The sequence below is a fragment of the Zalophus californianus genome, chromosome 4, assembly GCF_009762305.2.
Source record: "Zalophus californianus isolate mZalCal1 chromosome 4, mZalCal1.pri.v2, whole genome shotgun sequence".
Classification (NCBI taxonomy): domain Eukaryota; kingdom Metazoa; phylum Chordata; class Mammalia; order Carnivora; family Otariidae; genus Zalophus; species Zalophus californianus.
Window position 1 is genome coordinate 138,038,824 of NC_045598.1, and position 132,858 is coordinate 138,171,681.

At 38.0% G+C, this 132,858-nt stretch overlaps 1 protein-coding gene and 1 long non-coding RNA gene across 4 annotated transcripts; one reads left to right on the forward strand and one right to left on the reverse strand.

The window, feature by feature from the left end:
• Window positions 1–11,396: 11,396 nt before the first annotated feature.
• Window positions 11,397–82,918, reverse strand: LOC113930290. 2 transcript variants are annotated; one of them, XR_003522508.2, is made up of 5 exons: window positions 82,782–82,918; window positions 81,117–81,226; window positions 70,870–71,136; window positions 38,476–38,711; window positions 11,397–11,698 (listed from the first exon to the last, which is right to left on the reverse strand). It is a non-coding gene; the product is annotated as an uncharacterized LOC113930290 (long non-coding RNA). The 2 variants fall into 2 exon arrangements; XR_003522507.2 differs by lacking the exon at window positions 11,397–11,698 and adding an exon at window positions 20,423–21,354.
• A 193-nt stretch (window positions 82,919–83,111) lies between these two features.
• Window positions 83,112–115,796, forward strand: ZBTB10 (zinc finger and BTB domain containing 10). Of its 2 annotated transcripts, none has more exons than XM_027607479.2 (6): window positions 83,112–83,210; window positions 95,268–96,153; window positions 109,393–109,491; window positions 113,578–113,754; window positions 113,962–114,134; window positions 114,391–115,796. In XM_027607479.2, the coding sequence occupies exons 1-6, from the start codon at window positions 83,112–83,114 to the stop codon at window positions 114,694–114,696; spliced, it is 1,740 nt and encodes a 579-aa protein (XP_027463280.1). In that variant the 3' UTR covers window positions 114,697–115,796. The 2 variants fall into 2 exon arrangements, with proteins under 2 accessions (XP_027463280.1, XP_027463275.1); XM_027607474.2 differs by lacking the exon at window positions 83,112–83,210 and adding an exon at window positions 84,049–85,119.
• The last annotated feature ends 17,062 nt before the right edge of the window (window positions 115,797–132,858 follow it).

The following is a 132,858-nucleotide window of genomic DNA, read 5'->3' on the forward strand; positions in this document are numbered from 1 at the left end:
CCCAGAGATCATGACCTGAGCCGAAGGCAGATGCTTAACTGACTGAGCCACCCAGGAGCCCCTCCACAAAATATTAAAACCAACTATTTGAAGACACTGGAGAGCAATAAAACCGGGCAGACCCTGAAAGGGATTAAACCATTGAGAAATGGGACCTCGTGTGTGAGACCCAAATCTATACAGCATTTCTGTTAGGATATTTTCCAAGTCTACTTGACTTGAGATGTCAGCTGACAGAATTCAAAGGTGCTAGAGTATTTGGAAATTGTAGAGGTTATCTCAGAGATGAGGGAGCTACAGAGGAAAGAAGCCCCCTTATCCATGCATAAATACCACTCAAATTCAGACTTCAAGAAATGCCAAAGGAAGTTCTTCAAGCTTGAATAAAATGTTATCAGAAGAAAATTTGGATCTCAGAAAAAAACTGAGAGAACTAAAAATGTTAATTATGTGGGCAAATGAAAATATCATATATTTTTTTCTTCTCTTAATTTCCTTAAAAGACATGATTGTTTAAAGCAGAAACTGTAATGCCATTCTGTGGGCTTTATAATGTATATAGATTCAAACTAGTGCAAAGTATAGTGAAAGGTCCTATACTGTTTCAAGGAGCTTATATTTTACATGAAGTGGTATTATATTAATTCAAAGTAGATTCTAATAAGGTAAGGAAGCACCTTGTAATCCAACAACTAAAAAAAAAAAAAATGCAGAGATAGCTAAGCCAACAGAGGAAAGAAAATGAAATATCAAAAATGATCTGATGAACACAAAAGAAGACAGGAAAGGAGGAATAGGGAAATGAAAAACAGATGGGACATATAGAAGACAAAGTAGCAAAACTGAAGACCTAAATTCAACCTTATCAATAATTACATTTGTAAGTGGACTAAACACTCCAATTAACAGGAAGATATATATAGACTGGGTTAAAAAGCAAGACTCAACCATCTATTATTTGTGGAAAATGTACTTTAAGCCTAAAAACACAGGTTGAAAATAAAAGCTAGAAAAAAATACTTCATCAACCTGTGAGCATAAGAATTGGTATGGTTAGGGGCACATGGGTGGCTCAGTCGTTAAGTGTCTACCCTCGGCTTGGGTCGTGATCCCAGGGTCCTGGGATAGAGCCCCACATTGGGCTCCCTGCTCAGCGGGAAGACTGCTTCTCCCTCTCCCACTCCCCCTGCTTGTGTTCCCTCTCTCGCTGTGTCTCTCTCTGTCAAGTAAATAAATAAAATCTTAAAAAAAAAATTGGTATGGTTATATTAATACCAGACAGAGTAGACTATAAGACAAGGTACTCCTTGAGGAGTACCAATCCCTTCCTCACCAGAAATGAGGAAGGACATTTCAAAATGATAAAAGGATCAATTTATTAAGACATAAAAATCCTAAGTATGGATTACCTAATGATAAACCTTCAGTATATATAAATTAAAAGAAGAAAGAGACAAAGAGTGACAGTTGGAGATTTACCACCACCCTCTTAGTAATTGATAGAACAATAAACAAAAATATTAGTAAGGATATAGAAAATCTTAACAACACTATCAACCACCTTAACCCGATTGACATTTGTAGACCACCACCTCCAACAACTACAGAACACATGTTCTGTATGGAGAATACACATACATGGAGCATGCACCAAAACAGTCCATATGCTAGGCTATAAAACAAGTCTCAGTTAATTTCAAAAGACTGAAATCTTACATAGTATTTTCTGACAGACCCCAGAAAAACTAATTAGACATCAGTAATGATAAGAAATCCAAGAGAATCCCAAATATGTGGAAATTAAACAGCACACTTCTAAATAACACCTGGGTCAGAAAAGGAATCACAAAGAATGTTAAAAACTATTCTGAATGGTGAAAACACAAACTAACAAAACATATTACGTAGTTAAAACAGTGTTTAGAACAAAATTTGTCGCTTGAAATGCTTGTATTAGAAGATATTAAAGTTTTAAATCAGTGATCTAAGTTTCTACATTAAGAAACAAGGAAAACCAAAGGAAATTCAATTTAAGATAGAAAAAAAGGAACTAATCATTAAAGCAGAAATTTTAAAAATGGTAACCACAAATAAAGAATACTACCAAAGCCAAAGTTGATTCTTTGAAAAAATTAATAAAATTTATAAATACCTAGAAAGTTTGATCAAGAAAAAAAGAAAAAACATACAAATTGCTAATATCAGATGTAAAAGAGGGAATATCACTGTAGTTCCAATAAATTAACAATTTACATGAAAGGGACAAATTTATTAAAAAACACAATTTATAAAAACATACAAGGAGGAATTTTAAAAAGCAGTATAATTCTATATCAAAGATATTTAATATATTATTAAAAACCTCACCACACAAATTTCAATAAAATTTTCATAAAGAATCCCCCCTCCAAAAAAAACAAAACAAAATAAAACAAAACAACACTCCAGGTCTCCAGGTCCCAGTGATTTCTGGTTAATTTTATCAAACATTTGGGAAAAAAAACCAATCCCAAACCACACAAACTCAGAACATAGAGAATGAGGGAACATTTCCCAGCTCCGTTTCTGAGGCCAATATTAACCTATAAAGCCAAAGAATTTACAAGAAAAGAAAATAAAAGGAAATATTCCCCATGAATCCAGATGCAACAATTCTTAAGAAAAAATATGCAAATCACATCTAGAAATATATTGAAAAGATAAGGCATCATGACCAAGAATAAAAGAGAAAAACTATATGCATATCTCAGTAGATGCAGAAAAAGTGTTTTACAAAATCTAACATCGATTCATGATAAAAATTCTTAGCAAACTAATAGAAAGGAATTTCCTGAATCTGATCAAGGGTATCTTTAGTTACTATTATAATTACTGAAACACTGAATTATTTCCCCTTAACACACAGAACAAAGCAAAGAAGGATGTTCCGTCTTACCACTTTCATTCAACATTACATGAGACATCCTAGTCAGTAAAATAATACAAGAAAAAGAAATAAAAGACATATAGATAGAAATGAAAGAAAAAACTGTCTTTATTCATATATAACATAATCATGCACATAGAAAACCCTAATGAGTTTACCAAAAGCTACTAGAACTAATAAATAAATTAAGTTTGTAGGATACATGGTCAATATACAAAAATCAATTGTGTGTTTCTATGCACTATGTGCATAATTAGAAAGTATTTAAAACTGGGCGCCTGGGTGGCTCAGTTGGTTAAGCGACTGCCTTCGGCTCAGGTCATGATCCCGGAGTCCCGGGATGGAGTCCCACATCGGGCTCCCTGCTCAGCAGGGGGGTCTGCTTCTCCCTCTGACCCTCTTCCCTCTCGTGCTCTCTCTCTCTCTCTCTCTCAAATAAATAAATAAAATCTTTAAAAAAAAAGTATTTAAAATTTTATTTATAGTAGCATTAACTTATATAATAGCATCAAAGTATATTAAATACTTAAGGATAAATTTAACAAACTATGAATAAGACTCGTACAATGACAACTCTAAAACATTGCTGAGAAAAGTTAAAGAACTAAATACATAGAAAGATAAATTTTATTATTGAATTAAATGACTCAATATGGTTAAAAAATGTCAATTCTCCCCAAACTGATCTATAGAATCTATGCATTCCCAGTCACAATTCCAAAAGGCTTTACTGTAAAATTGACAGGTTTGTTCTACAGTTTAAATGGATATGCAAAAGATCTAAAATAGCCAAAATAATCTTGAAAGTAAAGAACAATGTTGGAGGACTCACACAACTGTATTTCAAGACTTAATATAAGGAGACAATATACAGCGGTAATCAAGGGAGTGTGGTATTGGCATAGACAGATCAGTGAAACAGAATAGACTCCAGAAATCGACCCAAACTTAACATGGTCTAAAGATTTTTATATGTACTTTTTTAATGGGAAAATAATATCTTCTCAACAAATGATGCTGGAGATAACCGAATAAATATGTTTAAAAAAATTGGGCTGTGGTCCCTATGTCACACTATATATTGAAATTCAAGATGAATCTTCAACCTAAATGTAAAAGCTGAAACCACAGAGTTTCCAGAAGAAAATATAGGAGAATATTTTTACAAACTTTAGTAGGCAGATTTTTTAAGAAAAAGTACCAAGAAAGCACTAAACATAAAAGTAAATGGATTAACTTTATAAAAAATTTAAATTTTGAAATTTTGCTCATCATAAAATGCCATTAGTAAATGAAAAGGCAACCAACTAAAGACTAACAAAAGTCTTGTATCCAGAACATATAAAGAATTACAAATCAATAAGACAACCATATAAACACTCAAGACTTGAACAGGCATTTCACAGGAGAAGATTACAAACCATTAAGCAAATGAAGATGTTCAACATTATTAGTCATCAGAGAAAGGCAAAATAAAACCACAAACAGATCCCATTGTATCCTGTAGGGTAACTGAAATTTTAAAAACTGATACCACCAAGTACAGGTGAGGATGTAGAATAACTGGAAATCTCACACGTTATGGATGGGCATTAAAATGGGACAAACATTTTGAAAAACTATTTGGTAATTCCTTATAAAAGAAACCCAGAAATTCTACTCCTAGGTGTTTGTTTATCCAAGGGAAGTAAAAACAAATGTCCGCTAAAAGACTTGCATAAGAATGCTCCTAGTAGCTGTATCCACAAAGCCAAAACATGGAAACAACTCCAATGCCCATCTAAAGAACAAAGGAAAAATAAATTGTGATACATTTATACAACACGATATTTACTTCTCAGCAACTTAAAAAAATGAAACTATTGATACACGGAAGAAAATGGAAGTCAGGTACAAGTGACAGGAAGTGTAAGGAGAGGCAAAACTAATCCATGGAGATGGAAATCAGAAAATGTGGAGTGGGCATCAACCAGAAGGCGACACAAGGGAAACTTGTGCGGTGATGGAATATTCTACATTTTGACAGGGAGGTTGGTTACACACGTATATACATTTTTCAGAACTCTTTGTACACTTAAGTTTTGTGCATTTCATTATGCATAAGTATTGGCTCAATTAGATAAGTGCAAATAAATAAGAATAGCAAAGATGAGACTGGAAAGATACACATAAAGGGCCTTAGCCCTGTGCTAAGGAGGTCAGATTTAGCTCTGAAAAGCAACAGGGGGCTATAGACAGGCAACTACTGACAGGCAACAAGTAGGAGAGTGCCTTAAAGACTGCATTCAAGGAAGGTTACTAAGGTGCTTCATATGCAGAAAGAAGGTATCTATCCTAATAGCCATTTTTTATATCAATATCATCAATGGAAATGTTTGAGGCCCTTTGTTGTTAAGCTTAGGATAACACACGCATGAGGACTTTGCTTACCCTCCCTCCACCACTCTATCTCCAAGAGATCCCTTCTATAACTTATTTTGTTCTATAGAAAATTAAAAAGTACAATTCCTGTATCAGAATTATTTTCATAAGTATATTCTATAGGCTGATATGGAAATCTGGAAGAGACCCAGAATTTCATTTTTTTACAAAATGGAGTAGACTCTAGACTCCAGAAAGCAAATGGTTTGGCTTTAGAAATGTAGTTTTAGGGTGCCTGGGTGGCTGAGTCATTCTAAGCGTCTGCCTTCAGCTCAGGTCATGGTTCCAGGGTCCTGGGATCTATCGGGTTGGGTTCCCTGCTCTGTGGGAAGCCTGCTTCTCCCTCTCCCACTCCCCCTGCTTGTGTTCCCTCTCTCGCTGTGTCTCTGTCAAATAAATTAATAAAATCGTTAAAAAAAAAAAAAGAAATATAGTTTTAGTTGCAGTCCAGGAGCCTTAAGGGGGAGAAAAAAAAGAGTCAACAAAAAAACCATGAAGATTTTACATAAAAATGCAGATCTGTGGTAAGTTACTGCCTGTACTCTCCCTTCTGTAGCAGCTCCCTCTCTTCTGCTCCATGATGTCCTTGTCCCGCACAGAGGCTGTGGCTTTTAATGGAGATGGTGTGGCCTGGAGCAGTCTTCACAATGTCTCTGAGGAGTTACTTTATTTTCGTTAGTGTCGTCTCTTTCATTTATGGTTGTAGAGAATGTAAATTAGGATTAAAGACAAGAGGGAGGAGGCCTTGGACCCATATGGCTCACAGAACATGGTCTGGTTAGGTCTGCTTTGTTTTATAAATATGTAATCAAACTGGATTTCTGGTTACTGGTGTGCTTCCTCCAGAATTTTCTGAAACCACACATTACCTTTCCATCTTCTCCTCTGATAATTTTTCAGAAGCCAAGCCCAGGAGGCCCACCAGTTCTCAATGAAGGAGCTATTTCTATGAGGCTAAGCAAAAATTCTGGTTAAAATGAAACTTACGTCTGCTCACTCAGCTGTATCACTTCAAAGAGAAAAACAAATAAAACCCCAGCTTCCTGTCATCTCCCAGCATTAAAGGAAGACAAACTACAATTGCTTTCCATTTTGACTAGAAGCAAAACTACAGATGAATAACATGATAGATCAAAAAGCCAAACAAACTTAAGTAACCTCTTCATCAGCAAAAGTCAACTAGTTAAAGAGTGAAAACCTCCCACGCCGATACCTTCTCTACCTCCCAAAGAAGAAAAAAAAGGAAGAGAAACTCTTCTCTAAACATAACCTAAATAAAACCTTGTAAATTATAACCCAATACTATACCTAAACTACTGAAATCTGCAAGTACTTTTCAACTATTTACAAGGAATAAAAAAAAAACGACTAATAGAATTGTACTCACCATGGAAGCTTCTCCTTTTCTAGAGATGAAATCTCCTCCTGCCACCTGACAGAAGTTTTGACTATTAGTGACCAAAATGGGGACTTTTCAGGTACTTTGAGATAGTCATCACTCTACCCGAACTTTTTCCATCATGTTTTGGGGCAGGATTCATTGGCTCACTCATTCATTTATTCACCATGTATTCATTCATTCATGCAGTGTCTACCCTCTGTCCACAAATATTGTTAAAGGGCCGCCTGGGTGGCTCAGTCATTGAGTGTCTGCCTTCAGCTCAGGTCATGGTCCCGGGGTCCTGGGATCAAGCCCTGCATCGGGCTCCCTGCTCAGTGGGAGGCCTGCTTCTCCTTCACCCACTCCCTCTGCTTGTGTTCCCTCTCTTGCTGTCTCTGTCAAATAAATAAAATCTTTAAAAAAAAAATATTGTTAAAGGGCCACATGGAAACATTATACATTATACTTTTATGGTTGTTACTTTTTTTAAAAGAAAGATTTTATGTATTTATTTGAGAGAGAGAGCAGCAGACTCCCGGCAGAGCAGAGCAGGGAGCCCGATGCAGGGCTTGATCCCAGGACTCCGGGATCATGACCTAAGCTGAAGGCAGATGCTTAACCAACTGAGCTACCTAGGCGCCCCATATGGTTGTTGCTTCTTGATGATGCCAACATTTGATCACTTTGTAGAGCAATAGCTTTCTTTCAAAAATTTCCAAACCCATCCTCACCCCTCAAGGTAAGAATAGAAGCTTTTCATAAGAAGGCAACCATGTTCCAATTCCTGTTCTTTTAGAATATAAGTAGAAGGATGTCAAGAAGAGCTGTGGAAATACTTTGATGACAATTACATTAATCAGATCACCAAAGATCATGGGCAAGCCATACATTCTACCCTCAGCATCCTTATCTATAGAAGAGTTTAGAGTATGGACACCTGGGTGGCTCAGTTGGTTAAGCACCTGCCTTTGGCTCAGGTCATGATCCTGGGGTCCTGGGATCGAGCCACGTCAGGCTCCCTGCTCAGTGGGGAGTCTGCTTCTCCCTCTCCCTCTGCTGCTCCCCCCCTTCTCCTGCTCATGTGTTCTCTCTCTTTCTCTCAAATAAATAAATAATTCTTAAATAGAGTTTAGAGGGCGCCTGGGTGGCTCAGTCATTAAGCGTCTGCCTTCAGCTCAGGTAATGATCCCAGCGTCCTGGGATCAAGCCCCACATCAGTCTCCCTGCTCAGCAGGAGGCCTGCTTCTCCCTCTCCCACTCCTCCTGCTTGTGTTCCCTCTCTCACTGTCTCTCTCTTTGTCAAATAAATAAATAAATAATCTTTTTTTTTAGAAAAGAGTTTAGAGTAATTAAGCGTTTTTTAAATGTGTGGTCTATGGGCTCAAAACTACTTGGGGTGCTTTTTTTTAAAAAAAGTACATTCCTGGGCTCTATCCCTAGAGCTGCTAAATAAGAATTTCTGGGACTGGAGTCCCCAAATCTGCTCTTAAAACAGGCACCCCAAAGAGATTCTCATATGCTGCAAAGTTGACAACCATTGAACTAATGATCTCTAAGGTCACTTCTAGTTCTAAAGGTCATGACCAAGGTCTGCCATGTAGCAGAAACACTGCCTCTGAGAGGTGAGACTTTTTATTGAGGTGGGGGGATGTTGGGGTAGGGAGATAATTTTGGAAAATAGAACTTTACAAATTATACAGTTGAGTATACATAGAAAAATTATATAAAAACAAGTGTGACATTTACCCCCCAGAAAAGTAAAAACAATATTATTTTGAAAGGAATACTTCTAGTATGTTTTGTAATGGCGAAAGCTACTAAGAATAACCATTTTAAAAATGTGTGGTTGATAATTAAGCTATAATTAGAAAGAGAATAAGAAAATAAATTCCACATGCCTCTATTTCATGAAGCAGCACAATGACACTTAAGCAAGCGCTGTTCAACTTAAGTTGGAGATGACAAGGGTTTGCCACAGAATGGAGTAAATATTTCTGGTAGAATGTCTTTAATCATCATTCTGGTGGTGGATTATACTTCATTGCTGATAGAAGGAAAACAAACTGAAGGATCTTAGCATAACTGAGGAAACATAACATTTGGATTTACAGTTTAATGGTGATTGTTTGGAAACTGTCATTTATTCAGCTGTTTTTGAGAGCTGCTGAAATAAAAAGCATATTTCTGGGTCAGGAAAATCACAAAAAGGAAAACATTTTAAAATCCAATAAATCCTGTCACTAAGTAAACCAACCTCTCTAGGCTGGAAGTAGCTGTACACATTCACCGGAATTTTCAGTCTCTCCCAGGAATATAATTAATTATTGAAGAAGCCGGGTTGGATGGGTTGGATGATGTTCTCAAAACAGGCACAGGGAATTCCGGCCATAGCAACACTTTAGGCCACGCCCATTATCTCTTGCTCTGACCTAAAAATTAATTTTGAAAATATATGTGTCCTTCTAATTTTCTGTGTGATGGTCCTCTGGAGGGGTCTAACCTTATTACATCTGCAAACCTGTAGGTCTGTTAGAGCTCCCAGGGCCTCCTGACAAATGCAGAGTTTATATAAGTGTTGTCTACCTACACCTCAGTGAGCACTGCATCCTGTCTGGTGACACCATAGCTATGAACCTGTGGGATGCGCTGCCCAGTACTTTCGTAAATAACGCTATGCATCCCAATCCGTGGCGTTGTCTGGAAAAACCACGTGCAGCCCAGATTTCAACCACTTTGTCCCACTGTCTGCTTAAGAACATTGTTTGCTTGTAGCACCATTAAAAATAACAGGAAGAATACAGGTCTCATTCAATTACTTAAAACTGATCTGTAGGCAACTTCCTCTCCATACCCCCTTTGCGTTAAGTCATTGTGCATTTCTGGTGCTCTTCTCAATCCATGCCCTCTTTGGGTCAGATCAGCAACTTTTTATTTGTTACCACTTGAGTAATCGTCTGTCTTCCCCAATAAATTATAAACTTGATGGAGTCCAGGACTGGATCTCTCTTCTTTCCTGTTGTATCCAAGGCACTGGAAGGGTACCCAGTATTCCACAGGAACTCAACAAATGCTTCTTAAATAAATAAATGGATTATACTACATATCGCATTGCTATAATAATTTGTCTAATAGGCCTTTCTTGGAGAGGACTGTTCTATTCATAGTTGCATGACTAGCACTTAGTACAATGCCCATACCTAGTAGGCAGTTAATAAATATAAGTTGAATGAATGAGCTGCAATCAGCAAATCAGAACAGCTGTATCTTTTTACTGAGCTCATGTGGGCATCTTTGACTCATTCACATTACAGTCCTCAGTTCATCTGCCTAGGACTGTAGACCCACAGGTAATATAGATATGTTATTGTCAATAGAAATATGTTTCTCCCACTGGAAATATAAGCAAGAACATAAATTGGTCCAAGTTTGGTTTCCTCTCTCTTATTCTTCAAACATTATGAGAGTGATATTAAATTATACGTTAGTCTCTGTCCAAAAAGGAGTGGGCAGAGAATATGCTATAAAGAGAGTATTAAAAGAGAAGGAAGGAACAGGGAACTAAGATCTTTTATATACACACATTGAGCCTAACTGTACTACAATAGCTCTGTGAGGCAGTATAATCATGCTTATTTTTGCAGAAAAGAAAAATAATGCTCGGTTGGGAAATTTGATGAAGACTGGTTGGCCACTAAATCCCATATTTTTCCAATTATAACATACTATGTAGGCGCAAAAGAGGCCTTATTACTTCAATATTCTCTTTTGTGTTGTACTTCTTCCACTTATAATTATTTTCTAAACAAATTAGTTAACAATCAGAGCCTACTATGAGCCAGGTACTAAAGCTTTAGATAAACTTCTCTTTGAAAAACTGTATGAGCTTAGTATTGTCCCCATATTACAGATGTCAAAACCGAGTCTCAGAGTTACTTTGAATATAGTTCATAAGCAGTAAGCTACAGAACAGGAATTCAAACCCTGAATTGTATGACTAGAAAACCCCTGGTCTTTCCATTTTACTATGGTGAGCATTATATTTTTGTTTAACTAAAGAAGGATGAAACTTCACGTAATCACTGAAAAATGTCTCTGGATCTTGCCCTTGCCTTGGTTCTGGTAGGGGAAAAACATTCCAGCCCATCATCTGGCACCTTCGACCCCTTCAGTGTATAAAACATGTCATTGTAGTAAGCCCTCAGCCTTTGAGGCAGAAAAAGGATGAGTGGAATGGAGAAATTTTGTGCAAGTCAGTTTATATAGAATAAGTAGGAAAAGCTAAGCTATTCAGGCTGCTTTCCCATAATTTTAAGAATGGAATTTACTTTTCTTGAGATAATTTTTAAAAATTTATGTAATATTTTTAAAAACAAGTTCTTTGATCCTAGAAAATATTGAATGTACCTAAAAATAAGAGTGGACTTTTAAAAACATATTTTCCAAACCTGAATGCACAGTCTGATTAAGAAAAAAAAAAAGAGTGTAATTAAAGGATAACAAGATGGAAATCTTTGCAATTGGGACTGTTCTGAAAAATCTTGGACACAGAGTGACCATGACAATCATGTAGCATTTTTCACCTTTCATTATCCTTTAAACAAGTAGTCTGCAGTTCCTAAATGTTGGCAATGCAGTGTTATGAATTTAAACTGATCACACTTAATCATCAGAATCTGTTATTTATGTCTGGAAAAGAATTAAGTCATGCAGAAAATGCCTTATGGTGTCTTTTGAGTGCTCATGCATCAGTACATTCTATTGCCCTGAAAAACTTCTTAGAGGAGAGGCAGTGACAGATTCATATTTGCTTCTTAGGAGAGTCATAAATGTGCATCCTCTACTTTCAAGTTTATTTCCATTTGCTCAATCAATGATTCTGCTTCATTCATAAGAATCTGAGAGTAAGGAAATCAGAAGAGATGGATCTAGAAGCTGTTTGCTGCCACTTACTGGATAGCCACTCTTCTTGCCTAAACAAATGGAGAAGAACTTTTAACTCTTTCTTGACAGTCATATATATATGAACCTTCAAATTTCTACAAGTGTCAGAAAAATGTTAGGAACAAAATTGATTAAGAAAATTGCTCGTCAAAGGTTACATGTCTTCTTAATAAAATACACACTCCTTCCTGCTATCTGCTTTATTTTTTTATTTTTTGCCCAGAAGAAGAAAAGTATAGTTTATATCTAAAGTAGAATATCCAGGAAAAAAAGAGAAGATGGGCAGAATACCAAATAGAGTGAGTAAAGAACTAAGAAGAACATTAGTAGTTAATTATAACTCATAGAGTGTTCCAACAGCACAAAGCTACAAAATGGGAAGTTTTTCTCAGAATGAGTATCATCTGTTGCCTTCACAAATGTTTGTACAGTTTATTTGCTTTGGTGCAAAATATTTCAATGGGGAGTCATGTCATCTAATGCAGGTCATTTCCCCCATTACTGTAGTACCACGGATCTATTAGAAGCCTTTGAACACTGTCATGGTCAAACAGGTGTCTCATCTTTCTACTACTACATTTTTCACTCTTGATTGTGTCTCAGCTTGTTACTGAAGTTTGCATACTTAAAGCTAGAAACATCAGCTCACTCAAATATCCTACTTGGAGGGTGATTTTGGCTTGTAAAATAATTATAGCCTTTTGTGGACATCTGTGTAAATTTAGTCAGAATGTCTATAGTTCTAATCCCAAATAAAGTTTTATCAAAAAGTATTATCAGAAAAAAATAACTGAGTTGAATTAGCCCTCTATGACATAATGTTATGTATTTGAGCTGGAATCACCTTTAAAGGCAATTAATAATTCTTAGTGGAGTAGGCTAGTAGTTTCTTTCTCTCATATAAATAAAGTATAGGAAGATATTTTTGAAGTAAAGGGTAATGGTCATATTGATGATAATTAACATTACGGAGCACTTTGCATGTGCTAAGCATCTTGCAGACTGTTGCATTTATTCCGCACAACACCATGATGAGTAGGTAGAAGAATAGCATTTGAACAATAAAGAAACTGATGCCCCAAAAGGTAGAGCAACTTTCATAGGGTACATGGCTAAGTAGGGCAGACCTGAGACTCTTACTGACTTTGACAACAGAGCACACCTTTTAATCACTATGCTTTCTTACATCCCCAATTAACTTAGATAAGTATTAATATTCTTGGCATAATACTCTTTCAGCTACCATTTATTGATATTACAATTAATAAAAATATTAGTTTATATATTTTAAAAGATATGTATAGAATAAGCATCTATATCTCTAAGCCAGATATGTTGCGGGGGGGATTTTGACTCTCAGTGGGCTACCTCCTCCACTCTCACCTCTCTCCTCACTCTCAGTATATCCCAAGAAGACCCTGTACTGACCCCTAAGAGTGCTCCTCATTCTGTGTCCCCATGGCAGCAAAGGCAACATCATCCATCTACTCAGTTGCCCAAACCAGAAACCTGGGTATCATCTGGATTTCTCCTTCTCCCTTTCTCTCTACATAAAATCACTAAGACTGCAATATGCTATTTATCTCTTAAACCCATCTACCTCTCCGATAGTACCCTGACGGGGCTCCCCTCGCTTGCTACCCTCCAAACTTCTTCACTCTTCAAACTGTTCTGCCCCAGATCTACTGCAAGTATAATTTCATTCTTCATTCTCTCCCTTGTTTAAAAATTTTCACTGGTTCTGCATTTCTCTTGGGATCAAGTCTCTTCTCAATATGACCTTCAGCAATATGAGTCCTGCTTACCTCTCTAGTAGGAGAGACAGATAAAAAAAAACCAACAAACCAATAACAGGCTTTTAAAAGTTTCTCTAAATGGTGTGAAGGAGGGGCGCCTGGGCGTTTCAGTCTGTTGAGTGTCAGACTCTTGATTTCGGCTCAGGTCGTGATCTCAAGGTCGTGGGATTGAGCCCCATGTCAGCCTCCACGCTCAGTGGGGGAGTCTGCTGGAGATTTTCTCTCTCCCTCTGCCCCTCCCCCTGCTCACACACACTCTCTAAAATAAATAAATAAATCTTTAAAGAAAATAAATGGTGTGAAGGAAATAAACAGTTAACTGCAAAAGACACAGTGGCTGGAGGCTGTGGCCACTGGGGCTCCTTTGAGAATAGGGAAACTGATTGAAAATTTAAAGGCCGTAGGTAGGAGAGAGTAAAGCACTATCAAGGACTTGAAAAAAGTCTGCACAGCTGGGGCAAGATGATCAGAGGAAGCGTGGCATGAGCTGAGGTTCACAGCCTTGGACCCTGGGATGGAGTCTGGATTCTATCCAAAGAGAAATGACAATTTGCCAATTAAGCAGATATCCCTGTCTGCTTTGTGGAGGATGGGGCGTTGAGCATACAATAACAGAAGCCAGTAAGGAAGAGATTGCAGAGGTCTAACAAAAAGAAATGGAACCAGACTAGAGTGGTGGCAGAGGAAGGGAAGACTGCTGAGTAGATCTGCTACATGTTACAGCAGGGACTGGCAGGACCTGCCAATGATTTGAATGTGGATGTTCTGGAAAGGAAGGAATATAGGATGTCTCTAGGTTCTTGACCAAAAGTCCTAAGTGGGCCACTTTATGAAAAGGGAAGCTTGGGTGAAGAGCAGGCCTAGAATCAAAAGACTTTTTTGAACATGTTAAGTTTGAGATGCTCATGAAACAATGAAGTGGAAGAGTCAAGAAGGCAACATGGAATCAAGATAGGTCTGGATCAGAAATTTAGAGTGGGAATATGTACCCATATAGATAGCACATGTAAACAGCTCCAGCAAACTTCTCCTGACTTGCAGGCTGGGTTGGGAACCCCTTGTGTCTAGCATCGCACCCTGAACTTCTCTACTGTAAGGATGATTTCATCCTTTGCTGTACTAAGACATCTCACAATTAGCATGTGTTCTCCATCCAACAGTGAGCTAGTTTCATGAGGCCACTGACTGGTCTTTATTCACTACTGTGTTCCCAATCTGGTCCTGTGAATGCTCTTCACCCAAAAAGAAAGTGGATATCCAATATTAGCCCACACTCAATGTAAGAATAAGCTCCACCTCTTGAAGGGAGGAATTTCAAAGAATCTGTAGACATATCTTTTGTTTCTTTTTTTTAAGATTTTATTTATTTACTTCAGAGAGAGAGAGAGAGAAAGAGAGAGAGATTATGAGCAGGGGGAAGAGCAGAGGGAGAGGGAGAGAGAGAATCCCAGGCAGACTCTGCGCTAAGTATGGAACCCGACCTGGGGCTCAATCCCAGGACCCTACGATCATGACATGAGCCAAAGGCAGATGCTTAACTGACTGACCCACCCAGGCACCCCTCCGCAAAATATTCTTAAGCTTTTGTTTGATTTGAGTTTATACAAGCAATCTCTGAGTGTGTTGAACTATGAAATTTCATCCTTAGAAAATTTTTGAGACGGCTAGTTACAAACCAAATTCTCACTCTTCTCATATTTGACTGCAAGGTTATCCTTGCTTTGAGCCCAAACTTGGAATTATGAAAAACTTTATAACTAACAGAATTGTTCTTACTTCTAAATGAACATACATCAAAGAATACTCAAGAGTGATTAATTTCATTATTAGCTTACACTGATAGTTAAAATAATACTACCTGTCTGCCACCAGACTTCTAGAATAATGAAAAAAGAACCCCACCACTGAAAAAAGAATGCTTGCCAACCTTGCCATGAATAATTCTGAGTTTTAATTGTTAATTTATTTGGTTAATTTACAATGGGCAGTAAAATGGTTAAGTGCTCTTCTTATCAATATCTATTCTTTCAAGAAAGTTTGCTGAGAAGTGGAAATATTACCCCTAGTCATGAGGTTTTTGTTTGTTCTGGGATTAGTAAGGCAAAGAGAGCCAAAGGCCACCCGTAGAATGTACGTGATATTGTACGTTATCCTAATATATCATTAAATGAAGGCTCTGCTAAATCTTTTTTTTTTTTTTAAGATTTTATTTATTTATTTGACAGAGAGAGACCCAGAGAGAGAGGGAACACAAGCAGGGGGAGTGGGAGAGGTAAAAGCAGGCTTCCTGCTGAGCAGGGAGCCCGATGTGGGGCTCGATCCCAGGACCCTGGGATCATGACCTGAGCCGAAGGCAGACGCTTAATGACTGAGCCACCCAGGCATCCCATCTGCTAAATCTTTTTAAAAGAAGCTGGGAGAAGTCCCTTATTTAAATTTGCTTTCAAGAAACTATTTTACAATGTCATACATTTATTATATTTTTATCAAAGCAACAATGGAGATACAAGATCTTCATTTCGATGCTATAACTTGGGTGTTAACTTCCTGTCCTCTTCTGAAAAGAAATTATTCTTTGCTCTCCATTTTCTCTGCCATCACTGAATTTTCCTATACTCAACTATTACTAGTATTTCCTGCTGTTGAAGAGCTGACCTGAGCTTTTCTCTTCACTGGATAAAGTGCCAGATCACAGAATATTGTCAGGTAGACATATTTTCACTGTTTAAAAAAATGATGCTCTGTGAAGCCCGCAGAGAAGAGCAAATCTAGACCCTCAACTGCTTTTGTATTGAGGGCCCAGGGGCCTCTTCCCATTAGATGGTCGTTTGCTTCCTGCTGGAGTCCCTGAAGAGGTGGGTACTCAGTGCCTCAGAAGGCAGCCATTCCATTTTTAGACATCCATAATTATTTTATATAGAAAATTTCTCTTTAAATAGAACAATTCACCTCCCTGTTCTTTTACCTCACTGCTTCTATTCTGTCTCCCGGGGCTGTGCTGCATGATCACACTCCTCTTCTCTGACTCAAGTGCTTCAGCTATTTCTCTTTTTCTTGTTGAACAGTGTTTGTTCTTCCAGCCGTTTCTCATGTGTTAAGATTTCCTAGATCCTCCCAACCCAGCTCCCTGTATCATACCTTCGGGCCTGCTGTTTTTCAGACACAATTTAAGCATTCAGGGTGGTATGGCTGAAGACTGGCCTGCTGTTTTTCAGTAGTGAGCTTTCAGGAATCTGTTCCCAGCTAAGAGTTTGGTCAGACCTGGACCTGCCCCGAGCCCGATCACATACAGGTCCAACTCTGTGGAGGGAGGATGTCCTTACCGACACACACTGGGTGGGACGGAGGCAGCAACAGGACATGACCCAAGGCTTGTTGTGTGGAGTCAGAGGATCACGTGAAGCATTTAGCTCATAATCTGATAGACAGTAAGCATTTAGTAAATGTTAGCCATGTTTGTAATTTAAACATAGAATCCCCCTTTTCTCAACATACTGTGGGAAAGAACTGTCAATTCCTGAATCCTGAATACCAGAACACTCTGAATGCAGCTCAAATCCATATTAACTTTCAGCACTCTCACTGTACATGGCTGACTCATACTGAGATAATCAAAACTCCTCAGTCTTTTTTACATATGATTCTAGTTGACCACATCTTTCTCATCTGTCCTTGAACAGTTTTTTGGTTTTGCTGTTGTTACTCGTAGTATGTTTTAAAAATGACTTAATCATTGCTAATATGTTAAGTGTAACTGATCATCCCAACCTATAGAAATCATTTTGGATTCTGTGTATTCACTGTACTTCCCAGCTGAACGGAACTACTGGAGAGTCCAGTTGCTGTTGGCATCTCTGCCACTGAGACTTTCCAAGATACTGTGTATTCTTTGCCAAAAAGAACAGCTTTATTCCTAACAGCTCTTTGCCCGGCTGGCCTTGGAGCAGCTCCAAGTTCCCAGTTAGCTTCAGGCTTTCTGCAGGGTTCTAGGCTTCCGTGAATCCTCTGGTGGTTCTTCTTCCTGATGAATGCCAAACAGTGGCCCATGTGTGTTCCGGCCACTTTTCACATATTGTTTGCCCAGTAAAACTGTAGGTCATGTCAATGCCAATGAACTCTCATGCTACCATGTCCCGCGCACTAAGCTCACAGGAGGTAATGGAATTGCTAGAGAAGATATGTATGAGGTTTACGCAAACCCCCACCTGCTGCCCCTTCCATTAAACTTAAGACTTTCAAAACACATACTCACATCCTCCTTTTTGAGAGGACAAAATACTTACAAGTCTGTTTCTATCTAATTGGGTTATCTTGGACAAATTAGTTAACTTTTCTGGCCACAACAAAATGAGGGGGTTGAATTGAGATTAACCCAGTTGCCCAAGGAGCAGAATTCTATAGTTCATTTTAATGCTGTTTCCATTGAAAAATTAGTCTTGTATTAGGGCCTCCCTAGATCTTATAGGATTATAGTATCAGCATTTTCCAGCTTTATTGTTCATCCATAGCATTGAACTAAGGATGCAAAGTGATCCAGGGTGATCATAATTTCCAACACAAGCCTACAGCAAAAGTATCTTGGGTGTCTCAACAATTTCAATTTTCTGATGCTCCATGTCACTGAGGGCTACTGAAACACATTACCCTACATCGGTCAAAACTACCTCCTCTTCCTCTCTCCCCTTTGTTATGTCGCTCTCTGTAATAGCCTCCTGGCTCACAGTTTTCCTGTCTGTCCTCCACAGTGCTGCCAATGCAGTCAATCAAAAATACAAATCTGATCATGAGGTTCCCTAGACCTTTCAAAGCTCCTTTAGCATTTGACACACAAAGCTCACGTAATCCAGAGCCTCCAGCCTCCTGTCCTGATGTCCTGCCACCTAGAAAGTACAGGTGGAACTGCTGGAAGAGAGGCTGGGACAGTGCGCAGAGGCTGACTACCTGACATAAGAACTTAGAAGATGTTCAAAATCATTAACCATTAGGGAAATGTAAATTAAAACCACAAGGAGGGGGCCCCTAGGTGGCTCAGTCATTAAGCGTCTGCCTTCGGCTCAGGTCATGATCCCAGGGTCCTGGGATCGAGCCTCGCATCGGGCTCCCTGCTCAGCGGGAAGCCTGCTTCTCCCTCTCTCACTTCCCCTTCTTGTGTTCCCTCTCTCGCTGTGTATCTCTCTGTCAAATAAACAAAAATCTTTAAAAATGAAAAAATAAAAAAATAAAACCACAAGGAGGTGTTAGTGTTACTACGCACCTGTTATTACACAATGGCTAAAATACTAGTTACAACACTAAATGCTGATGAGGATGTGGAGAAACTGGATCACTCATACACTGTTGAAGGGTATGTACAATGGTATAACCACTCTGGAAAACAGTTTGGCAGCTTCTTAAAAAACGCTACCTGCAACCATATGATAGCAATTTTATTCTCGGGCATTTATTCCAAAGAAATGAAAACTTATGCTCACATAAAACCTATGCACGAATGTTCATAGCAGCTTCATCTGTAATAGCCCCAAACTGGAAACAGCTCAGATGTCCTTCAATGGATGACTGGTTAAACAAACTGAGGTACATCCAACATACCATGGAATACTACTCAACAGTGAAAAAGAATAAATTACTGACACACACAAAAACTTGGATGAATATCCAAAGAATTATGTTGAGTAAAAAAAGCCAAAAGGGTGGGCACCTGGGTGGCTCAGTCATTAAGCATCTGCCTTCGGCTCAGGTCATGATCCCAGGGTCCTGGGATCGAGTCCCACATCGGGCTGCCCACTCCGCGGGAAGCCTGCTTCTCCCTCTCCCACTCCCCCTGCTTGTGTTCCTGCTCTCACTATGTCTCTCTCTGTCAAAAAAAAAAAAAAAAAAAAGCCAAAAGGTTACATGTTATATGATTCTCTTTATGTAATATTCTTGAAATGAAAAACTTTTAGGAATAAAGAGCAGATTAGTGGTTGCCTAGAGTTAGGGAAGGAGGATGGAGGGAAGGAGGGAGGTGAGTGTGGTTAATAAAAGGGCAACAAGAGGGATCCTTGTGATGGAACTCTTCTTGATCTTGACTGTGATGGTGGACACATATAAGATGAAATTATATAGAACTACACACACACAAAGTGAATATGAGTAAAACTGGGGAAATCTGAGTAAGTCTGGAGGATTATATTAATGTCAATATCCTGGTTGTAATACTATACTATAACTTTGCAAGATATTACCATTTGGTGAAACTGGGCAAAAGGTATATAGGATCTCTTTGTATTATTTCTTCCAACTGCATGTGAATCTACAATTATCTCAATGAATATTTCAATTAAAAAACAGATCTCTGAAGAGAATGGACTGGAATTGAGGGCAGGAGCTGTTAGAGTGGATGCAGGGAGACCGATTATGAGGTGATTACCATGAAGATAATGATGACTTGGGCCATGTGGGTTGCTGGGGAGAGTGGCAATGGAGAGGACGATAACTGGGTTTGAGGTGGACCTAGAGTCTACACCTTTGACTTTTGAGAGGAATTTTCCCAGAGAGCTTCCCAAATCCCCAAATTTGTTTTTGTTGTTGTTTTTAAGATTTTATTTATTTATTTGACAGAGAGAGAGAGACAGTGAGAGCAGGAACACAAGCAGGGGGAATGGGAGAGGGAGAAGCAGGCTTCCCACGGAGCAGGGAGCCTGATCCCAGGACCCTGGGATCATGACCTGAGCCAAAGGCAGACACTTAACGACTGAGCCACCCAGGTGCCCCAAATCCCCAAATTTGTAAAAACCATGATAATATATAACAATGATGTTAATTTCAATAATGTATACTTAAAAATTCATTAACATTCTTTATTTCTCTTGGCCTCAATGATACAAAAACAAGAACAAAGCCAAATTATGAGTGGAGACTGGGCACCTCATCCCTCTCCCCATCTCCTTGTGAGTGGAATCTGGTGCCAAGCCTTCCTGCTGTCCCTACCCTCACCAACCCAAACATCTACAAACCTAGCACTGTCCTCATTACCTCACCCCTCTCCATCTTTACTTTGAATGACAAAGTGATAAGGAAGATGGCAGGGTCAAGTTTGCTTCCTATTTCCCCAGGCATCCCAGAAACGTACCATCTCACACAGGCCACACCTTCTTCTCATTACATGTGTCTTCTTCCCACCCTGTGCCTGAGATTAAGCTCCATTCCTTCAATATAATATGCTTTCTGCACAGACCTCTGAGGTACTTTTACAAGAAATGTTAAATTTCTGAGTACCAAAGGTCTACTCTGCTATTGTTTCCATGTGGAGGGGACAGTGTTTTTCTCTGGTGAGATAAAATGACTTTTATCCAGAAATGTCTTCAGAGCCATGAATAATAATTTAAGATCTAAACAAGATCCTGGCCCCAAAAGATAGGAAATAATTCAAAGAAAGAGAAGTACAATTCTAAAGCAAATGTTAAAAAAAAAAAAAGATAAAATGATAAATCCAACACTTACCTACATTTATTATATTCACCACACTAAAAATGAGGAGTACCAAGCTATATAGCTGGGAACTATTATAGATTATGACTGTTTTCACATCACTGGTTCACAGTGACTTGATTTTTAGAAAAGCACTGGACATCTGGCCCTTAGTAACTCGACTGTGGCTTTCAAATATCAGGCCAGAATGGAAGGAAGTGATGAAGTCCAGAATGTTCCTGGTGAAACTAAAAAGGACAGTTCAACTACCGGAGGGTGCAAGAGGCCTCTAGTCCACCGGATTCCCAAGTGATCAGACACAGAAGACATCAGCTATAGAACAGCTAAGTCCTTAGGAAGTCACTGGGAAAGTTGCAAGGGTGCTGAATGATCCATTTCCACAGGCTGACAGCTGAGTTACAGCTTTAGGAGATTTGAAACTGAAAAGAAAGTTTAGAAATGAGTCAAATGCCTGGATTCTTCAGAGTGGCATCGACTATCACCTCTGAAATGGAGTGGGAGGTGACAAAGCTACTGGGAATGAGAATCCTGTGGAGAACTATTAGAGCTAAAAATAATAATAATAATAATAAAACACAAAATCATACTAGGGACCTGAGAACACAAGATAAAGCTCCAAAAAACTACATCTCTTTGTTTCATGACAATTCACTATCTTATCTACTTCTTTACCTCTTGAAAAATGTACTTTTAAATTTTATTTTATTTTAGGGAGAGATCACACACATGCCGGTGGTGCAGGGCAGGCTGGGGGATGCAGAGGGAAAGGGAGAGAGAATCCCAAGCACAGAGCCCAAAGCAGGCAGCTCCGTCTCACTACCCTGAGATCATGACCTGAGCTGAAACCAAAAGTCTGACGTCCAACCAATGAGCCACACAGGCCTCGGGAAAAATGTACTTTTAAAAAGATTTACTTTGTAGCATAATGTAGGTGAAGATACATACATAACATTTTCACTCTTGAGGCATTTTCCTTAAAACTGCTGTTTCTTTCCCATCCCACCCCCTCCTTTTCTCTCTGTATTTTTGTCCATATACAAAAAGTCATATATTTTATTTTTATTTACGTATTTATGTATGTATGTATGTATGTATTTTAAACTTATCTTTTTTTTTAAGATTTTATTTATTTATTTGACAGAGAGAGACACAGCGAGAGAGGGAACACAAGCAGGGGAAGTGGGAGAGGGAGAAGCAGGCTTCCCGCCGAGCAGGGAGCCCAATGCGGGGCTCATCCCAGGACTCTGGGATCATGACCTGAGCCGAAGGCAGACGCTTAACTGAGCCACCTAGGGGCCCCCAAAAAGTTATTTAAATATCACTTAAATTTCTAAACACTTGATAAAATTTGAAGTAACCTTATCCTTTAACTTCAAGCTCATACTCCCTTTCTTTCTGAAGCCTTCCTAAGAGACAGTGTCTTCCCCTCTGTGTCCCACTCCTTCATCTCTTAGATAGTAAATATCTGCTTCCTCACCTGACCCCCTCGTTTGTTCATAGTGGAAACTGTGAGGGCCTTTTTTTCACCTTTATATTTTTCAGATTACTACAGGACCTATAACATAGTCGGGCTCAATAAAAATCTACTGAATAAAAGAGAAACCAAACAAAAATGGACCTGGTAGGATTGATATTAAACCATTAAAATCATCAGCTCCTCTGATCACATGATTTGCAAGGCCTGTACAAAATTCCAGAGCAAGGAATCATCACTGGTGTCCCTTGTCATATCATTTGCATGCCTGCTTCTAGAAAATACTGTAGAATGGCCTTTAACTAGGGTGGCAGTGCTGAGCCTCTGTCCCATCAAGCTTCTTGAGCAGTTTACGCATTGTCACTAAAAAGAAAAACAAGGTCTTCTCATTGTAGCATGGCAAAAGTCACCACCTATCCCAAAGTCACTGCTTACAGCTGATAGGTCTCACTAAAATCTGCTTTGGGGGAACTTGGCTGGACATGGATATTCAAAACACAAAACACACAAAGGCAATGAAATACATAAATAAATACACATATAAACAATCTCAAACTCAGAGAAAATATACACGTATAATATAAACAACTGTTTTTCCTTACCCATCTGAGAGTAAATGGCTGACATTATGCTCCATTACTCTCCAACACTTTTGTATTTCCTATAAATGAAAACATTCTCCTATATAACCGCTAAAATCAGGAAATTAATATTGATAGTTTAGGGCGCCTGGGTGGCTCAGTTGTTAAGCGTCTGCCTTCGGCTCAGGTCATGATCTCAGGGTCCTGGGATCGAGCCGCGCATCGGGCTCCCCACTCGGTGGGAAGCCTGCTTCTCCCTCTCCCACTCCCCCTGCTTGTGTTCACTCCCTCGCTGTCTCTCTCTCTCTGTCAAATAAATAAATAAAATCTTTAAAAAAAATTGATACTTTACTATAATTCTCAGGTTCTATTCAAGTTCCTCCAATTATCCCCAAGCATGCACTTTGTAAGAAAAAGAGGCAGTCCTAAATCCAGATCTTGCAAAACAGACAACACCTTTAGTTATCATGTCTCCTTAGTTTCATTCTATCAGAACAGTCCTTGGTCTTTCCTTGACTATCATAAGCACGATACTTTCAATGTTTATAGGCCATTTATTTTGCATAACGTTCTTTAGTTTGGGTTTGTCTGATGCCTCTTCATGATTAGGTACCTGTTAATACATCTTAGGCAGGAATACCACAGAAGTGATGATGCGTTTTCATTTTATCCTATTCAAGTGACACGTGATTTGTATTTGTACCATTACTGGTGACATCAGCTTCAATCACTTGTTTACGTTCCTGTCTGCTTGGCTTCTGCACTATGAAATTACTTTTAATAAATATTTTGTGAGGAGGCTTTGAGATTATATACCACTCCTCATCAAACTATTAATTTATTCACTACTTTTTTTATACCTGTTTGAACTCATGGTTTCCTACTTTATTGAATACATTATAGTCTATGCTTCATTTTCTTGCTCAAATTGCCCCACCTTTTTCCAGTAGGAGCCCCAACAAGGTGGTGTTTGTGTTCCCACCATTCTTTGAGCACTTCTTTATTTCAGGCTCGACAAGAGGTTCTGGGCTCATCTTGTATTTTCCCTACCTCAGTACTAAAGTCAACCAATTCTCCAAGGACCTCTGAAGAAGAGTACTTAGAAACTAAGATCTGAATGCTAGATGTACTCAATGCTTTTGGGATGCCACTGCTCCCAGACTCTCTCAGTGGACAGAACTAGGAATATATGTATTTGAATATCTCTCCCCTCTCTTTCTTTCTCTCTCATCTGTTCATTGAAAACCATGAATTCATACCCCAATCCTCAATTCCAGCCCAACACCATTATCCTTAGTATTTTCTTACTTGATCAATCAATGTAATGATTCCTCCATGGCTGACACAACTACCTCCATCCATGTGGATGCCCCATGCCAGATAGCTCCTTCATACGTACACACTCCTCACCTTGCTGAGGCTCTGACACCCCACCCAGGCCACCGCGAATCTATTCATGCACTGGCACCATGCACAACCTTGCTCAATCCCACCTAATAGCTTTTAGACCAAACTGAACAGGGCTCAATTCCTTGTCTCTGGGCTGTGTCCATGACCTCCTGCTCTCTAGGTATACATCTTAATATAAACTGGGGCTCCAGGCTACAGATTTTGTTAGCCTCTTCTCAAGAACAATGAGGCCTACTACAGCCTAGGGCTTTAGAAGCCGTGAATCTAACACTCTCTCACTACCTCAGATGGGGCATCCTTACTCTCTGTTACCATATAAGAACCACAGGCCTGGTCGGCTTCCTAGCAGGCCTAGAGTGTGTCAGGCCACACCTTCATCATGCCCACTGCTGTAAGTTTTCTTCTCTTTCTGGCCCATAGACCTTTAAATCTTGTTTTGAGGACTGCCATATCTTCACAGATTTCTCTTTTTGTACTTTATGTAACATTGTTATCTATTTGGAATACAGAAAACGAGACAGAATCTGGGAAGAGTTAAGAAATGGGAGAGGGTTTCCGTATCTTTGAACAGGATGATAATATAGGTAGAAAGGGTCATAAAAAGTTAAAGTGCCAAAATCTTGTTAAGAAGCAGTATGGAATTAGACTTCTTTATGGTAATTTTTATTATAATGATTATAAGGTCTGTGGAAGAGAGTGAGAAGGCTGCTGCTTGAGGGGCTCCACGCGTCTGGCCCTCAGCTTTGCAGGATGGTACACCCAGAGCTGATGGGCTCTCAGAATGTGCACTGATCCAACTTCATTGGCTTCACTGTGATGCTGACAAAGGTAAAGCTTCAGGCCCATCTGCCTGTGCTCGTCTGCCATGGAAGCAACTTCATATTTTCCATTTTGTATTCTTTTTCTCAAAGAGAGCCCCCCTAATTCTAAAAAAACTGTTTACAATTCTGGATCTGTCCCTGCAAGGAACTTTTGGTTAAATCACAATGCAAATTTCCAATGAAGGAAGATAATTTTCTAGAGAGCATTCCAGTTATCAGTGGATAGAAGTGTTAGGAGGCTGAATAAATCTTCAGAAGGTTGTTTAGGTTGCTTAGGGAGCCAAGAGAGATGGGTGGTCTTGGGGGTTAGTTTATGTAGACCATGTAAATTTCAAAGCCATTCTCACCCACCTACAGAGTGTGTCTAAAATTCCTGTGTGGTCGGGGCGCCTAGGTGGCTCAGTCGGTTAAGCATCAGACTCTTGATTTCGGCTCAGGTTATGAGCTGAGGGTGGTGAGATACAGCCTGCTTGAGATTCTCTCCCTCCCTCTCCCTCTCTGCCCTGCTCTCTTCTCTCATGCACATGTGCTCTTTCTCTCAAATGAATAATAAAAATAAAATGAAAAAATAAAGATTCATGTGTGGTCAGTTCAGTATATCTCGACTATCTCTTTCCAAAAGAATATTTGATTTATTCTGTCCAAAATCTTACTTAATGGCTTTTTCTTTCTTTAGGATTTTATATATACCACCTCCTGCCAGTTCTTAATGAACATATTCTTTCTTTGTTAGGGTGTAATATAATTGATTAGGTAACAGCTTTCAAGATTCCTCTACCCTGCTTGCCCCTTGATAAAAATCTGACTATTCCTAATCCTTTCTACTTTATATAATATCATCTCCCAGGGTTGGTTAATTCTATCATCCACTCTACAGATTTGCTGCTTCCAGTTTAGTTCTCTGAAGGCCATCTTGTTTCCCAGGTTATAGGGTCATCTATTTTCCCCATGCATTAAGTCTTGAAACTCTAAGCACAATTTGATATTAAAAATCGTTAAATAATTTAAAAATTGGGGAAAATTCTTACAGAAAGTAGACATGTAAAAAGTCTCTCCCTTTATTATCTTTATTGGGGAAAGATTCTAGAAGGCCGCAAATCTAGAAAAGGCACCTAAATTATATTATCCAGACAGCAAAAGCAGAATACCCACAAATAAGCAGAAGATACATTTTACACTTTCTTTAGGTGTAATTTCAAGTGTTGCGGATTAATTCCATTGCAGACAACCACTGCTTTAGATCTATAGCACACAGAGCAGTGTACATAAAGCAGTAACAGTAGAAGATATCCTTTCAAAGAGCGCAAATCTAACTCAAGAGCAAAACATACAAATGATTCTGAAGTTATTTTCAAATTATCAGTAATGATAAACAATGACTGAAGATAAGCCAAAGAGGTGAAGCCTGAAAGACATTAATAATAAAAACAACAATGATGATGATGGCTATCATTTATTGAAGTCCTACTATGAGACGCCACCTACGGTGATACTCTTAATATCTACATTTTACAGATGAAGAAACTGAGGTTCAGAGAGGTCTGTCCAAGATCACTTGGCTAATCAAAAGGAAAATTATGGCTCAAATCATTCCTCCACATGGGCTGGGCAAAGGTTGGGGGAGGGGAGGAATCCAGAGGAAATGAAGTGAACAAAGGCACTCAAGGACTACCAGGCTGATTTAGTGAGCAGGCAGCAGAAGGGAGAGGGAAGGAGTCAGCTGGCAGCTGAGAGGAAGACAGGGCTGAGAGGTTCTCGTAAATTTAGCCCTTCGGAGCTGATTTGAGAAGCACACAAGGATCAACCAGGGAGAGTGGTTCTCTTCTCATACAGCATTTTGCAGACCTGGAATCTAAAGACCTGGTGGGAAATGAAACAGTCTTTGCAACCAGTAGTGTCATTAAAGAACAGTTGACATTGAAGATTTACCCATCATCTAGGAGGTGCCTAGATAAACAATAAACAAAGATATGAGCAAGACAGTAACAGTTTGGTGTAAATGCTATGAATGCAACAAACAGGGTGACAACAGAGTAACTGGGGCAGGGGAACCAATTTTAGATAGGGAGATGTTGACCAATGTACCTTTCAGCTGGCCCTCTTCACACATATAGCAAATATTAATGAATCTCAGTAATTTTTTTCTGAAATATTTAAGAGTGAAATACATATATATGAAATGTACTTCATATATATATATATATATATATATATATATATATATACACACAAATATTTTTTAATAACATGAAACTATGGGGCGCCTGTGTGGCTCGGTTGGGTGACTGCCTTTGGCTCGGGTCATGATCCTGAAGTCCCAGGATCAAGTCCCGCATTGGGCTCCCTGCTCGGCAGGGAGTCTGCTTCTCCCTCTGAACCTCCCCTCTCTAATGCTCTCTCTCTCTCTCATTCTCTCTCTCAAATAAATAAATAAATAAAAATCTTAAAAAAAAATAACATGAAACTATAAAGGTGTCTCATATTTTTACAAGAAGTATTCCCTCTTGTAAAATTAGCTGTAAGAAATGTGCCCTTGAAAAGCATCAAAAAGAATATAAACTGAATTCAAAGTCATGATTTCATAGGGAAGTTTCTAATTAGAAGGAAATATTTGAAACACATTTTGAAAGACTTAGAGAATGGTGGTGTTAAAAGACAATGTTTTCATTTCAAAATACAAACAGAGTCTGAAAACTGGTTTCATTAGAACATTTGTTAGTGAAGGTTGTGCTGTTAAAGAATGATTCCAGCGTATCTGAAATTCCTACAAACTCCAGGAAACCCAGTGCCCTTGTAGCATGTAACTTAAAGGAAGTTGGTTTCCTAAAAGTGGAACACCCTCAGATGGATGCCAGGTGCCCCATGCTCAGAGAGGACAACATGAAACGTCACAGATGTGAAAATTACAGTGAATCAGTAAGATTCACTCAGTATTGATAGCAGACCCCCAGGACTTCAAGATAGCATCATCCATACCAGTGAAGGAGAAGCAGCTCGTGGTGGTCAAACTAGGAGAGCTGCCAAGCTGTATACTGATGTGGGATTTCATCCTAAAGGCACTGCTGGAGCATTTCAAAGAGGTTACTGCTGGTATTACATCAAGTATGTTAATGTGAAGAAAGCGGGTATCCTTGGGACTTCTATGGTGCTGGCAGCTAATGTGCTTTTCTTTTCTTTTTTTTTTTTTTAAAGATTTTATTTATTTGACAGAGAGATAGAGAGAGCACAATTAGGCAGAGTGGCAGGCAGAGGGAGAAGCAGACTCCCTGCTGAGTGGGGAGCCTGATGCGGGACTTGATCCCAGGACCTGGGATCATGACCTGAGCCAAAGGCAGACGCTTAATGAATAAGCCACCCAGGCGCCCGCTTATGTGCTTTTCAACTACTGTCATCGCTACAAGGAACACAAACATGAGTGGCTAGGCAAGCACCACTGAAGAAGGCCCAGTGTGGAGGCACATTCTGCATTCCCAACCATGACCTTTGCCTAGCACCCTTGAGTTCTTTCATATTCTATTTTAGAATTAACACTCAATAAAAGATGACTTGTACATGGGGGAAAAAAAGATTCACTCAATCTTTCTTTCATTAAAATAATAATGCTAACCCAACAACAACAGAAAAAAATTATGGAGCAGAAGAGGCTATACTATGGGGTTAAAGCAGTTTAAGCTTTGGGATCTACCGCCCCACCTCCAACCCCCACATTTGCATGGCCCCCTTCCAAGATCCTGTAAGGGGCCCTAGCAATGTATTTCTCCAGATCATATGTTTTTGAAAATTTAGAGAAAATTTTCAACTCTATTTCTTCAAGAGGGGCTCCTATATTGTATAAACTTCAGGCTCCAAACCCTGGATCCTCCTGATTGAATGCCTGCCTGGTACTACACACTATACTCAATGCTGGAGATACAAAGATGAACAAGGCATGCTCCCTCCTGGGGAGAAGCTTGGTGTAAAACAGAAACAAGAAAAATAATTGCAATGGGATACCTGCTTGGTTACGGATTGTGCAATGGGAACAGAAGCCCAAGGGATGCTCTTTTGTTGTTATTAATCTATTCATTAACAATTTAAACTTACTGAATTTCTTCTTTTTTTTTTTTTAATGACGAATGTCCATTAAGTAAGTCCAACAATACAGAAATGTAGAAAGAAACAGTTAATAATCTCTGTAGAAATCCTTATTACCCTCGAGGCCCAATGAAATGCCACTTGGGTCTTGAAGCTGTTCACTCCAGGCTCTTTTAGGTGCTTACATCTTGTAGCATGCATATGACACTTAGAGTAACACAGGAACTTGGGACAGTCAGGAGAACTGAAAGCACCAAAAGTATTCAGGTAATCCATAAGGTTTGCATGTAAGAACATACATAAGGAGATAAGCATGGAAAAAAAGGGGCCGGAGAGTGGGGCTTGGAGTTCTGGGTAAAGTCCTCTAGACTCTATTCCAGATGGGTTTTCAGCAGAATATTACTATAAATAAGCACATTTATTTATTTATTTATTTATTTAAGAACTTATTTATTTATTTGACAGAGAGAGATACACGTTGAAGAGGGAACACAAGCAGGGGGAGTGGGAGAGGGAGAAGCAGGCTTCCCACGGAGCAGAGAGTCCGATGCGGGGCTTGATCCCAGGACCCTGGGACCATGACCTGAGCCGAAGGCAGACACTTAACAACTGAGCCACCCAGGCGCCCCTAAGCACTGGTTTTTAGAATGGCAGTTGTGAATGGAGTGGGGTAGGCTGAGTGGAGATGGGAAGAGCTAGCTGAGCAGTTAGGAATGAGAGGTCCTAGAGTCTGGTCCAGTAGTAGCGGCAGAATGAAAAGTAAGGAATGGGCTTAATAGACATGGGGGAAGAATCAGAACTTCAAAACTGTTTTGTATGTGGTAGTGGGAGGCATAAGAAGGAGCCTTGCATTACTCTGAGGTTTGGTGGAGAATTAGTTACGGTAAAAATTAGTAAGAACGCAAGAGGAAGGGCGCCTGGGTGGCTTGGTTGGTTGAGCGACTGCCTTCAGCTCAGGTCATGATCCTGGAGTCCTGGGATCGAGTCCCGCATCGGGCTCCCTGCTCAGCAGGGAGTCTGCTTCTCCCTCTGACCCTCTTCCCTCTCGTGCTCTCTCTCATTCTCTCTCTCTCAAATAAATAAATAAATAAAATCTTTAAAAAAAAAAAAGAACTCAAGAGGAAGACTGTCTGGTTTTGGGAGGAAGATGGTAAGTCTGAGATTGGTCTCATTACTTCTGAGATACCAGTAGGTCAAAAAGGTAGAAATGTCTCATTCTTTGCTACTCAGAGTAAAGTGGTCCATTGAGCAACAGCATCAGGACCCCCTATGGATTTATTAAACATGCAACGCTCCAGGTCACAGACCTGCTGAATCTAATCTGCACTGTAAATCTGCACCTGCAAAGTCCTGGGATCTGACTTGGCTCCAAACTGCTGAGGAAATCACCAAACTTCCTCTTCTCTGGAGGTTAAAACTTCTAAACTTTAGGGCCTGTTCTGTAGATGTGGTTGGTACAAAGGAACTGCAGAAAAAATAGATTCGCAAAGTGGTGTGGGACTCTTTAAAAACTTCTGCCCATAAAGTATACCAAAGCCAAACAAACACCTGTGGGCCATGTGTACAGCAGGCACGGACAGCTGACTCATCTGCCCATCCGCCTGTTGCATCACACAGTTTCCTCTGTATTTAAGAGCAGTTATAGTAACATCAAAGAGAAACTAACATACAGGGGTTTTAGTGAACTTGTCAAATTGTAAGAATTTGGGTAGACACAATAAATGAGAATTGGAGTATAGTGCCATAATTATAAAATCGGTATCTCACTCCTCAAAACTCTTTATAAATGCTGATGTTTCCTTGTTAATCACATAAGTCAATGCCTCAAGTTCACCACAAGACAGACAACTGTGTGTAAGAAATCACCTCCCAATCTCACCAGAAAAATAAACACAACTATGACATTTTCTAATATCCAGTTTATACAAATGCATAAAAAGTCCTTTCCTTTTCTTTTCAGCTTCTCTAACTAGAAGAGTATTTATGTAATAATGCAATACTGCCTTTTAAACTTGGAATATGATTTGACATGTCAGTTGAATGTGTTAGGAAGTTGACTCTAAGTAAAATAATGGATGTAACAGCATTGTGTAATCAGTAAAGACCATATCACAGTATGCTACTATATTACCATTAGATATACTCAGACTAGTGACCTAATAACTCAATAATTCTGAGCACCTATCATATGCCAGGAACTTGGGTAGACACTTTACATGTATAAACCCTTTAGAAACACCTTAAAATCTCAATTGCACAGATTTCTTGGACATTCATATTTGCTTGAAATCCTCAACAGAAGGGGAAAAATTAAAAGTGACCCTCATTTGTCAAATGTGCAGAGACAGTATGTTTACCAACAGTGTGAATTTTACAAGAGGCTGTAAATGAAATGTCAGTGTTCCATGGGCATGGACTGCTTCAATCAGTATCAGAACTACTAAGACAAACCATATGACATTGCTGTCCGATATCAAATTGGCATTTAGCAAGCAATAACTGGCCAAATACTGGACTTTCATATGGTTCAGCTTATACTATAATTAGGTAACTTCTTTTGGGCCAACCTATGCTGTAAGTAGACAACAAAGTAGAAAGTGAAGCACAGGGTATACATCTAAGATTGTTTTCTTTCATGTGGTTGATTTTCAAAGTACAGACATCTCTCTAATGCTATTGCGACAAGGACTCTTACTGACAACTCTGAAACTTGACTGCCAAGAAAGAACTGAAATTTCATCATGAGCCACTGGTCAGAGTGTCCTTGTCTGATAATTGCTCCATCATCAGAGAAAAACTGACAGTGTGACAGGATAGAAATCATCTCCACTGAAAAAAACATTTTTTGTTTGTTTCTTTAGCTGACTGAAAATGTACATGTGATTTTTCAGCTTACTGATTACACCTTCTTTGAATTGAAACTCTAAAAACCTAAAATGCAAAGACCTAAGGGTAAATGGTTATCTCATTGTTTAAAATCTGTTGCCAAAAAAGCTGACCTGACACAAATAAGAAGCTAACTTACGTTTATTTTCGAGATGTCTTATTTCATGTAATCAAATACTGAATGCATGGCCAATTCATGCCTCTGGCCTTAGGGCTAATTTTGTATCATGGCAGGATAATGGGATGAACACGTTCTCCAACAGTTACAGGGAAAAAATACATTGTTATCTGGGAGGTTTTTTTTCTTTTGAAGATACTATATACACCACATTTTAAATGATTTTATAAAACCTTAAATGGTTAGACAAGGGCGAGCAGAGTAAGGTAAAATTTATTTAACTCACCAATTGCAAAATCCTCCAAGTAGACTATTTCCAAGTTAAAAGAAAGAAAGAAAGAAAGAAAGAAAGAAAGAAAGAAAGAAAGAAAGAAAGAAAGAAAGAAAGAAAGAAAGAAAAAGAAAGAAAGAAAGAAAGAAAGAAAGAAAGAAAGAAAGAAAGAAAGAAAGAAAGAAAGAAAGAAAGAAAGAAAGAAAGAAAAAGAAAGAAAGAAAGAAAAACAGGAAATAAAAAATGGGTTATGTGTGTGTGGGGGGCAATGGGCAAAATTGCCCAAAAGTGAGAGATACAGGCTTCCAGTTATGGAATGAATAAGTCAAGGGAATAAAAGGCACAGCATTAGGAATATAGTCAATGGTATGGTAATAGTAGTGTATGGTGACAGATGGGAGCTACACTTGTGGTGAGCATAGCATAATGCACCTGAAACTAATGTAACACTGTGTGTCCACTATACTCAAATAAAAAAAAAGTGACATAGGTTAGTGGTTATATTAGTACAAGACATGAAAAATAGCATAGTACTAGATATAAAGTTAAACATTCAAAAATTTTAACAACTATTACATTTACTACTAATATCACCATTACTATTACTATAACTATCATTATATGTGCAGAACTGTCTTTGAAATAATAGTTCATTTTATTTTATTTATATATATAAGATCTTAATTTGGTTTCAGATTTCTTTAGTCAGGTCCAGAGAGTAAATAAGGATGCTTTTTTTCTAAAAGCAAGAAATTATAAAATTAATTATGTATGCAACACATTACCTTACATGTTGTGATAGTCAATTTTCATAGCAGAATTTGTACAAAATTGGAATCTGAAAACCTGCATTTGAGTGTGGGCTCTGTCACTAGTGCTAACCAAGGAAAAGTTGCTTAAAGACCATGAGCCTTAGTTTCCTTATCCACAAAACAGGGCCAACCTGTAGCAACAATAACAGCTAACTTTCAGAGTACAGTGTTTCTTCCTTGCCAGGGACTTCTCCAAGCATTTTACATACATTAACTCAGCTACTAATCCTTCGTCTAATGTCTAGCATTAACTCAGTGAAAAGGGAGATTGTGTTGGTCAGTCTCCATTTGGCCTCCACCACTTGCCCTGCCCTGCCAGGAAGCTGACCCTGTAGATCAGTCACTAGGGCTCCACTGACACCAGATTTTTCAGTTCAGACAGGGGGAGGCATCAGGAAGTGATCAGAGGCTGGGAGGAGAGAAAGGCTGGGGTATTTCTTCTCTTCTCCTTGATTAAGCAACCCTGTTCTAATTTGTGTAGTTGTGGTGTAGGGGGGTGGGGTGGGGATGGGGCATTCCCCAAGACTAAATCTCCTATCTTTTCCATGACTCTTCTCACTGGGTTCAGTAAAGGTCATGTTCTTCCTCAGCCTCTTAGACCCCTTGGTAATGACTTTCTGCTGTTGCCTGTCTTCCCCAACATCACTCTTTTGTTTCCTTAAATCCCTTCCCACATCACCGCAAGGAATTCCTTCATTAAAGTGTCTTGATTTGAACCCTATGAGTGGAATGTTCTTTCTTGCTGGGACCCAGACTCTTAGAGGGATTTACTATTTTAGCGTTTCAGTCAACTACTTGTTACTTAGTACAGGGGTATCTTAAACAGCGTTTTGTTTTGTTTCATTTCACTTTTAATGAATTGGTATGTTAAAAAATATGATCTTGGATTTCAATTGTTTTAAAAAACTAAAAGGTTTGTTTCTAATTTGAACTAGTTCATTTTTTTAAAAAACAAATCTCTTTCATTTGGCTCACACTTGAGGGAAAGGGTATAAGAGTGTCTGGGATTTAATTATTTATTTTTGAAGATTTTATTATTTATTTGTCAGAGAGAGAGCACAAGCAGGGGGAGCAGCACGCAGAGGGAGAAGCAGGCTCCCTGCAGAGCAAGGAGCCCCATGCCGCACTCGATTGCAGAACCTGGGATCATAACCTGAGCTGAAGGCAGACACTTAACCGACTGAGCCACCCAGGCGTCCCTGGGATTTAATTTAGTGCTGGAGTTCAACAAATTAGTCTGGTATAACCAGTTGATGGTTCATGGTTTGGTCTGGTTCAGATTCAAGCATAAAACCCTAAAATACTGGAAAAGGTGAGTTGAATTAATTGGTTTCTCTGAGTGGGGTTAATGCATACTCTAATTATGGGGAAGCATTCCTACAATGGTAGAAACTCAAGGTCATCCTAGTAATAAAACAAATTTAGTGATTCTCACTTAAATGAATGGCTCATCAGCCACTGGATTTCCCAGTATCTATAGTCTAGCTTCCTAAATAAAACTGTGACAAACTGTATACTCATGTTTTCTTTCTTCTTTTTAAGATTTTATTTATTTATTTGACAGAGAGAGAGACAACAAGAGAGGGAACACAAGCAGGGGGAGTGGGAGAGGGAGAAGCAGGTTCCCCGCTGAGCAGGGAGCCCAATGAGGGACTCAATCCCAGGACCCTGGGATCATGACCTGAGCCAAAGGCAGACACTTAACCGACTGAGCCACCCAGGCACCCCTATACTCATGTTTTCTAAGTACTATTATGCCTCTCTTCTTTTTTTCCTAAAGAATTCACTTTTCAATTAGATCAGTATTTCTCGAAGTATAGGCCCTAGACCATCACCTGGAATTTGCTAGATGTGCAAATATTTGATCCCCATCCCAGATCTACTACATTAGAAAATGTGGGGGTGGGCCCAGCAATCTGTGTCTTAACCAGCCCTCCAGGTGATTCTAATACCCAATAAAGTTTGAGCACCACTGAATTAGATCATATATTTCTTTAAGTCAAATTCTATCTAGTATTTCTATGTTGGAATTGGGCTCTGCCCAAAGATCATGTTGATATTATGAGTTTCATGTGTGTGACAGAATAACAGGGGCAACTGATGAAGTGCCCAGAAGCATAAGCGACAGAGTCAGTGTTTGATCTGGGGCAATCTAACTCCAGAGCTTAGCTTACCAACCACGACACTAGAATGCCCCCCTAATGGTCACACAGAGCCAAGATATGAAGCAATATGACACTCTGAGCAATATCTGAGAAATAATATTATTCCTGTAAACTTTTTAACCCTCCAACATCCTCAATATGAGAATGCAATACATAATAGAATAATATATATTTGGGGCGCTTGGGTGGCTCAGTCGTTAAGCATCTTTGGCTCAGGTCATGGTCCCAGGGTCCTGGGATCGAGACCCACATCAGGCTCCCTGCTCCGCAGGAAGCCTGCATTTCCCTCTCCCACTGCCCCTACTTGTGTTCCCTCTCTCGCTGTCTCTCTCTCTCTCTCTGTCTAAATAAATAAATAAATAAATAAATAAATAAATAATCTAAAAAAAAAAGAATAATATATATTTGCTTCATTATTTTCATCCAGTAGAAAAAAATCAAGATGGAATTTTGTTAATATACATCTAAATTTTTAAGCACAGTCTCTGGTTATCCTGTAACTTGATAAGTTTTTACATTTTTGCTATTGAAAGCCAGTTTCTTTGCTTAATGGAAACCAGGCAGAGCTATATACACCAAGCACAGCTACAGTCTGTGATAAAGCCATGGACACTTAGTTCTAAGCATTCCAAATGTGTTTAATTGTATCTTATGGCTTTCATATTTTTCTTTCTCTAGGACGATTGGTCTGTTTTAGTTATACATGTTTTTGTTTTTGTTTTTCCCCTGGAGCCAGATCTCACAGCTTCCTGAGAAAAGCACAAAATGTACAGGAAAAGCATGGATGGGAGTAGGTGGGGTTGATTTCTAATCTAGGGATTCCCTTAGTCGGAAATGAATGATGTTTCACTACACAGGCACATCTTCAATCTCACAATGAATAATGTATAATGGTTTAGAGAAAGATATAATAAAAGATCCCTATGTTCCAAAGCCAGTAATTTAGGCGTTATGCTAGTTCCTCCCTCTGTCGCCCCCAAACACAATCTGTCACAAAGCCCTCCCGATTCTAGCTGCCAAACCGTTCGCAAACCTGCCTTTTCTTTTTCAGTCTCATTACAACTGCCTTAATTCAGGACCTATACTCTTTGCTGGTCTTCCTCTCTCCTGCTCACCTTTGCCTTTTTTGTCACGATAGCGACACTTTTCTTAATGTCATGTTGTTTCCCTATTTTCGGTGTCACCAACAACCCCTCCAACACCCACTTGATTAAGTGATTAACAGACATGCCTTCTACCTCTTCCCGTTGCCTGGACAATATTCCAGCAATGCGCTGTACAAACCAATGTGTTTCATACTTTCCAGGCTTTGCTTCCCAGCCATTTCCTCTACCTAGAATTCCCTTTCTCCTCCTTAGCCAAGACAGCAATACATGGCATTTCTTTCAAAACGTAGCTCAGAGGGAGCTGTCTTAGCCCCAAGATCAGGGACTTCTCTGTCCCTTGCCATCACTATGCCTTGTGCATGATCTCACAATTCATCACTGATTATTTTAGTTATTTATTTGTGTGCCTTTTTCAGTTAGGATTTCCAGACATTGTACGTAATGCCTAACATGGAATAGGACACATAACTTAAGGATTGATTGCATTCCTCAATATTGTATAACAGTCTTTAGCTATGTTAAATGATACTGGGCATGCATACAACTTGAAAAGTTTTTAACTCTCATGCAAATGTTTTCAAAAGCCAGATGCTTGGAATTGAAACAGCGTTCTTGCCTCTGTCACCTACAGCATTTGCTCATTCTTTGTCTTCAGTCATGAAGTGCAAAAAATTGTTTCACCTACCACAAAAATCTTCTTCCTGTTGTTTGGCATAAAGTAATCATAGAGAAAACCTAGCTGGCCAACCTATTTGCCTTATTCTGCTCTAATCACGTGTTTTAGGTTTTAGTCCAGATATGTCGAGGTGTGTCCAAGAAATTTGACTTTGAAAATGAACTTGAACTGACTCAATTATTAGGTGTAGCTATTAACCTCAATAGTCATAAAAGCTTGAGATATAAAACAAAATGCAAATGTATTAATTAACACTAAAAGATATAGACATGTTTAGAGACCTTGCTATTCATATCCACTCCTGCCTTAAATAGGAGGTAAAATTAGAAATCAGAGGGCCACTTGTTGAGTGTGGACTCATAACAAAGGGAAACTGGCCAGTCTTATGAGACATTTCTTCCAGACCAAAAAAAAAAAAAAAAAAAAAGCCAGATGAAATATTCCTGACTTCACTGTAACAGAGTACACTTACTCTCCAGGACCTGGACACACTGCGTATGGTAGGGTAAATGACTTTCTCCTGAGCAGTGCAGGAGAAACACTACCAACTCTTCTGTTTGGGGAGATGAGTTTGGTTTTTCCCACTGCCTAGATTCTTGCAGTCTGCTAACAATTTTGACTTGTTTTGTTTTGTTCACACAGGGCATAATAAACAGGTGACCTCAGAACTCCCCCCTCTCACCCTTGACAGTTCACTACTCAGCCTTTTGTCTTGGCCTGGCCTTGTTCTCCTAGTTATGATTTTTACTTCCTCTCAATCACCTTACACGTAGATGGGGGAATAACGCAATTACTCTGATAAGACTTGGATGGTCGCAGTTTTCTCAGGCATTCAGTTACAACTGGTCTCGTCTACAGAAGACAGGTCTTATCTTCCATATTTTTATACTTTCCAATTTTTGCTCCTAGGCAATAGCACTCTGGAAATACCTAACAGTAGTTCCCTAGATAGTGACTAGACTCGACACGATGGTTTTGACAACTACAGTCCCAAGATAACGTTTTGAAAAGGAAGAGGCAAAATTAAACACAAAGAGCTGAATCTTTCTCATACTGACCCTCCAAAACATTTCTCTTTCTGCCTCAACTCAAAAGCAGATGGGAGGTGACCTTCATAAAGTTATATTGGGTAGAAGAATTACTCACTGCCAGAGGCTAGAAGAGAGGCTCTCTGTTCGCATCATCTCCCCCATGGTTTTCCGCGGTCACAGAGGCTCAGAAGAGAGTGTGTGTACAGGTATTCTCTGTGTAGCTCAGGAGTTGACTTCATTTTTTTTTTTAATTCCACTCTTGGGATGCCCGACTTCTTGTCCAAGGTTGGCCACAATTATTCATGGCCTTGAAGGGCATAACTTGTGCATTATCTGCATTATGTTTCACACCTGTGTAACAGAGATAAAAAATACTTGGTTTTGATCTACTATGTAGGTATAAACCAATGTCAGCTTCTCAGAAAAAAATTATTCAATGTATTTTTTTTAAAGATTTTATTTATTTATTTGCCAGAGAGAGAGCACAAGCAGGGAGAGCTGTAGCAGAGCAGGCAGAGGGAGAAGCAGGCTTCCCGCTGAGCAAGGAGCCCGATGCGGGACTCGATCCCAGAACCCTGGGATCATGACCTGAGCCGAAGACAGACATTTAACAGACTGAGCCACCCAGGCATCCCTTTAATGTATTTTTTTTAAAGGTTTTAATCCTAGTTGCTCTATTTTGGGCACTTTTCTGAAATGTGATTCCAATTATTCATATAATACAAAAAAAAAAGCTAAGCCTCTTTCAGTATATGACTCACAACTCACTACCCACACACAACTTTTAAAATTATCTTTACACAATATTAGCATATTTTGGTGCTTAACTATACTATAGCAGGCCACTTAGAAATCTGAACATTCTCGGTTGTTCCTGTGAGGAGCATTTGTTTTGGGGACCCTTTTCAATAGATTCATTCACCCTCCCACCAACCTAGATTCTTGATTCTTCCCCCTCCTCATTATAAAATACTTAGAAAGGTTGCTTATACATCTGTATAAGCACAGGAATGATGTAAAGAACACTAGAGAAAAGGGGCCTTAAAGAAGTTCATGAATTTTACAGAGTACACTGACAGGTAACACATGAATAGCAAAATGAGTAGAATAAGTCACTATAAAATTAGTAGATTGGATTGAGATTGTATGTTTTAGGGATAAGCGTATTTAGGGTTCATAAGAAGAGATGAGGCAGCTAGGACTGACTTCCCTGTGTGAAATGGGCGGCAGTATAAACCAGGTAAAGGGACGGGCGCTGCAGCCAGATAGGCCTGGGCTCACAGTCTGGCTCTCCCACCAACGTGCCACATGACTAGAGAGCTGACCGCATCCTTTGGACTGCTGGCATTTAACCAATCTAAGCCTCCATTTCCTCCTCTGTAGAATGGGGTTACTAATACCTTCTTCTTTGTTGATTAAATGATATAAAGCACAGAGAAGTACCGGGCACAGTACCTGGACTTAGTGAGAGCTCAATAAATAGCTGTGTTTTAAAATACAGTGCTTTCTATTTATTGAAAGAGTTTTCAGATAAATCATCTCACTTGATCTGGACATCAGTTTGGTAGAGAAGATGACCAGGTATTACATATCCCTTACAACCCCCTATACACACATGTCCATCTTCCAGTTGGATGAGGGAACAGACACACAAAATGGAAATGACTTGCTTAAGCTTAGTAACTGCATCAGCACAAAAACTGGTCTAGAACTCTTTTCTACCCTGTCTCACCAAATAGGAAGCAATCTATCTCAGTTCCAGACAGAGTGGCACCATATATGCAATTACTGTTCTCTGACCAGCCTAGGAAAACTCTATAGAAAACATGAAAGATTTCAAGAACTATTTGAGTGGAGAGGAAAAGGTGACTCTTAGATGAGTGAAGGATTGGTACTTAGCCCTGCTTGGTTCCCGGAAAAGCTCACCAGGGATATATTCTAAGGGGATGGATCCTCAATATATAGCTGAGAATAGTAGAGATATATCAATTTCTTCTGCAAGTAGGACATTACCCACTCATAGAACTGTAGTAAAGACTTACTCAGTTAAAATGCATGAAGGAATTTATACATGGACCTCTTACAGAAGCTGAGATTCTGGAAGTAAAGAAAGTAGGAAAAATTATGCAGCTCCATTCTTTTTCCCTTTAATATATGCTATCCCAGATTCTGTAAAAATTCTTTTACTTTATTAGATTACCTGAATTTATGTTAGGGATTCACTCAAGTTAACAGGCATCCATTTTTAAGGAACACATAGTTCTGAAGTTTACTCATTGACCAGCCATTTATAGATTAATATGTTGTTTAGGGGCGCCTGGTAGTTGTACATTACATCCCGCGTTAAGTGTCTGCCTTTAGCTCAGGTCATGATCCCAGGGTCCTGGGATCGCTCCACATCAGGCTCCCTGCGCAGCAGGAAGCCTGCTTCTCCCTCTCCCACTCCCCCTGCTTGTGTTCCCTCTCTCACTGTGTCTCTCTGTCAAATAAAAATAAATAAATCTTTAAAAAAAGTCATAGATTAATATGTTGTTTAGTCAGATTGCTTTCCTAACTTTTAAATGACACTGAGGTAAAACTAGAATCATTTTGGCCAGGAGAGGAGGCAGATAATTAGAGGGTAAAGAGCAAATCTGGGGAGTATACAAAACTGGGTTTAATTAACTAGTAGCTGCCCAGATAATTTAAAAGCCCAGGACTTTTAGAGCTGAGAGCTGCACAGAAGGAGACAGTAGAATCTCAAAATTATTGTATGGCAAAATAATTTTCCAGAGTTATGCCTATATCTAGAGAAAGCATGGAAATATTTTTATTCTTTATATTCCTCTTGCATAAGGGGGCCCTTATGCTTCCTGTAACCTTAAGGTATGGTACCACTCACTAATATTTGACCATATAATACTGACTACATATAATAAACAGATATTTTTGAGCTGGCCTGGGAAGTTATATTATTTCTATGGGAAAATTATTCCCAAGTTTTAAGTAAGCAGCCTACAAATGACATTTTTTAAACCTAGGAAGTGTCTGTTTATATTATACATATTGATATAGAATGCTAATATTTTTAAATAAGAAAGAGGCAATTTTGGGTGCCTGGGTGGCTCAGATGGTTAAGCGTCTGCCTTCGGCTCAGGTCATGATCCCAGGTTCCTGGGATCGAGTCCCGCATTGGGCTCCCTGCTCCTTGGGAGCCTGCTTCTCCCTCCGCTTCTCTCTCTCTCTCTCTCCCTCTCTCTCTCTCCCTCTGTCTCTCATGAATAAATAAATAAAATCTTAAAAAAAAAAAGAAACAGGCAATTTTAACAGCCTTTATTCCTTAGCTCTCTCTGAATTGAGTACACATCTTGATTTTCTACTGTTATTGACCGGTGTGTTTTTCTATATTACTTTACAAATGTAATGAAACAGCAGTAGAAACTGATATGTTTCATATATTTTTAAGGATGGCTCCAATTGGGACACCTGGGTGGCTCAGTCGGTTAAGTGTCTGGCTTTGGCTCAGGCCATGATCCCAGGGTTCTAGGATCGAGTCCCACGTCGGGCCCTTTAGTCAGCAGGGAGCCTGCTTCTCCCTCTGCCTGCAGCAACCCCTGCTTGTGCACTCCCTCGGACAAATAAATAAATAAAATCTTAAAGAAAGAAAAAAAAGGACAGTTCCAGCTGTTTAATTGCACCAAATTGGTTTAGAGGAATTGTTCAAAGTAAGAAGACCATCCTTTGAAAATATCTACTCTAATGTTTCACAAAATAGACTACTGAATAGATTCATGTATTTTTAAAAAATATAGACAGCAGTACCTATTGTAATGTGTGCTGGTCATTAAACTATCATAAAGATATATGATTTCTTTTTCTAAATACTCCATTTTTCTGTATTTGCAAACCTGAGTAAAAATCCCCAAATATGCATGGCACCAAATTCAGCACAGAAATTTTCAGAGCAAATGACATTTATTTGGCATTACTCTTATCCTCGCTGACCTCCTTCATTTTTCACTGAATTTAAATCAAAGTTACAAAATTTATGAGTTAATCTGAGCCAGCTTCTAAAGTATCACATTAACACTGAAGACATTTAAATACGAGGATTTTGACCAATACATCACCACTCAGTACGTTTCAGGCCTCTCCCTGTTCATTTTAGTCCAGGTTACCATTATCTCTTACCTGGCATTTTACAATAGCCTCTGAAATTGGTTTCTTTGCTTTCCCTGTGCCATCTGCAATCAAGCCCCAAGACAGTGGCCAAAGCGATATTTTTAAATAAATTAGACCATGTCACTTTCCAGCTTAAATTTCTCCTGGTGCTGCCCATTGCGAAAAAGTAAAAAATAAAATAAAATAAAAAAATAAAATTCAAACTTCCTACCATTGCCTACCAGGATCTACATGACTTAGTTTACCTTATTTTCCTTGTCCTTCTTCCACTCATTTCTATATTCCAACCCCACTGGCTTCTCTGTGTTTCTCAAGGAAATCTAGTCTGTTCCCTACCCAGGTCTTTGGCACTGTAACTGCCATCAGGAATGTCTTGGCTCTTGGATTTCACAAATCTGGATTCTTTTCTCTCTTTAGGTCTTAGCCATTCCCTGCTTGTCTCTGTAATGTTGCCCCAAACCACCCAGTTCCTCTTTAGAATATGATCCTGTCTTATTTTCTTCATAGTTCCTGCTACTAGCTACGACTATTTTGTTTATAGCTCTTTCTCTGTTTGTCTTTTCTCACCACTAGAATTTAAGCTCTATGAGAACCGGGATCTTGCCTGGTTCTTAGACACTATCACTGAGAACTGTTCCTGGTGCATATAGTTGTTACTTAATAGTAGTTGAACTCATGGTATTTTAAACTCTTATAAACTATATTTTACAATAGAAGGAGATCTTAAATACTACAAAGTACCATCTTTTCATGTTATGGATAATAAATTAGAGCACAGAGAGCACAAATATCTGGTAAGTTCTCAGACCAGTATTAGAATCCAGTTCTCCTAACTCCACAGCTGCACGTGGCCTCTCCATTATAGCTAGTTGCCCTGCATTTTCCTAGTTGCCTAATTCTTGAGCTAGCTTGATCATATTTCTTCCTCTTCCTTTCTTATACAATTTTTTCTAAGCTATTGTTTTATCTATTCATCACTGCTAACATAATTCACTTATTTCTGAGGCTTACTCACTTTATTATTAACTTCATGAGTGCTTTGTGATGTTAGTTATGAGAAATTTCTTATGAAAATAAACCATAATGTGAAAAAGGCCAGTCTGTAGCAGTACTGCACATAGTGCGTATAACAAAGGCTCAGTTGTGTTGTTGCAGGGAAGAGTCAATAATTAGTAACACATTTCTAAAGGTCTCTCTTGCATAATTTTTGTGTCCAGATGTCTATGACATTTGGGTTCTAAAATAGAGTTCCAAATACCACACATTCATGCACATTTTCCAAGAATAATTGGATGATTTTTTAATCTTTCTATTTAATAAACATCAGGACTAAAGATGGGCTACTTCACAATATCAAATTTATTCATTTTAAACATCCGTTTTGATGTGGAAAGTGTTTGGAATAAACACAATTAAGAGTGCCCAATTGTAAATCTTTTGAAGTTTTTGTTCATGATATGTCTCTTCCAACTGCTAGTAGTGTAAAAATGGAAAGTAATTTACATAAAATTTTTCAATTCACATGTTCTTGGAGATTAACTATTTTTTCCCCAGTCTTATTGAGAAATAATTGATATATATCACTGTATAAATTTAAGGCACACAGCATGATGGTTTGATTTACATACATTGTGAAACAATTACCACAATACGTTAACATCCATCTTCTCATATAAGTAAAAAGAAAAAAAGAAAACTCTGAGGATTTCCTCCTTCACAACTTCCCTAGCTAGCATACTGCAGTGTCAGCTATAGTCATCAGCTTGTACATGACAGCCCTCGAACCTATTTATCATATAACTGGAACTTTGTACCTTTTGATCATCTTCCTCCAACTCTCTCTTCCTCCCCCCAGCCTCCTCCTCTGATAACCACAAGGCTAATCTCTTTCTATGAGTTTTGTTTTGTTTTTAGAGTCTACATGTGAATATACAGTATTTGTCTTTCTAGGTCTTATTTCACTTAGCATAGAGTGCCTTCAAAGTCTATCCACGTCGTCACAAATGGTAGGATTTCCTCATTTTTTTATTTTTTTACTTTTTTTTTTAAAGATTTTATTTATTTATTTGACAATGAGAGAGAGCACAAGCAGGGGGAGTGGCAGGCAGAGGGAGAGGAAGAAGCAGGCCCCCTGCTGAGCAGGGAGCCCGATGTGGGATTCGATCCCAGGACCCCGGGATCATGACCTGAGCCGAAGGCAGTTGCTTAACCAACTGAGCCACCCAGGCGCCCGCCTCATTTTTTTTTAATGGCTGAGTAATATTCCATTGTGTGTGCCTGGATATCTATCTGTACACATATGTAGAGATATATACATGATACAACATCTGTATCCATTCATCTATTGATAGACACTTTTTGTTTCCATGCCTTGGCTATTGTAAATAATGCTGCTGTGAACATGGGGGTGCAGATTTCTTTTCAAGTTAGTGTTTTCACTTCCATTGGATATATTCCCAGAGAGATTAACTATTAACAATTCCCATGAAACCTTCGGTGGATCCCCATGGCCTGGAGTATAAAGTCCAAGCACCCTAATACGATACGAGCTCCCTTTCTTGCACCTGGCCCTGACTACCTCTCGAGCTTCAACAGTTTCCACTCCTCCAAAGTTTACGCTTCAGGAACCCTGAGCTGCTTATAATGCCTGGAACACAGCGAAATAGTTCTTGTTTCAATGCTTCTCGTCTTTGTGCACGCTGTGTCCTTTCTTGCCACTTCTCCCAGTTTAGCTCTACGCACCCGTTAAGTTCCAGTTTGTGTGCCACTTCCTATAGGAAACTGTCTCTGATGCCCTCCTGAGAGCATAACTCCCTCACTGGACTACACTGAATTATAACTAACTTTATGCACGTTTCCCGTTGGGTCACGGACTACCACGGGGAGCTCAACTTTGTCTCTACAGCATCTAGTAGGAGTTAAAATAAAGTTAAATAAAGCTTTTACATAAGTACAGAAAAAAGAAAAGCAAAAGTTAGACTTCAGTGATTGTTAGGTGCATGAAAAACCTCAATTAATTAGAACCAACTAACTACTTAAATTTACTGGACTTTTTGAAGAGAGAAGATTTACACTGTTATGTTTAAAAAAGTCTCTGGAAGAAAATGTTTTTACCAAGGATCTCTTAAAAATGAATGAAAGAATGAAAGGACAATTTCCAGGGTTATGTCCTAGCATACGCAAGATTTAGCACAATCTTCTCAACCTTCCACATCTATTCCAGTGGCCACCAATCCTTGGAGAACTGGGGCTCCTCAAAACTATTTAAAATAATCTCCAATCCACTACTGTAGTCTATCTTTGTATGTATAATTCAATAGTGATGCTTTGTGAGTATTTCTAAATGTATGTTGAGATTAATAAAATAGAAACCCATGCAAAGCAATACCTAATTCACAAACCCAACATTGTATATATTTTTCCAATCCAGTATACATACATTCATTCAATAAATATATATTGAGAGACTGGTATGTGCCAGGCCATGTACTAGGGATTCAATAATGAACAAGTTAGATGTGGCTCCTGCCCTCAAGGTGTTTACGGTCTAGTAGGAAAGAGACAACATACAAACAAATAATAACAAATTGGGTGAACCCTATGAAAGGAAAAACTAGGGGCTATGTTAAGAGAAAAACAGGACAGAAGGAAACAGATATTCAAAGAAGGCTTTTCCAGGAAAGTGACTTTTAGACTAAGCTCTAAGGTCTATGAAGCAGCTAGCCAGGAAAGAGGTGAGAGAATAGCATTCCAGACACATCAGCATGTGCAAAGGCCCAGCCAAGTAATACTCTCAAGTGTTTGAGGACCTCAAATAAGGCCAGTGTGGATACAGCATACTGGGCAAGGAGCAAGGTGGAGTTGGAGAAGTAGGCAAGACCAGATCACTCAGTATGGGACATTATAAATATGAGATTTCCTTCTAATCACAGTAGGAAAAAAGTGGACAGGGTAGGCCACTCACTGCCTATCTAGATACAGTGAGTGCTAACTTACGCTGCATGTAAATAAGCACTTATTTGTGTTTTCCAGATACTCAAGCAAAATTTCTAAAAACACTTCTTTCAAAATACAGAAAGAGGGGTGTCTGGGTGGCTCAGTAAAGCATCTGCGTTCAGCTCAGGTCATGATCCCAGAGTCCCGGGATCGAGCCCCATGTTGGGTTCCCTGCTCAGCAAGGAGTCTGCTTCTCCCTTTGCCCCTCCCCCTGCTCCTTCTCTCTCTTGCTCACTCTCTCTCCAATAAATAAATAAATAAATAAATAAACAAACAAACAAACCAGAAAGAATACTGGCATACTGAACAGTTTCCTAAAATATGATCAATTTATTCTAACAGATCTAGTCCATAATATATTCATAGAAGCTTGGACCATTCCAGCACCCTTCTCAAACAACCTTAAATAAATATCCACAGAAAAAAAGGTGTTATTGAAATTAGGATCCAAGGGGCAAAAATTTTTTCTCTTTAACTCTGGGCACACTGGTTCCAAATGGCAACATTTTATCCAGTTTGTTATTGTCCTGCCATGAGATTTCAAAAGGGATATGACCTGAGATAGAGCTCATAAGGAAGCGGATACATTTAGCCAGAGATGGATGTTGCTGTCTTCATACTTGAATTCCAGAAGATCACTATATTGTTTGCTCTAAGCTTATCCTCATTGTTTATTTTCACATAGCTGACTTTTTGTGCTTCCAAGGTATTCTCCCAAGTGAGGGGGAAGCTATGCTTCTATATCCTTCTGTGTTTGAAGGACAGTCTTAAATTTGAAATAAGAATATAGTGAGTCTTAATGAGTCTCTATATAGTATTTTATGATTTTTAAGCACCTTCACCAATCTGGGAATGCACAGATTCTAAAACAGGAGGCATTTGCCCTCTATAGTACTTTGAGGAGAGACTGAGAAATCAGCTGTCAGTGACATCCCTGGGGTCTCTGAAGCTTTGGTGATGTAAGCACTTTTCTTCATTGGGTTAAATTTAGGAGGAAAGAAAAATCTGCTGAGTTTGTGTTTTTTATGGCAAAAAGCCAATTTTCCTTTGCATATGTTGTTTTCCCTCAGGCACTCATAAGGTACACGGGATTCGTTTCCACTGAAGGAGAAGCCTTAGAGCATGGGAGAAAGTGAATGAGACAAGATGGTATGCTTAGCTATTTACTGTGATCAGCAAAAAATAAAAATTGGGACTGAAGGCTGGGGATTAGGAATGGGCACAAAGTCACGTTGGCATTCATGAAAGCAAGTGGATTTTCTTGATCTGTTGTGCAAAACAGGTTGCTGGAAAGTCAAGACCAGGAAAACCTCAAGTGCAGGCCCTCACAGAGATCACAGTCCAGTGGGATTTCAGTGGGTTTGATTAAGGGCTCTGAAGAGAGAAGCAGAGATTATCGTGATGGTAGTGCATAGGAAGGACTTGGGGCCTGCGGGGAGGTGGGCTTCCTGTAAGCCCTTTCCTTCTTTCTTTCTTTCTTCCTTTCTTTTTTTTAAGATTTTATTTATTTGACAGAGAGCGAGCGAGCACAAGCGGGGGAGTGGCAGGCAGAGGGAGAAGCAGGCTCCCCGCTGAACGGGGAGCCCGATGCAGGGCTCGATCCCAAGACCCTGCGATCATGACCTGAGCCAAAGGCAGACGCTTAACGACTGAGCCACCCAGGCGCTCCCCCGAAGTCCTTTCTAAGCTGAGATCTAAGTAATGAAATGGAATTTCAGCACAGGAGTGAGATGGGGTGGGCTAAAATGGGGAGCATGGAGGAGGAAGTGTTCAAGCAAAATATTGTTAAATGGGAGGTGCATTCCAGGAACTGGATGTAATTTAAAATGCTGAAGCACTGTGTGCAGGTGGAGTGGGCAGGGGGTGATTAAGAGGGGAGGCTGGAGATAAGGATCCAATTATGGAGAGTCTTATACGACAAGGGAAAGATTGATCTGAGGACAATGGGGACCCAATAAGGATTTTAAGAAGGAGAATGATCAATTGAGAAAGATGAGTTAGGCATCAGTGTGAAGAATGGATTGGAGGGGTCAGGAGGTAAAACGAAAGCCAGTATGAAGCTGCTGCAATATCATGCAGGTGATAGACGATGATAACCTGAACCAAGGTAGTGATAATGGAATGGGTAGAAGTGGATGGAATTAGGAAGTGAAAATAGCGAGATTTGATCATTGGTTGGAAGAAGGAGGTGAAGGAGACCTTTCTCTAGTTTCCTGTTTTAAAGAGCTGGTGGACGAGGTGTCTATTCTCTAGCCGGGAACCTTGAGTCAGCTGGGTCCATGAGTTCTTTGCACTAAAGTCATGCTAACTCCCCTCTATTGCAGATCATGCTGGGTTGAGAGGGAAATTTGGGCAGTCAAAACTCAGCTATGCATCAGGGACCATAGTCATGATTTCCCACGTTAGTCCTGTTTTATGTCTATTGACCTGATATCTCATCTAGTTTAGCATTTTTCTGGAGAAGAGTGTCCTGGTTTGGACTTTAGTTATGGGTGACTACCCTTAGAAAGAAAAAATAAGTTAGCTCTTCTCTTGAACACAAATTTTACTAGGTTTGCAGTCATAAGCTAGTGTGTAAAAGGAATGAGTTGGCTGGAATAATTTAGTAATGAATAATTCATTATTCATATCACTTATCTCAGTAAAATTACTGTAGGAGAAATTCTAAGTTATAACTATCCTGATTGAAAAAAGTTCAAGTACTTGTTGAACTCTGGAAACTATCTCACCCCAACCTGCCACTTTAATTATTAAATTGTAAGTATAAGTGATTCTACATACTCCAGAAAGGGTTAATAAACCATGGACATGGCTATACAGTATTACATGTTTTGCAGAGCTTTTTTTCACATAGATATGATTTATTATAAATGAGATTATTCTTAAGATATATTTAAGGAAGCCCCCATTATATCGTAAAGTAAATAGTTGATTTCAGGGCTATGGGGAAAAAAAAAAGATCTCCAAGATGTCTGAATCTAGTGAAACTATTCTACGGGCTGTCTTAAAAATCTCAACATCTACCTAAATGTTTTAATGTATACACCTCATTTATATATTTATAACGCATCTCCTTCCAGAAAGTATACAAGAGAGCTACAAAAGACTCAGCCCCCATTAGAAAACAGTTTTTCACAGAAGCTGATATGTTTCTAACTGCAAACTCTTTCAAAAGAGAACTTATACAGGCTGCCTGGTTATTTCACTTTCAAACAGATTGCATTCCAAAAATGCATTTGAGGGTTGGCTCTTTGGAAGTTGGAATACATTTTTCTTTCAGAAACACTGTGATGGTTAAGTTCCTAGGCAAGTACACAAAAACCTGGTTGATCTTATATATATACTACTTGCTTGAATTCTGGGTACTAGAAGCATTACTGAGGACAGAGGAATAAAGAGAGCTTTCCCCCATTTTCTACATAAAGAGGAAAATTCTAGAAGATGTGAAGTCTGTCTTATTATCTCCACCTTTCTCTCCCTGTTCCTCTCTCCTGCTGGTGATTCTCCAAGGTGCCAGTGCTTCCCTCCATTTGGGCCTGATCCAATTCCTTGAAAATGTCATATTTCCTAATGATGGCTTTATTCCTCCTTAATAAAACTCCTATGCTCTCAGTGTAGTTGTCTTAACTTCCCATTAAAACATCCTAATTGTGAATGACTAATGGATTCTGGATATTTGCAGAGCTCTTTTAAAACAACAGGGAATGTAGGTTATTTAAAATATTTTTGGTTTTGGAGCAAGAATGTAATGCAATTTAACAACAGAAAGGTGGGAAATTCAGATTAGGACAAGGCATTTTTGGACCAGGGCCTCCAAAGTTTGATTCTTTAAATTCCTACTTTTATTTATTTATTTACAATTTTTGAAAAACCTTTACTTTTAAAAATTTTTTGTTGCCTTTACTTTTAAGTGAATGATAGCAACAATTAACATATCACTTTATAAAATACACTCATACACTTTTGAACCTATCAGGTATCATTTTTATTTAACAGAAAGGGAAGCTGAGTGTCTGACCAAATCGTGAAGAAATGGGAAAAAAAGAAAAGGAGATACAATCCAAGAGGCCATAATAGTCATTGTTGTAATCAGAATTAAAATAAAGCCTATCAAAATGAGATAAAAAAAAAGAGTCTGTATCTTTGGAAGAAAGAAGTGCCTTGATGACAAGGTCTGATCATGGTACAGAAACTCTCTTCCTATTCCCAAATAAATGTATAGACCTGTTAAAAGAACTTAGGTTACTTTCTCCTTTGGGCCCATTGCAGTGAAAAAGATTACATAGGAAAACAGACATGCTCAGAAGTCCCGGCCACAACTTTTGGCATGAAGCACCCAGGAGACCATTGAGGCACCCATTGGGGTGGTTAGAAGGATGAACCTTTGAAAATCTTGTTTTGGTCTAATCCTACAAGTGCTCTGAAAAAGTGACAGGGAAAGAACAGAAAGCATTAGCACTCTCCATGTTAAAAAATTTAAAGAGACACCTGAACTTAAAAAGAGTAATATTAGGCAAACATTTATCAAAAGCCTCTCAACAAGGAAAAACTTTTACAACTGTGATTAAAGGAAGGTAATAGACCATTGCCTGCATTAAAAAAAAAAAAAATGAGTCATATGATCTTATGGGAAAGAAAGGGGTTTTGGGAATGGGAGCAGTAAACTAAGGGGAGTGAGCCAAGGAGGACTGTGGTGGCACGGTGGTGGTGGTGGTGGCTTTTTTTTTTTATTTTTATTGCTGATAACCTATCAAACCTAGATTGGAGAAAATCCTAACAATGAAAATGTTAATCCATTTATTTTAAACAAAGGCTAGAACTTGAAGTAGGCAGATAGGTCAGACTTTATCATTATTTTGGAATGACTGGATCTATTTGAAATTCAGAACCTCCTCAAAGCACATTGAGGTTAAATTGGAGCAAAAGAAGCATTTTTTATTTTGTTTTGGCAGGTAGGGGGACTTGTTGTTTGTTTAGAAGCATATTTGGGCTTACTAAGGTATAGGGAAATTCACCAAGATTAATTTACTGTACTACATTTTATTGGTAAAATAAAGATTCTAAAATCAAAGACCTATTTCTATGCAATGGTTATTTTTAATAATCTTTACTCAGTTAATGCATCATTCCTTAGTTAGACATAAAAATACTGAGTCTCTGCAACCTTAAATTCTAGTGCAAATTATGATTCTGTTCTGATATTCTCCATCAACATACTTCGCTTACGCCAGCACTCAATTCTCACAGTTTGAGAAAGGAGCTTCTTTTGTATTTAAAGGATATCTTCGGATGAAAACAATATATAAATCTTGTTTTGGATCCATTTATATTCAAATCTTTTACCTTTAGATTAATTAATGCTAAGAGCTCAGTAGTTTTTGAATAAATGAATTTAAGAAGAAGGCAGAATTTTTAGAAGAGCAGATTTAGTTGGATAGGACAGGTGATGAGTACATAGACAAGAGCAGACACCAGGAGGCTCGGTGGCCGCGGAGCAGCTCCTCATAGCCCTCTCGGTTCAATAAGGCCCAGAGGGGTGGTAGTAGAACTCGAAGTATTCACAGTATTTTGTCATTCACTAAATTTGTCCAGTTCATTATTCTATAACCTCTTCACAACTTCTACCTCCAAAATATGTCTTAAGCATGTCTACTTCTCTCTCCCTCTCTCTCCACACACCACCACTCCTTTGTCTAGGCCTTCATCATTGCTGCCTTGGGTTACAATTGATGGCTTTTACTTCATTCCATTCTCCCCACAATTGGTAGGACAATTTAAATCAGATATGTCACTCCCTGGTTTAAAACCCTCCTGCTATCCGATAACCCTGAGAATAATATCCGTATGTTTCACTGTGGTGGGTGAGGCCCTAAAGATCTGGCCCTGGCCTGTCTCCAACGTAATCTCATGCCGTTCTCCTCTCCACTTCGCTCCTGGCAAGAGTCTTATTTTAGTTCTTCCAATATTATAAAGCCTTTGCCACCTCAGGGTTTCTGTACATATAGTACCACTTAAAAAATTCATTCCCTACCATTAGCTAAGCTATTTCCCTCTGTTTGGCTAAAATATTATCATACTCATCCAGTCCTACTTTCTCTTTCTTGCTCTTGTTTTCTTCATTTTTGTCACAATTTGTAGTGACTTTGTTTACTTCTAGTTTACTTGGTGTTTTTGTCTTTTCCCTCTAGGTCCAGGACCACAGAGACTCTGCCCACCTTGTTCTGATGAATGCCCAGGACCCAAAACAGAGCTTGGTGAATAGGAAATATGTAATATAAAACTCATGACATGAGAATTCATAAATGAAGAAATGAACAACCATCCTATAATGTGCATAGGCTTTTCAAAGAAGCCAAAATTATTTAGCAATGATCATACACCTGTTAAGTAGGGACCTAAACAGAAGTTAAGCCTTTATGATCGATAGTTTAAGGTTCAATCCTGTTCATTGATTGGCCACTGGCTGTCTCTCCCTCTTGCCACACACCTGTGTTGAGAACATTACTTAATAATAGGAGGAAAGCTGAGAATAGTCATGGAACATGATGACTACAAATGATAAATTTGTTATTTTCTATACATGAGCAATGAGCAGACCAAATATAATATCTGAAAAGTATGCAAAAACCAGACTGGAAAAGGCCTTGAATGTCAGGGTAGAAAAATCCAAACTTTATTTGGGAGATAAAGAGCAGCCTGTGAAGGTTTCAGAATAGAGAAATGATATTTATAAAATGGAACTTTTGAATGCAGAATGGGAGGTTAGTGTATCAAAGGGATATGGAGGGATATCCACTAAGGGACATACTGCTATTTGATTATGTGGTTGTCAAATCACATCCTTCCTGCACGTAGTGTTAAGATGATAAAAAGAGGAGAGTCCAGAACCAGAGGAGAGTGATCCCTACTCGAGTTCCATCACTACCTACCTACCTACCTACCTAAGGTTGTTGTATATCCCTTAAAAAAAAAAAAAAGATTTATTTATTTATTTGAGAGAGACAGAGAGAGAACACCAGTGGGGGTAGGGGCAGAGAGAGAGGGAGACAAGTAGACTCCCCGCTGAGCAGGGAGCTGATATGGGGCTTGATCCCAGGACCCTGGGATCATGACCTGGGCTGAAACCAAGAGTTGGTCGCTTAACCAGCTAAGCCACCCAGATGCCCCTTTCTTAGTCTTTCTAACCACTCAAACAAATGGCTTGTGTTAAATGACCTCCAAGTTTCTAATTCTAGCACTGAGGAAAGTGCTAAGCACATGGTAAGCACTAAACACATACTTACTTGTTAAACGAATTAGTAAGTAAATGGAATCTATAACTACATTTTTCATGTTTCGATTATAGTTCCTTGTAGGAACCTTGACATTTCAGAAGAGTATGAAGAAGGAAACAAAAATCACACATAACCCCACCATCCTGAGAGCTATGATTAATATTCTTATATACCTCCCTCTTCCACCTTTCTTTTCCAATTTTATTTCTTCCACTTTCTTTCTTTTCCTCTACCCTAGTAAACATGTTGGTTATGAATGGGAAGAGACTGATTAATATATTCCCTTTATGAGACATTTGGAAACTCCAAAAGAAAAAAATAAATCTTTAGAATCTATGTGTGTAATTTTATATTCTACTTTTTAAAAACTGTCTTAGTAACAACATTTTCTCATATTACTAAAAATTCTTCAGATGTATGGTTTCTAATATCAGCAAAATAGACAATGATATGGATTTTCTTTTTTTAATTTATTTTTATTTTTTTAAAGATTTTTATATATTTGAGAGAGAGAGAGAAAGAGAGAGAGAACAAATGCAGGGAGGAACAGAGAGAGAAGCAGACTCCCTACAGAGCAGGGAGCCCAATGCAGGACTCAATCCCAGGACCCTGGGATCATGATCTGAGCTGAAGGCAGACACTTAGTCAACTGAGCCACCCAAGCGCCCTGGATTTTCTCTTTTTAAGTGAACCAGTACCTTGTTTCATGCCCATCGATCACCTGCAATGATTTGTTGCGCATACACTGTGTGCTGTACATGACTCCTACTATCTTACTTAGGGCTTTCCCCCCAGTTTTATTTTCCCAGAATTTAGTGCTCATCTTTTCACCCTGGGAAGACATCCTGGACTTCTACAATGTCAGCCGAATTATATAGTCCCTCCTCTGTGTTCCCATCTCACTGTATCTATCATTCCATCACTGCAGCTTTTACTTTACATCATAATTGGTTATCTATTTCCTTCTGTTAATTATAGGCTCCCAAAGGGCAAGAGACGTTTGTTCATCTTTGTGTGCTTATGGCCTAGGACAGGGCCTGGAACTAAAGAGAGTTTTGTTTTGTTTTGTTCATTTATTTATTTTTAAAGTGTCCTTTTTTAAAAATTAATTTTATTTATTTATTTGACAGAGAGAGAGAGAAAGAAAGAGAGAGGGAAAGAAAGAAAGAACACAAGCAGGCGGAGTGGCAGGCAGAGGGAGAGGGAGAGGGAGAGGGAGAGGGAGAGGGAGAAGCCGGCTTCCCTGGGATCATGACCTGAGCTGAAGGCAGCCGCTTAACCCACTAGCCACTCAGAAGCCCCCATTGTTTTGTTTTGTTTAAATCTCAATTTTATTTATTTATTTTTTTTAGATTTTATTTATTTGACAGAGAGAGAGATAGCAGGAACACAACCAAGGGGAGTGGGAGAGGGAGAAGCAGGCTTCCTGCAGAGCAGGGATCCCAATGCGGGGCTCGATCCAGGACCCTGGGATCATGACCTGAGCCGAAGGCAGACGCTTAACGACTAAGCCACGCAGGTGCCCCTAAATCTCAATTTTAAAATGAGTCCTGAGTATAAGTAGCCATCTGTCAGAAATTTTCACCTTTCAGGATTTCCCAACATTTCAACTCACCGTATCTACAACTATTAAAACTCATCTCCTCCTACAAGAAAACAAACAAATTGAAACAAAAACCTCCCTACTCCTTCTATGAGAGTATTTCCCTTTGTTATTGGTACCTTATTATCTTGGTCAAGCTTTAAACCTTGAAATTATTTTGACTATACTTGGTTGCTTCTTGTTTCCAGTAACAACTTAATCATTCCACCAATATATACCGATTTTATGCCATGCTTTGTTCTGGGTGCTAGGTCTCTAATAGCAAACAGGACACACATGGTTCTTACCTTTTGGAGCTTACGTTCTAGTGGAAGGAGACAACTAATAAACAAAGAAGTAAAGAAAAATACCAGATAATAATTGCTTCACAGAAAATTAGAACAAAATGGTAAGTAGAGAGTAGCTACTTTAGGCTAATCGTCAGAAAAGGCCTCCCTTTAGGATATTTCTCCTGTCTTTCCCCTTTCTTTCTCCTCCTGCCAACAGGCCCTCCTCACCTCATGCCTACATTAGCATAACAGCTTAATGGATGGGCTTCCAGGCTCCAGAATTAACTCCATATCCTACCACTAAATTGATCTTCTATTTGATTGTTGTGGGAAAGATGGGATAAGATCCGTGGAAAATTGTGATTTTCTCCTTTGTTAAGCACACAGATAATAGCCTAAATTACAGAACTCAGGTCCAATTTCTATTCGCCAAACAAAAAACTTAATTACTCATTAAGTTAATAAAGGATTAAAACTGGAGAGATCTCTTTGAATTTTGGCCCAGAGATCTATCTGATTAGTGCTTAGGTAAAAGGGATTCAGAATTACACCCTGGAGGGAGCAAGGACTGAGTCCTTTTTCTTTAACCACTGAGACTAGACAGAAAAGAACATTCGTGGAGCTCCAACTAGGTGCTATGAACTGTACTGTTGTATTATCCTTCCATTACTTAAACTTCATGATAACCCTCTAAAAAGATATAACTAATTAACTTGCCTTAAATCCCCACAATTAGTAAGTGGTAGGTAGTACAGTGACTAGCACTCAAGTTTGGATAGAAACATTAACCTTTACAAATTGTCTGGTTATCAATGATATCCTGAGAAACATAAACAAGAACTACAAATCAGTTGAAAGAAAGTGGTACCTAGAACAATTATTTATAGAATAAATGAGTAAACAAATGAGAAAGGAAAATTTACCTAAAGTAGTCATTTAAGGAAATGGGCAGGGTAAGGAATTAACCACCACTAAAGATACTCGTTTATTCATTAATGCAACAAATGGTCAGATGCTGGGGGCTACTGGGGACATTGTTCCTGTTCTCTTGAAACTTATGAGATAATGGGGTAGTAGATATTAATATATATGTGCTTTGAAAGAAAAGCACAGGCTACATTGAAAGTTGGGGATCTGAGCTACTCTGGAGGGTCCTTAGCAACTGACACTCAAGTTAGAACCTGAAAAGTAAAGAGGAGTTTGTCTGGCAAGTAAGTAGGCATTGAGCACTCAAGACAGAGTGAACATTACATTCAACATTACACCATTACATCTTAAGGCAGAAAGCAGCATGGTATTTGAAAACTGGAAAGGAACCACTATGGACGGAACATGGAAAAGAGAGTGGGGAGGTGGAGTGAGGGAGATCATGCAGGGACTTAAAGATCTGGGGTTTTATCCTAAGAGCAATGAGTAGACATTAAAGGGTTTTAAACCACAGAGAGACAACACCAGATCTGTATTAAAGAGATCACTATGTCTGCTTGGTGGAAAACAAATTGGAGGGAAATCAGTTTGAATGCAGAAAGACAACTAGGGGCAGAGGGGTGAAGGGAGGGGTCATTACAACAGTACAGGTTGATACTTGGTAATATATCTCATTGGGTAGGGAGAATGGGATGGATTCAAGAAGCATTTAGGAGATAGAATAGATAGGATTTGATGACTGACTGCACTAACATATGAGAGATAGGAAGGTTTCTGGAATGGCCATATTTCCAAAGTGAGTAAGAAGGTCGTATTAATTAGTGGCATTGAGACCCCAGATGGAAGGAGAATTGTGTGGGGAGTGAATACCACAAATTCAATTTGCAGAAGTAACCAGCTGAAGTTGAGGTTTGGGGTGGGCTGTATAAGCCTACTGTGATAAGGGAAGGTTTGAAACTCATTGGCTGAAAACAGTGATGTCTGTGAATTTTTTCTTTTTTGGAGGGGACCCTAAAGCTATGGGACTCTGTCCCTCCCAGGGAGAGTGGGGTAGGGGCCAGATTGTTTCTAGTTGCAGGTCCCTGATCTAACTTTTTTTGTTTTTTCATGCCTATGAGTAAAAATAAATTTTTAGTAAGTAGTCCCATAAACTATAATCATAAAATATTGCTAATATCTACATTAATTGATTGTATAAATAAAATAAATAGAGATAAAAATGGTCTCAATTTCTTTATATACCCCAATAAATCATGATACTCTGGAAGTTAACTGGCTCTACAGAATTTTGAAAAACAAAGTACTATTATTTCAGACATACAACTCCTGAAAGAACCAAAGCCATCTTAAATCTTTTAATTTAAATGAAATTAGAGGTCACGACATGCAGTGAAGTTCAAATATTAAGCTTTGAAATTTGTCTTTGAACTGATCCTATCAATAAATAACCTTTGGGCACCCCCCTCCCCCCTAATGACAGTAAACCATTATTCATCTTGATTACCAAGTGCTTTGGCAGCCCCTCAAATTTTGCACCTGAAGTAAGTGCCTCCACTCATTTCAACCTAATTCTGGCCCTGCTCTGCCTACCCCTGTGAACTTCACTTTATGTGAGACCCGGAGCTATCTCCATGCTCAGGAAAATTTTCTGCTAGTGCAGTCGGATGCACTCCTAAATCATACAATTCCTGAAGTATAAGATGCGTGAAGTTGAAGTACAGACCATCTGATCTTCTTCACTGCTATCTCCTCCAGTTTCTACCGGCACTAGAAAACCCTCAACAAACATTTGTTGAAGGACACATTTAAAAATAGACGATAGATAGATAGATAGATAGATAGATAGGTAGATAGATAGATAGATAGATAAACATATATATAGATAACATTTTAGAGCAGTCAAGTTAAGCTTCTTAAGATTAACACTCACTCAATCAAACAAACTAGATAACAAAGGAAGTTCTCAGCTAAACATCAAATACCTTACCCAAACTGAGAGGCTACTATCCTGAAGCCCAAGTAGCAACTCCAGAAAAGTAACCAATCAAAGACAGGCTGCTCCCAGCCCACACACAACAAACTTCAAATTCACTGGATATTAGAGCGGAAGTGTATGTTTACCTATTAGCCGGCATTGTTTTAGCTACAAGAGACAGAGACACACATTTGAACCTGTTTGAGCAAAGAAGGGAATTGATTAGGGGGATTCTGGAGTGTTTGATGGGACCTAAAGAGAGTAACATGGGCTTGGGGGATTGGACGCAGGGACTTGAATTACATCAGTTCCCACTGTCTCAAGTCTCTGTGCCTTTATACATCTACTTCCTTCCTTTCTTTTATATTAATTACTTTAATTTTCATCACTTTTGAAGTAGATACAAGTAACATTTCCAGGGGCGCCTGGGTGGCTCAGATGGTTAAGCGTCTGCCTTCGGCTCAGGTCATGACCGGGGTCCTGGGATCAAGCCCCACATCGGGCTCCTGGCTCAGCGGGGAGCCTGCTTCTCCCTCTCCCACTGCCTCTCTCCCTGCTCATGCTTTCTCTCTCTCTCTATCTCTGTGTCTCAAATGAATAAATAAAATCTTAAAAAAAAATTAAAAAAAAACACGTAACATTTCCATTTGATGGATGAGGATGATGACCCTAAGTAAGTTGTTTAGGGTCATAAGCTTAAGTGGCACATAAAGGATTCAAACCTAAGCAGTCAATTGCCAGAGTCCATTAACTTATTATTGTGGAGTAGTTTAAAGATACACAAAAGTGGAAAGACTAGCACAATTAATCCCATGCATGGACTAATCTAGCTATGACAATCTAGGACATACACACACACACACACACAGCTATAACAATCATCAACTTATGCTCACTTTGGTTTCATATATACCCCTGCCAATAACTCCCCATGGGTACTGGATTATTTTGAAGCAAATCCTGTAATTTAATTTCATCCATAATTATTTCAGTGCATATCTCTGAAAGAGAATTTTTAATATAACAGCAACATCAATATTAGACTTAACAATTAGCAAAACTTTTTTTTTTTTTAAAGATTGTATTTATTTATTTGACAGAGAGAGACACAGTGAGAGAGGGAACACAGAAGGGGGAGTGGGAGAGGGAGAAGCAGGCTTCCCACGGAGCAGGGAGCCCGATGCGGGGCTGGATCCCAGGACCCTGGAATCATGACCTGAGCCGAAGGCAGACACTTAACGACTGAGCCACCCAGGTGCCCATAGCAACACTTTCTTAACATCATAAATATCCAGTCAATGATAACATTTCTAGTTGTTTCACAACTTTTTTTTTCTATAGGTGATTAGTTTGCACTGGGATCAAAATGGTACCCAAACATCACATTTGATTGCCATATCGCTTAAGTCTCTCTCTCTTTTTTAAGAGCCTACACTTTATTAGATAAGACCTAAATAGTTATATTTGAGGTAGAAATTGACATATGGCATAAGACTTAGAGAACTAAAGTAAGATAGGAATTCAGAAATAACTGTTGGTGAAAATCACCAAGAATAATCTTATTGTTCTAAAAAAAATATAGTGGGATAGTACATGATACCTATTACATCCCTTGTAAATGACAAAGGATTCTCATACTTCTAAGCACTCAAATACTTTTCTGTATCTAGGAGATCTAATGCTCAAATATACACAAAAGATGAAAATACATTTATACCTAACTAGTTTACAAATTCCTAAGAACTTGATTATGATAAATTTTAAACATGTGACAGTTGACATATTACCCTTGATAAGCTTCAACAATAATCATGACTAATCTTGTTTCATATATAGCCCCACTCATTTATCCTCTCCCATATTATTTTGAAGCAATTCTAGACATGGTATCATTTGATTTATAAATATTTTAGTATTTATCTCTAAAATAATAAGGATTTTTTAAAAATATGATAAAAATGCCATTATTACACCTAAACTATTAACAACGAAACCTACATATCATCAACTATCCAGTGTTCAAATTTCCAGTTGTCCCATAAATTTCATAATAGGGCTTTTTCATACAGTATGTTTGTTTAACTGAAGTCCCCAGTAAGGTCTACAAATTATAATCAGTTGATAGTTGTTTTTTTTTAGATTTTATTTATTCATTTGAGACACAGAGATACAGAGGGAGAGAGAGAGCATGAGCAGGGAGAGAGGCAGAGGGAGAGGGAGAAGCAGAAACCCCGCTGAGCATGGAGCCCAATGTGGGGCTTGATCCCAGGACCCTGGGATCACGACCTGAGCCGAAGGCAGACGCTTAACCATCTGAGCCACCCAGGCGCCCCCAGTTGATAGTTTCTTAAGTCTCTTTTACTGTATAGGTTCTCCCTCCATTTCTCTTTCCCTCCTTTGTAATGTACATATTTGTTGAAGAAACTGGATTCTACAGTATATCCTACATTCTGACTTTGCTGACCATAGCCCTATGGTGTCATGTAACGTACTTCTGCCTTCTGTATTTCCTATTAACTGAGTAATGATATCTTAAAGGATTGATCTTATACAGGGTTGGTTCTTTAAAAAGACTACTTCATTGGTGGTGTTATATACTTCCATCAGGAGTCACATCATAACTGGTTATCTATCTATCTGATATGTTGGCAGTTAGTAATGATCACTGTCCACAGCAGCACGGCCCAAGATAAATATAATATGAGCTACATGTGTAATTTTAAATGTTATAGTACCCCTATTTTTAAAAAGTGAAAATAATTTAATAATATATTTAACTCAATATATCCAAAATATTATCATTTCAACACTTACTAAAATGACTGAGATATTTTATATTCTTATTATCATACTAATTTTTCAAAGTCCTGTGTATTTTTTCCACTCATAGCTGGTAGGCATTAGAACCTGCTTGCACTGGCCCATGAAAGCTGATTCTAAGCATCTCATCCCAACTCTACACTCAGGACATCCCACTGGTACCTAAAAATTGGCTGTGGTGGTAGTATTTATACTACAGCAAATATCACAAAGCAGATTTTTTTTTTTCCATCTCAGAGAGCCAGTTATTAAACATTTACCAGCACACCACTGCTTATAACACATATCACTTTGGACCAGCCTCATTTCTTTTTTTTTTTTTAAAGATTTTATTTATTTATTTGAGAGAGAGAGAATGAGAGATAGAGAGCATGAGAGGGAAGAGGGTCAGAGGGAGAAGCAGACTCCCTGCCGAGCAGGGAGCCTGATGCAGGACTCGATCCCGGGACTTGATCCCGGGACTCCAGGATCATGACCTGAGCCGAAGGCAGTCGCTTAACCAACTGAGCCACCCAGGCGCCCTGGGCCAGCCCCATTTCAAGCACTCAATAACCATGGATGGCTAGTGGATATTGTATTGCATAGCCCATTATGGGGCCTGCAGTTGAGTGTAATCTGTTCTATCATTCCTTCTCTGTTTATGAGCTGGAATAGTTTTATAGATTAAAATTTTCTTCATTAACTATTTAACTATCTTAATGTATAGCAAATTTAAGGAAGGCAACATAAATCCTCAATTCTTTTCCTTTATTAACCAGTGTTCAAAATGATGAGTTGATTCCCTAGCAAAAGTACGCAATTAGTATTTTTTGGTAGTGTTACGAACTCATAGATTCTAACGTATTTGATTGTTTCAATGCATTGCATTTCCTATTTTTATTGATGCCCATATTTTCCCACCTTTGGCCACGGGAAACTTCCTTAAGTTCCGAGCCCACATTTCAGACTACGAAGCTACCATTAACACCAGCCAGACTTTATGTCTCATAATTTCAACCATTAGAAAGTGACTGACGTTATTTTCTAGATCAAAAGTTCAAAAAGCCTGGGATTTATTGGTCCAGCTTGTTTCAAGTGCGCACCACTCTGTCCAGCAGTGTCACATGGGAACTTGGCAGCTCTGTTAGGAATCAAGGGAGGGGCTATCCGAGAAGAACAATCGCAGGGTAGACAAAACAGTAGATGTCCTACAATAACATATTTAAAAGATGACACAGAAAATTTTAAAGCACGTCATCCTTTCCGTGTCATTGATTGGTTGCTTTGTTTACTCATTCAACACATATCTATTAAGAACCTTTGAGGGGTGGGGGGATGGGTTAGCCTGGTGATGGGTATTAAAGAGGGCACATTCTGCGTGGAGCACTGGGTGTTATGCACAAACAACGAATCATGGAACACTACATCAAAAACTAATGATGTAATGTATGGTGATTAACATAACAATAAAAAAATTTAAAGAGAAAAAAATACCTTTGATAGGCATGGGACTATTATTCCGACTGTAAAAGTTAATTAAAAAAAATACACTTATATGAAATTCTTCATTCCCTAAAGATTTTTTACTTTATCGAACTGAAAAGAGAATGAGTGTTAAAACACTGATACGTTTCAGAAAGTAGGCACAGGTCCTTTAGAAAGAAGCACAAAAGGCATAATTGCACATATTTCAGAAGACAGAGAACATCTTGTTTGTTTCATATGAGTTCAAGAAAGAGGCACTTTTGACTCAGATTGTCCCTTAGACATGAAAACTCAATTTTATATTAAATGATCTCATTTTAAATTTATCTATGGTAAAAATTAAATGGGATGATAAAGAGCTCTAACAGAGCAACCGTGACCCCTCCAACTTCTTAGTATCTTCTCACTGAAATCTCTGAAGGCACTAACGTTCATCCAACATCCCTACTAATCAACTGAAGACTGGGCAGATAGATATTTTAGTCATGGTCATATGCTTGCATAATTTTCTGTGAGCAAAATATGAAGAACTTATTTTCTAGCAAAAACAGAATGCACAATAACCAAAACATTCAAAGAATGAATTGTTAAAATTCACCAGGTACTCCAAAATAAGCAAAGAAGTATTTTCATGATTTCCTTTTTAAAAACAAAAATATCAGTAACGGTTTCAAAACTGAAACTTAATTGACCTTAAAATTGCACTTGTCTTTTAAAAAAAATTATAGTTGTCTTGTAATATTTAATATTTTTCAATAAACCTGTTGCACAAGTACATTTGTAGACAATTTAACAAACACACACAACCATAAAACATGCTGTCAGGGAAAATAATTAACCGGGGGAATAAACAGGGAAAGTTAACCAGGCAAGGGAAGGCCTGGATTCCAAGATCCCCATAAACAAGAAATTGTTCATAAAATCAAATAAAATTGTTCATTTTATTTTAGAATCTTGGTTCTTTTTTGTGGCGGGGGGGAGGCCTAGGAGATAATGCAGGGAAAATAAAAATATTATGACTATATTTAAAATTTTTCATTCAAAATGTAAATAGAATTACTGGGAGGAAAAAATATATACTTTTAGAACTCAAATGATGTATTTTATTGAAGACTAGCAATGAAGGAAAGAATAGGGCATAACCAGCCCTTCTTTTTAATTTTGTAATACTGATGATTTTTTAAGATTTTATTTATTTATTTGAGAGAGAGAGAGAAACAACATGAGAGGGGAGAGGGTCAGAGGGAGAAGTAGGCTCCCCACTGAGCCAGGAGTCCAATGTGGGACTTGATCCCAGGGCTCCGGGATCATGACCTGAGCCGAAGGCAGTCGCTTAACCAACTGAGCCACCCAGGCACCCAATACTGATGATTCTAATTGTCCTGTGCTTTGAATAACAGTAATGCATGTGTATTCAAATAAAATTTCTTAGGCTTTCTCAAAAAAAATTTAATTAATTAATTAATTTAAAAAACACTAATATATTTTTGCAGATTTCCCTTGTAAGAGCGGCTTGTACTTCTCCAGGAAAATGGGGTTTTTTGGTTTAAATACTTTCATTTAGAAGTGTGTTATTTAATAGTTCTGATTTGGTTAGCAACCTTTAAATATATTACTTAGTCATTTATGATAATTTGGCATTAAAGATGAATAATTATTCATATTTGCTATATTCATTTGAATTATAGGTTTCAGTGATTTCTAGGGGATTTAAAATACAAACAAGACTTATTATCCTTGCTTAGTCACTTTATTTTATATTCTCCATATCAATATAATCTGTTGCAAATTCAAGTTGATGATATACTGCTTCTAATTGTGTTCTGCTGCATGCACTAATAATGATACACTGTCATTTTTTCAATCAACATCTATAGAAAGATTGCCAGTGTAAGACACTATGTTAGTCTGTTATGGATACAAAAGTAAATACGACATGATGTTCCTTTAGAGAATTCATAGTGTGGTGGTACAGACAAATCCATACCTAGGCATGTTAATATAATGTGGTAAGGGCAAAGATAGGTAGGGGTCCTGGGTATTAACAAAGGCACAAAGGGGTGTGTGTGTGTGTGTGTGTGTAGGTAGGTAGAAAACACTTTCTAGGAAGAGATGACAACTGAGGTAGGTTTCATTAAATAATAACTAGTAATTAATCAAATGATGAGAAAGAGGGTAGAAAGGAAGGTGTTCCAGATAGAAATAGCACAACTGTTAGACAGCAAAATGAAAGATAAGTGGAGGGAAATGATAAGAGATTAAAACAGAACGTCGGATGGAGGCCAGATCATAGAATTATTGAATTCCACGTTAAGGAGCTTGAACTTTATCTCATAAGCAATGATGATTCACTGAAATGTTTAAATAGGGAGACAAAAGGGTAAGATAATGACAGGGCCAGACAAGAGACTAGAAGACTAGTTAAGAGGATGTAGTATTCAGGATGAAAAAAGATGAGAGCCTAAACTAGGACAGTGACAGGAGACGTGGGGAGTAGGAAAAGGATTCAATAACTAATTAGAAGATAAAATGTGTAAGAGCTGGTGATTGATTGAATGTGGGACATACAGAAAACGGAAGAGTCAAAGACAGTTATGAAGCATAGCACCATACCAAGTACAATAGAGAATACAGGAGTAGTCTTCAGAGGAATTGATGACCAGTACTTTTAGCTTTGTTGAGTCTGAGGTGTAACTGAAACACTGATGTAGCAGCCAATCAGCAGCTCTGCAGAAAGTTTTGAGGTACAGCTGTAGACTTGATGCCATTACCAAGTGACAGTTAAAATCATGTCAATGGGTCAAGCAACTCAGAAAGACTATAGAGAATTTTTCCCTCTCAATGCACTGTGAAGTTATTCTTTTAGAGTGCTTATCTCCACGATTAACTGTAGACTTTAGCTCCAATGCCTACCATGACTGGATCAATCTACTTGATTCATCATTAATTTGTGTATCTTTGAGGCTGTCTTCTGAGTCTAGACACGGAGGCTCATGTTGAGTGAAGAAGTGCAGAACAGCGACAAAGACAAGCAAACAAAATATCTAAAATTAGGGCTATTTCTTACATTCCAGGGGCTCAACGATACCCTCCAACACACTAATTCTTCAGTTTGTTCTTAGTTCAGTTTTTTTTTTTAATCAAACTCTACCTGTCTGGCAAAGATATTACTAAATTTTTAGTGATTCAATTCTTTGTCTATTAATACATCATTTGACAATATGCTATCAAAGTAATAATTAGCAGTAGTACCATAAGATTTCTTGTGGAACTTTTAAAGTAGTAGCTGAGTTCTTTGATTAGTTAAAAAAACTATTACTTTTGTTGATGGGATGCCTGGGTGGCTCAGTCGTTAAGCGCCTTCGGCTCAGGTCATGATCCCAGGGTCCTGGGATTGAGCCCCGCATCAGGCTCCCTGCTCAGTTGAGGAGCCTGCTTCTCCCTCTCCCTCTGCTGCTCCCCCTGCTTGTGCTCTCTCTCTCTGACAAATAAATAAAAATCTTTAAAAAAAAAAAAAACTATTACTTTTGTTGACTTTTAAGTTAAATCAAAACTATTTCCTGAGCAGCTTCAAGGAAAGAACCATGAATAAAACTCTTATAATGACATTTCAGAATCATGTGTGGCAACCATGCAGATTAGCACTGACACAATGTCCAAGAGCTACTAAAGATAGACCTTATGCAATTGGGCAAAATGAGTGGGTGGATAATTTTTTTTTAAGTAGGGCCGTGACCTCTGAGATCTTCTGTTGTTTTCATTATGATCTATAAACTGAACAAAGTGCTATTTTCTTTCTCATAGCAGTAGTCCTTTACTTGTATAGGACCAAGGCAGTGTATAGGAATGAAGGCATAACTCCTGTTTTTTTTTTAACAGCAAATATGGACTACCTATGCCTCCTCTCCTATGTCCCATGTCCAACCAAGGTAAACAATTGCTATGGCAATTCAGAGTTCTAATTTTTGACAGTTCTGATTTGCCACAACATTTTTTGATGATCTAGGAGTCTGCTGCGGAATCCTTCTAATCACATTGCTCAGCGATAATTAAATTGCTACCAATTAACTGGAGCTGACAAGCAAGATGGAACTTGACTGCCATTGCTGGTCAAGACCTTCCTTTTCCACACTTGATTTAAGGCAGGCATCATGTAATTTTCCTTGAGATAAAAAAGTGAACTGAGAATATAAAGATAACCAGAATTACGTTCCTCCTTTAAAGAGCTCACAGTGGAGTATGGGGGACAGATATGTGGAATAAGTGAAGTTCCTTCACATTCACACTTTAATCTGATTGTACAATTTAAACAAGAAAGGGGAGGGGCACCCAGGTGGCTCAGTCGGTTGGGCATCTGCCTTCGGCTCGGGTCGTGATCCCGGGGTCCTGGGATCGAGCCCCGCATCAGGCTTCCTACTCTGTGGGGAGTCTGCTTCTCCCTCTGCCTGCCACTCTCCCCTGCTAGTGCTTGCTCTCTAATAAATAAGATCTTTAAAAATAAATAAATAAACAAGAAAGGGGAGATGGGAAAGAACACATGCTTAATCTATGTCATCCTATGCAAGTACATGGGAGTACAAAGCTTCTACCTCCTACCCAAACTGAGACCAGGGCAGATAAACGTATTTCACTCAAAATGCAGGTATTTGACTCTGCTTTTTCAGCTGTAAATTTTATGAAGTCTAAATACAGATAAATATTTCCAATGGGGGGGGGAAACATATTTCATTCAGTCACCATACTGAGAATGATCTCTTCAAAATGTCACAATTAAGAGAGATTTAATGTTAACAATAAATACAAAAATTTAGCCAGTTAGGCATAAAGAGCCAAAATAACTGGTTTACTAGAGATCCTGTATTGGACATGGAGCAAATCCAAGCATAGCACTGGGATGCATGAAGTTACCATATAAAAAATTTAAGAAAATTCTTCCATGATCCTCAAAATGAATCTCAGAAGTCCAACGTCCAGCAACGGACTCCACAAGTTAGAGGGATGTGGAGAAAGTGGAAGGGATTCAACAGAGAGTCACAGAGATGATTAAAGGGTTAGGAAAATGGGAGCTAGAAATTATTTAGCCTAAGTTAGAGAAGACTACCAGGTTTCTTAATAACAGTATTCAAGCATAGGAAGGGTTGTTATATACCAGATGATGAACAGTTGCTTTCTATCTCAACTGGAGAGGGGACAGAAGAAATAGACTTTGATTACAGCATGAAATATCTAAGTTAGACATAAGGAAGAACTTTTAAGAACGAGGATTAGTGGATAAGAGACCTCAGGATCCTCTTATTACACCTGTTCCTTAAATGATACTGTTTCACAGGGTCATTTTTAAATGTTTTCTCTTTTCACTTTGTCCTTAATTTATTTCATTTACACTGATTTAAATTACCTATTATAACTGATAATCCCCAAACACATATATGTTTGGGGATATTTATATATAATATATATTATAGTGTATAAATAGTATATATACAGTATATAGTATCCCACAGTACATAGTATATACAGTATGTACTCTGGTATAGTACGGTGTGTGTATAGTATACTATAGTATAGTTTAATATAGTATATATACTATATATATGTCCAATCCAGACTACTTTCCAAATGCCTCCTGGACATCAAGCTTCTATCCTTTACCTGTTCTACTGCAATAGCATCGTAACTGATAACTCTGTCTCTCAGTCTTGAATTCCATTCCCTCGTCTATATGATGGTCTGAACCTTTCTATCTATAAGCAAGTCCAATCATTTCCCTGCTTACAATTTTCTGATAGATCCCATCATTTATTTGCTTTCCATCATTTGGTCCCTTAACCTATCCAATATCATCCCTTGTCATTCCCCAAATGTTATTAATTCCAAGATAATTTCACTCCTTTCATCCCACTGTGCTTTTACAGATCTGTGAGTCTTGGTACTCTTCACTCCTCCTAGAACACACCTTCCCCCTTCTTTTTGTGTTCAACTTCTACTCTTCAGTTCCAGAAATTTTTCACTGACCTTACCACACTGGACTAGTGACCCTCAATAAATGCTCATGAATTTCCATGAAAACTTGCCTTGAATACTTTAATGTCATTGTTTGTATTAGTAAGAGCCTTTCCAGACTTCAGATTCAGTAATTGCTCATTTAGAAAACATCTAGGTAGCTTGCTGACAAAATCTAGAGATCAACCTTCAAAAGTGGTATATACCAGACTCTTGTGTTTACACACTTGATTCCAGCTGCTGCTTATCTGACACTCCTTGCATCATTTCCTCAGACATTTCCATATCACTTTGCCACTACTGGGCCCAGTGCCCTTTCTTCCATCTCTAGGCCTGGCACAATTATGGATACGTACTTAGGCACTTTATGTGCATCCTCTCCAACTCATTTCTTACATCACTCCTGTGAGGCAGGATTAGTGTGCCCATTTTACAGGTGAAAAAGTCACCACCTGTCCACAGATGACATATATGTATGTGCATGTGTGTATACACATATATTTATGAGACATATAACCTATGAGCTGTAGCCTACTTAACATGCTCACAAATATTTCAAAAGAAACTCAAAATGAAATTTCCAAACATGAATTCATAACTTTACCCCCAAACTTTGCTCTTCTGATGTTACCTGTTTTAGTGACTGCTGTCGGACACTTAAGAGTCCACACTTTGCTCTTTTTTAATCTCCATATTCAATCCCTCACCAATTTATATAAACTTTCCCTCCCAGATTCTCTCTTAAACTTGTGCAGTTCTGTCCACCTTTACCATTATTAATCTAGTCCAAGTTTTCATCATCTCTTATAAACCTCTATTTCCTCTGGTCCTCATCTTATCTGTTACCTGCAGCCGAGATGATCTGAAAACCCAAATCTGTTCATGGTACTTCATGCTGTCCCTTCTTCCTACTGAATTCAAAAGTCCTTTAGCAGTTTCCCATTGCTCTTATCAAAAATATAAATTTAAAACTGCTATTCAATGGATCACATCCACTTCTTCTCAAACCCGCCTTTTCTCACATCCTGCTCCCTCTCCCTCAACTGCTCTGGCCACTGGTGCTTGCTTCCTGTCATTCAAACCTGAGCTGACCCGTTCTTCTGCAGGCCTCCACACAGGCTGGAAAGCCGTCTCTCTGCTCCACGTCACCCAGTTAACTCTTCATCATCCTTCAGATGCCACCTTCCCAGAGAACTTTCAGGTTTGAAAATCACCCTCAAAAGCCAAGTCTTATCTTTCTGTTATAAGCTCCAAAACCACGTTTTTTCTCCTTCTTCCCTCTCTTCTTCTTTACATTTGTTTTTGTGATTATTTGATTGTCAACCTCCTCCATGAGACTGTAAGCATCACGAGAGCAAGAACTGTCTATTCTTGCTCACTATTTTATCTCTAGTACTTATCTCTACTACCTGCATGTAGTGTTTGAAGAACTGAATAAATTAATTTGTTGGCTTATATTTGCCAGGCACTGAGCTAAGTGCTTTACATGTATAATTTCATTGAATTTTCACAACAGAATTAGAAGGTTACTACCTTTCTATTATTAGCTCCATTTTAGAAATGAGAAAACCAGGGTCTAGAGATACTCGGTAATTTTCCCAAGTCTGGAAAAATGAAAACTGAAGTCCTCTACGGTAAAACAATAAGCCCATCACTTGTGGATAGCTTTGCACACGTGTGTATTAACTAATGTGACACTGAGCACATGAGCAGGAAGAAGTCTCTGAATCATGAACTGATCATTTGTGTCTCTTAAGCAAACCCGAAAATCCTGAAATATATAAGAGTCAACAACAGAATCCCACAGTTGTTAGGTCAGGTTACTTAAACAGAAGAAAAAAAGTAGGCTCAAACCAGTGAGCCTACTGGTTCCACTGACCAGTGAGGCATAATACCTTTGCACAGTACAACACCGACTGTGACTGGCCGGGGGGAATAGATCTCAGAGCAGTCAAAAAACTTATCAAGTCAAAATGAATGAATTGATTCTCATTTCACCAAAAAGAAAACAACTTACCTCAGTCATGTCAACTGTCCTCGTCCATGCAGAAGCCTCTGCTGAACCCTTGTCAGTAGTGCAACTACTTTGAGCAGTTTATCCGAAAGTGCTTATGAATTTTTTTCCTTCTCCACCCACACTGTCTGGTCCACTCCTTTTGAAAATAGAGTCATGATGGCACAGCCACTCTTTATGGTTCTTGTCGCAGGAGTAATATCTCAAAGGTTGAGGCAAATTTTATGTTGGCTGATCACGAATATACTTGGAAGAGCTTCATCTTCATTTCTGGAAGATGCATCAAGGATTTTTAACTTATCATTATCATCTTTTATGAAATTATTTTCATCATGACTACTGAATTCTCAATAGACCTGAGAGGCTGTTGGATATGTAATCTTTAGGTTACAGTCAAGAAAGTCTTTAGAAGTCCCACTAGCTTTTCAGGCAGGACTTCGAGAAGTAGAAGTAATTCGTTGATCTCAATAATATTGTCTCAGATCTGCAACTCAGTCTGGAGCATCCCAAAACTGGGCTTTTTCACTATATTTAAAATATATTAGATTTTGGACACTATCTCAAACTAATTCAGAAGAGTTTGGCAATTCATTATTTTTTAGTAGAACATTTACCTGGCAGAGTAACCTACCTTGTTTATGTTTACTAAGAGAATTTCTTCCTAGTGGGTGAATCTACATAGGAAGCCAAATTAAAGACGAAATTGTTGAATGAGCATATAATTAGAATTAGATGTTATTAAGAAGTGTCTGATTTACTCGTTTCCCTGCTTAAAAAGTCTTTCAGTCTTTCCATCACTTTCAGGATAAAAAACAAACTCTTTATTGATGTTTCCCCATTCTTTCTTTACAAATCTCACCTCGAGCAGTCCTAGACTCTAAACACACTGAACTTAAAATGGCCTTACTTTTTTTTTTTTTTTTAAGATTTTCTTTATTTGACAGAGGGAGACACAGTGAGAGAAGGAACACAAGCAGGGGGAGTGGGAGAGGGAGAAGCAGGCTTCCTGCTGAGCAGGGAACCTGATCTGGGGCTCCATCCCAGGACCCTGGTACCATGACCTGAGCCGAAGGCAGACGCCCAACAACCGAGCCACCCAGGCACTCCAAAATGGCCTTACTTACTTTTTAAAGGATATAAATATCCTTTTATTTTGGCCAAATTCCTATTTTCATCTATGTTCCCTAGCAATTCAACTTTTAAAACCAGCAATAGTCATTCTATCCTCCATGTTTCCACAGCAATTTTACATATCTCTATCAATACTTGACCATTATAATTATCAATTTACATATTCCTCTCCCTCACTGAAAGGTGAGTTTCTTGGGGGTTGGGACAATCTTATTTATCTACTAAATCCTGATGTTCAGTACATAGCAGAAACTCAAAAAATGTCTTTAAAGTGATTGTTGGCTATGTCCACTAACCTAGATAGTAAACTGGCTATCTCCATTCCTCAGTAATTTCAGAATATTCTGTTTTATAAAATAAACATTCCTCTTTACATTCTATTAGACCAGTGGTTCTCTCAGGGTTTTGAATTTTGTGAGTTAGTAAAAATAACTTTTTAAAAACATTTTAGGGAACAATGAAGAAAAGAACATTACAAATAAAGCTACGGTCCATTAACATCATAATTTCAAAATATATCTTAAGTCTAAACCATGAGAAAGGATATAATTTAATATAATAATCTTTTAAATTGAGCAAATTTAACTTTATGAAAATTTCTCTAGTTTTTTTTTCATTTCACTATCAACTGGTGAAAAATAGATCAATGTCCTCCCCAAAATAATTCTGAAATACTATGTACCCTTTTATACATTTTTAGGGTAGCATCTGAGATATTTTCATTGTAAGTTCAAATTGTTGTAATGAATGTCATTTCTGGCATGTTATAATATTCACAATACAAAATAAAATATCTTAGAAAATCCATCCAATGGAATCTATATACCATAATTATTTAATACCCACCATTATTCATTTAAAAATATATGAACAGTTGAAAAATTTACATTATTCCTTTTTATTTCCATTCTACTTCCAGAGTTTTACAATATGACATTTATACTCAGAAGTCCATTATCAATTGAAATTTAATTTCAAAAATTTCTGGACCTTATATGTCCTAAAAATATCCTGAAATGAGCTACCATTATAATTACTAGTGTACATTTGGTCAAAGCAACATAAATATATTGATATTAAGCATGATATAAAGATTTATTGAAAATACATTTCTTAATTAGCTAAGTTTCTTCAACTAATTAATGTGGTCAGAATTTGTTTGCTAGGCTGAGAAAGGGTTCGTCATACATTTTATTCCTTTTTTTCTTCTTTTTAAGACGTGCTGAGACTATTTGTTCATGAAAAATTATGAATGATGGGAATAGAAGTTTGTTTTAGCTACGTCACAAAATTCTTTAAACTCCTTCCAAGTTATGTGCAAAAAATCCTTAGTGATCTATTGTTGAAAACTATTTTTAATGATTAACTGACACTTTGGTTAAGTCCTTCAGTTTCATTGAAAGGAAAAGCTGAAAACCATCTGCAAAAGTGTAGCTACCAAGTAATTAGGGACATTTTACTTGTCTCTGGTGCCCCTTTTCCATCTTAGGACAATGTTAACACAGTTAAGATTAGGAGTGGGTGAAAGGTGTGCCTCTTTTTGGTGAAGGGAAAAAAGGATGATTGGGCAAGGTGAGGCGGGTTTTTAGCAGCTCAGTTTTGGAAAAACAGGGCGTATGGAAGTTGAAAACCTAACCACTAATTCTCTTAAAAACTATCTATGTGCTGCTCACACATCTCTTAGAAATTCCTGGTGTACCTCCAGAGCTGAGTATACCCCAGTTTGAAGAGCACTGGGCTAGACCTGAAAGTATACGAATTCCATTAGCTTTAGTTTCAAAGTGTGATATTTTCTTTTTTAAGATTTTATTTATTTATTTGCGAGAGCACAAGCAGGGGGAGGGGCAGAGGTAGAGGGAGAAGCAGACTCCCCACTAAGCAGGGAGCCTGACGCTGGGGCTGGATCCCAGAACTCTGGGATCATGACCTGAACAGAAGGCAGCTGCTTAACTGACTGAGCCACCCAGGCGCCCCCAAAGTGTGGTATTTTCTGACTTTGACATTACCTCCAGATTCTAGGGGCAGTTAACTTATTTGGAATTTAAGCCCCCTATGAAATTATTGCATGAAGTTGTGTAGAAAGCCTGGGTGGCTCAGTCCTTGAGCGGCTACCTTGGCTCAGACCCTGGGATTGAGCCCTGCATCCCTGCATCCGGCTCCCTGCTCTACGGGAAGCCTGCTTCTCCCTCTCCCACTCCCCCTGCTTATGTTCCCTCTCTCACTGTGTCTCTCTCTGTCAAATAAATAAAATAAATTCTTAAAAAAAAAAAAGAAAAAAGAAAGCCCTGCTTTAGGACTTTCCTTCATAGCACTGTACCTTTATGGCCCTGGCCATCTTTCTCCCTTCCCTGTTTTCTCACATGGTCCTTCTGAAGGTAACTGGTTTGCATTTGTAAACTTAGGAAAGAAGGATTAGCATGAAATCTGTGGCTACTGATCAGAGCCTAGTTAATCAACCTATCAGGAAAATCAATTTGTGAACCAAACAGTATCTTTAAACTAAATATTTGAGATGGATCTCCTATAAAAATTGATAATGTATATGTGGTTTTAGTAACTGAGTTTTTTTTTTTTTTAAGATTATTTATTTATTTGACAGAGAGATAGAGCAAGAGCACAAGTAGGCAGAGAGGCAGGCAGAGGGAGAGGGAGAAGCTGGGGCTCGATCCCACCTGGCATCATGGTCTGAGACAAAGTCAGGCGCTTAACCGACTGAGCCACTCAGGCACTCCAGTAACTGAGGTTTTGATAAAAATAAATATTAAGGGGCGCCTGGGTGGCTCAGTCGTTAAACGTCTGCCTTCGGCTCAGGTCATGATCCCAGGGTCCTGGGATCGAGCCCCACATCGGGGTCCCTGCTCCACGGGAAGCCTGCTTCTCCCTCTCCCGCTCCCCCTGCTTGTGTTCCCTCTCTCGCTGTGTCTCTCTCTGTCAAATAAATAAATAAATAAATAAATACATAAATAAATATTAAACCTCTACCCCTACTTCATAGTTCTCATTCTTTACAGCCAATATAAAAAATTCATATTGTAAAAATAATCTATTTTTGTACAACTCACATATACGAAGAAGGCATTTTATTTTTTACTTCATCTTTCTCAGAGAATAGTGAGCTAACTCCTATTTGTGAGTAATTAAAACGCAGAGAAACCGCAATCACAAAATGGTTAGCTATCATTAAACTCTGAATTTTCAAATATTTTTTAAACGCTACTCACCTAATTTTTAATTTTTTTAAAATTTTAAGTAGGGGCGCCTGGGTGGCTCAGTTGGTTAAGCAACTGCCTTCGGCTCAGGTCATGATCCCGGAGTCCTGGGATCGAGTCCCACATCAGGCTCCCGGCTCAGCGGGGAGCCTGCTTCTCCCTCTGACCTTCTCCCCTCTCATACTGTTTTTCTCTCTCTCTCTCTCAAATAAATAAATAAAATCTTAAAAAAAATAAAATAAAATAAAATAAAATTTTAAGTAGGCTCCACACTCAACATGGGGCTTGAACTCACAACCCTGAGATCAAGTCACATACTCTACTGACTAAGCCAGTCAAAGCACCCCTGATACTAAACCATAACTTCACAGGGACGGCTCAGTGGCTCAGTTGGTTAAGCGTCTGCCTTCAGCTCATGATTCCAGGGGCCTTGGATCGAGTCCTGCATAGGGATACTTGCTCAGCGGGGAGCCTGCTTCTCCCTCTGCCTGCTGGAGGCTCTCCGTTTGTGCTCGCTGATAAATAAATAAATAAAATCTTTATAAAATAAATAAAATAAAACCATAACTTCACAGTTAAGCAACATTTCATTTGTGTGTATTTTTAATAACCTAGTATAGAAGATGTAATTGGAATTATTTTTATTCACTAGCTTTAGTTCTTAAAAACCTCAAAACAATCTTCCTACAACTGTACACTTTATAGAAATGCCTTACATTGTATAGCATGCAAATATTATCAGCACTTCACACCTACGGTATTTCTGCTCTACTAGTTTATTCTGCTCTGATCAATTTATTCTGATCTACGTTTTAGTCTTTTGTTGAAGTCCAAGATTGGGTATACCTAGTGTTTGCAAATTTGTGCATTCATATATTGATTCATTTGACCAATCCTTACTGATTGTGATGTCACAGTCACTGTTTCTAGATGATGGAAATACAATATCGAGCAAAGCCAGAAATACTCCTTGCCCTCATGGAGTTTCGGTTTACTGAGGGAGCATGCAATAATCAAATAATTACACATGTTTAAAAATTGCAATTATGACAAGTACTGTGAAGGAGAATTAAAAAATGCTAGGAAAATCTGCAACAGGATATTTGAATATTGGTGGGTGTGGGTGGTTAGGAAAAGCTGCCCTGAGGAAGTGATCTAAGGATGACTGTGAATTAATTAGGAGAAAGGAGGGAAAAACATTTCTGACTGGAAACAGCCTGTACAAAGGCCAGGCAGGTAGATATCAAAGCAAACATGAAGGAAAGAAAAAGGCTAGCTTCAGGAGGAGTGTCAGCAGCAGCGGGGGGGGGGGGGGGGGGGGGGGGGGAACCAGACATGAGATGGAGCTAGAGTATGAAAGTCAGCCAGACCTCCCTGGACTCTACAGGCCAGTGTTTTGAAAAGTGTTTTGATATGTAGACCAACAGAAAATAATTGAGACCTTTGTAGGGTTTTAAGCATGAGTGTGGGTGGGGTGATAGGATCAGATCTGCATTCTGAACAGATTACTGGCTTCACTGTAGGAATGGATTAGAGGGCAGGGCGAGAATGTATGGTTTACTGAGATAGATGCTTCTCTGAATATTTGCATGTAAACTTGAGACTTTGAAACTTTAGCTTTTAAAGAGATTGGGATTTTCTAAGAAAAGAAACACTGGTTTTTGGCTTTTAAATCTTTTATGTTTATTTTTTAGGGGCAAGGCAAAATGGGTTCACAGTGAGCAGGGAAAAAGAAGAATGAATAGTACTCCTTCCCAGAAGTCCTGGGAAAAAGCATGTCATTGTTCATCAAAGTTAACTTTTTCTCCCAAAATGAAAATAGCTCTATTGATTTTTTGGGATTATATACCCAATATAGATTATATTCTCAATATACAGCAGTACAGAAAATGTGTCAAATTTTTTTCAAAACTGAAATTCAACTATTATCATCCCCATTCTGGTGACTATCCTTTTAAACTACTTTCCATGCTAGTATCCACATATGAAGTTATGTATATATTCTAGGGACCATTGCTATCAATAAACATTAATGGCTGAATTAATTATTCCTATTATATATGTTAATTATTGCTTTTTTTCACTCAACACTAAGCCCTGGACTCATAAAATGCCACATCAACCTTTTTAATGGTTGGTCAATAATTCATTATAAGCATGTACCATAATGTATGTAAATAACCCCATATTGATAAAAGTTCAAGTTTTTTAGGCTTATAAACAGTGCTACAATTAATGTCCTTGCACAAACATCTTAATATACCTGTCTAGAATAAATTTCTAGAAAGGAAAATTGCTGGGTAAAAAGATATATATTTTTTTCTATTTTGATACATACAGCCAAACAGACTACCAGATAAGTTATTCTACATTCCCAATTATATTTACTTTACTATACCTCTGATGGATTAAAAAATTATTTATCCACTGGTGTTTCCCCCCCCCACTGGTGTTTTTTATGCACACTGCTCTGATTACTAGCCAAGTCTGCATACCTTCCAGTATGTTTACTAGTCATTTGTATTCCTTCTTATATAGTTTTCTATGTCTTTTGCACATTTTTACCTTCTACTAGATATGTGTTTGACCTATTGATTTACAAGAGCTCTTTGTATATTAGTGATATTAAGCCTTTGTCATATATATCCCAGATTTCTTTTTCCTAGAACACCTAAAAAAAAAAACAACCTCTATTATGTCTCTGAAAAACTTTTGTTTTAAAAACTTTTGTTTTGGGGTGCCAGGGTGGCTCAGTCGTTAAGCATCTGCCTTTGGCTCAGGTCATGATCCCAGGGTCCTGGGATCAAGCCCCTCATTGCATCGGGCTCCCTGCTCAGCGGGAAGCCTGCTTCTCCCTCTCCCACTCCCCTGCTTGTGTTCCCTCTCTCACTGTCTCTCTCTCTGTCAAATAAATAAAATCTTAAAAAAGAAAAACTTTTGTTTTATAATTTTATATAGTCAATTCTGTCAGAGCTTTTTCTTTAAAGCTCTGGTTTATATGTTCTCCTTAGAACTAGGTCTTTCACGGGCCAATATTCAAAATACTTCCCTAACTGGGGGCGCCTGGGTGGCTCAGTTTAAGCGTCTGCCTTTGGCTCAGGGCTCAGATCATTATCCCAGGGTCCTGGGATCGAGCCCCGAGTCATGTAGGGCTCCCTGCTCAGCAGGAAGCCTGCTTCTCCCTCTCCCACTCCCCCTGCTTGTGTTCCCTCTCGCTGTGTCTGTCAAATAAATAAAATCTTTAAAAAAAAAAAAAAACACTTCCCTAATTGTATTTTCTTTTGGTACTTTTTACTTTTGAGAGCATTTCTGGAGGGCAATCAAATGATACTGACTTTATGAAAATGTTTATTCCTCTTGCAAGAAATTCCCCTTTTAGGATTTATCCAAAAGAAATAATAGACACAAAGTTTTAGTTTCAAGAATATTCACTAAAGAATTGTTTATAATCACCAAAAAAAATGTAAACAATGATAAATCCAACAATAGAAGACCGGTTAAATAAATTATGGTATATCCATAGCCATTAAAATGACACTAAAAATATTTAATCATATTAAAACATATTAATAACTAGAAGCACAAATATGCTAAGATCCAGTTCATAAACACAAAAAAACCACTTTAGCTAGGCACAGAAAAAGATGTACACAATAGTGGTTAGTTTTGTTACCAGAAAAAATGAGTGATCTTTTTTCTTATTTTTGCTATGAGCATGTTTAAAGTATGAAAAAAGTTTAAAATTGAGTGTAGCCTATAATTATGCAGATATAGTGTATCATGTGTGTTTTAGTAGGGAAGGATGCCTTAGACTAGAGACTGTCTTCAACCTTACAAATGTAACTTCTGCCTCATCCAATAATCTTAAGCAAGTTGGTTAACCCTTTTGTACTTGAGTTTCGTCATCTGTTAAACGAGGATAATAATACCTACCTTGATTTAACTTACAAGGCAGTGTGTAAACTGTAATTCACTGTAAGCTACATAGAAAATGGTGTTAATAATATTATTTATATTTGATGAATATGGAGATTAAGTATACAGCTGTGAAACCATCACCACTATCTATGCTATGAACATATCCATCACCTTCAAAAGTTTTTTACTGCTGGGGTGCCTGGGTGGCTCAGTCGTTAAGCATCTGCCTTCGGCTCAGGTCACGATCCCAGGGTCCTGGAATTGAGCCCCGCATCGGGCTCCCTGCTCCACGGGAAGCCTGCTTCTCCCTCTCCCACTCCCCCTGCTTGTGTTCCCTCTCTCGCTGTGTCTCTCTCTGTCAAATAAATAAATTAAAAAAAAAAAGTTTTCTACCGCCCACTTTGTTATTACTTTTTTGTGAAGGACACTTAAGACCTATGTTCTTAGCAGAATTTTATACAGTACAGTATTGTTAAATATAGGCACGATGCTATACATTAGATGTCTAAGACTATTCACCTTGCATAGCTGAAACTTTGTACCCTTTGACTAACACCTCTCATTTCCTCCCCCACCCCAACGCCTGGCAACCATTACTCCACTTTTCTGCTTCTAGGAGTTTGACTGAATACCTCATAAAAGTAGTATCATGCAGTATTTTTCCTTCTGTGTCTGGCTTATTTCACTTACCATAATGTCCTCCAGTTTTATCCATGTTGTTGCAAATGGCAAGATTTCCTTCTTTTTTTAGTACAGAATAATATTCCATTGTATATATATAATTATTTTTTTAACGTAAATTCAGCGGAAACATTAGTTCAGTACTTTAAAAAATAATGCCTTTTACTTAGTAAGGAAAGAAAAAAGAAGAAACAGAAGAAAAAGTTGCCTAGCAAAACACATTGCAAGGAAAGATAAATTATTCAACAAACATTTCCTAATTGCCTACTATGTGCCAAGCTGGGATTGGGGTAGGGGATTATAAGAGTGAATAACACACAGTTACACTCTCAGGTACTTCATTCTGGTGGATGACACATGTCAATCCCACAGACAGAATCATAGGCCACTGACCCTAGAAACTAAAGAGGCAAAGTGTCCCTACCAGGGCAGTAAACGACAGTCACGTTTGGCTATCAAAGATCAGCTGACCAAGGTATAGGATCTCTGCCTCACAGCAGTTCTAGTGGGCCGGTATCAAGGTATCAAGGTAACCTACAGCACTTTTACATAGCCTAAAGTGAAATTAGGAGATAAATTGGTTGGGGAATGCCCCATTCTTGAGGGGTTCCCCTGGTAAGCATAAGGGGGAATCCCCTTAAATATGGTAGAACCCCCAACAGCAAATGTAGGGGCTTAGGGGAGAACAGATCCCTGCTTGCTAGCAGGAGACTGGAAGGGGTGGGGGAATTCTTAAAAACTCCATTTACAGAACAGGAGATCCCCTTCTGTTACTCAAAGTCCCCTATTAGGGCTGTTTTGAGACATTTGTGAGTACTATCTTCTACTTTGCTTCTGATTCCATCTGCCTTAGGATTCAGAGAAAGACAACTGAATATATATTTATACACAATAAATGATAAAAATATAAATACACACACCACACAGTCACACTATTTGGTTGTTGGAAGTTCAGTAGTCCTAGATTTAAGTCATTTATTTGTACCATTTGAATCTAGTATTCATTCCTAATTAATCCATGTTTAAATATAATTCCAGACAGAAAACAAGGTGAATTTTACAAAATATAAGGTAAGATATATGTCTGAGGAAAACACAGTCCTGACACAATTCACACCATTAGGGATTCAAACACTTCTGGTGACTCTGGTGCTACCAGAAAGCAAAAATAATACTACTAGCATAAACTCACATAATGCCTATTAGGTACTAGACATATAAGATGACAAGAAGCAAAGATACGCATTTAACAGTTTGGGAACGAAAACAATTTGTAAAGTTGAAATAAAAATTAAGTCCATTTTCACTTACCATTACCTTAATCCTAGATAAGCAATTAACTTCAGTAATTCTTCTCTCTTTTTATGGGGGTGGCAGTGGTGGTTAAAATACAATAAATAATGCCTTTATTTGCAAAGTACCTGGAATTGAAAAAATGCGTTAAGGACAAAGTACAGTATTATTATAACATTCTTCTATATATTACATGGAAGCAGATATTATATGTGCCCAAGCAGGCAGAATCCTTTCTTCTCCAAGGTACAAATTAGGTAAGTGTCATGATTCTACTGTCTTAGATTTCCCAACAATTAAAACAAAGCAGGACACAAAGAAGAAGAAAAAACCCCACAAACAGTACCAAGTGAGGATCTTTATCAGAATTTCAAGCTGTTGATCACTGGTAGGCAGATGACAATATGATTATTACTGGAGAAATAACTCAAAGCCAAAGCCTTTCTGTGGCAGGTTATCAGCATCATTCTTTACATTAAAATCATATTTCGTCTATAAGATACAACTAATACTTTTTGTTTGATATATAATACTGTTTATTTCTACAGACACTAAAATTATAGTGACTTAAGTGGAAGTTGCTTTGTATAATACAATCAACAGTATATATGAGTCTCGATGTGCATGCATGTGCTTATCCATTGAAGAACACTAATACTAATGGTATTTTATGTCTGAGAAAATCTGTTTTTTAAAGTTAATCTTCAGAAACATACCATAGTCCATACTCCACATTACATATTCAAAGCTATAATATTTTTCTTATTTTAAAAATACAAATTTCGAGAACAGAACCATAAAACTAGAGGGCCTAAAAGCTGTAACACATGCTCTTTATTAAACATATATAATTTTCCATTAATACGTAATGCAGACGATTAAAGCCTCTAACAATAATCTGTAAGTGAAAGAGTTTGTGCATATTTCCAATTTTTTCTATGCACATCCTAACGTATTTAATATAAAAAGTGTACCCTGCCATATAAATGCCCTTTTTCCCTTTTTCAAGAGTAATTGTCTTGAATATATTTCATATTAGTTTGTGATTAAACTTTTTTTTAAAGATTTTATTTATTTATTTGAGAGAAAGAATGAGAGAGAGAGAGCACATGAGAGGGGGTATGGTCAGAGGGAGAAGCAGACTCCCTGCCGAGCAGGGAGCCCGAGGCGGGACTCGATCCCGGGACTCCAGTATCATGACCTGAGTCGAAGGCAGTCGCTTAACCAACTGAGCCACCCAGGCGCCCCTGTGATTAAACTTTTAATATTAATAAATTTCTTTAAAGTTAAAAAGCCTCACCATAGTTTGAGAACATCTTTTTTAAACCTGGAATAGGTTTGAATAAAAAATAAGATTTATTTCACATTTTAAAATAGTAAAACGAGTCTAAACACTTTAAATATTAGTTTATTTAAAATTTCAAGAATAGGAGTATAAGGGCTCTAAGTTGGAAAACTCGACCAAGATTATGAGTTTCATTTCTAGCTCAATCTGTTCTTCTAATCATTCTAAATTCCATATGCAATGTAAACAATTAAAAAATAAATCTTAATAACTAATTCTTGCCTTTAGATACACAATCCTTGGAGTCGCACACAACGTCCGTATAAGCAGACTCCTCCCCGCTCCTGGGGAAAACCCTGCCTAATATTTATAACGTTATGACATACTGTAATACTCACAAGGTGGTTGTAGAAGTATAAACACGACTGGAGTTATCTGATTGGCTGGTGGTGATGTAACACCCATGTCAATACTTCCCAGTGAACGCACGTGTTCGACCTTTTATTTAAATTTCCATTTCATCACAGCAATAAGACACTCGGGGCGGTGCATTTTCTGTGAAATGATTATTGCCTTGGGCCTGAGGTGCTGCGTCGCACACACAATGCTGCAGACGAGGAGGTGTCGGTGGTTGTAACCTCCTTGTGTGAAAGGCACCGCCTGGTCCAGTCTTTGTGAAGGAACAAAATAAGTTCACTTCCTTGGGCACCGCCACCCACCCCTAGCAAATGACAAGGCTGGAGCGCAGCAGCCCCCACCGCACAGTTATTTCCAAAGTCCCAGGTGAACTCGTGGCGAGAGAAGGAAAATGTGCGTCCCGGGCGCGGGTAGGTGCGTGCGGGCAGCGGGGAGGCGGCCAGACCCTGACACTCGCCAGCTGTTTGTCCTCCGCGTAGCCCGGCCCCGGCCGCACACGCCCGCCCCCTCCCCGAGACCCCCAGCCAGCAGCTCGGCCTTTTGTCCCCCGCCCCTCGGCCGACTTCCTTCCCCCCCAGCCGCACCCCCGCCCCCAGGCCGGAGGCGCGGCCCAGCCCCTTTCCCGGTCCCCTGGCGCCCCCACCCCACCCCAGCCCAGCCCCAAGCCCAGCCCCCCTCCCCCAGCCCGGCCCCCACCCTTTCCCCCTCCAGCGGTTACTGCTACCCCGGTGCATTGTGGGCGCACGGTCCGTTGTTCATTTGCCATTCGACCTCCGCCAGGGCCTGGTCGGACGGAAACGCTCCGCCGGCTTTATTGTCGGTTCGTTATGTGGCGGAGCCCAGCAGTTTAACGTGCCTCTCGCCCTCAGCGCCTGGGAAGCCGGCGGCGGCGTCGGGACTCCTCGGCGCACCGGAGGAAGGATATCTGTTTGGAGGGTCGGTGTGTGCGCGCGGCTTTAAAGAGGGGGCAGCGGAGGGTCTCCCCGCACTCCGCCTCTCAACTTCGAAGGCCCCACGCGCCCTCGGCTCGCTGCTCACCTCTCCGCCGCCCGCCCCCTTCTCCGCGCGGGACGCTGCCCGGAGCACAGCGGGGCGGGGGTGGAGGACGAGGAGGCGGCCGGAGGCGGCGGCCCGGCGGGCGGCGGTGGACGCGTGAGGCAGCTCCGGGAGCGAGCGCGAGCCGGCGGCCGGGCGGGAGGGCGAGGCCGAGCCCCGCGAGACCGGAACGCCGGGGGTGGGGGCGGGGGCGAAGCCGAGGGGGAGCGGCGGGGAGCGCGCGGGACGCGGCCCGAGGCCGGGCGCGAGCCGGGGCACCGGGCGGCGGCGGCGGCGCGCGCCATGTCGTTCAGTGAAATGAACCGCAGGACGCTGGCGTTCCGAGGAGGCGGGTTGGTCACCGCCAGTGGCGGCGGCGGCGGCGGCGGCAGCTCCACGAACAATAACGCTGGCGGGGAGGCCTCGGCTTGGCCTCAGCAGCCCCAGCCAAGACAGCCCCAGCCGCTAGCGCCTCAGCAGCTCAATGGGCGGGGGGCCGACGAGGAAGTGGAATTGGAGGGCCTGGAGCCCCAAGACCTGGAGGCCTCCGCTGGGGCGGCCGCCGCCGCCGAGGAAACCAAGGAGTTGCTGCTCCCCCAAGACGCGGGCGGCCCCACCTCGCTGGGCGGCGGTGGCGCGGGGGGCCCCCTGCTAGCGGAAAGGAACCGTCGGACTCTGGCCTTCCGAGGAGGCGGCGGCGGCGGGGGTCTCGGCAACAATGGCAGTAGCCGCGGCCGCCCCGAGACCTCGGCGTGGCCCCTGAGGCATTTCAATGGGCGAGGGCCAGCGGCTGTGGATCTGGAGCTGGACGCGCTGGAGGGGAAGGAGTTGATGCAGGACGGCGCGTCCCTGAGCGACAGCACCGAGGACGAGGAGGAGGGGGCGAGCCTGGGCGACGGCAGCGGGGCGGAAGGCGGCAGCTGCAGCAGCAGCAGGCGGTCGGGCGGCGATGGCGGGGACGAAGTGGAGGGCAGCGGTGTGGGAGCTGGCGAAGGAGAGACTGTCCAGCACTTCCCGCTCGCGCGGCCCAAGTCCCTAATGCAGAAGCTACAGTGCTCCTTCCAGACCTCTTGGCTCAAAGATTTTCCCTGGCTGCGGTATTCCAAGGATACTGGCCTTATGTCCTGCGGCTGGTGCCAAAAGACCCCAGAGGACGGGGGAAGCGGGGACCTTCCTCAAGTGGGGCACGATGAGCTTTCGCGAGGGACCCGAAACTACAAGAAAACCCTTCTTCTGAGACACCACGTCTCTAATGAGCACAAACTCCACGAAGCCAACGCCCAGGTACAGTATATCCTGCTCCTACTTTTTCGGATCTTTTAGGGAAAGATTTATCAGGCAAAAAACACTTTTCTTGGGTGAAGGCATCGTTCCAGTTGTGGAATTGCAGGGAGCTGATACGTGGGGGTTTAGAAAGCCTGAGAACGAGTTTTCAAAAGTTAATCTGTGTTGGGGGGTGGGGGATGGAATGACAATTTTCTAATCGTAGCGCTGAATTTATTTTTAATGATTCCTTTTTTTGCCCATCAGATTTTTTAAAAAGTCTAAGAAAGCGAGGTTGAAGGTTTTAAGCCCTAAAAAGTGGACTTTACGGTCAAAAATCTTACTAGCTGTGATTTTTAGAAAAGCTGCCTTACGTTTCGGTCTTTCCAGCATGCTGATGGAAGTCAAATCTGGCGACTCTTTGAAGAATGAATTAAAGAATTCCCTTAACCTTTGACGCTAACCCTTTCAGGAAAACATTCAGCTGAGAAAATTTCTTTATTATCAGGTCAGGATAATGTGAAATATGATAGCAGTATGTAAATGTAGAGGAAGCTATTTGGATAACACTCCTTGGGAATTATTTTACTAAATTCATCTTCCTTGAACTTTCTGTTGAACTTTCTCTTACCAAAGGCATGCTTTGGTAAACTACTGGAGTTTTTACTTGTTTCCTTCTACCCAGATTCTTGCGCTGAGATTTTCTATAGTCCTCCCTTTTTTAAAAAGTTCCTTGTAAATGCAGTTTACTTTAAACTTTGCATATTAAGGATGTTGTCTGTGATGTTATTTCTATCAGGTAGTAGGCTGGTAGAGAATATATTTACTAAAGTCCTTGAAAACATAAGTCTTTAGTTACAAAACAGGTAAGCTATACTTCAGTTATTTCTTGTTTTAATATTTCCAGTTTAAAGATAGTAGGCTTACCATTTTGGTGATCCTTTTTCAAGCCAAAAGAGATGATGTTGAGCAGTTCTTGTTTTAAGTCTTTCAGACAACCTGTGTGGAAGATGGAATTCATTCTTTTGTTTTGGTAGCCAGTCACTGATTTTAGAAAGTCAGCTTTTGGATATTAGTCCCTCTGTGTTTATTGGAGTGATCTCGCTGTTCAAAACACTTACACTGGAGTTAATTAGGTGCTATCCAATAACCCCATAGCACAGTAGTTTCTCAGAAGTTAACTTTAAAGCATAGGGTTATTTTTCCCAGTGGAAAATGGTAATAGTTTTTGCACAAATTTGAGTTGCCTAAGCCCTACAAGGAAGGTCTCTTAAAGATGTACAGTCCCAAAAGGTTAAGTAAATAGTTCTAAGTCTTAGTCCTTGATGACAACTGAGACTAGAGCCTGTAGGGAATGTTGTAAAAGAACACGAATGGGTTTTGGAGTAAATCTTTCTACAATTACTAGCTTTGTGACCTTGGGTAATGGAGTGAAATATAACTAACATTTACTTGTGTTCTGTATGCCAAGCACACTTTACCTTACTCTGCAAAGTAATCTTTATTTTATCGATGCAGAGTCGGGGGCTTTAAAGAGTTAAGTAATAATGTTGTAAGATGATGGAGGTGGGGGACTTGTGAAAATGAAAGTGTACTTTTCCAAATAATGGTAGGTTGGTTATTTAGAAAATTCTAAAAAGACAATTACAAGGAATATTTTTAATATACAGTGGACCAGTTACTCTTATCAGCATAGTCTGTCCCTGTAGGCAAATCTGAGGGGGAATGCAAAATATAATTAGCTGCTTAGTGAACCTGAAATCAGGGGAAGGGGAATTAGTCGGATAACCTTATGATAGAGACTAGTTAGTGTGGTGTATCCTCCTCGCCTAGGCATTATCTGGATCAGGGAATTCATTCCCTAGGTAAAACCTTTTCTAAACTTGATCTCTTCAATTACCCCTCCTTTTCCCTTTGCCCACTACAAGAGTCCCCTTTTTAAGACATAATGTGCACACCATCTTTCTCTTAGGACACTCTTTCATTAGGCTGAGGACAATAAAATTTAATAAGTTGTGTGTCTAAGGATATATATTGGTTTCCTTGATTGGATTTTGGATGTTTCCACTCTGAATTGATCTAACTTCTCTATATTTGTTGCAACGTTAGTTTGGGATGTTAACCTTGCTGTTGACCCCAGGTACCACCAACATATCTTTGTCTTGTTGATATCAGTGACCTTTTCAAGAACTGATTCATATGGGTAGAATTCAGTTTTTTTCTTTGCCCTGTAGCCTTTGACTACCGGTAGGAGGCAGTATAACACAATCTGTAAGAGCATTCTTGGGCTTAAGGTTAGGGGCACCTGAATCCTAATCCTCTACTTTTCTTGGCAGGCAAAGGAGTTTAACTTCTAGTTCCCTTGTGTATGCAAAGTATATGTGCCAGCACGTAATCACTTAGCAAATGCTAGCCATTATTTATTATCATTGTGTATATTTATCACCAATAATAAGTTGTTTTTGGTAGCCTGGTACCTCGTGTCTCAGTTGTTAACCAATTTTGACAGTTGGGAAACCACTTTATCTCTTGGGATCAATCCTGATTCTAGAGAATAAACCAGTTTTCCTTTTTATACCTTCAGAGACTAACATTGAGACTTTCTCATACATGCAAATTTTTTCACCGCTTCATAAGAATATCTTGATTAGCTTTATCCTGTCTTAAAAATGATGAAATGAGAGTTCTGTAGTTCTTCAGGCAGGAATTCACTTTGAGGCTAAGGGTAGTTCACACCCTTTATTCCCCTCAACTCCTCCCCGCTTTTTTTTAAACGAGGGATGTTTTTTTGAGAGGAGGTTGGCCAAATCACTAAGTGTTACTTTTCTTTCTGTGCTTTCTGAAAGTAAGAAAAGTTCCTTTTCATTAAATTGTGGTGACCAAAGAATTATAACACATTCCTAAAAAGCTTGCTGTTCTGCTAATTGGGTGTTGGTTAAGATTGTTCATGGGAGAGTCAAAATATGCGCTCAGAATCTGTTCTGAGCCTTCTGTTTCAGAAAGATCCCTATATTCTTTCTAAGGATGTAAGGGGCAACATACAGTTTCCTATATTCTCTATAAGGATGTAAGAGGCAACATACAGTTTTTATTTTGAGTAATTGTCTTCATCAAAGAAAGTTCAATGATTAGCTTATACAGGATTTGACCATTTGGCCCAGAGGACTTTAAAATTGCTTTAATAATAGTGGTTACTGCTGTATCGTGGTTCAGATCACTTTCTACCCAATTGTGAAATTTTCTTAGCCTAAATCACACATTCTGTCAACTCTTTTCCAGTTTACTTAACTCTCTCCAGTTTACTAAGTCTAAAACATACAGTCAAATGTATTACTATAATTTTCATTAATCTTTATAGAAAGTAAATATTGAACTTAGGTCAGTGATCTGATTGACATTACCAATGAGACTATGTTGAGGTCATAACTAAAGCAAAAGTGAGATGGTCTACAAGCCTTCTTTGCATTTGACAAAGATAAGGCTTAAAGGTTTTTTGTTTTTAACAATTTGGGAAGATAGTCTGAAAACCCTTTCCCTAAGAAGTATTAAAGATAGGGGTACCTGGGAGGCTCAGTAGGTTAAGCGTCAGGCTCTTGATCTCAGGGTTGTGAGTTCAAGACTCCATGCTGGGTGTGGAGCCTATGTAAATAAACAACCAACCTCTGGACCATTAAATAAACATTTTGTATAATATATAGGTTCTAACATTATGTTTGATTTATTAAGCTGGTTCATTTCCCTTGTGTTTTTGACTTTTTAGTAGTGTCTTTATACAGTGTATCTAGGATTGGCTTCTTCCTCTTTATAAACTTACATTAGGTAGATCCAGAGCACTGGAGATAAAACTTATAAATCAGACATTTTCTGCCCTCAAGGAACTTGTAGTCTAGTAAGAAGAGGCAGACATAATAAAATGATAGGTACCATGTTAGAAATATGTTCAGGTTACAGTGAAAACACTTAAAGGGAGTCATCAATTCTACTTGTGAAAGTTAGGAGAAGCTTGTATAATTGGCTCTTGATCGCCATTGTGTTAAATGAATAGGTGTTGAACGGGGAGGGGAGGGCATTCCACGCACTGCAATTGGAAGCAGCATTAAGAAAATAAAATTGATGTGTCTGAGAAGTGGATAATTTGGTTGCTAACAGGATGAAAAATCAAGTTTGAATAGATAATGGGCTATGGAGGGTCTTTTGTCATGCTAAAATGATTGTATTTTATTCTGTTAACAAATGGGCAAACTCTTTAGCAGTTTTAAAATGTGAGGATCATGAAGAAATATGTTGCCGTTCAGAGACACCTGGGTAGTGTGTGTGTTTTGAGAAGACAGCTGGTAATAAAGCATATCTTTGGTACCTAAAATTGGCTGGAGGTTAAAATCACCTGAAGATTTCTACTACTGACCTATAGAATTAGAATTTCCATTTTCTTCAAAAATTTGGATTTGGAAGTGGAATGTTTTTTCTTTAAATATAGTGTTCCAGTGGGCTCCTGCAACAAAAGTAGTAAAGTTTTTTTTTTTTTTTAGATTTTATTTTTTTAATTTGAGAGAGTACGAGTTGGGAGGAGAGGGAGAAGCAGGCTCCCCGCAGGCAGGGAACCCAATGTGGGGGCTCTATCCCAGGAACCCAGGACCATGACCTGAGCTGAAGGCAGACACTTAACTGATTGAGCCACCCAGGCGCCCCAAGATTATTGTTTTTAATGCTTTCAGTTTACACTTTGATGTTTTGTATTGGAAATGCCTTTTTTCTGCTAATCCATTTATTGAAAGGATTATAATTCTGGGTAGGGAAAGTGAATACTAATTGTTGATTTTTTTAGCTAAATAGTATTTTCTTATCCTTTGCGGATTGATTACACATGAACTCAGCTGTTTGCAATTGAAGTTCTCTCCAACTCTCCTTTCATAAGGGTGGGGGAGATTGTGTGGTGGTCTTGGGTTCTCTGCCCAGTTGGTGGCATTATCAAGCCCCCCAAGCTAGAGTACAGAAGACTGATCCTACAACACCCCCACAACATCTAGTTGATCACTCACATTCTGTTAATTTTTATCTTCCAGATATTTTTCCACGTTCTGACTCATCACCCCTCCCCCCATTAACATTTTCCATCTTAGGTTAGTTAAGGTCCTGGTTTCTTGCAAGTATGTTGCACTATTAAAAGTACCTTCCTTGGGGTCACAGTGTATCTATTAAATGTTTGCTGATATTCCCTACTTTGCTGTCACAACTGTCTCTTTTATCTTCTAATCCAGTCAGATCACTGCTTTTAAAGCTCTCTAAGGCACCTATCAACAGTGATTTTTAATCTTGTTGGGGGGGGGGATTTGAATCTCTCGATAACTGATGGAAGCTATAGACACTTGCCTCTAGAAATGTTCATAAGTGCATATTTGCATTTCTTGGGCTTCTGGGGGGATCACCTTGAAGTTCTTTCATAAATCTGGAATTGTTAGGATGCTCTTAAGACCCATCTTGTTTTCTTTTTAATGCTGTTTATTTACTTGGAATGCTCATCCATTCCATCCCATTTTTTCATCCTCTGAGGCTCTGCTCAGGTCTTTCTTCCAAAAAGCATTCCCCCCGCACCCATCACCACCAAAAATAACTGGACTAGATAGACCTCCTCTCTGCTCCCCTAACACCTTTGTTACACTCTTTAGTACCTTAAGAGTCTTGCCCACCAGTGATCTTCAAGTTGGGAGCTGTACTTACTCATTTTGGGTCCCCCGTTGTAGAACTTGTCTAAAGTAGGCATTCACTTTATGCTTATTACATAATTGAGTGAAGTCAGGATTTTTCAAACTTTTAGCAGCTTTTTCCTCTGTGAGTAAAATATTTATTTTTTTAGATTCTCTGGAAGTAAAGGCAAAGATGAATTTTCTTTTTTATATTTTCTTAATTTTATTTTTTATTCTTTTTTTTAAAGATTTTATTTACTTATTTGACAGAGACACAGCGAGGGAACATAGGCAGGGGGAATGGGAGTGGGAGAGGGAGAAGTAGGCTTCCGGTGGAGCATGGAGCCTGACATGGGGCTCTATCCCAGGACCCAGGGATCATGACCTGAGCTGAAGGCAGATGCTAAACGACTGAGCCACCCAGGCGCCCCCTATATTTTCTTAATTTTAGAAGAGTTAATTCTAAGGTCTCTTACAGATCTAAAATTAAAATTTTACTTACGGGCATCTTCACAAATAAGAAACTTGAGAACTTTTCACATTTACAGAATCTTTGATGTAACAAATTGTCTGATTTTTTTTTTGAAGTCTGAATGTCCTTTTTTTTAATTTTTTAAAGATTTTATTTGTCAGAGAGAGTGTGTGCACATACAAGCAGAGGGTGAAGCAGGCTCCCCACTGAGCAGGAAGCCCAATGCGGGACTCAGTCCCAGGACCCTGGGATCATGACCTGAGCTGAAGGCAGATGCTTAACCCACTGAGCCACCCCTGAATGTCCATTTTCTTTTTTTTTTTTTTTATTTTATTTGCAAGAGAGAGAATGAGAGACAGAGAGCATGAGAAGGGAGGAGGGTCAGAGGCAGAAGCAGACTCCCTGCTGAGCAGGGCTTGGGACTCAATCCCGGGACTCCAGGATCATGACCTGAGCCGAAGGCAGTTGCTTAACCAACTGAGCCACCCAGGCGCCCTGAATGTCCATTTTCTTAAAATCTTGTTTAGCCATTTTAGACTGTTGTCTGGGCTAAATTATGTTTTCCATTTTGGGAAAAGGAACAGAAAAGTTTCCCAGCATCTGAAAAGTATTCTAGAAATACTTTTCAACAGTAGATTTTACATATCAGTGAACTCCTGTTATCCGTGTACTCAGTGGGCATTTAGAATGTAAGAAGGAACCAGAGACAGAGATGGCGTGAGTTCCTTAGGGAACTACTTTAAGGTTTTTATGTTTAGTACTAAGATTTTCTTAATTTATTTAGCTCGGCAAATAATACCAGCAATTTGTTTTAGTGTTATGTGCTTATTTAAGCTCTGATTTGCCGTGCCCAAATAATACTCCCCTTTGAGAGTACACATATTCTTGACTTGGAAAGCCTTCATTGTGGAGAGCATATTTAATAGGTGCTACAGAAACAAGGCACAGTGCCCTAATAAGTAGTGAAAAAGAAATTGGTGGTGCTTATAAAAGCAAGGAATATTACTGTTCTTGTAAAACATTAATGAGAAAAAAATAGTGGTTGAATAGTTATTTTGATTTGTATATTTTGTGTTAAAATAGAATGGGCAAATATTTTGGTGGATAGGCTTTTGTCTGAGTTATTCTTAAAAATTAGGACATTTGGTCTGATAATGGCTGTGAACTTTAGAAATTGGGACTGGCCCAGAAAATGCAGAACACAGTGACCATCGCCTAAAATGACTGTACAGTTAGACACAGCCTCCTCCTCAAAGGTTTGAACTGCCAGATGTATAAACTCTAGGTGGGTTCTTGATTTGCAAATGCTAATTCACTGCTTCCACAAATACTTGATGATGTGCTGCCAAATTTTGATCAGTGCTTAAAATTTTTGCTTCTTCAAGTATTTATACTGTTATTGCAACATCAGAACTTTGAACCAAATGAGCTTTGCTGGGCAGGTATGGCATGCATAGCAAAGCTTAGTTTCAGGCTGCATTAATGGAAGGTTCTTCAACTTCGGCTGTTTCTTTAGTGAGTGGAAAGCATAAGTAAATTAGTAAAAAGTCTTAACCAAATAGTCTCATAAAAGGGACATCAAGTAAACAGTCTGATGCTTTTATAGAAAATCATACTGTAGCATTAATTGTTTTTAGTATTGATTTAGTTATTTATATATTCACATGTTTTCATTCCCTTTTCTAAGTTTGAAATCTGACAACGTACTGGTTTATGTACAAGTTCTAAGGTTAAAACACTGTCCTTTTTTTTTTTTTTTTTTTATCTCACTTCCTTCCCTCCACACCTTCAAAAGCAAAAATTTGGGACTTACTGGTGAATTTGTTTTGCTTACTTCCCTCAAACCTTGGCTGATAATCAGTTTTTGATGAAGATTGGGTGTTTGGTAGGAGGTTGATTTAGAGCATGAGACTTGATATTATCAAGCACGTGGGGGAGTAGGATGTTACAGTGTAAGGGCATTATGTGTGTGAGGCACTGGGAAGGTAAGACTGCCAAGGGTCAGTTGGAAATGAAAAGGAAAATCTCTACTTCCCATGAATCCTCCTTTGTAGTGATCATATACCCCAGATTTGCAGGGTTATCTGTACTGTTCATTACCCCTGTGGAAATATTGAAGGGGGCTGGAATTCTAATATTTTGGTTCTTCCATTTGAATTCTCATACTTAAAAGCAACACAAAAATTCTTAAATGGACTACTGACCTGGTTTAGTTTCAAGGGAGTTGAAATTATTTTATGTATGGCCTCCTGTGTTCAGTACTCAGACTTAAACCTAATTATTTTTGTAATTTAGCCATACCCATGTGAGGTTAAATAGAGTTGTGGGATTGTTTAGGAATCTCACCACTAAAATATTATTTCCATGAAAATTCTTTTGCAACCTTAACTGTGTTCCCAACACCTTTCTATTTTTTTCTTGAATTCTACCTTCCTCTTTTCTCTTACCCAAGCATATCAGTTTTCCTAGCATGTTTACAGTCTAGTATGTATTTTCCCATGTTTTTCCCCATGCTCATATAGTCATAGATGTGTGTGTCATTATTTTACAGAAATGGTCTGTATTTAAATTAATATTTTATGCAAAGAAAATAATGAATTTTTGATACTTCAGGGTCAGCATTTTCAGCCATCTTTTCTACCAGAAATATCTAAGAACTTTGATTGGAAAAAATGATTACTTCAGTTATCTAACAACCGTTATTAAAGTGTGCTGTGTTTTTTTTTAAAGATTTTATTTATTTATTTGAGAGAGAGAGAATGAGAGATAGAAAGCACGAGAGGGAAGAGGGTCAGAGGGAGAAGCGGACTCCCTGCTGAGCAGGAAGCCTGATGTGGGACTCAATCCCGGGACTCCAGGATCATGACTTGATCCGAAGGCAGTTGCTTAACCAACTGAGCCACCCAGGCGCCCCTAAAGTGTGCTGTGTTTTATAGGAATTACCATAACTTAAGTGATGCTAAACATACAGTGAACACTTTTCAGATTGATAAGAAAGAAAATTATAAACTTAAGAATTTTGAGTTCCAGGGTTCTTGGCTGGCTCAGCTGGTAGAGCATGCGAATATTGATTTCGGGGTTGTAAGTTCAAGCCCCCACATGGGGTGTAGAGATTACTTAAAATCTTAAAAAAAAATAATACTAAAAGAACTTTTAGTTCAGGAATTTTACCTTATATTTACCATTTATGCCCCTAAAAAGATAAGGCATTTTGAAAGTTGATTGGGAAATTACATAGCTGGATATCCTATAGTTGAAACACATTTTCCTATCAGGGTCTTAGGTTATCTTTAGATTTAATTAATTTCATTGATCTATCTAAACTATTTGATTGGATGTTTGCCAAGATTTAAAATTTACTTTTTTAGTAGTGTTAAATAGGATGAGATATACCCAACATTGTAACTTGGATATTTTAAGTTCAATCAGAAAGGCTGCTGCATTCCTATCAGAGATAAGGCAAACTAATTAGATTTCTATATATGAAAGTTTCTTTTCATAGGAAAGTAATTGCTATTTTAATTTTAAATAATTCTTAATCCATGTCCTTGGCTTATACATGATGTTATTCTTTAAATGAAATCCTGCTGATCCTTAATTCAGATGTGTTTGACTTTTTTTTTTAATTTTATTTATTTGACAGAGACACAGCGAGAGAGGGGACACAAACAGGGGGAGTGGGAGAGGGAGAAGCAGGCTTCCCGCTGAGCACGGAGCCCGATGTGGGGCTCATCCCTGGACCCTGGGATCATGACCTGAGCTGATGGCAGATGAATAACAATTGAGCTGCCCAGGCGCCCTGTGTTTGGCTTTTCTTAATAATAGTAGCTTGCACCAAGCTCTTCACACTTCTCCCAGTATTTGGGATTGTGAACACTACAGTCTCAATACATCATGATTGCTAACAAATTAGTGTATTTGATAAGCGCTTTTTAAAAACGTTAAATTGATATTTTCTTCATTTGGGGGTTTTTTAAAAGTAAATAATATTAATGTTTTCCATCCAATTACAGGAGACAGAAATACCATCAGAGGAGGGGTACTGTGACTTTAATAGTAGGCCAAATGAGAACTCTTACTGCTATCAACTTCTTCGACAACTAAATGAACAAAGAAAGAAAGGTATTCTTTGCGATGTCAGCATTGTGGTGAGCGGAAAAATCTTTAAAGCTCATAAGAACATCCTGGTTGCAGGCAGCCGTTTCTTTAAGACTTTATATTGCTTTTCAAACAAAGAAAGCCCTAACCAAAACAATACTACCCATTTAGATATTGCTGCAGTTCAAGGTTTTTCAGTCATCTTGGACTTCTTGTATTCTGGTAACCTGGTGCTCACAAGCCAAAATGCCATTGAAGTGATGACAGTGGCCAGCTATCTTCAAATGAGTGAAGTTGTTCAAACTTGCCGAAATTTCATTAAAGATGCCTTAAATATAAGCATTAAATCGGAAGCTCCAGAGTCTGTAGTTGTGGACTATAATAACAGAAAACCAGTTAATAGAGATGGTCTATCTTCATCACGGGATCAAAAAATTGCCAGTTTTTGGGCAACACGGAATCTTACCAATTTGGCAAGTAATGTAAAAATTGAAAATGATGGTTGTAATGTCGACGAGGGCCAAATAGAAAACTACCAAATGAATGACAGTAGTTGGGTCCAGGATGGTTCACCAGAACTGGCTGAAAATGAATCTCAAGGTCAAACAAAAGTGTTTATTTGGAATAATATGGGCTCCCAGGGAATTCAAGAGACTGGCAAAACAAGGAGGAAAAACCAAACTACAAAGAGATTTATTTATAATATACCACCTAATGAAACAAATTTAGAAGATTGTTCAGTGATGCAGCCACCTGTTGCCTATCCAGAAGAAGATTTATCATTCATCAAGGAAGAACCAGGTAAATATTTTATATACAAAGATATTTCAGTTTTCATTCTAATTAATTATGGTTGGATATTATAATCTTGAAGTATATTTTTAAAGTATTTCTTAAACTATAAAAGTAATACACAAAAGTAATAACAGATACTAAATTTGAGTGTTTATCATAGAAAGGAGAAAATATAATTTTGGTATATGTTTTTTCTCTCTTGAGTTTCTCAAAGTTTGTGTTAATCATGTATGTGGCCTGTGGACTCTTCTTCATTTATAACTCTTTGACTTCTCTGATCTTTGGACTCTATGATCACTTTTTTTGCACCCAGTGCTGGAAAAGATACAAGATAATGTAATCTTAGTTCAAATCTTAGTTGTAATATATAATCAGTTTGTCATTTCAGAACATTTTTGAGACCTAATTAACATTTTTTATTCCCAGTTTTTTTATTGGTAATTAAACATTTAAGTGTTTTTTAGAATTTTGCAAATGACAGTGGGATTATTCCAATTTGTTTAGAGCTACTATTCTGTTCTTACCATAAATCTTACAGAAGCTGAAATGTTTCAGATTTGTTCACTGTCCCCTCATTTTCATTTCCATTCATTAAGAGAGAGGACTCTGAGACCTTTCTCCTCACTATATAACTAAAAGGATATATACAAAATCTTAGCATATCACATTTGTGCTGTGGATTTTTTTTTAATGGGTTTTAATGGGATGGGGGACCATTGTTACAGAGTATAAATAGATTTGAAACTTTAATTGCCTTTGCCTCATTTAATTATATTTGAAGAAGCAGTGGATTTGAGGTTTTCCTTTGCAGATCCCAGACTTGAGGTATATGTCTACCACTGTCATATATGATTCAGTGTTTGTTTTGCTGTCTCAAAGCTCTATAACTATTCAGTGTCTGATTTACATCATGGTGATTATCTGGGGATGGAGTACTTTGTTAAAAAGAATCATTGTTTTTAGTTCTAAAGGGCAGAATGCCATAGTAATCCTATGAAATGGTTTGACTGGCTTTTGAGGCATGGATTTAGTTTTCATTGGTTTTCAGATTTACTTAGGTGAAAATCATATCTGCATAATGAATGTGATTTACTGATCTTTTCCCTCATACTTGTCTACTGTTTAATAATTAAATCTCAGAGGCAGTTTCTTTAAATATTAAAATAGGGTAGATTTTCTTAGCATCATTTTATTTTGGCTTAATTTTTAATACGGAAGACCTTGAAGTAAAGTGAGCTACATTGTCTTTCTGCTATAGAGCTTAATAGTTTAATAGTATGGTGGGAACCCTGTGGTGTTTTTTAAAATACACACACACACAATACCATGTAAGGCATAAACAGGTTTTTGGGGTAGTAGTAACTGGCAAAACTAATCAAAGCTAACCCATTCTTAATGCCACATAATTGGAGTGATTCAAAGAAAAGCATTACTATTGAACCACATTGCATACTTTACAAACTTCTTTTTTTTAAACATTTATTTATTTGACAGCGAGAGCACAAGCAGGGAGAGCTGCAGGCAGAGGGAGAGGAGAAGCAGGCTCCCTGTTGAGCAGGGAGCCCAACATGGAGCTCGATCCCAGGACCCGACTGAGTAACCCAGGCGCCCCCACAACGCATACTTTAAAAAATAACATTACTAGCTATTATCTTGGCAAGCACCCCCTGAGCTGAGTTTGTATCAATGGAGTAGGTGTATCATAAATTTTTGGTAGTCTAATATGCTTTCAATTTATCTCTTACATCTTATAAAAATTGTATTATGTTAACGGGTATCACTTTGGTTTCTGAACCTTGCTTAATTGACATTTGATTTTATCAGTGATATGCTATATTCCAGCTGTTAAACTTTTTGCAACATCTCAGTGCCTCTAAATCCAGCCTCACTGAATGGCAGGAAATGGGGGTTTTATAAGAATATTATGATTAGGACATAATATGATGCAGAGCCAGAGTTTGGCAAGTTTTTTCTGTAAAGGACCAAACAGTAAATATTTTAGGCTTTGCTGGTCATAAAGTCAGTTACTTAATTGTAGCACGAAAGCGGTATTAGGTATACACAGATGATCATGGATATGCTTCAATAAAGCTTTATTGCCAACCCTTGGTATAGAGCAGTGGGTCTTAATCTTTCTTGGCTGCATATTGTGCAGACCTTGGTGCTTGGGTCTTTCCAGTAGGGATTGAGTTAATTGGTTCTGGGATGTCGCCTGGTTGTTGGAATTTTTATAAGCTCTGTCGGTGGTTACACAGTGAGTAAAGGTTGAGATCCACTGACAAAGAGGAAAGAGCCCAAATTGAGTCATGATCTGAAAATGAGCTCTGTACTTAACCTACTGTGTGACCGTGACCAAATTAAATTAAACTCCTGTCTTCAGTTTCTTCATCTTTAAAGTGTGGTACTTATTTTAAGGAATTATTACGAAAATTAAATGACAAGGGGCGCCTGGGTGGCTCACTCGGGTAAGCTGCTGCCTTCAGCCCAGGTCATGATTCCAGGGTCCTGGGATCGAGCCCCACGTCGGGTTCCCTGCTGAGTGGGGGGCCTGCTTCTCCCTCTCCCTCTGCCTGCCGCTCCCCCTGCTTGTACTCTTTCTATCTCTAATGAAAAATAAAAAATCTTTAAAAAAAAATTAAATGACAAAAGCACAGCTGTCATGGTCATTATAGATCCCCTTAAAATTGGGGGACTTGAGATTATTTAAAATCAGTTTTCCAGTGCAGCGTGCTTTCTACTAGATTCTAGAAAAGTTATTTTATATTGAGCCAAAATTCGTTCTTTTTAACTTCATGAATCTGTCATTTTGAGTAGTATAATCAGAGCCTAACCTCTAATCTCTCTAATCTACCTGATAACCAACCCTTCAGATATTATAATTTATTAAACTAAGTGAATTCCTTGTGAATTCCAAGTGCCTTTACCATCTTTCTTACAGTCATAGACATGTTTTTTTTTTTCCCACCCAGAAATTTTGGTGTACAGAATTAACTACAACCCTGGAGGCAAATTCTGACCAATAGAGAACACAGTGGGTCTGTTTATCAAGGTTAAGGCCTGGCTCAAGGTCACTCAGCTAGTAAAAATAGAGGCAGGTTTCATGTTTAAGACCGTCTCACATTAAAACCTTGTAATTAATGAACTGGTAGACTCAGTCTTTTAAAAAAAAAAAACTGGTCCCTTTTAAAACCTCAAAACATTTTTATGAACTGCACCATCATTGGTTACACTTTGATTTCTACTTATTGAGAAAATACTGAAAATGTTCAGTGGAGTAAATGCTTTTAAATGAATTTAAAGTTATGTATGTAAATATCTGAAAAGTCATGATAAGTTATTTATATGGTCTATGAGCAGTGCTTGGCATATTTGAACTTGTAGATCCCTTTAAGAACTGAGTTCCCTAGACTCTTAAGCCTATAGTCTGTAAACCACAGCTCTAAATATCTTCTTGCCACATACTGTTGAAGCTCGTGTTCCAATGCCTCATAGAGAAGTGTTGTAAGATACTGAGATAAGGTATACCTAGAAATGGGGATTTATTTATATATTTGTTTTATAAAGATTTTATTTATTTGCCAGAGAGAGGGAGGGAGAGGACAAGCAGGGGGAATGGCAGGCAGAAGGAGAAGCAGGCTCCCTGATTTCATATGTACTTCTGGGGAAACAATATTAAAACATTTGTAAATTTTTATTAATCCCTTATAAGTAGAGTTGAAATCAGGTTTCAGCTTTACAGTTTCAATTTGTATATTTGCCTTTTGGGTAAAAAGCACATAATTTGAGTATTTAGAAGACAACCTTGAGATGTGGGACTTGATCCCAGGATCCTGAGGTCATGACCTGAGCTGAAGGCAGACGCTTAACCATCTGAGCCACCCAGGCGCCCCAATATCAGGGATTTAGATGGGGTTTTTTAAAATATATGTATCTTAAACTAGTATATCCATTATTTGACTCACTACTGGAATTTGCTTCAAATCATTTTTGATATATGAGGATACTTCAAATAGAACTTAGGAAAGGTTAGAAACTTCTGTCCTTTTTACTGTTTTACTGGAGTTTATGGGATAATTATAAAGGTAGTCATTAATGAGTTGCTCTGGTACTATAAAAATTTCAAATCCTTGTCTTGCTGATTCACAACCAGAAAATAAATTTCAGCCAAATATTAAGTATATAAAAATCTGAGATTAGGAATTAAATTGTAGGAGTAAATATACCTAAAATTGTTTTACAAGAGTGTGTTCACACATGCTATTGTTTTAAATCAGAGCAAGTCACATGTTAATCTTACTGTTGATCTTTTGATGCTCTGGGATTATAAGGAACATGATTTTCTGAATCTAGATTTTTCTGTTATTTCAGTCACAATAGCTGGTTGCACCCATTATAAATAACTGCTCTGCATGTGTACACATAACGTTTGAATGCATACATACTTAATTTTGAACAGACGTTTTTGAAATGACTGACAAGAAACATCAGCAAAACAAATAACATACAGCAATAAAGAAGTTGTGTGCTAGTCGAGAGTGTTAATATAGTTGCCCTAATTAAGCTTTTAATTGGCTCTAAGATAACAAGCAGCCTCTCAGGAGGAGGAAAGATGCCAATTCTGGAAGATGACAAACTTCTCTGGTACTGAATTTTGAAAGGAATTTTTTCAGTGGGGTTTTTATATAGTTGATAACATGTAGTATAAAACAATTTCCTCAAAAACATTTTCTAGTAAACGAAGCAGTATATAATTGATTTTCTATCTTTAATACAAGCTGATATAATTCTATGTAGATGATTTTTTTCTTAATGTCATACAAATATTCAGATGCGAGGTGATTTTTTACTTGACCAAAGAATGTAATTTAGAGTTCTTTAAATCTAAAAGTTCCTTTCTTTCATACGTACTTCTGGGGAGAACAGTATTAAAGCATTTGTAAATTTTTATTAATCCCTTATAAGTAGAGTTGAAATCAGGTTTCAGCTTTACAGTTTCAATTTGTATATTTGCCTTTTGGGTAAAAAGCACATAATTTGAGTATTTAGAAGACAGCCTTGAGAACAGAATGCTCAAGCTAAATATCTTTAAGATAGTCTCAGTCATTTGAAGTAATGAATTACTCTATAGTGAACTCTTTGGAGTTACCTACTAACCAGCACTTGTGCTCTTCTGTGTTTTGGATGATAATTGATAATTTGGCATTACTTTCAGATCTTGCAGAATCTTAAAATGCTTTCTAAATGATTGAATTTTTAGGATTTTGAAAACTGGCCATAACATTTGAGACTTAATATTTTGACCATGCCATATAAATTTACTGTATAAACATACGTTTAAAAATCATGGAACTTGGCTTTGTTTAAGGAGATGTAGGCTTTGGACTCAGTTTTACTTGACCATAACTAGCCTTGAGTGTATCCCACATAATGTCTCTAAGGAGAAGAAAGAAATATTTTGTAATTCTGATATCTTGAAATGAGTAAAAACTACCCAAAGCTTTTCCTTAATCATTTTGGCAACAAAACCCAATACTGGGCAGCAAAACCAGCTATTTATATCTTTTACGCATTTCTTTAAATGTGAATATTCATGTTTTGTTGCCAAAATACTGTTCTGATTATAGGATGCTACCCTAGACCCCACACTCCCACCCCCACCCCCGCTTACTTTTCTAAAATCTGAAAATTGTTGCATCCTACATCTTACTCTAAACATTTCAGATAGATTTATGGATCTGGATTAGTTTTTTTGTTTTGTTGTTGTTGTTGTTTTATCTAAGGGGGTTCCAGATGTTCTCTTCTACCTTCCAGGAATCCTTTTGGTTGAATGTTACGAAGGATTAGCTACAATGTTACTTTTTTCCAGAAACTGAAAATTAGGTGTTAAATGGTAGTTTGAAGGCCTGATGTTCATTTTATCTATTTTTTTATTTTTTTATTAACATATAATGTACTGTTTGTTTCAGGGGTACGCGTCTGTGATTCATCAGTCTTACACAATTCATAGCACTCACCATAGCACATACCTTCCCCAATGTCCATCACCCAGCCTCCCCATCCCTCTCACCCCCCTCCACTCCAGCAACCCTCAGCTTGCTTCCTGAGATGTGAGAGTCTCTTATGGTTTGTCTCCCCCTCTGGTTTCATCTTGTTTCATTTCTCCCTCCCTCTGTGATGTTCATTTTTAAAAAATAAAGGTCCCCTAGTAGTTCATGGGCTGTAAAATACACTAATACATAAGAATCTTGCAGTGTTTAATCTTAAGAGGATGATAGTAGGTAGTAGGAATATTCTGCCGTCTTCTTTTCCCTTCTTTACTTTTCCTCTGCCTAGTGTTCCTTTCCTGCCCTTTCTGCCATATTCATCCCAAAAGATGGTGGTACGTATTATTTATTAACCTACCAGTGAGAAACCCTAAAGAAACAATCTGTGTGGCCAGACTAGGTGTTGAAGAAGCCTTATGGATCAGTTATAAAAGCATTTTTTGAGTTCTGCCTGCTCAAAGTATCATGTTGTCTAAACGTTTTGTCAATCCCTGAGAGATCTATAGAACTGAAATTTTGATTCCTGATGTAGTTTTAATATTCTGGTGTGACCAGATGGTCTTAAATCTTCATCCATAGTTTTACTTTCCAGAGAATATTACTTTTCCTGGGATACCAGAATAGCTTTTGACATCATAATAGGAAATTTGGTAATTAAATTTTTATTTAAGTCCCCCCAAAAGTAAGCATTTTGCCAGATGATGTTGATGTCAAGATTGAGGAGTTCCTTGCCTGGAACTTGTTCATAATAGGATTGCTGTGGGGTAGAAACATACCCAGTGTGTTGTGACAAATGTTAAAATAAGAAGTATGGCAGGGTGTGCAATGGGAGGTTCCTAACTGCTCAGAAGATGTGGAGAAAGCTATATAGAGAAGGCAGTAAGAATTGGATCTTGTGTAGGAGTTTGGCAGGAGAGAGAGAAGGGCATTCACTGACCACCAGGTGGCAAGAAATCAGGTTAAATAGGTAAAAGAATAGAAAGAATGCAATGGGGAAATGAGGTTGGGTAGATAGGTTAGAGCCAGGTTGTGATTCTCTTTGTTCTCCGTGGTAAGTTTGTGGATTTTATTTTACATACTGAGGCAATAGGTTTTTAACTAGAGATTTAGGTCCATTTATATTTGCCTTTAGGTAAAAACATTTGAAGGGTGTTCATGGATTGCAGTGCGGAGTGATCTGGGTAGACCTTTATTAAGGACTACTGAGCAGAAATAACAGCCTTGTTTGAGTAGTGCAAGGAAGAAGCAGTAGAGCTTAGTGATGGGGCAGTCGGGCAGTCACTTGAGTCAGTGAGTTGTGAATGGAAATTATTATATGTTGAATCTCCAGGCTGTTACAGGAACTCTTAAAGGTTGCTTTATAGAATAAATTTGTAAGTGAATTTACTCCAATGAAAAGTGGAAAAAACCTGATCACAATGAGTAAAAAAGATAAAAATTATACCTGTTTATGAAAAAACAAAATAGTTCTGAAACTGTCTTCAGAGAAGAGAAACTTGATGTTGATGTATATTTATTAACGTGAAAATGAAAGTGGGGAAAGATCTGAGTTTTTATTTCTAAAACCTTGATTTTTGATGTCTTCTCTCATTTAATTCTTCTCAAGAATATTTGTCTTTTAAGAAAATCTAAGTTAGTCTGCACCTGCCTCATGTTTGGAATTTTGAGAACCAAAAGAAAATGGTCAGGGAAACCTTCTTCCAAACTTAATTTTGTTTAGCACTTAGAAGCAGGTGCTGTGCTACTCTCTTACCAGATGATTTGGAAGCATTGCTAACCAGCTATGGTCCCAGAGAAACCTGTAACCACAGGCACCAAGATTAACCTCACTTAATGACACTTAACATTTATATTCCACTTTACATTTTACTCGCTATTTTCACTTAGTCGTGGCACTTTTCATGGCAGCTTTGTGAAGTGGGCAAACATTGCTAGTCTTTATGTGAGAAAAATAAAGTTGATTGTTAAAATTTTGAGAAGTAGAAACAGATTTACTTTATCATTCGTTTTAATCTCATTTTCTTTCCATTGCTTGTTAATCTGATTTTTTTTAAATCCATGAATAAGATGTCTTTTTAAAAACATGGTTATTCAGAATTATTTTAAAATGAACCTGAAGATTGCTTTAGGATAGACAAATGTATTAACTATGAAGAACAAAAATAGCTGATATCTAGGTATACTTAAGATTTTGGAAATAGTTTTATTAAATAAAGAAGTTACTGAAGTGAATGTTGGTTTAGCCCAGAGTGTAAGGTTTATTTTTGTTCATTTAGCAAAGAAGTATATGAAGTATCACTAGGAAAGTAAGTTAAGGATGGGTCTACTTCTTCACTCTTTTATTTCTAGCATTGCAGATTGTGGGTTTTTGTTGTTGTTGTTTTAGGATTTTTTTTGATCTCCTGAAACTTTTTTTAAAAGATTTTATTTATCTTCTGACGAGAGAGAGACAGCGAGAGGGAAAACAAGCAGGGGGAGTGGGAGAGGGAGAAGCAGGCTCCCCGCTGAGCAGGGAGCCCAATGCGTGGCTCAATCCCAGGACCCTGGGAGCATGACCTGAGCCGAAGGCAGACTCTTAAACAACTGAGCCACCCAGGTGCCCCTGAAACTGTTTTAATAGCTCTTCAGAAAGATGTTTTGTTTGCAGAGATATCTTAGCCCTTTTTGCTAAGTTTAAATGAAGTGAAGGATTTCCATAGGAAGGTCACAGATGTCAAAAAACCAAGTATAGTAGAGTTTATTTTTTAATCCTATAATTTAGAGAAAAAGATAATGACCAAGAGTTACTGCTTTCACTTCCTAGTGAAACAAAATTCATTTCTGTTTCAAGTGAATGGTTGGTTGCCTCACTTCTATCCCACTTAACATCAACTGATTAAAAATGAGTTGCTAAGCAGTTTGGCTGATTTCAAATAAGGTACAAGCAGTGATATGTATTGATTCCCGAGTTAAGTGTGCTATTTTTGAAAGCTTATTGTCAACCTGGAAGAGCTCACCTATTCTGAGATTTGTATTTGATATCAAGATCCAAGTAATAACCTTTCAAAGTGTTCAAGAAGAAACACTGTACACAGGAAGAGTATATTTATCACCTGTTAAGCTTTCAGGTTGAGGTGTTCTGTGCTTAGTGTAGGATTAAAGATCACAAATTAAATTCTAATACTTAAGAGCAGTAGGGTAGGAGACAGGAAATGTCTATTTTAAGAACTAGCTGAGGAAGCCTTCAACAAATCACTATAGAATGTTATATAAATAGAAACACCCTGCCTGTATTTACAAACCCACTTGGCAGAATTTTAAGACGTGCCCTCTGAACAGACTGTACACTCCAGAATAATGACTTTTTTTTTTTTTTAAGATTCTATTAGAGCAATTGAGAGAGTACAAGCTGGATGAGAGGCGCAGGGGGAGAAGCTGACTCCCCGCTGAGCAGGGAGCTTGATGCGGGACTCAATCCCAGGTCTTCTGGATCATGACCTGAGCCAAAGGCAGATGCTTAACCAACTGAGCCACCCAGGTGCCCCCACAATTTTTTTTAAAAAAGATATTGGGAAACCTAGTACGGTTGTTTGAATATTGATTTAAATTTATTATTGAAATACATTCAGCTTTTCATAGGAAAATAAAGCCACTAAATTTCAGTTAATCATTTTCAGTTAGTGGTTATATTTTAGTGTTACTATACACCAGAAAACTGAGAAATTAGTCTTTAAATACCATTAACTAAACTAGTAATAGAGGTTGCAGAGAGAAAAATACTCAAACCAACATTTAACAACACTTGTTTGAAAAGCATTTTGTCAGGGCGCCTGGGTGGCTCAGTTGGTTAAGTCTCTGCCTTCAGCTCAGGTCATGATCTCGGGGTCCTGGGATCAAAGCCCACATCAGGCTCTCTGCTAGGTGGGGAGTCTGTTTCTCCCTCTGTGCTCTCTCCCTCCGTCTGTCTCTCTCTCAAATAAATGAAATCTTCAAAAAAAAAAAAATGTTTTGTCAAGCATTGTGATGAATGCTGGGAAAATAAAACCTAACCAGTATCCCACCTCTCAGGGGACAGGTAAAGGAGTCTATTTACTATTGCTCTTCTCCACATGAAGTACTTGTTCATTCTCCTGACTTCAACCCATTTACTCTAGGCAATAATCTCACTTTTTACTATTCCACCTTACAGAGAAAATAAAAGCTGGTAGATGAATGTCCTTAAGTACCTGTTTTCAAACTTCTCTCTATATATTGATTGTCTTTGCTCTCTCTCCTAAATACCTAAACATTTGCTTCATGATTCCAGAATCCTTCTCTTTGAATTTCTTCAATACTTTTAGCTTCTCCCTTCCTTAGTGACTTCATTTCAGCATTTAAAGGTTTAATAGTTTCACCTTTAAAAAAAAAAAAATTACTGTCTTCCCTTTTGCAACCAAATTTCTCAAATTATATTATAGATTATAATTCATCATCTTCCATTCATAACATAGGCTACTCTTTTTTCTCCTTGCCCCACTGATCTACCAGAGTCACTTGCTCTAAGATCACCAGTGACTTCCTAGGTGCTCAGTATTTGTGGAATGAAAGTAATAGATGTTTCAGTCCGTATCTTAAATTTTTGGCAGCATTGTCACAGTGGACTAGTTCTTGAAATAACTCTTCCTAAAATCTGTATCATTTTCTAGTTTATTAAAATGCTAGGATTCCTTAACTTATCAGTTACAGTTTTTTCCTCATGGTTTCGTCTATTTACTTCCATTACCTTATTTACCAGTATATTCTGACAACTCATTTTTATCACCAGCTTAAGCATCGTATCTGTGTAGCCTTTGGTGTTAATTTCTCCACTTGGGAGCTTAAATGAAAAAAGAAATAGTTAAAATTTTGAGTGTTTGTTATATACCAGGCAAGCAAAGAGTTAAGCACTTTTCATTTATCTCATTTGGTCCTTGGACAATAATAAATGAAAAGTACATAGCTTTTTTCCTGATAATTTCTCTACTTGTATAATAAAACCTTTCTCAATCTTTAGTAAGCATCAGAATCACCTAGAGGGCTTTATAAAATACAGATTTCTGTGCCTTACCTCCATAGTATCTGATTCAGTAGGTTGGGATGGGGCCTGAAATTCTTTATTTCTAGCAAGCTCCTGGATAATGCCCATGCTGCTTATTTGGGAACTACACTTTGAGAACCACTGCATTAGAGAAGCAAAATAACCTGCTTCACAACTGTCACACAGCTGGGATGTGGCAGAGCTGAGAATTGGTCCCAGGCAGTATCTAGAGTTTACCCATTTAACCCACTGTTCCCACTCCAAACATAATTAAACTCCTCTTTCTTAAGTATCTCAGACTCAGTACCCTCATAACTACCTAAAACTGGTCCTAAACTGGTCCTCTGCCAGAGACCCTAACTGCCATTAGTATAGGATGGAAACTTCCCTCATTACCTTCAAACCCTGCCTCTCCCATATTCAGTCTCACCAAGCACTGTCGGTTCTTCTTCCACAAGCTACTTTCCTCCATTTGCTACTGCCATCAACCAAGTCAAGGCCACCGTCTTGTTCTCATCTGGATTTCTAAAATAGCTTCCTGACTTAATCTCCCTATATCTCCTTTTGCCCTCCTTTAATTCATTCATACAATACCAGGAATAGTCCTTTTAAAAGGTGAATGAGATTAATGCCTTGTTTAAAATCCTTCTACTGCTTTTAGAGTAAAGGCGTGCAGTGCTCTGTATGACCTAACTACGCCTGCTTGAGGATCATTTTATTTTTTTCTATTCTTTCTCTCCTTCATTATGCAATTATGTAATCCTGCTGGCCTCTTAGAACATAATCACTAGATCTGTTCAGTGATTTGGGGTTTTATAACTATGCACTAGAACCATTATTGGGTAGTATTCTGTTCTGTAAATGTACCACAGTTTTATTTGCCCACCATCAGTTTTTTTGAATCAGGTACCTGCTTATGTAGAGAGGAGTTTGTGTTTTTCTTTTTTTTTTTCTTTTTTCATCTTGAGTATTGGGGGAAGCCAGAGCAGTACGGGATGGCGATATCAAAGATGAGTCTTAAATGACAGAGGACAGATTGTCCATAAAAAGTGGCATTTTTTAAATGTCTTCAAATACTTTAAAGATTTATTTGAGAGAGAGATTGAGTAGATGAGTGGGAGGAGGGGCAGAGAGAGAAGCAGATCCCCCACCAAGCAGGGAGCCCAACATGGGACTTGATCCCAAGACCCTGGGATCGTGACCTGAGTTGAAGGCAGACGCTTAAGACTGAGCTACCTAGGTGCCCTGTCTTCAGATACTTTAATTTAGGAGAGTAGATAGTATCAGTGGGATGATGCTGGATTCACTAGTACTAGTAGGAACTCGAACATTAGGACCTTATATTCTAAACTAAAGAGTTTGAAAAAGCTCTGGTGAACCATTGAAGATTTTAAGTTAAGGGAGCGATTTAGGCTTTGTGTTTTAGGAAAATCTCTCTGGCATTACAAATAGAAGTATGAGCATTATATTTTGAAGCAAGGAGACCAAGAAACTATTTAAGTAATTCACTAATATAAGAGAACGGTGGTGGGTAACTGAATTAAGGCAATGGTAGAGAAATGGAAGGGATGGAACAGATTTAAAAGAAATTAACAGATTAGAACCAGTATTCATCTCATTAGTATGTCTTTTAAGCTGCCTCTGTATATCCTTTCCATATCAAGATTAAGGAATTAGCTCCTTCAAAGTCTTCCTTTACTATTCTAGTTTTTTAATTGGTCTTTTCCACTTCTGAATCCATACAGAAACAGCAATGTTTTACACATCTAGTACATAGTACTAACAGCAGTTGTTACTGGGTGCCAAACGCCATAATTTGTAACACTTGACTTGGATTATCTAATTTAATTTCTATGATCAAATCTATGATCTGGTTGGCAGCATATGAGGAAACTGAGGCACATGCTCACATAGCCAGTAACCTAATTCACCCTGCCTCTTAAAGCTTATTCCTATTCAGTACACTGTTCTTACTGTTGGATGTGTACTTGTTCTTGTAGTTGTCTTATGATTTTGTGCCTTAGTAGTATTAAGCACGTAGTAGATATTATAATTTGCAGATATCTTTCTATTTAGTCAGCATAAGAAACAATACCAAGAAGGGAGTGGTTGGTGATGGCTATAGTGTGGTTGTAAATAACAGATTATTCTACATCTCCTTTTCAGATCTGGATGGTGCTCTACTCTCAGGGCCAGATTGTGATAGGAATGTGAATACAAATTTATTGGCTGAAGCCGGCTCCAGCCAGGATGGAGGTGATGCTGGTAGGTACAGTAGGATTTTAGTAAGAGTATGTTAAAGAGGATTTGAAGATTGGCAAGTGTTTGTGTACATATTTAAGGACCTTTTGCAGTTTCTTTCCCTTAAAAGAGAGTATTCTATGTAAATACTTTCAATCCGTGGTAGCTGTGTTTATGATTAACACTTTGGAAGTCTGGTAAATACAAATGGATGGGTGTTTATTATTGTTTGAGGGAGCCATTTATTTAGAGCTTTTAAAATTCTTAAATATCAAGTAATTAAGTTAATAGAGCTGGTGGCTTCTTGCTAGTATATACATATATTTCTATCAGTTGTATTTTGGGAGGAGTATCCTACACATAGAGGCAGAGAATCCATAAATATTCCAGAGAACAAAATGAGTATAAATAAATAAGGAAGGGAAAAAGCTTTCTTTAGAGAAGAATGCCAAGCTAATAAATACAGAATGACAATTGAAAAAATACCCCACAGGAAATAATTGAAGATCATCCATGGATGTTAAGCCACTGTTAAAGCGCTTATCTCACAATGATTGGGCCAAAGGCTGTTGTTGTAATAGCATATTCACATGGTCTCTGTATCATCTCACAGATTACTTCATTTACAAAGAGGAAAGATTGCTTTATAATAGAAGCAGAAATACCATGCCTCTTGTCATAATGCACTAGCCAGCACACAACATCACCTATGTAATATTCTTGCCAAAATGTTTAACCCAAATCTAATCATGAGGGGTGAGAACATCAGACTGGTCTACACAAATCCAGCTACTCTGAATTTTAAAATGTTAATGCCATGAAAAACAAGCAGAGGAACCACTAGATTCAAGGAAACTGACTAAATGCATTGTCAGTCTTGATGACATCAGGGTTCTAAAATGACTAAAGGGGCATTTGGGGAACAGTTGGGAATTTGTATAGTATGGATTAAATAGACAATTTTAAATTTCTTGGATGTGATAAAGGTACTGTGGTTATGTAGGAGAAAGTTCTAGAAGATACATGCTATATTGAGGGGGAAGCAATGATATGCAAGTTTTCAAATAATACCTATAATACATAAAAGGTGGGTATGTGTGTTTATAGAGAGCACACGTGGCAAAACAAACATCTGTCAAAGGTACATAAAGGGATATAGATGTTCATTGATTTCAACTTCTCATAGCTTTGGAATTGTTTAAAAAACTGATGGGGAGGGGGACAGCTATGGGTACTTTTACATAAAGCTTTCACAGGTTTCTGAATGTAGTATGCACTGACCAAAGTTAAGCCATGTAATTTTGAAGAAAAGAAATTGCCTTAAGGTGGTTTCTCCTAACTGTTGAAAAAGAGTTTACAGAAAGTTTTGAAATAAGCCATTTACAGATCATATGGGTTGAATTTTGAAGACTTTTTCCTTGTACAAAAAATCAGTAATAGTACAAGGTATTTTATGTTTGGTTTAGGAATCTGGTTGAAGAATGGGTTTAGACAGGGTACGTGAATTCATACGTAAAATTTTCAGTTCTGCACATAAACATTTTCATTGGAGAATGGTTCATATAATTCATCTCCTTTTCAAAAAAGTAAACTCTTAATTTAGAGTCATTTCTCTTCAGGGGAGATTTTGATCCATTTTTGTTTTTGCAACTGAGATCAGCCTTTGTCTTCTGATTTTGATTTCAAAAGAATGCTGCTTTCTTCTTAGTTTGCCATTATGGAAAAATGCACCCTGAAGGATATTACTGAGCAGTGAGCACAATTTTCAAGTAGATCTTGAATGACCTTAAAGATCTTTCAGTGATTGAATTACAAAAGCACTACCTTTAATTTGCTCATATACTTCTATAAGTAACCTCTACTGGTTATAAGAATTTGGCCAGATGAGAGAAGTTTGGGATGAGGTTTTCTTAATTTGAATTACCATTTTGGTATTCTAGATATATGGTGTCTCCTGTCTGTTTTCATGGATGCTTTTTATTAACCTTTAGGTTATCAAGAGAAACATGGAATTTCAAGTATTAAGAACTTAATTCTGAATCTTGGGTCATCAATTTTTAAATTAGTTTTTGAAACATGGAATTTCAAGTACTCTTAATTCTGAATTTTGGGTTACCAGTTTATAAATTTTTTTAAAGATTTTTTTGAGAGTGAGAGAGCAAGCCTGAGTGGGGGGAGGGGCAGAGGGTGAGGGAGAAGCAGACTCCCCACTGTGCAGGGAGCCTGATGTGGGGCTCAATCCCAGGACCCTGAGATGATGACCTGAGCCGAAGGCAGACGCTTAACTGACTGAGCCACCCAGGTGCCCCTATAAATTATTTTAGGGCTAGTTTGTACTTAAATGTAATGAAAATACTAACTTGAGGTTATTAACATACCTAACATGATTGACATTAGTTTTACAAGTATTTTGAGCAAATCAAAAATATATACATGTTGGTATTTGCTAACATACATTTATTCAACAAATAATTGAAGGGTGTATGCTTTGGACATTAGAAATAAAAAGGTGAGTAAAACAAGCACAGTCCTTGCTCTCAGAGCTTCCTTTTTGCACTGATTTGATCAAGAACTATGAGTCAAAGCTCAAACTTTATTTAATGTAAAGCTGAAAATTGATAGGTTCATGTTCACAGGCTACCACCCCCATCCTAATTTCCATCCCCCCCCCCCCAACACACAGATAATGGTGTCTCAGTTTAGGATTCTGAAAGCTTTCCCTCAAACAAAAATACATTATAATGACGGAATCAGAAGGCTTTCCTAACATTTAAAAAATGGGTGAAGGTATTCCAAGTATAATGTAATTTATATTATTAGTAATGAAATTTTTAAATACCTTAGGGACCTTTTTGCATTGTTGGGTATTGATACTTTCACCAAAGAGGAAATACTAGGTTATTTTAATTTTTAGAGAAGTAGTATATATGGCAGATAGATGGAGGAAAATGAATTTTTAGAACACCCATTTTGGTAAGCATTCTTTTATAAAATCCATGGTTTTCATGGAAGGAAAATTAATAAATTACTGCACAAGTAAGCTAGCATATAGCCTGGAAAGGAGTGTTCAGGCAGAGGAAAAGAGTGCAAAGGTCTTCAGAGGGAGCCATTTTCCCCTGGAGGAATAGTACAAAGGCCAGTATGGCTGAAATAGTGACCCAAGTGGGTGGTTAGATCAAGGGCTAGATTAGGTAAGGCTGTGTGAGATAATTTTAAGTCTTTGGTTTTCATATGAGTGAGATGGGTAGTCTTTGCAGGCTTTTGAGTGCCAGGCTCTCACTTAAAGTTCTGAAAGAATCTATAATTGCTGTGTTGAGAGCAAATTCTAAGAGGGCAACAGTATGAGACAAACTCTGATGGCTATTGAAAATAATCCAGAGGCAAGAGTTAATGGTCAATAGGATCAGGGTGGCAATAGCTAGCTATGGAGAACACTGGATATGTTCACATTGCCAAAGGATTCCTGGAGCCAGGTAAAGACATACATATTCAAGAAAGAATCCTATCTAGGAGGCATCTGGCTGGCTCATGATGGAGCATGCAACTCTTGATCTCAGTGTTGTAAGTTGGAGCCTCACATTGGGTGTAGAGATTACTTAAAAATAAAATCTTAAAAAAAAAAATAAGGGGGGGGGGGTGGAGGGAATGCTATCCAGAGGAGGTAATTCTTACCCTTAGACACAAATTCCTTAAGGGACATTGACTATTTTGATTCTACTTTTCAGATTTTCATTTAAGGATGGAGTTAGAGGTTTATGTTCTTCATTCTTAGTCCATTTTTCTATACTGATAAGTCTTAAAACAAGATTATGTGATTGAAGACAATAAGGAGACTATCCTGTTCCAAAGCTGGGCTTCAGGGTGACAGTTATTAAGAGAGTTCTGTTTTGAATATGTTTGAAATACAGAGTAGTTCCATGTGGTCTCCATGCACTATTAAATGAAGCATGAAGACATTTCGGTTTCAGACTACAATGCAGAGATTTTTATCTAGCTATTTATAATAATCATAATGCTCATAAGATAATTTATTTTCTGGGTTTTTTTTTAATTCTAATAAGAGATTTTCATTACCATCATTACATCAAAATCACTTTTCAATTGTATTAGGTACTTCACATGATTTCAAGTATGGCCTGATGCCTGGCCCTTCAAGTGATTTCAAGTATGGATTGCTACCAGGTACTTCAAATGATTTCAAGTATGGATTGATACCAGGTGCTTCAAACGATTTCAAGTATGGATTATTGCCTGAATCTTGGCCAAAACAAGAAACTTGGGAAAATGGCAAGTATCAGTCAACTAAACTCTACAGAAATTTTAAAATGATTTTTCACAGTTAAAAGCTTCCATGTTCTGGGTTTTAAAAAATTAAGATACTGGTAGTCCTATAATAATCCTCATTCTTAGGGATAGACAAGCTTTTGATAGCAAGTTTTCTGTTCAATATATAATTGCTTTTGTGTGTGTTGTGTTTTTTTTTTATTCTCAAAGGTGAATCATCTCTAATCATGAACAAGTTAAAATGCCCTCATTGTAGCTATGTAGCCAAATACAGACGAACACTAAAAAGGCATTTGCTCATTCATACGGGAGTCAGATCATTTAGCTGTGATATTTGTGGAAAACTGTTTACTCGCAGAGAACATGTGAAAAGACATTCCCTGGTAAGTAACTTTAAATATAACTGATCTTTGTGATAAAATACATGTCAGTGAAGTTTAAGGTATTTTAACAGTTACCTGAAATCTAGGGAAGGTTGATTATTAAATTGCTTTAAACAAATTATGTGGTTTATGAACTGAACTTTATACAGAAAAACAAGGGTATCATTCACTCATTAAATGGGTGGTTTAATTGAATGGTTGAAATGCATTACTGTCTATACTGTCCTTATATTGGATTTTTCCCCCCTTTAATTAGGTGCATAAAAAGGATAAAAAATACAAATGTATGGTGTGTAAGAAGATCTTCATGTTAGCAGCCAGTGTTGGAATAAGACATGGATCTCGACGCTATGGTGTTTGTGTAGACTGTGCAGATAAATCACAGCCAGGAGGGCAAGAAGGTGTAGATCAGGGACAGGATACAGATTTCCCTCGGGATGAAGAATATGAAGAGAATGAAGTAGGAGAAGCTGATGAAGAGCTGGTTGATGATGGAGAAGATCAGAATGATCCATCTCGATGGGATGAATCAGGAGATGTTTGTATGTCTCTAGATGATTAACTGACCTATACTCCTCAAGGATGCTGCATTTGGACATAATATGAATCGACAATTTGAATTGTTGAACTTGAAGGCTTGCAAAATATGGTACATGCTGGATGGTAGTTATGTTGCTGTGAAAACTGTAGGGTCAAAAAGCCTTATAGCAAAAAAAAAAAAAATTTTTTTTTATATTTGCACAGGACTGTACAGCAAACAACCTTGTGGTTGGATTACATGGAGTCCCCACATCTTCAGTCAGTTATCAAAGTAAAAATATTTTTTATTTATAGGATATACAGTAACTACTTGGGTCCTACGAATATATTGTACCTATCCTTAAAGAGCTTACGTTCATGTGCCACTTTAACATGAATGAAGAAAATCCATTTTTAAGACTACAGTGACAGCTGACCCAATTACTCTGTCCATCAAACCACTCAGGCTAGTTTGTACTAGTAGAGTTTTGTTTCTATTTTTATTTTTATTAATTTTATTTTTTTTAATACAGATTTTCAGTGAGGGGCCTTTTTAACCCCATTGGTTCTACTTTTCTGTATTTTTCCATTTTAATTTGCTTCATAACTTAAACCAATTCTCTTCTAGTCTTAGATATTATTTCTCAATTTTGTGCTGATGGGCATGTTTATAAGAACTGGAGAGGTAATTTATTGGAATGAACTGACTTCCTCCATTCCCCCTTTCCTTTTTGACATGAATTTTACTACTTCACAAATGAAGAAATGATGTTGCAAAGTTAATGTGGCGAAGTTGACAAATACCACTAAAATGATTATGATTTAGAAGTAACTTTTTCCTGCTGCTCTAATCTGATAAATGGTTATTACATGACGTTTTCTGACATGGTATTCGGTTTTGGGTATCTGTTACTTTGGCACTATTCTTGTTTGCCTCTTTATTTTTGCCAGTGTACTATACCTCAGTCCTATTTGAAAAGACAGAAATCTAATCAAAAGAAAAGTCATAGAAACAATTAAGTAAAATGATTTGTTTCCTAATTTGACCTCCGTGTCCAGTTTGGTTAGCTTCTTATGCGATATAAGTGAAATCAGGTTTTTACTCCTGTGCCCTTTTTATCATTAAAAAAAAAACCACAAAAAGTGCATTCTCTTTTGTTTGATACTTACTGGGATATTGAGTGTTTTGAAATTATGATAGATAATTATTTTTTCAATTTCTCAACATTTTACTACATCTTGGTACATAGTCTTTCTGGTAGTCACCATGATTCAACAGTCTGCAAAAATCTTACAAATAAGATATTGAGAGGCTTTACAATTATTCTGTTAACTAAATTCTTCAAGGTACAAGGGGTGATATATTAAATTGAAATTGTCAGATTAAATTGAAATTGTCAGTCTGATGACAGATGAATTAGCTGATAAACTCACAGCAGCATTTCACATAATATTAACATGCATGACATTTATCAGGAACATATTGTATATTATATAAGATTGAGGGATATCATATTTTCAGCTTTCTTTTAAATAGAAATTGAGTATATTTTCCTATTTTATATCAGGTCACTAAATTATGCTATTTGTGTGGAAAAAATTGCTAAGTACACTTTGACAGACATAATCCTTTGGTGCTCCATCTGATCAAAGTTGAAAGGTTGATACTTTTTTTTTTTTTTTTTTTTGAGAGACAAGCTTTCTCGTTGTCTCCAATTTCGGTAGTATAATGGTTTAATGTTAGACATGGATGTTTCTGCTTGAATAAATCAAAGATAAAAAGTACAGTTATATGGTTAGATAACATATTTTGTCATCTAAACTTTATTGTAGTTTCTACATAACTGTAAAACTGACATGAATAGTTTGGTTTGATTTTTGTTTAAGACTGAAGAGTACATCTTATTTCTCAGTGTTCTAGACAAATGAGTATAATGTAATTCTGGTGGGGTCCAAAGTAGACGTTAGTTGGGCAAAGATACTATGAATGAAAAAGTATTTTAAACGTAAAATGTTCTGCTTTGTGAATATGTAAGTATAGTATAAAGATTTCTTTCATCCCATTTATCCCCCTCCTTTAAAATAAACCATAGTTTACAATTGGTAGATCTGTCTATATATAAATATATATTAAAGAGAAAAGATATATATCTGAAAATCACCTAAATCTGCTTTATTAGACTACAGTTCACTTATTGCATAGAAACTGGACTTGGCTTTACTTCTTAATGTACTTTTACTTTTCCTCAAGATATGAACTTACTCTCTTTAAACTGAGTTTTCTTTTACTACTTAAATCATTTATGTATATCTGGTAAATTATGACCAAATTTTTGTTAGATTGCATACAGTAAATTGAAATACACACTTGGTACACTACGGGATTGTTGTGCTTTTGTTTTGGTTTTAGTTGGAAACAAGGTTTGATGTAGATGGCTTGTTACTGTTAATTTAAAATATTCTATAATTGTCCATTACCTTTTATGTTGTATTGTGACAGATTTGGCTATATTTTTAGTCAACTGAAATATGATACTTTAAAAGTTTGTTTTTAGAAAGGTAATCCAAAGGAATGTTTATACTCTTGAATATATTAGCCTCAGCCTATATAAAAATTTCTTCTTTAAAGTAAACATTTTACCAGAAACAGAATTGACAGATTTTTCTACTTGCTGACTGCCTAACTTATTTGTTTCATGATCTCAAGGGACTGCCTTTTCCCTTCTAGGTCTTTTTTTTTAAAAATAGTTTTAGTACTAAGGTATACTACTGGACGTTTCTATTTTTTTTTTTTAAGTATATTCTTTTTCTGACTTACAGTACAATTTCAGGAAGTTGATAGATACTAAGACTTATGATTGGTCTCAGAGGTCACAATGGAATACTCATAATTTTGTCTGTGGAGCCCTGGCAGAATTATGTGTTACACATTTGCTGAATTTTTCTCTTGTAACTTATATTTTAAATGAAACATATTTTAGAGCTGTAATTTTAATGAAGAGGAAAAATATAAACTGTTTCTTTCCTATTCACTCTAGTAAGAGATCCTCTCCTATAAATTAAGATCATGTATTCTTTCTTAGGGTTCTCAGAGACAGTTACTTCCATATGGTCCCTGCTTTGTCGTTGTTCCTGACCCTCATTTTTCATATTCACTAGATAATGTTGCTAATTTTAGTGCCCTAGCAATTAAGAGCTTAAAAAAACTGTAGGAAGGGAAACTGAACACTAATAAATAGCTTTGAAATTTGGGGGGGGAAGACACTGGCTGGTTTTGTTAGAGCCATCCTGATGGAGAAGAGGGAGATAGAATGAGTGAATTCACGTAAAGTGCTTCCAACACTGGTACATAATAGAGGCCTAATACATCTTAGTTTAAGAATAGATGCAAACCAAGAGGAAAAGGGGAGAAAACAGAAAATGGGAAATCTATAGTCCTACGATAAAGTATAAAGGCCTGAAGACAGGGGAAAGTGTGATGGAAGAGGAGTTTAAAAAAAAAGTCATAAATTTTAAAACTTCGGTAAGCTTTATGTATATTTTTAGGATTTTTGTCAACATAGTTTATTTTTCTGAATAATGATTCCAAAAGCTAACTTTTTTTTTTTTAGTGCCTACATGTGCCGTTGAGCTTTACATTATTTTCTCTAATTCCCGATAAGGTAGGTGCTATTGTCTCCATTTTATGGAAGAGAAAGGCTCCAAGAAATTTGCATAATAGAACTTGCCCAAAATAACACAGCTACTAAGTGGTAGAGCTGGGCTTTGACCAGATTTGATTTTGAATGAAGCCCATCTTCTTTTTAGGGGGCTCTATTAACTGCCTCATTAAACAACTTTATAGAATTTCAGGGCTTTAAAGGAGTTTGTGTATGGAGACCTATTTTCCCTGTAAACCATCTATGTTAGGAATTTGAGTGTCTAATCTTTCCTTCCCCAAATACCCTTATCACTCTTTTCCTCCTAATAAAGCAGTTTTGTCACCTGGCTATAAATAAGATACCTGACCTCAGTGTAGCACATGCTATTAATTGGCTGTGGCATTTTCATTTTTAAAAGGATGGTTTTAAAGTGAAGAACTAGACGTGAACCCCAGTTTTTGTGCCGTTCAGTCACCCAGATCCTTAAACTTAACTATGGTACATAAATTATGTGCTTAGAACTAACAGGTGTTTTTTCGTAGTCACTTTTAGGAATTAAGTGGAAAATTTTTTTCCTGCTCTATCCCTGCTTTCAAGTGAAGTTGAACCGTTCTTAGTTTAAAATGTGTTAGGGATAAGCACACTTTAACATGTTTTCTAGCCCTGAATTTTAGGACATTGGGTACTTAATTTGGAGTACACTGGCTATTGAGAACAAAATTTTGGGTTGAGGAGAGAGAGGGATGGTTGAGGCCATTATGAAATGGGAGAATCAGCATTTTAAACACTGTAAACATAAAAGAACGCTTTCTTCTGCCTGCTGTTTGTAAAAGCTCTTTGGGAAGATCTTTTACGAAGACCAATTTTTTTAAATGTAATTTACCTACCTAGTATAAGTGTCCTAAGACATGTATGTAAACTTCCACAACTGTTTTGTCTGTGTATTTAGAAAATACACAAGAATCTTTATCAAACCTAAAAATATAAACTTGTGAGCACTAAACTTGCTTCTGGCTTTGTGAATTTTGTTGACTGACATTTAATTCAGATTTCTTTGCATTAAAAGTGTACTAATTTAGACTAATTGGAGTAGGGGAACACCTTTGTAAACTTTGACTTATGTATAATTCAGATACTTTTGTACTTAAGGTTTACAAGTTTGAATTACAGAATATTAGGGTTTTTTGGTTTTTATGTTTTTATATGAAGTGCATAAATGACTCAGACTACCTCCTAGTGATGCTTGGAAAGCTGCTTTAATAGATAAGTGATTTGTAATCAGCATTTCATCTATTCATCTTTATTACTTGTGGGAATTCTCTACAGGTTTTAGAAAACATTATTTCCCCTCTAATTTACATGTGTGCATAATTTTGGAAGTGGTTTGAAAAGCAAAGGTAAACTACATCCCATATTTACTGCATATTAGCAGACTAATGAATTATAAGTAAATACATGTTTCAAGTCTTTGAAATTTTAATAGTATAGAGAAAACATACTTAACCTGGGTTTTTGTGGTGGTGTTAGTAATAGAACAAAGGAAATCGTACAAATGACTAGATACTCTCCTAAGGAAATGAGAGTTTTGTTTGGAGAAGGCTGTCCATGTAACACATAGGCCTGGTGTCTTAAAATTATAAAAGAGCTGTGGCAGAATAATTAGATATACTGTATGGTTTTGAGAGGTTAAGACTGGGACCACTTGGCTCAAGATTAAAAAGCAGCTTTTAATAATTACCAAAAGATTAAATGTGATTGCTTCAGAAAGAAAGAAATATCCTAGTGTTTGAGATGTTCTAGAGAAAGTGAAAGATTACCTGACAAGCATTTTGGCTAAGGTAATATTCACCAAACATTTCTGTCTATAGGTGTTTTTTTGTTTTTGTTTTTTTGCTTAAAAGTTTTTGGACCATTGTAGGTAACCAGCTTTTTGTTTTGCTTAGCAAAAACATTGATAAAGTCACGCATAAATATCTCATGACACCAAAAAGGACTCGGTGGACATTTAGAAATCATGCTTAACTGTATAGAAAAAAGTGCTATTTGAGCTTTTTTCTTTTTCACTTTGCAAATCATCACAGACCAGTATTTGGAAGCTGGTGTAGGAAATTAAATTACTGGATCCATGGTTCGATGGGAAAATTAAAGGTCCTTTGGATCGTAGTCCTGTAAACTTTTCTGAATTTTGAACTAAAGAAGGAAATAAATGAACCACAAGAAATCTATACAGTTTAATTAAAGTGAATAAAAAATAGGCTGGATGACTGCATGGTGCCTTTACATGCTGTTGATACTACCTTCTGACTGCCAGCCAGGTAACTTTTTTCCAACACAACCAAAGTTTGGCAATAAATTACTAATCTTCCAAGCATAATTATGTTTTAGAATATTAGTGAAAGATAAGCAAAAGACAATCTTCTTGGCACATGTCTCAACAGTCAACTCAGTAGGAAAACACAAAATATTGCAAGATAATTGTAGAATGTTTCAGGTTAAAATTTTGAGAAAAAAATTGATTCCCAGAGAGGTTACAATGATTTTACAGTCCGTTTTGGGATCCAGGACTTCTGAACTTCATTTCAGTATTTTATCTGTATCTAAGACTCGTTGGATAAGTAATTTAAGATTTGGGAAAACTGAAATTGGACTACAAAGTATAGTCAGGTGCAATTCCTGGCACATAAATCTGAGCTCAAAGTTGTTCACTAAGTGATGATTAAAAGATGTCAGCAACCTTTTTAGGATTTTGCTTGCTAGTATCTAATGGCATATAGTTAATAAGCTAATTTGGTTTACAAGCAGTTTGTGTTGCCAAGTACAGGGTATGTGGGATCCCTTGGCACTTTTCCCCACTACACCCCTAGGTGACCGTATCTGAAGACATAATGACCAAACCCAACCTATAGCAAATATGACTACAGAAATCTCAATGCAAGTAGCCTTTGGGTTTTTTTAACCTACACCATCTGCTGAACTTGGAATATTGACAAGCTTAAGTATTAACCATTTGCTGCAAAATACTTGTTTGAAAATAATGGCTGGCTTGTCACCACTAATATCTTAAGTGTCTAATATTCACTGTATATAAGGAGGATGTGAAAACCTAGAGAAAACCCTATTGGAGTTTATACCTTGATGGAGAGTGCAACAGTGCGTCAATAAAGATCATTTAGATCTGATGCTTTTGTCGCTAATAATGATTTTTGTATTTGTTAGAGAGGCATGTTGAGTGGGCATTTATACCATATGAAACAGGACAAATGTGTGTTCGTGTGGAAGACGGAACTTAGTACTTATGTCACCCTCACCTTCTTCCCTGTTCCTAAAACCTGGATCCCTAAACTTGGATGTTGGCATTCACATAGACAATGTGGGTAATTAATTCTCCGAAGTACATTTTACCACAGTAATTTTTCAAGTAATTGTCACCTAAAGCATTAAATCGGTGAGGTCATTCCAGAGAAGGGCAAGTCTACGGACTGAGTCCTTGTCCACCAAGAGTACTAGTCCAGGGAATTACCGTCACCCAAAGCAACGGAAATTTGAAAGCGTTTTTTATACGTTGGTATGGATTTTCTTTTATTGGTAGTCTTAAATTTGCCCCTTTTAGGATTTTGTCATTTCATAGACTTAAAAGATGTTTGTTAGAATCCTACATTAGATTTCAGGCAGTTTGGGGGAGGCATTCTAAACTTTGGCCCTTACTTGTGCCTTCTGAAGGCAGCTGACTCTTAATTGGCACCCCAGTCTATTTTCTGGCCCCTTCGTTAACTACTGGTGACTTATTCTGTACTCAAAATGTGAGCTACCCTTTTAGCCTATGGACTCCTCTCTGGTTACATATGTATTCAACAGATAAATATTGAAGACTCATTTGTGAGAAAATGGTTACCTGTGATGGATAATGACCTCACACACTATCCTGTTCTCAATTATTACAAGCCATTTGCCAAGGAAAGAGATTCAAAATTAAGCAAGCAGGGAACCAATAGGCCCTTCATTTCAGTGGTTTCTTGAAAAGCAGGAATGATTGGGAATTGTGGATGGGTAGGATAACTAAAAACGTAAAATGGCGCAATTTAAGAAAATGCATATATGGCACTTTGCATTGTCTCCCTTCAACATAATAGAAAATAGTTTGACCTTGAAAATATTTGCATGGACCTTATACGGCAAACAAAAATGTTTATATCCGCTATTTATCTTTTTCTGGGATAGGAATATATTACTTCCTAGGTGCCTCCTAGTTCTATAGGACAAGAACTATATTGGACAAGTCTGTAAGATTAGATGAGCTCTTCAGAAGATTCATTTATGTACTCAGGGAAACTGACACCTTAACAGAGTCTACCTCCGATTTGGGGGGCGGGGGGGATAATGAAGTTACTTGGACCTAGAGTTGTTTTCCTATACAGGAAAGCAGTTCAGTACAATTGCAAGCCCTTGGAGTTAATGTTCAGTCCACTTAGTTTTTGCCTTAGGGAAAGAACATCACCTTTTCTCAAAGGATGAAATCACAAGCTTCTGTAGTCCCCCCACCCAAAGTTAATTCGTAAGGAAAGTAATAGCCTAAGTATCATAATCAATTTTGATGCGCCTTTTTTTCTTTAGCATAGTATATTTACACCTAAGTCTCAATATCAAATATCTAATCAGTGTTCAAAATTCCAATCTTACTCACTCCGCACATGTTTGCCTTGTATTTCACAGTTTGCTTTTTGGTCAGGATGCTAACTGTAGGAGTCAGCAAGCTTTTTCCTTATAGGGCCAGATAGGAAATATTTTTGGCTTTGTGGGCCCACAAGGTCTCCGTTACAACTAGTCAACCTTGCTGTTGTATCATGAAAGCAGCCATAGACGGTATGTAAATGAACAATGTGGCTGTGTTCTGATGAAGCTTTACTTCCAAGATTAGGCCCCAGGCTGTACTTTGCTGACCCCTGATCTGTGTAAGTTCTCACTCCACTCCACGTGTATTCATTCTCTCTCATTCTCGCTTACTCTCTCTGTCCTTGCAATATATACATTAAAGAATGATGTGCCTTCTTAATATCAATTATTTTCTTTCCAGAATTACAGACCTGGAGTAGCAACAAGATGTAACACTTTGGTGGCACCATTTTAGCTGAGAAGGATAAAAACCTTACCATCTTGGCTCTGATTAGACAGTAAGACCTGTTGAACTCAGTTAAATACTATATCCCAGTACAGAGGTGTCCTCCCCCAACCCATTCCCTGGTTCCTAAATAAGAGAATTAAAGAGTACATCCAGTTCAGAAATACATTGTGTTTAATAAGAGGAAATGCCACTTGCTGATAAAAATACATACTTTTCTAATCTAGACCCTTTTAGCCACTTGATCCCATGTTAAAAGATTATTTTACATCAGGCCTCAACCTTAATCATGTTCTACAATATTGACTTTCCATAACCTTTAGAATGTAAACTATTTGGGAGTCTTCAATATCTCCATTCATAAAAGATGTCAGTAAATTAGACTTGTCAGTCATCTTGGACATAGCTTGAAAATGCTAAGCTTGTGAGTAAATGAGCCAAAGAATCTGACCTGAAAAATACTTTCCATCAAGCCCTTGAGGAAACATTCCCAAGACTGAAGACTACCAAACTGAACCGGAAATCTGTCATTGTTTCAGACACTAATTCCCATTGTAAGCCCTACTGAGGATAGCCTTGTCTCATGTTCCTCAGTTTCCTGCAAATAGGGTTTTACTAAATACATGTCAAATGAACCGAGTATTGAACACAACTCTTCATAGTCAAAATTTCTATTTAAAAGTTTCAGGGGCGCCTGGGTGGCTCAGTCAGTTAAGCGTCTGCCTTCAGCTCAGGTCATGGTCCAGGGGTCCTGGGACCGCTCTGAGATCTAGCTCCTTGCTCAGCACGGAGTCTGCTTCTCCTTCTCCCTCTGCTTGTGCACAGGCGCTCTCTCTATCTTTTACAAAAAGTTTCAACGTTGACTTAAAATAGTTTCAAGAATTTTTTCTTATTATTAAGGCCCAAGTTAATCAGAACAACAGAGGTCTGATTCTAAGGAATTTAGAAAAAGTTTTGTTGCTCTTCTAGTAAGATACTATCCCATCAGGAGCATCAGATATATTCGGGAAGGACATATGATACAACTCTGGGAAGAACATAGTCACTTAAGAATGCAGCAGGGTTACTGTCTGGGCAGTCCATTCACTCAACCCACTGCAATCTCAACTGCAACTTCAGTATTTGAAACTATCTTCATAAGGGCCACTAATGACTAGCTGCAAATCCTCATCTCTGCAGCGTTTGGTTCTGTTAATGACTAATTTCCTTCATACAACTCTCTTCTTACTTGGCCCCATAAGTATTGGTATTGCCTTAATTCTGTGCCGGGCACTCACCCAGTGTTCTTTCCCTTGGTGTTCTTATTCAGCCCAAATGATCACAATGACAAGCCTTGGGGACTCTCACCACCGACCTCTGTTCAGAGTTTACAAATATTTGTTTAAATGACACCATGCATTGTTTGAAACACAAAGGACTTTCACTCAAATCCTAATTTGGGTCACAGTTCTTTAATTTCTCTTGGACGACCTCAAGAGTCTATTTAGATTTACATTCTACTATATGGGGTCTTACCATACCATACTACTGCATAGCAAAGTCACCTTTATTAAAACAATAATCTGGTTTCTCTGGAGATATTTAATGCAAATAATCAGGTTAACACTTTATTTGGTGAGGCGGTATCTAGCTTCGTATCAACATGTATGTATCTCTGTTAATTACAGGGATCAATAGAATCTGTGAAGTAACCTTAGAAACAACTACTCTACACATGTTTACCCAGCCTCTGCTTGAGTTCATTCCATAAATGTTCATCTCTAGCTCATTACCTCACATTGCAGGTTATATTAGCTTGAGATGCTTCTCTATTCTCTAAACTGAGTCGAGTTGAAATCCGATGATTCATCTCTTAATGCCACACAGATTCTCATCCTTCCATGTAATAGTCTACAGAACAGTGGAAATTGGAAGGGGGGAGGGGTGAGTATACTTGAGGAGTACTTAGGGACTTAAAATTTTTCCATTCCTAGGGGTTCCTTGGGGGCTCACTCGGTTGAGCCTCCCAACTCCTGATTCCCACTCAGATCCTGATCTGAGGGTCGTGGGGTTGAGCCCCACGTAGGGCTCTGTGCCAAGTCTGCTTGTCCCTCCTTCCCCACCCCTGCTCTCTCTCTCTCTCAAATAAGTAAAATCTTTAGAAATTTTTTTTCCATTCCTAGAAAACAGTATTGTATGTTTTCAGTCCTGTAAATATAGTATCAGAAACCCATGCTGTTCACTCTTTCCCAGTTTAATGTCTCACTCTTAAGGCTAAGAAATGTTTAATATAAAAAACCAAAAAAAGATTTTAAAGAAAAGCATCCAAAAATATTTCTTATAAAGTAGAATATTAATTTGCTGGCACTGGTATAGAACATTTAATATAACATTAAAGTTGCTTCTCCAGGGTAAGATTAAGTTTGCAGCTTGATATAAAAATTTAAATGTTGCTTAATCCTAGGCTTTTAAGAATTTCATAATTAACTGATTTTAAATGCAGTATAATTTTAATATGTGTAAATTTAATGATTCAACTCCTTTTAGAAAATGTATTACAAGGAAGATGAGGGTTACGTTTTCCTTCAATTGCATCTTAGATCATAGTCTAAAAAGAGGTGAGAAATTTTTCATTTTTTATTAAATTCTTATAAAACTTCAGGTCCCTCTAGCCCAAACTACTCCTCTCCTTAAGCAGCAGGATAGATTTATAATTATGACTGCTTTAATTTTTATACTTATTTTAAAAAAATTTATGAGGACAGTCCTAGTGCATTTATATCATGAAGATGGAAGAATGGGAATATTGTTCTTATTAGGGTAGCCATTAAGTCTTAAAAATTGCTGAATGCTCCATAGCATAATATTTTTTCTCAGTGTGTGAACTTTAAAAATATGAATCAGGAAATTCCATAAAAAATTACCAAAAACACATTTTGTGAAGTTTATCACATGTTGCCCCATGCTGTTTGAAATTTACATCATATCCTTCATCTTTGTCTCAGCAAAAATCCTAGATCTGAGAATCCGAGGACATTTTGCCTACGTGTAGGTGAGGAATGCCATTGCCATTTTCAGCCATTTATGGATATGTTTTCACTCTTTAAGCATTTATCACTCACTGACATGCCAATTTGTTACAACTTTTAGGTTTAATGTAAGCACTTTAGAGTGTTACTGTGACTCTAATCTAGACCTCCAAATGGCCATTTTGGGGAAACTGAGCATAAATGATGCAGATGTAATATTTTCCACAAGCGAAAAATAAAATTGAGTTAGCTTGTTTTGCACTGTAAAAGTCTGTTTTCTGCAAAAGGAAGTGACTTGAAAAATCTGATTTGAGAATTTGCCCAATATATCATACTGTCATTAATGTCCTGCTTTTTAATAGACTCTTTTTTCTTATATTCTCACCTTTATTAACATAATTCATTGTTGGAGACGATCAATAAGACAACTGCATTTTGTATATCTTAAAAAACAGTGTCAGTTTTATTTTTTAGCCACAGGTACAAACAGAAAGCCAAACTTAAGTGTGACAGTAAAGCAGAGTCTTAAGCAATTGAAACTAAAGATTAATGTGCTATATAATTGCATTCCATTGTAATAATTGAAGTATGTTTAAAGTATTTTCATTGTGGGATGAAAAATGAGACTATGGTATATATTTAAGCCCTTTAATATTTTAGTTTCAGAGTTGGAAGCTTTCCAAGGCTTCTAAGAAGTAAAGCTGTAACTCATTTCTGTGGCTCTCTCATTCGTAGACATTGGAGAAGGGACTTACATAAGCCTCACGAGGTATTGGAAAGAGGATTCCTCAAGCAAAAGTTTCATGATTTGTAGATGAGATTTAGACAGTTTTCAGAATAAACAATTGAGTTTCAAGTGAATTTTACATGTTTGAGCAGGTGTAAATTTGGTGAATAATTAAAGAATGTTTTCCTTTAATGTGTCCACTTGGCATATGAGATCATTATTATCAGATCAGATATATTTCTTTAGCTCTATTAGAGACCCTTTGTTTTTTCTTTACAGTGATCCAAATTACCAGACATACAGTGACTAATTAGCGTGAACTCTTCAAATACGTCAAGGCATTTCTATTTTAAAATCCATCCTTAAAGAGAAAATATATTTTGTAGGAAAATTGCTAGTAACAATATTCATTTTGTAAATAAATAATGTAGTAAAATTATTTATAATGTGAATTTTCAAAGTGAATGCGTTGTTTGAACATTTATTTTCCCTTTCTGCATTTGTGCATAACAGGCAGTCCCACATTCTCTACCCTCATCTCTCAGTTCCCTACTTTAGCTCCTTGTTTACCTTCATCTGATCTTTGGCTAACTTCTTTCAACTATATCCAGCTATGTTTTAGATATAAATACAAAGCTAAGGATCTACTTCATCCTTAAACGAACCTGAAGTGAATTTTAATCTTATTTGCCAAAAATAGTGTCAATTAAAATTTTTTTATTCTAATGGTAACCATGTAAATGTACTGCCTAGTGTGTTTCTACCTTAAATTTGACCATTTTGCCCTGACTATGACCTTTCTTAGTTAAGCCTAACTGGCTAACAAATGCAGAGCAAACCTCAAAAGACAAGCATTGTTTTCACTTCTAAATAACCTTCCTTCTTCAGGGATTTTCAAACTGTGCTCCAGGATTGTAGGGGTTCTTTGAAGATGCCTCTCTGGGTGTGGGGCTAGCTGGTGTAGAGTAGGTGGGGCCCTGCGCCTTCCGCCAAACCTCTACAACAGCTTCACTTTTATCTGATTCCTTATGCTTTCAAGGCCTAGTGTTTTTAAAAAAAAATTTTGTAGATGCCAACTTAATCTTAAAATATTCATGGATAATAATAGTAATAGTAGCTTTTATTTATAGAGTGCTTATCATATGCCAGACACTGCTTTAATTATTTTCTAACATTAATCCATTAATCCTTAAAATAACCTGTAAGATGAAGCATTTTATTATCCCTATTTACAAATGAGGAAACTGAGGCTTAAGTAAAATCGATTTTAGCTTGCCCAAGGGGTCACGGCTAACAGGTGACAGACTTTGGACTCAAATCTTGGTGCGCTGATTAACGTCTTAGTTTAAGTCAGGAATGGTAAATGTAAGGTCAGCGTGTCCCCGCTCCCGCCCACTCTCCCACACTTGAGGCTGACAGGGCCAATGGCTAAAAACCATATTTCTCATGGATCACCAACACAGCCTTAGAATTCCCCGTGAGGTGCTATGTGCAGTCACTCCTGATCCACTGGTGTTGGCACTCCAGATAAAGACCTATCTACTTCCCCCACTGTGAGGTGAGATATCTGTGACCTCACACTTGTGATTAGAAAAAGTCTCCTCCAAAGTCTAAAAGTGTCGCCAATGGCTGCTTGAATATTGGTAGTTGAAAAACACCAAATTATGTTTGATCCAGGTGTTAATTTTTCATGATCAACCTATTTATGAACAAATCCCTAATTATATCATCCTCATTTTTACCAACTTCTAATAGAGGATTTTTATTTCTGTATTTATATATTTATAACTTGTATAAATGTGTAAATTGATCATTATAAACACTACACAATCCTCATAATTAGAACAGTTAGGATTTTTTAAGCTTCTCTCTGAGTGCCTATGGAAATAAAGACCTAAAGTAATTAATACTCTGAGAACTAATGTTTTAAATGTGGGATGGAGGTGGAGGTAAAGGGTGGAGAACTTATGCTTGGGGGTGAGTCTGCCAGTTTCCATATTGTAGAGAATTTAGTGGTTTGAATAACCTTCACTATTTCCACTACCAGCATGCCCAGCCCAAGAATGTCATAGCCACAGGACTGGGAGAATGCCCAAACACTTAAAAAAGGAACACACATACACACCCAACCCCCAGCTGATTTTTCAGTTGGTCTTGCCAGGAGGTAACCAATAGTTCCTGTGCTGTGCCCATTCTTACCAGGGAAAGCTGGGTTCAATTAAAGTTTTTCCTGTTAGGTGCAAGACTTTTCAAATGACTCATAGTAGTTCCTGTGTTCAAGACAGGGTCAAAGAGGCCCAAGGCTATATTTAACTTCTCTCTGAAATTACCTGTTAATTTCAACCAATTTTTTTCAATACAGTAAAAATGGAGAGTTAGTAGCAAGTAATTTGTAATTTGTAACTTTCAATACACGAAGAAACCTTAAGTCACTTTTTTGTTGTACTGAAATCCAGATTTTCTTAAATGGATGGAAATTCCTTTTGTGAAATTATTTAACATTCATTCAGCAAACACATTAGTATATTGGAATGATCTTCATGTGACCATTATCATGCAACCCATTAAATTCTTGTTCATAAAATTGTTTGAGTATTATGTCTTAAATGTTCTCTATATGAATAAAAAGTTTCTTCCTAAAAGACATTTCTGAAGCATTCTCTTTCCAGTTTTTTGTAAAAGTAGAAATCACTGAGCAGTGCTACGGGGAATGAATCAGAGTGACTGGTCCAATGACACTTCGTGCCACCAACTAGGAATTTCTCTGAAGAGAGTTGAAAGAACCACCTTCTGCTGGTGAGGGTGTTGGAAAGTTCTCTGGTTGCAGCATATAGTGAGCTCCACACGCCTCTTTTCTCCTGGTTTTTGCTTTTGTCAAATGAGAAAATAGAACAGCCGATTGTAAGCTGCCCTATTCATAACTGATCAGGGCTTGCTGGAAATGTCAACCAAAGCCAGCGATTCAATCACACGAAAGACTATTAAGTAGGATTGATAGCACACATGAAGTAGAGAAAAGCCAGCTAAAAAGAACTATGGGATTCTAAGTTAAGACTTTAGAAATGTAGAAAGAAACAGTATAAATTAAGACTGGAGATGATATCAGGATTATATTAAATGGGGTTTGGTAGCACTTAAAGTTTGGCGAGAAAGGGTTAGTTATGTGTGCTTCAAAAGCTTGCTATCCATTATAATGCTAAGTCACTTTAGTAAAGCATCTAAGCCCAAACATTAAAAGTTGAAGTTTTGGGCGCCTGGGTGGCTCAGTCATTAAGCGTCTGCCTTCGGCTCAGGTCATGATCCCAGGGTCCTGGGATCGAGTCCTGTATCGGGCTCCCTGCTCCTTGGGAGCCTGCCTCTCCCTCTGCCTCTCTCTCTCTCTCTCTCTCTCTCTGTCTCTCATGAATAAATAAATAAAATCTTTAAAAAAAAAAGTTGAAGTTTTGGGGGGAGTGTGTGTGTGTGTGTGTGTGTGTTTTAAGTAAACAACCATACCTCTGTAGTTATCTGATGCTACCACATACTAACTGCATGAAAAATATTCCACAGAAGTCCTTTTGGATGTTAACTTACAAACATATATATATATATTGAGCACCTGGGTGGCTTAGTTGGTTAAGTGACTGCCTTCGGCTCAGGTCATGATCCTGGAGTCCCGGGATCGAGTCCCACATCTGGCACCCTGCTCAGCAGGGAGTCTGCTTCTCCCTCTGACCCTCTCCCCTCTCATGCTCTCTCTCTCTCAAATAAATAAATAAATAAATAATCTTTAAACAGAAAAAAAACATACATATATATGTATCAATGGCAAATACCGTACTCTAAGTTGAATATAGTGCTTTTTTTTCTTAACGATTTAGTAGAATGACTATGATCTAGCCCTAATATCAATACCAAAAGTTCTTTCTCACTTTAACAGCTAAAGTTAAAATACTGTAATATCAGAATACTCCCATGTGGTGGATTAATAGAAGGCCATCACTTTTTTGAGAAAAAAAAATCAACAGAAATAAGAGTTACAGATAAAGTTCTTCCTTAACCCTACTGTTAGAAAAAAATTTTTTTAAACCTTCCCATAAATTCTGGCCCATAATTTATTTATTGTATAACTGTCATCAGGATAGTGCTATGATGATAGCACTTGCCATCAAAATACCATTTACAGGGGCGCCTGGCTGGCTCAGTAGGTTAAGTGTCTGCCTTCGGCTCAGGTCATGATCCTGGAGTCCCGGGATTGAGTCCTGCATCGGGCTCCCTGCTCGGCAGGGAATCTCTGCTTCTCCCTCTGATCCTCCCCCCTCTCATGTGTTCTCTCTCTCTCAAATAAATAAATAAAATCTTTTAAAAAAATACCATTTACGTGGCAAATAAGCATACAAAGATAATTCAATGTAACTAGTCAAATATAAATTAAAACCTTCTAGAAAATGGATGACGTTATTTTTAAAAATTTTAATACTCTAAATTGGCAAGTATGAGGTTAATTAAGATTATCAGGACTCCTAGAAGAGGCTCTCTGGAAAGCAATTTGGTAATACGTTCAAGAGTCATTAAAAAATGTTTATGTTCCCCAAATGCACTTCTAGAAAACTGTCCCACAGCAGAGATGATTTTTATACAAGGATGTTTTTCAAAGTGTTATTTGTAAGAAAGAAAATAGGGGCGTCTGGCTGGCTCAGTTGGCAGAGCATGCAACTCTTGATCTTGTGGTTGTGAGTTCAAGTCCCATGTTGGGTATAGAGACTACTTAAAAAAAAAAATCCTAAAAAAAAAAGAAAACATATTTCCAATCATGTAGGAATAAATAAATTATGGTAAATTCTCATTATATTAGGTACCCATTAATATTTTCAAAGACTATTTGATAATTTAGTGTGTTATCTAAATACTAAGATAAAAAGACACAAACTGTAAATACACAAAAAATGGTAACTTTAGGATAATTTATTTTTTATCCCTTATTGTATTTTCCAAATTTTCTTCAATAAACATTTATTTTAATCAGAAAATTATATGATAAATCATATATAAATCAAAGCATTTCTTATTATTTTAGGAAACAAACATCATTTCCATTTCACAGTTTACAGAAATGGCGCTCTTTGAGTAATTAGCTGGTTGCTTTACTTCATTTTCCAGACAGACATAGCTTTTTTTCTTTTTCCTCATTATAAGGGTAATGATGCTGTTAGTTTAAAAAAACAAACAAACATGAAAATACAGAAAAGTATAAATAAATAAAAAAGAGACATGAAAAATTACCATAATCTCACCACCCAGAAACGGTCGTTGTTAGCATTGTTTATTCTTCCAAATAATGTTGACGCATATATGTCTATTTGCAGGGCTGGTTTTCAGGGATATATGGTGATAAATAAGCCTATCAGTTATTTACAACTAGCAACTGTTCTTGTGGCTTGGTGTCCATGCCCTACTGGTAGCAAAATACGGTAATTATCACCCTTTCGCAATCTATCAGTTGGTTGATCAATCCACTGGCTGGTATTTTTACATTTTAAACGATGTGATCATATTATGTGCTCTGTCCTATAATATGCACTTTTTTTCATGTAATCACATAGCAACATCTTTTTATGTTAATAATGTGGGTCTACTTCATTTTAACAACTGCATTAGATTTGATTGTGTGTTTAGAAAGACCTTCTCCACTTCAAGATTATTAAAACAGCCATCTATATTACTTTCCAGCTAA

Bases quoted from the DNA above. Each gene is read 5' to 3' on its own strand.
- ZBTB10 (XM_027607474.2), top strand. From the start codon at position 84,139: ATGTCGTTCAGTGAAATGAACCGCAGGACGCTGGCGTTCCGAGGAGGC. The intron at 96,154-109,392 runs GTAAATATTTTA...TCTCCTTTTCAG, and splicing joins ATTCATCAAGGAAGAACCAG to ATCTGGATGGTGCTCTACTC. The intron at 114,135-114,390 runs GTAAGTAACTTT...CCCTTTAATTAG, and splicing joins ATGTGAAAAGACATTCCCTG to GTGCATAAAAAGGATAAAAA.